General features: G+C 46.1%; 3 protein-coding genes and 1 non-coding gene across 5 annotated transcripts; 2 read left to right on the top strand and 2 right to left on the bottom strand.

The window, feature by feature from the left end:
* Positions 1-39,739: 39,739 nt before the first annotated feature.
* On the top strand, positions 39,740-52,168 carry psmc6 (proteasome 26S subunit, ATPase 6). The gene is made up of 14 exons (XM_075459874.1): positions 39,740-39,871; positions 40,252-40,331; positions 41,066-41,105; positions 43,170-43,222; positions 45,254-45,321; positions 47,651-47,765; positions 47,994-48,081; positions 48,232-48,293; positions 48,370-48,493; positions 49,095-49,156; positions 50,767-50,887; positions 50,971-51,051; positions 51,613-51,684; positions 51,771-52,168. Exons 1-14 carry the CDS (start codon positions 39,787-39,789, stop codon positions 51,887-51,889), a joined length of 1,170 nt encoding a protein of 389 aa, XP_075315989.1. The 5' UTR covers positions 39,740-39,786; the 3' UTR covers positions 51,890-52,168.
* Positions 52,169-52,316: 148 nt separating this feature from the next.
* cgrrf1 (cell growth regulator with ring finger domain 1) lies at positions 52,317-56,902 on the bottom strand. 2 transcript variants are annotated; one of them, XM_075459872.1, is made up of 6 exons: positions 56,516-56,893; positions 56,266-56,402; positions 53,874-54,051; positions 53,447-53,588; positions 53,219-53,326; positions 52,317-52,891 (listed from the first exon to the last, which is right to left on the bottom strand). In XM_075459872.1, the coding sequence occupies exons 1-6, from the start codon at positions 56,617-56,619 to the stop codon at positions 52,610-52,612; spliced, it is 951 nt and encodes a 316-aa protein (XP_075315987.1). In that variant the 5' UTR covers positions 56,620-56,893; the 3' UTR covers positions 52,317-52,609. The 2 variants fall into 2 exon arrangements, with proteins under 2 accessions (XP_075315987.1, XP_075315988.1); XM_075459873.1 differs by having other exon boundaries at positions 52,659-52,875; positions 56,516-56,902.
* A 64-nt stretch (positions 56,903-56,966) lies between these two features.
* On the top strand, positions 56,967-135,763 carry ddhd1b (DDHD domain containing 1b). The gene is made up of 13 exons (XM_075459871.1): positions 56,967-57,913; positions 84,051-84,227; positions 84,568-84,696; positions 99,563-99,710; positions 99,796-99,905; positions 100,974-101,080; positions 104,776-105,032; positions 107,226-107,301; positions 119,044-119,193; positions 119,290-119,354; positions 121,106-121,284; positions 122,515-122,772; positions 134,337-135,763. The coding sequence occupies exons 1-13, from the start codon at positions 57,229-57,231 to the stop codon at positions 134,519-134,521; spliced, it is 2,526 nt and encodes an 841-aa protein (XP_075315986.1). The 5' UTR covers positions 56,967-57,228; the 3' UTR covers positions 134,522-135,763.
* A 6,786-nt stretch (positions 135,764-142,549) lies between these two features.
* Positions 142,550-142,622, bottom strand: trnat-ggu (transfer RNA threonine (anticodon GGU)). The gene has a single exon. It is a non-coding gene; the product is annotated as a tRNA-Thr (tRNA).
* Positions 142,623-144,179: the final 1,557 nt, after the last annotated feature.

Below are 144,179 nucleotides of genomic sequence, written 5' to 3'. Positions count from 1 at the left end.
GGGACGAACACGGTTAGAGGGATGAACACGGTTAAAGGGATGAGCACGGTTAGAGGGATGAACACGGTTAGAGGGATGAACACGGTTAGAGGGACGGACACGGTTAGAGGGATGAACACGGTTAAAGGGATGAGCACGGTTAGAGGGATGAACACGGTTAGAGGGATGAACACGGTTAGAGGAACGAACACGGTTAGAGGGATGAACACGGTTAGAGGGATGAACACGGTTAGAGGGATGAACACGGTTAGAGGGATGAACACGGTTAGAGGGAAGAGCACGGTATGAACACGGTTAGAGGGATGAACACGGTTAGAGGGACGAACACGGTTAGAGGGACGAACACGGTTAGAGGGATGAACACGGTTAGAGGGACGAGCACGGTTAGAGGGATGAACACGGTTAGAGGGATGAGCACGGTTAGAGGGATGAGCACGGTTAGAGGGATGAACACGGTTAGAGGGATGAACACGGTTAGAGGGATGAACACGGTTAGAGGGACGAGCACGGTTAGAGGGATGAACACGGTTAGAGGGATGAACACGGTTAGAGGGATGAACATGGTTAGAGGGACGAACACGGTTAGAGGGACGAGCACGGTTAGAGGGATGAGCACGGTTAGAGGGATGAGCACGGTTAGAGGGATGAGCACGGTTAGAGGGATGAGCACGGTCACGGTTAGAGGGATGAACACGGTTAGAGGGATGAGCACGGTTAGAGGGATGAGCACGGTTAGAGGGATGAGCACGGTCACGGTTAGAGGGATGAACACGGTTAGAGGGATGAGCACGGTTAGAGGGATGAGCACGGTCACGGTTAGAGGGATGAACACGGTTAGAGGGATGAGCACGGTTAGAGGGATGAACACGGTTAGAGGGATGAGCACGGTTAGAGGGACGAACACTGTTAGAGGGATGAGCACGGTTAGAGGGATGAACACTGTTAGAGGGATGAACACGGTTAGAGGGATGAGCACGGTTAGAGGGATGAACACGGTTAGAGGGATGAGCACGGTTAGAGGGATGAGCACGGTTAGAGGGATGAACACGGTTAGAGGGATGAGCACGGTTAGAGGGATGAGCACGGTTAGAGGGATGAGCACGGTTAGAGGGATGAACACGGTTAGAGGGACGAACACGGTTAGAGGGACGAGCACGGTTAGAGGGATGAACACGGTTAGAGGGATGAACACGGTTAGAGGGATGAACACTGTTAGAGGGATGAACACGGTTAGAGGGATGAGCACGGTTAGAGGGATGAGCACGGTTAGAGGGATGAGCACGGTTAGAGGGATGAGCACGGTTAGAGGGATGAGCACGGTTAGAGGGATGAACACGGTTAGAGGGATGAGCACGGTTAGAGGGATGAACACGGTTAGAGGGATGAGCACGGTTAGAGGGATGAGCACGGTTAGAGGGACGAACACTGTTAGAGGGATGAGCACGGTTAGAGGGATGAACACTGTTAGAGGGATGAACACGGTTAGAGGGATGAGCACGGTTAGAGGGATGAACACGGTTAGAGGGATGAGCACGGTTAGAGGGATCAGCACGGTTAGAGGGATGAACACGGTTAGAGGGATGAACACGGTTAGAGGGACGAACACGGTTAGAGGGACGAGCACGGTTAGAGGGATGAACACGGTTAGAGGGATGAGCACGGTTAGAGGGATGAGCACGGTTAGAGGGATGAACATGGTTAGAGGGATGAACACGGTTAGAGGGATGAGCACGGTTAGAGGGATGAACACGGTTAGAGGGATGAGCACGGTTAGAGGGATGAGCACGGTTAGAGGGATGAACACGGTTAGAGGGATGAACACGGTTAGAGGGATGAACACGGTTAAAGGGATGAGCACGGTTAGAGGGATGAGCACGGTTAGAGGGATGAACACGGTTAGAGGGATGAGCACGGTTAGAGGGATGAGCACGGTTAGAGGGATGAACACGGTTAGAGGGATGAACACGGTTAGAGGGATGAACACGGTTAGAGGGATGAGCACGGTTAGAGGGATGAGCACGGTTAGAGGGATGAACACGGTTAGAGGGATGAACACGGTTAGAGGGATGAACACGGTTAAAGGGATGAGCACGGTTAGAGGGATGAGCACGGTTAGAGGGATGAACACGGTTAGAGGGATGAACACGGTTAGAGGGATGAACACGGTTAAAGGGATGAGCACGGTTAGAGGGATGAGCACGGTTAGAGGGATGAACACGGTTAGAGGGATGAGCACGGTTAGAGGGATGAGCACGGTTAGAGGGATGAACACGGTTAGAGGGATGAACACGGTTAGAGGGATGAACACGGTTAGAGGGATGAACACGGTTAGAGGGACGAACACGGTTACAGGGATGAACACGGTTAGAGGGATGAACACGGTTAGAGGGATGAGCACGGTATGAACACGGTTAGAGGGATGAACACGGTTAGAGGGATGAGCACGGTTAGAGGGATGAACACTGTTAGAGGGATGAACACGGTTAGAGGGATGAACACGGTTAGAGGGATGAGCACGGTTAGAGGGATGAACACTGTTAGAGGGATGAACACGGTTAGAGGGATGAGCACGGTTAGAGGGATGAACACGGTTAGAGGGATGAGCACGGTTAGAGGGATGAGCACGGTTAGAGGGATGAACACTGTTAGAGGGATGAACACGGTTAGAGGGATGAGCACGGTTAGAGGGATGAACACGGTTAGAGGGATGAGCACGGTTAGAGGGATGAACACTGTTAGAGGGATGAGCACGGTTAGAGGGATGAGCACGGTTAGAGGGATGAGCACGGTTAGAGGGATGAACACTGTTAGAGGGATGAGCACGGTTAGAGGGATGAGCACGGTATGAACACGGTTAAAGGGATGAACACGGTTAGAGGGATGAGCACGGTTAGAGGGATGAACACGGTTAGAGGGATGAACACGGTTAGAGGGATGAACACGGTTAGAGGGATGAGCACGGTATGAACACGGTTAAAGGGATGAACACTGTTAGAGGGATGAACACTGTTAGAGGGACGAACACGGTTACAGGGATGAACACGGTTAGAGGGATGAACACGGTTAGAGGGATGAGCACGGTATGAACACGGTTAGAGGGATGAACACGGTTAGAGGGATGAGCACGGTTAGAGGGATGAACACTGTTAGAGGGATGAACACGGTTAGAGGGATGAACACGGTTAGAGGGATGAGCACGGTTAGAGGGATGAACACTGTTAGAGGGATGAACACGGTTAGAGGGATGAGCACGGTTAGAGGGATGAACACGGTTAGAGGGATGAGCACGGTTAGAGGGATGAACACGGTTAGAGGGATGAACACGGTTAAAGGGATGAGCACGGTTAGAGGGATGAGCACGGTTAGAGGGATGAACACGGTTAGAGGGATGAGCACGGTTAGAGGGATGAACACGGTTAGAGGGATGAACACGGTTAGAGGGATGAACACGGTTAGAGGGATGAACACGGTTAGAGGGACGAACACGGTTACAGGGATGAACACGGTTAGAGGGATGAACACGGTTAGAGGGATGAGCACGGTATGAACACGGTTAGAGGGATGAACACGGTTAGAGGGATGAGCACGGTTAGAGGGATGAACACTGTTAGAGGGATGAACACGGTTAGAGGGATGAACACGGTTAGAGGGATGAGCACGGTTAGAGGGATGAACACTGTTAGAGGGATGAACACGGTTAGAGGGATGAGCACGGTTAGAGGGATGAACACGGTTAGAGGGATGAGCACGGTTAGAGGGATGAACACTGTTAGAGGGATGAACACGGTTAGAGGGATGAGCACGGTTAGAGGGATGAACACGGTTAGAGGGATGAGCACGGTTAGAGGGATGAACACTGTTAGAGGGATGAGCACGGTTAGAGGGATGAGCACGGTATGAACACGGTTAAAGGGATGAACACGGTTAGAGGGATGAGCACGGTTAGAGGGATGAACACGGTTAGAGGGATGAACACGGTTAGAGGGATGAACACGGTTAGAGGGATGAGCACGGTATGAACACGGTTAAAGGGATGAACACTGTTAGAGGGATGAACACTGTTAGAGGGATGAGCACGGTTAGAGGGATGAGCACGGTTAGAGGGATGAACACGGTTAGAGGGATGAACACGGTTAGAGGGATGAGCACGTTTAGAGGGATGAACACGGTTAGAAGGATGAGCACGGTTAGAGGGATGAACACTGTTAGAGGGATGAGCACGGTTAGAGGGATGAGCACGGTTAGAGGGATGAGCACGGTTAGAGGGATGAGCACGGTTAGAGGGATGAACACTGTTAGAGGGATGAGCACGGTTAGAGGGATGAGCACGGTTAGAGGGATGAACACTGTTAGAGGGATGAACACGGTTAGAAGGATGAGCACGGTTAGAGGGATGAACACGGTTAGAGGGATGAACACGGTTAGAGGGATGAACACGGTTAGAGGGATGAACACGGTTAGAGGGATGAACACGGTTAGAGGGATGAGCACGGTTAGAGGGATGAACACGGTTAGAGGGATGAACACGGTTAGAGGGATGAGCACGGTTAGAGGGATGAACACTGTTAGAGGGATGAACACGGTTAGAAGGATGAGCACGTTTAGAGGGATGAGCACGGTTAGAGGGATGAGCACGGTTAGAGGGATGAGCACGGTTAGAGGGATGAGCACGGTTAGAGGGATGAGCACGGTCACGGTTAGAGGGATGAACACGGTTAGAGGGATGAGCACGGTTAGAGGGATGAGCACGGTCACGGTTAGAGGGATGAACACGGTTAGAGGGATGAGCACGGTTAGAGGGATGAACACGGTTAGAGGGATGAGCACGGTTAGAGGGACGAACACTGTTAGAGGGATGAGCACGGTTAGAGGGATGAACACTGTTAGAGGGATGAACACGGTTAGAGGGATGAGCACGGTTAGAGGGATGAACACGGTTAGAGGGATGAGCACGGTTAGAGGGATGAGCACGGTTAGAGGGATGAACACGGTTAGAGGGATGAGCACGGTTAGAGGGATGAGCACGGTTAGAGGGATGAGCACGGTTAGAGGGATGAACACGGTTAGAGGGACGAACACGGTTAGAGGGACGAGCACGGTTAGAGGGATGAACACGGTTAGAGGGATGAACACGGTTAGAGGGATGAACACTGTTAGAGGGATGAACACGGTTAGAGGGATGAGCACGGTTAGAGGGATGAGCACGGTTAGAGGGATGAGCACGGTTAGAGGGATGAGCACGGTTAGAGGGATGAGCACGGTTAGAGGGATGAACACGGTTAGAGGGATGAGCACGGTTAGAGGGATGAACACGGTTAGAGGGATGAGCACGGTTAGAGGGATGAGCACGGTTAGAGGGACGAACACTGTTAGAGGGATGAGCACGGTTAGAGGGATGAACACTGTTAGAGGGATGAACACGGTTAGAGGGATGAGCACGGTTAGAGGGATGAACACGGTTAGAGGGATGAGCACGGTTAGAGGGATCAGCACGGTTAGAGGGATGAACACGGTTAGAGGGATGAACACGGTTAGAGGGACGAACACGGTTAGAGGGACGAGCACGGTTAGAGGGATGAACACGGTTAGAGGGATGAGCACGGTTAGAGGGATGAGCACGGTTAGAGGGATGAACACGGGTAGAGGGATGAACACGGTTAGAGGGATGAACACGGTTAGAGGGATGAGCACGGTTAGAGGGATGAGCACGGTTAGAGGGATGAACACGGTTAGAGGGATGAACACGGTTAGAGGGATGAACACGGTTAAAGGGATGAGCACGGTTAGAGGGATGAGCACGGTTAGAGGGATGAACACGGTTAGAGGGATGAGCACGGTTAGAGGGATGAGCACGGTTAGAGGGATGAACACGGTTAGAGGGATGAACACGGTTAGAGGGATGAACACGGTTAGAGGGACGAACACGGTTACAGGGATGAACACGGTTAGAGGGATGAACACGGTTAGAGGGATGAGCACGGTATGAACACGGTTAGAGGGATGAACACGGTTAGAGGGATGAGCACGGTTAGAGGGATGAACACTGTTAGAGGGATGAACACGGTTAGAGGGATGAACACGGTTAGAGGGATGAGCACGGTTAGAGGGATGAACACTGTTAGAGGGATGAACACGGTTAGAGGGATGAGCACGGTTAGAGGGATGAACACGGTTAGAGGGATGAGCACGGTTAGAGGGATGAACACTGTTAGAGGGATGAACACGGTTAGAGGGATGAGCACGGTTAGAGGGATGAACACGGTTAGAGGGATGAGCACGGTTAGAGGGATGAACACTGTTAGAGGGATGAGCACGGTTAGAGGGATGAGCACGGTTAGAGGGATGAGCACGGTTAGAGGGATGAACACTGTTAGAGGGATGAGCACGGTTAGAGGGATGAGCACGGTATGAACACGGTTAAAGGGATGAACACGGTTAGAGGGATGAGCACGGTTAGAGGGATGAACACGGTTAGAGGGATGAACACGGTTAGAGGGATGAACACGGTTAGAGGGATGAGCACGGTATGAACACGGTTAAAGGGATGAACACTGTTAGAGGGATGAACACTGTTAGAGGGACGAACACGGTTACAGGGATGAACACGGTTAGAGGGATGAACACGGTTAGAGGGATGAGCACGGTATGAACACGGTTAGAGGGATGAACACGGTTAGAGGGATGAGCACGGTTAGAGGGATGAACACTGTTAGAGGGATGAACACGGTTAGAGGGATGAACACGGTTAGAGGGATGAGCACGGTTAGAGGGATGAACACTGTTAGAGGGATGAACACGGTTAGAGGGATGAGCACGGTTAGAGGGATGAACACGGTTAGAGGGATGAGCACGGTTAGAGGGATGAACACTGTTAGAGGGATGAACACGGTTAGAGGGATGAGCACGGTTAGAGGGATGAACACGGTTAGAGGGATGAGCACGGTTAGAGGGATGAACACTGTTAGAGGGATGAGCACGGTTAGAGGGATGAGCACGGTTAGAGGGATGAGCACGGTTAGAGGGATGAACACTGTTAGAGGGATGAGCACGGTTAGAGGGATGAGCACGGTATGAACACGGTTAAAGGGATGAACACGGTTAGAGGGATGAGCACGGTTAGAGGGATGAACACGGTTAGAGGGATGAACACGGTTAGAGGGATGAACACGGTTAGAGGGATGAGCACGGTATGAACACGGTTAAAGGGATGAACACTGTTAGAGGGATGAACACTGTTAGAGGGATGAGCACGGTTAGAGGGATGAGCACGGTTAGAGGGATGAACATGGTTAGAGGGATGAACACGGTTAGAGGGATGAGCACGTTTAGAGGGATGAACACGGTTAGAGGGATGAGCACGGTTAGAGGGATGAACACTGTTAGAGGGATGAGCACGGTTAGAGGGATGAGCACGGTTAGAGGGATGAACACTGTTAGAGGGATGAACACGGTTAGAAGGATGAGCACGGTTAGAGGGATGAACACGGTTAGAGGGATGAACACGGTTAGAGGGATGAACACGGTTAGAGGGATGAACACGGTTAGAGGGATGAACACGGTTAGAGGGATGAGCACGGTTAGAGGGATGAACACGGTTAGAGGGATGAACACGGTTAGAGGGATGAGCACGGTTAGAGGGATGAACACTGTTAGAGGGATGAACACGGTTAGAAGGATGAGCACGGTTAGAGGGATGAGCACGGTTAGAGGGATGAGCACGGTTAGAGGGATGAGCACGGTTAGAGGGATGAGCACGGTTAGAGGGATGAGCACGGTCACGGTTAGAGGGATGAACACGGTTAGAGGGATGAGCACGGTTAGAGGGATGAGCACGGTCACGGTTAGAGGGATGAACACGGTTAGAGGGATGAGCACGGTTAGAGGGATGAACACGGTTAGAGGGATGAGCACGGTTAGAGGGACGAACACTGTTAGAGGGATGAGCACGGTTAGAGGGATGAACACTGTTAGAGGGATGAACACGGTTAGAGGGATGAGCACGGTTAGAGGGATGAACACGGTTAGAGGGATGAGCACGGTTAGAGGGATGAGCACGGTTAGAGGGATGAACACGGTTAGAGGGATGAGCACGGTTAGAGGGATGAGCACGGTTAGAGGGATGAGCACGGTTAGAGGGATGAACACGGTTAGAGGGACGAACACGGTTAGAGGGACGAGCACGGTTAGAGGGATGAACACGGTTAGAGGGATGAACACGGTTAGAGGGATGAGCACGGTTAGAGGGATGAACACGGGTAGAGGGATGAACACGGTTAGAGGGATGAGCACGGTTAGAGGGATGAGCACGGTTAGAGGGATGAGCACGGTTAGAGGGATGAACACTGTTAGAGGGATGAACACGGTTAGAAGGATGAGCACGGTTAGAGGGATGAACACGGTTAGAGGGATGAACACGGTTAGAGGGATGAGCACGGTTAGAGGGATGAGCACGGTTAGAGGGATGAACACGGTTAGAGGGATGAGCAAGGTTAGAGGGATGAACACTGTTAGAGGGATGAACACGGTTAGAGGGATGAGCACGGTTAGAGGGATGAACACGGTTAGAGGGATGAGCACGGTTAGAGGGATGAGCACGGTTAGAGGGATGAACACGGTTAGAGGGATGAACATGGTTAGAGGGACGAACACGGTTAGAGGGACGAGCACGGTTAGAGGGACGAACACGGTTAGAGGGATGAGCACGGTTAGAGGGATGAGCACGGTTAGAGGGATGAGCACGGTTAGAGGGATGAACACGGGTAGAGGGATGAACACGGTTAGAGGGATGAGCACGGTTAGAGGGATGAGCACGGTTAGAGGGATGAGCACGGTTAGAGGGATGAGCACGGTTAGAGGGATGAACACGGTTAGAGGGATGAACACGGTTAGAGGGATGAACACGGTTAGAGGGATGAACACGGTTAGAGGGATGAACACCGTTAAAGGGATGAGCACGGTTAGAGGGATGAGCACGGTTAGAGGGATGAGCACGGTTAGAGGGATGAACACGGTTAGAGGGATGAACACGGTTAGAGGGACGAACACGGTTAGAGGGACGAACACGGTTAGAGGGATGAGCACGGTTAGAGGGGTGAACACGGTTGGAGGGATGAACACGGTTAGAGGGATGAACACGGTTAAAGGGATGAGCACGGTTAGAGGGATGAACACGGTTAGAGGGATGAACACGGTTAGAGGGACGAACACGGTTAGAGGGATTAGCACGGTTAGAGGGACGAACACGGTTAGAGGGATGAACACGGTTAAAGGGATGAGCACGGTTAGAGGGATGAACACGGTTAGAGGGATGAACACGGTTAGAGGGACGGACACGGTTAGAGGGATGAACACGGTTAAAGGGATGAGCACGGTTAGAGGGATGAACACGGTTAGAGGGATGAACACGGTTAGAGGAACGAACACGGTTAGAGGGATGAACACGGTTAGAGGGATGAACACGGTTAGAGGGATGAACACGGTTAGAGGGATGAACACGGTTAGAGGGAAGAGCACGGTATGAACACGGTTAGAGGGATGAACACGGTTAGAGGGACGAACACGGTTAGAGGGACGAACACGGTTAGAGGGATGAACACGGTTAGAGGGACGAGCACGGTTAGAGGGATGAACACGGTTAGAGGGATGAGCACGGTTAGAGGGATGAGCACGGTTAGAGGGATGAACACGGTTAGAGGGATGAACACGGTTAGAGGGATGAACACGGTTAGAGGGACGAGCACGGTTAGAGGGATGAACACGGTTAGAGGGATGAACACGGTTAGAGGGATGAGCACGGTTAGAGGGATGAACACGGTTAGAGGGAAGAGCACGGTATGAACACGGTTAGAGGGATGAACACGGTTAGAGGGACGAACACGGTTAGAGGGATGAACAGGTTAGAGGGATGAACACGGTTAGAGGGACGAGCACGGTTAGAGGGATGAACACGGTTAGAGGGATGAGCACGGTTAGAGGGATGAGCACGGTTAGAGGGATGAACACGGTTAGAGGGATGAACACGGTTAGAGGGATGAACACGGTTAGAGGGATGAACACGGTTAGAGGGATGAGCACGGTTAGAGGGATGAGCACGGTTAGAGGGATGAACACTGTTAGAGGGATGAACACGGTTAGAGGGATGAGCACGGTTAGAGGGATGAACACGGTTAGAGGGATGAACACGGTTAGAGGGATGAACACGGATAGAGGGATGAGCACGGTTAGAGGGATGAACACTGTTAGAGGGATGAACACGGTTAGAGGGATGAGCACGGTTAGAGGGATGAACACGGTTAGAGGGATGAGCACGGTTAGAGGGATGAGCACGGTTAGAGGGATGAACACGGTTAGAGGGATGAACACGGTTAGAGGGACGAACACGGTTAGAGGGACGAGCACGGTTAGAGGGACGAACACGGTTAGAGGGATGAGCACGGTTAGAGGGATGAACACTGTTAGAGGGATGAACACGGTTAGAGGGATGAACACGGTTAAAGGGATGAGCACGGTTAGAGGGATGAACACGGTTAGAGGGATGAACACGGTTAGAGGGACGAACACGGTTTGAGGGATTAGCACGGTTAGAGGGACGAACACGGTTAGAGGGATGAACACGGTTAAAGGGATGAGCACGGTTAGAGGGATGAACACGGTTAGAGGGATGAACACGGTTAGAGGGACGGACACGGTTAGAGGGATGAACACGGTTAAAGGGATGAGCACGGTTAGAGGGATGAACACGGTTAGAGGGATGAACACGGTTAGAGGGACGAACACGGTTAGAGGGATGAGCACGGTTAGAGGGATGAACACGGTTAGAGGGATGAACACGGTTAGAGGGATGAACACGGTTAGAGGGATGAACACGGTTAGAGGGATGAACACGGTTAGAGGGATGAACACGGTTAGAGGGATGAACACGGTTAGAGGGAAGAGCACGGTATGAACACGGTTAGAGGGATGAACACGGTTAGAGGGACGAACACGGTTAGAGGGATGAACACGGTTAGAGGGATGAACACGGTTAGAGGGACGAGCACGGTTAGAGGGATGAACACGGTTAGAGGGATGAGCACGGTTAGAGGGATGAGCACGGTTAGAGGGATGAACACGGTTAGAGGGATGAACACGGTTAGAGGGATGAACACGGTTAGAGGGATGAACACGGTTAGAGGGACGAACACGGTTAGAGGGATGAACACGGTTAGAGGGATGAGCACGGTATGAACACGGTTAGAGGGATGAACACTGTTAGAGGGATGAACACGGTTAGAGGGATGAGCACGGTTAGAGGGATGAACACTGTTAGAGGGATGAACACGGTTAGAGGGATGAACACTGTTAGAGGGATGAACACGGTTAGAGGGATGAGCACGGTTAGAGGGATGAACACTGTTAGAGGGATGAACACGGTTAGAGGGATGAACACGGTTAGAGGGATGAACACGGTTAGAGGGATAAACACTGTTAGAGGGATGAACACGGTTAGAGGGATGAGCACGGTTAGAGGGATGAGCACGGTTAGAGGGATGAACACGGTTAGAGGGATGAACACGTTTAGAGGGATGAACACGGTTACAGGGATGAACACGGTTAGAGGGATGAACATGGTTAGAGGGATGAACACGGTTAGAGGGATGAGCACGGTATGAACACGGTTAGAGGGATGAACACGGTTAGAGGGATGAACACGGTTAGAGGGATGAACACGGTTAGAGGGATGAACACGGTTAGAGGGATAAACACGGTTAGAGGGATGAACACGGTTAGAGGGATGAGCACGGTTAGAGGGATGAACACGGTTAGAGGGATGAACACGGTTAGAGGGATGAGCACGGTTAGAGGGATGAGCACGGTTAGAGGGATGAACACGGTTAGAGGGATGAGCACGGTTAGAGGGATGAACACTGTTAGAGGGATGAACACTGTTAGAGGGATGAACACGGTTAGAGGGATGAGCACGGTTAGAGGGATGAGCACGGTTAGAGGGATGAGCACGGTTAGAGGGATGAACACGGTTAGAGGGATGAACACGGTTAGAGGGACGAACACGGTTAGAGGGACGAGCACGGTTAGAGGGACGAACACGGTTAGAGGGACGAGCACGGTTAGAGGGATGAGCACGGTTAGAGGGATGAGCACGGTTAGAGGGATGAACACGGGTAGAGGGATGAACACGGTTAGAGGGATGAACACGGTTAGAGGGATGAGCACGGTTAGAGGGATGAGCACGGTTAGAGGGATGAGCACGGTTAGAGGGATGAACACGGTTAGAGGGATGAACACGGTTAGAGGGATGAACACGGTTAGAGGGATGAACACGGTTAGAGGGATGAACACCGTTAAAGGGATGAGCACGGTTAGAGGGATGAGCACGGTTAGAGGGATGAACACGGTTAGAGGGATGAACACGGTTAGAGGGACGAACACGGTTAGAGGGACGAACACGGTTAGAGGGATGAGCACGGTTAGAGGGATGAACACGGTTAGAGGGATGAACACGGTTAGAGGGATGAACACGGTTAAAGGGATGAGCACGGTTAGAGGGATGAACACGGTTAGAGGGATGAACACGGTTAGAGGGACGAACACGGTTAGAGGGATTAGCACGGTTAGAGGGACGAACACGGTTAGAGGGATGAACACGGTTAAAGGGATGAACACGGTTAGAGGGATGAACACGGTTAGAGGGATGAACACGGTTAGAGGGATGAGCACGGTTAGAGGGATGAACACGGTTAGAGGGATGAACACGGTTAGAGGGATGAACACGGTTAGAGGGATGAACACGGTTAGAGGGAAGAGCACGGGATGAGCACGGTTAGAGGGATGAACACGGTTAGAGGGATGAACACGGTTAGAGGGATGAGCACGGTTAAAGGGATGAGCACGGTTAGAGGGATGAGCACGGTTAGAGGGATGAACACGGTTAGAGGGATGAACACGGTTAGAGGGATGAGCACGGTTAGAGGGATGAACACTGTTAGAGGGATGAACACGGTTAGAGGGATGAGCACGGTTAGAGGGATGAACACTGTTAGAGGGATGAACACGGTTAGAGGGATGAGCACGGTTAGAGGGATGAACACGGTTAGAGGGATGAGCACGGTTAGAGGGATGAGCACGGTTAGAGGGATGAACACGGTTAGAGGGATGAACACGGTTAGAGGGACGAACACGGTTAGAGGGACGAGCACGGTTAGAGGGACGAACACGGTTAGAGGGATGAGCACGGTTAGAGGGATGAACACGGTTAAAGGGATGAGCACGGTTAGAGGGATGAACACGGTTAGAGGGATGAACACGGTTAGAGGGACGAACACGGTTAGAGGGATTAGCACGGTTAGAGGGACGAACACGGTTAGAGGGATGAACACGGTTAAAGGGATGAGCACGGTTAGAGGGATGAACACGGTTAGAGGGATGAACACGGTTAGAGGGACGGACACGGTTAGAGGGATGAACACGGTTAGAGGGATGAACACGGTTAGAGGGACGAACACGGTTAGAGGGATGAGCACGGTTAGAGGGATGAACACGGTTAGAGGGATGAACACGGTTAGAGGGATGAACACGGTTAGAGGGATGAACACGGTTAGAGGGAAGAGCACGGTATGAACACGGTTAGAGGGATGAACACGGTTAGAGGGACGAACACGGTTAGAGGGATGAACACGGTTAGAGGGATGAACACGGTTAGAGGGACGAGCACGGTTAGAGGGATGAACACGGTTAGAGGGATGAGCACGGTTAGAGGGATGAGCACGGTTAGAGGGATGAACACGGTTAGAGGGATGAACACGGTTAGAGGGATGAACACGGTTAGAGGGACGAACACGGTTAGAGGGATGAGCACGGTTAGAGGGATGAACACGGTTAGAGGGATGAACACGGTTAGAGGGATGAACACGGTTAGAGGGATGAACACGGTTAGAGGGACGAACACGGTTAGAGGGATGAACACGGTTAGAGGGATGAGCACGGTATGAACACGGTTAGAGGGATGAACACTGTTAGAGGGATGAACACGGTTAGAGGGATGAGCACGGTTAGAGGGATGAACACTGTTAGAGGGATGAACACGGTTAGAGGGATGAACACTGTTAGAGGGATGAACACGGTTAGAGGGATGAGCACGGTTAGAGGGATGAACACTGTTAGAGGGATGAACACGGTTAGAGGGATGAACACGGTTAGAGGGATGAACACGGTTAGAGGGATGAACACGGTTAGAGGGATGAACACGGTTAGAGGGATGAACACTGTTAGAGGGATGAACACGGTTAGAGGGATGAGCACGGTTAGAGGGATGAGCACGGTTAGAGGGATGAACACGGTTAGAGGGATGAACACGTTTAGAGGGATGAACACGGTTACAGGGATGAACACGGTTAGAGGGATGAACATGGTTAGAGGGATGAACACGGTTAGAGGGATGAGCACGGTATGAACACGGTTAGAGGGATGAACACTGTTAGAGGGATGAACACGGTTAGAGGGATGATAACGGTTAGAGGGATGAACACTGTTAGAGGGATGAACACAGTTAGAGGGATGAACACTGTTAGAGGGATGAACACGGTTAGAGGGATGAGCACGGTTAGAGGGATGAACACTGTTAGAGGGATGAACACGGTTAGAGGGATGAACACGGTTAGAGGGATGAACACGGTTAGAGGGATGAACACGGTTAGAGGGATGAACACTGTTAGAGGGATGAACACGGTTAGAGGGATGAACACTGTTAGAGGGATGAACACGGTTAGAGGGATGAGCACGGTTAGAGGGATGAACACTGTTAGAGGGATGAACACGGTTAGAGGGATGAACACGGTTAGAGGGATGAACACGGTTAGAGGGATGAACACTGTTAGAGGGATGAACACGGTTAGAGGGATGAGCACGGTTAGAGGGATGAGCACGGTTAGAGGGATGAGCACGGTTAGAGGGATGAGCACGGTTAGAGGGACGAACACTGTTAGAGGGATGAACACGGTTAGAGGGATGAACACGGTTAGAGGGATGAACACGGTTAGAGGGATGAACACGGTTAGAGGGATGAACACGGTTAGAGGGATGAACACTGTTAGAGGGATGAACACGGTTAGAGGGATGAACACTGTTAGAGGGATGAACACGGTTAGAGGGATGAGCACGGTTAGAGGGATGAACACTGTTAGAGGGATGAACACGGTTAGAGGGATGAACACGGTTAGAGGGATGAACACGGTTAGAGGGATGAACACTGTTAGAGGGATGAACACGGTTAGAGGGATGAGCACGGTTAGAGGGATGAGCACGGTTAGAGGGATGAGCACGGTTAGAGGGATGAGCACGGTTAGAGGGATGAGCACGGTTAGAGGGATGAACACGGTTAGAGGGATGAACACGGTTAGAGGGATGAACACGGTTAGAGGGATGAACACGGTTAGAGGGATGAGCACGGTTAGAGGGATGAACACGGTTAGAGGGAAGAGCACGGTATGAACACGGTTAGAGGGATGAACACGGTTAGAGGGACGAACACGGTTAGAGGGATGAACACGGTTAGAGGGATGAACACGGTTAGAGGGACGAGCACGGTTAGAGGGATGAACACGGTTAGAGGGATGAGCACGGTTAGAGGGATGAGCACGGTTAGAGGGATGAGCACGGTTAGAGGGATGAGCACGGTTAGAGGGATGAACACGGTTAGAGGGATGAACACGGTTAGAGGGACGAACACGGTTAGAGGGACGAGCACGGTTAGAGGGACGAACACGGTTAGAGGGATGAGCACGGTTAGAGGGATGAACACGGTTAAAGGGATGAGCACGGTTAGAGGGATGAACACGGTTAGAGGGATGAACACGGTTAGAGGGACGAACACGGTTAGAGGGATTAGCACGGTTAGAGGGACGAACACGGTTAGAGGGATGAACACGGTTAAAGGGATGAGCACGGTTAGAGGGATGAACACGGTTAGAGGGATGAACACGGTTAGAGGGACGGACACGGTTAGAGGGATGAACACGGTTAAAGGGATGAGCACGGTTAGAGGGATGAACACGGTTAGAGGGATGAACACGGTTAGAGGGACGAACACGGTTAGAGGGATGAGCACGGTTAGAGGGATGAACACGGTTAGAGGGATGAACACGGTTAGAGGGATGAACACGGTTAGAGGGATGAACACGGTTAGAGGGAAGAGCACGGTATGAACACGGTTAGAGGGATGAACACGGTTAGAGGGACGAACACGGTTAGAGGGATGAACACGGTTAGAGGGATGAACACGGTTAGAGGGACGAGCACGGTTAGAGGGATGAACACGGTTAGAGGGATGAGCACGGTTAGAGGGATGAGCACGGTTAGAGGGATGAACACGGTTAGAGGGATGAACACGGTTAGAGGGATGAACACGGTTAGAGGGACGAACACGGTTAGAGGGATGAGCACGGTTAGAGGGATGAACACGGTTAGAGGGATGAACACGGTTAGAGGGATGAACACGGTTAGAGGGATGAACACGGTTAGAGGGACGAACACGGTTAGAGGGATGAACACGGTTAGAGGGATGAGCACGGTATGAACACGGTTAGAGGGATGAACACTGTTAGAGGGATGAACACGGTTAGAGGGATGAGCACGGTTAGAGGGATGAACACTGTTAGAGGGATGAACACGGTTAGAGGGATGAACACTGTTAGAGGGATGAACACGGTTAGAGGGATGAGCACGGTTAGAGGGATGAACACTGTTAGAGGGATGAACACGGTTAGAGGGATGAACACGGTTAGAGGGATGAACACGGTTAGAGGGATGAACACGGTTAGAGGGATGAACACTGTTAGAGGGATGAACACGGTTAGAGGGATGAGCACGGTTAGAGGGATGAGCACGGTTAGAGGGATGAACACGGTTAGAGGGATGAACACGTTTAGAGGGATGAACACGGTTACAGGGATGAACACGGTTAGAGGGATGAACATGGTTAGAGGGATGAACACGGTTAGAGGGATGAGCACGGTATGAACACGGTTAGAGGGATGAACACTGTTAGAGGGATGAACACGGTTAGAGGGATGAGCACGGTTAGAGGGATGAACACTGTTAGAGGGATGAACACAGTTAGAGGGATGAACACTGTTAGAGGGATGAACACGGTTAGAGGGATGAGCACGGTTAGAGGGATGAACACTGTTAGAGGGATGAACACGGTTAGAGGGATGAACACGGTTAGAGGGATGAACACGGTTAGAGGGATGAACACGGTTAGAGGGATGAACACTGTTAGAGGGATGAACACGGTTAGAGGGATGAACACTGTTAGAGGGATGAACACGGTTAGAGGGATGAGCACGGTTAGAGGGATGAACACTGTTAGAGGGATGAACACGGTTAGAGGGATGAACACGGTTAGAGGGATGAACACGGTTAGAGGGATGAACACTGTTAGAGGGATGAACACGGTTAGAGGGATGAGCACGGTTAGAGGGATGAGCACGGTTAGAGGGATGAGCACGGTTAGAGGGATGAGCACGGTTAGAGGGATGAACACTGTTAGAGGGATGAACACGGTTAGAGGGATGAACACGGTTAGAGGGATGAACACGGTTAGAGGGATGAACACGGTTAGAGGGATGAACACTGTTAGAGGGATGAACACGGTTAGAGGGATGAACACTGTTAGAGGGATGAACACGGTTAGAGGGATGAGCACGGTTAGAGGGATGAACACTGTTAGAGGGATGAACACGGTTAGAGGGATGAACACGGTTAGAGGGATGAACACGGTTAGAGGGATGAACACTGTTAGAGGGATGAACACGGTTAGAGGGATGAGCACGGTTAGAGGGATGAGCACGGTTAGAGGGATGAGCACGGTTAGAGGGATGAGCACGGTTAGAGGGATGAACACGGTTAGAGGGATGAACACGGTTAGAGGGATGAACACGGTTAGAGGGATGAACACGGTTAGAGGGATGAACACGGTTAGAGGGATGAACACGGTTAGAGGGATGAGCACGGTTAGAGGGATGAACACGGTTAGAGGGAAGAGCACGGTATGAACACGGTTAGAGGGATGAACACGGTTAGAGGGACGAACACGGTTAGAGGGATGAACACGGTTAGAGGGATGAACACGGTTAGAGGGACGAGCACGGTTAGAGGGATGAACACGGTTAGAGGGATGAGCACGGTTAGAGGGATGAGCACGGTTAGAGGGATGAACACGGTTAGAGGGATGAACACGGTTAGAGGGATGAACACGGTTAGAGGGATGAACACGGTTAGAGGGATGAGCACGGTTAGAGGGATGAGCACGGTTAGAGGGATGAGCACGGTTAGAGGGATGAACACTGTTAGAGGGATGAACACGGTTAGAGGGATGAGCACGGTTAGAGGGATGAACACGGTTAGAGGGATGAACACGGTTAGAGGGATGAACACGGTTAGAGGGATGAGCACGGTTAGAGGGATGAACACTGTTAGAGGGATGAACACGGTTAGAGGGATGAGCACGGTTAGAGGGATGAACACTGTTAGAGGGATGAACACGGTTAGAGGGATGAGCACGGTTAGAGGGATGAACACGGTTAGAGGGATGAGCACGGTTAGAGGGATGAGCACGGTTAGAGGGATGAACACGGTTAGAGGGATGAACACGGTTAGAGGGACGAACACGGTTAGAGGGACGAGCACGGTTAGAGGGACGAACACGGTTAGAGGGATGAGCACGGTTAGAGGGATGAACACGGTTAAAGGGATGAGCACGGTTAGAGGGATGAACACGGTTAGAGGGATGAACACGGTTAGAGGGACGAACACGGTTAGAGGGATTAGCACGGTTAGAGGGACGAACACGGTTAGAGGGATGAACACGGTTAAAGGGATGAGCACGGTTAGAGGGATGAACACGGTTAGAGGGATGAACACGGTTAGAGGGACGGACACGGTTAGAGGGATGAACACGGTTAAAGGGATGAGCACGGTTAGAGGGATGAACACGGTTAGAGGGATGAACACGGTTAGAGGGACGAACATGGTTAGAGGGATGAGCACGGTTAGAGGGATGAACACGGTTAGAGGGATGAACACGGTTAGAGGGATGAACACGGTTAGAGGGATGAACACGGTTAGAGGGAAGAGCACGGTATGAACACGGTTAGAGGGATGAACACGGTTAGAGGGACGAACACGGTTAGAGGGATGAACACGGTTAGAGGGATGAACACGGTTAGAGGGACGAGCACGGTTAGAGGGATGAACACGGTTAGAGGGATGAGCACGGTTAGAGGGATGAGCACGGTTAGAGGGATGAACACGGTTAGAGGGATGAACACTGTTAGAGGGATGAACACGGTTAGAGGGATGAGCACGGTTAGAGGGATGAGCACGGTTAGAGGGATGAACACGGTTAGAGGGATGAACACGTTTAGAGGGATGAACACGGTTACAGGGATGAACACGGTTAGAGGGATGAACATGGTTAGAGGGATGAACACGGTTAGAGGGATGAGCACGGTATGAACACGGTTAGAGGGATGAACACTGTTAGAGGGATGAACACGGTTAGAGGGATGAGCACGGTTAGAGGGATGAGCACGGTTAGAGGGATGAGCACGGTTAGAGGGATGAGCACGGTTAGAGGGATGAGCACGGTTAGAGGGATGAGCACGGTTAGAGGGATGAACACGGTTAGAGGGATGAACACGGTTAGAGGGATGAACACGGTTAGAGGGATGAACACGGTTAGAGGGATAAACACGGTTAGAGGGATGAACACGGTTAGAGGGATGAGCACGGTTAGAGGGATGAACACGGTTAGAGGGATGAACACGGTTAGAGGGATGAGCACGGTTAGAGGGATGAGCACGGTTAGAGGGATGAACACGGTTAGAGGGATGAGCACGGTTAGAGGGATGAACACTGTTAGAGGGATGAACACTGTTAGAGGGATGAACACGGTTAGAGGGATGAGCACGGTTAGAGGGATGAGCACGGTTAGAGGGATGAGCACGGTTAGAGGGACGAGCACGGTTAGAGGGACGAGCACGGTTAGAGGGATGAACACGGTTAGAGGGATGAACACGGTTAGAGGGATGAGCACGGTCACGGTTAGAGGGATGAACACGGTTAGAGGGATGAGCACGGTTAGAGGGATGAACACGGTTAGAGGGATGAGCACGGTTAGAGGGACGAACACGGTTAGAGGGATGAGCACGGTTAGAGGGACGAACACGGTTAGAGGGACGAGCACGGTTAGAGGGACGAGCACGGTTAGAGGGATGAACACGGTTAGAGGGATGAACACGGTTAGAGGGATGAGCACGGTCACGGTTAGAGGGATGAACACGGTTAGAGGGATGAGCACGGTTAGAGGGATGAACACGGTTAGAGGGATGAACACGGTTAGAGGGATGAGCACGGTTAGAGGGATGAACACGGTTAGAGGGATGAACACGGTTAGAGGGATGAGCACGGTTAGAGGGATGAGCACGGTTAGAGGGATGAGCACGGTCACGGTTAGAGGGATGAACACGGTTAGAGGGATGAGCACGGTTAGAGGGATGAACACGGTTAGAGGGATGAACACGGTTAGAGGGATGAACACGGTTAGAGGGATGAGCACGGTTAGAGGGATGAGCACGGTTAGACACAACTGGAGTACGGCCCGCATCCTTTCTTCTAGTCATCACCTGTCAAAGCCACTGCCAGCACCATGCAGGTGTGTGTGTGTGTGTGTGTGTGTGTGTGCTTGTGTGCGTGTGTGTGTGTGTGTGTGTTTATGTGCGTGTGTGTGCGTGTGTGTGTGTGTGTTTGTGTGTTTATGTGCGTGTGTGTGTGCGTGTGTGTGTTTATGTGCGTGTGTGTGTGCGTGTGTGCGTGCGTGTGCGTGTGTGTGTGCGTGTGTGTGTGCGTGTGTGTGTGTGTTTATGTGCGTGTGCGTGTGTGCGTGTACATGTGCGTGTGTGTGTGTGTGTGTGTGTTTATGTGCGTGTGCGTGTGTGCGTGTACATGTGCGTGCGTGTGTGCGTGTGTGTGTGCGTGTGTGTGTGTGTTTATGTGCGTCTGTGTGTGTGTGTGTGTGTGTTTGTGTGTTTATGTGCGTGTGTGTGTGTGTGCGTGTGTGCGTGTGTGTGTGTGTGCGTGTGTGTGTGCGTGTGTGAGTGTGTGTGTGTGTTTATGTGCGTGTGCGTGTGTGCGTGTACATGTGCGTGTGTGTGTTCGTGTGTGCGTGTGTGTGTGCGTGTGTGTGTGTGTGTTTATGTGCGTCTGTGTGTGTGTGTGTGTGTGTGTGTGTGTGTGTGTGTGTGTGTGCGTGTGTGTGTGCGTGTGTACGTGTGGTGTGCGTGTGTGTGTGTGTGTGTGTGTTGTGTGTTTATGTGCGTGTGCATACTCCATCATGAGGCTGAGGTTGATGCTTCTGGGTCCTCCTGAGGGGCCACAGACTGGCTCTGTTCAGCTTTTCTGGAAGAAGACGTAGTCCTGCCCTTTTCTGGCTAAAATGAAGAAGCATAATATAAGAATATATATAAAGACACACACACACAGGGATAAGTATTTCACCCTGCCCTTTTATTGAGAACAGAATATTTACATTTGTGAATGCTAATAGCCTTATGATGATAAACCTCCTCTTTGGAGGTGAACCGGGAAGCTGAAGATGGAGGATATAACACCACGTCTGAGTTGGACAATCCGTCCTGTCCTGCTTAAAATGCTCACAGCAAACCACGGAGGACTAGCTTGCAGTGAATCCTTCCCTCCTCAAAGCAACTTCCCACTTCTTCCTCATCTTTGTCTTTGGGAAACCTTCAAAATAAAAATGGGAGATTCGAGAAAGTCAACTCAAACATTTTAAAAAGGAGGTCAAGCTTATTTTCTTCAGATTTTCTTCCTTTAAATTTCTGGGTTAGGGTCAACAAAACTCCCATTTTGACTCATATCTGTTGATAATAAACCAAAGCTGCTGAAATGTAAGTAAGCTTGTTTGCAAACTGTTCTACAGTCTGATGTTAAGAGCCAGCCTGCAACCACCAAGACTGTCAGGAGATGGTCTGAGGAGGCCAATGAGACCCTGCAGGGCTGCTTTGAAGCCACAAACTGGCAGACGCTCTGTGAGCCGCATGGGGAGGACATTGATGGGCTCACAGAGTGTGTCTCTGATTACATAAACTTCTGCGTTGACACCATCGTCCCACCAAAGACAGTCCTTTGTTATCCAAATAACAAGCCGTGGGTGACAAAGGACATAAAGAACATTCTCAACAATAAGGCTACGGCTACACGGAAACGAAACAAGTTTTTTTTTTTAAAACGGGTACGAAAATTCTTGCAACCACACGGCAACGCTGCGGTAAAGACTCAGGTCCAGACGAAAACGGATGAAAACGATGAAACGATGCAGTACACACGCCACTGTGTCACGCCACGCTGTGAGACAATAGAGAAGTCTCACAGCGTCAACGTTTGACTGACGCAAAAACGTTTTCGCTGTAATAATGGAAACGAAACGACCTCGTTTTCAAACTTTCCCACTCTGGAACCCGTTCTCAAAAGCTTTCGTTTTGGGGTAGTGGGAATGCCGGCTCCGTGTGGCCGCGACAGCCAAACGATAAGAAAAAGTATCGTTTACAGTGAAAAACGTTTTCGTGTAGCCGCAGCCTAAGAAGAGGGCTTTCAGAGCTGGCAACAGAGAGGAGGTGCGAACGATCCAGAGGGAGCTGAGAGTGAAGATAAGAGAGGCCAAGGATAAGTACAGGAGGAAGCTGGAGTGGAAACTCCAGCAGAACAACATGAGAGAGGTCTGGAGTGGAATCAGGACCATCACTGGCTTCAGACCATCCAGCAACAGAGGAGTGGAAGGCAGTGTGGATATGGCCAACCAGATGAATCTGTTTTTCAACAGATTTGACTCTGTGAACCTTGCTCACCTGCAGCCAGCACCCACCCCCCACTCTCTCCCTCCCCCGTCCCACAGCCTCTCATCTTCCAGTGATGGCCCCCCTCACACCTCCTCCCCCGGCTCCCAGGCTGACTGCACTCTCCGGCATAACACCTCCACCCCTCCCCCTCCTGTCACCTCTCCACTGACTTTCACCCCTGATCAGGTCAGGAGACAGCTGAGCAGACTCCACTCAGGCAAGTCTGCAGGCCCGGATGGTGTGAGCCCCCGGGTGCTCAAAGTCTGTGCCCCCCAGCTATGTGGAGTCCTCCACAGCATCTTCAGCCTGAGCCTGAGTCTTCACAGGGTCCCCGTGATGTGGAAAACGTCGTGCATCGTTCCTGTGCCGAAGGTGCCGCGCCCCAGCGGCCATAAGGACTACAGACCCGTGGCACTGACGTCACACATTATGAAGACCCTGGAGAGACTCATCCTGGAACAGCTCCGGCCCATGGTCAGACCACTTCTGGACTCCCTCCAGTTCGCATACCAGCCCCGACTAGGAGTTGAGGACGCCATCATCTACCTGCTCAACCGTGTCTACGCTCACCTGGACAAGCCGGCGAGCACTGTGAGAGTCACGTTCGTTGATTTCTCCGGTGCATTCAACACCATCAGGCCGGCTCTGCTGGGTGAGAAACTGACGGCGATGCAGGTGGATGCCCCCATTGTGTCCTGGATTGTGGATTACCTGACTGGCAGACCACAGTACGTGCGCCTGCAGCACTGCGGGTCGGACAAGGTGATCTGCAGCACCGGGGCCCCGCAGGGGACCGTCCTCTCTCCCTTCCTCTTCACCCTGTACACCACAGACTTCAGCTACTGCACAGAGACCTGCCACCTTCAGAAGTTTTCTGACGACTCTGCAGTAGTTGGATGCATCAGCAATGGTGATGAGACGGAGTACTGTTGTGGAGAAATTAGAGTCGAATCCCGCGTTGGTCAGCCGTCCATTGGGGAGTTTATTGAACAAACCGTCACAGCAAATGTGCATACAGAATGTACAAAATGTCCGACGAGCTCATCTAGTGACACCCTTTTATACCGTTTTATCATAACAAGTGTACGTGGCCCTCTCCGGAGGCGCCTAGCTTTCGCAGTTTATCATAAACACGCTCCTTCTAACTATCAACAATATTCTGAACCAGTCAACAAGGCCCAGGATGTAACTAGGCCAGAAGTCATGAACATGTCATGACATCCTTCTCCCACATAGTCCCCCCTGAAATCACTTATCAGTGATTTAATAAAGAAATAATCTAAAATAAAAGAAAATCATCCCACATAGTTAATTAAGAATTAATTACCATAATAAACACTAAATTATTCTAATAATTCTACAATATCAATCAACGGGACCATTTTGAATACATGAAAAGGAATATATATATGTGTCTACTCGAATCATATTCAATGATTACCTTAAATTACACGATATTGATTTCAACAACACTACAAGTTTTACATTGCCATCACACTTGTCCACTGTTCGCAGTGCATAGGTGCGAAAAACCCACCGGCTGCTACTTTCGTAACTCATGTTCTTATCTTGGGAAAATTCACCTACGGCCCCCCCCACTGGCGACCGACCACTTTACCAAGGTCGCACTCCGAACAGTTGACTGACACAATTGGCAATGGACATATCAGTGATCAGTTTTGATTGATAATACACATAGACTGAATACACCACCTTCAAATCAGTTAATCACCGTTTTGTATCAAGTACAATACATAAAATTATGGATTATCACACAACAATAGTAATAAAATGCAATGTAATGCAGCCCCTCCAGTCCCGTCCCATCTCCTGTGCTCTGGTGTCGTCTGCTTCTGGCCGAACATCCGTCCGGCTGGGTCTGGAACTGCTAAGCTAACTCTGGGAGGAGAGGTCGCCAGTACGTCACTCCCAATCAAAGAGATCTTCAGCATCTCTTCTCCCTGTCAGACTAAACTTGGTTCCACCCTCGAGGAAAGAAACTTGTGAACCGTCCGTTGATAACCTTCATTCGTTGACCCGCTCTCCCATGCGTTGGTCCTCAGGCCTGGTCTCGCATGGTCATCTGCCTCCTGATTCCTTCCACTGTTTGTTTGAACATCACTTGCAGCAAACACCTTCTCAGAATGGGTATAATGCAACACACCAATAGGGGAACCATTCTCACTATCAACAATATTGCTATTCCCGCCTTAACTGTCATCGCTCCCCCTTCTCCCAAACTCCCAAACAGACCAGTCCACCACCGTTCACCTCCACCAGCATCACACGTCAGCTCCTCTCTCCGTTCTCTGAACTTCTTCACGGCTGTTGTAACCGTTCCAAACCGTTCTAAAACTTGTCTGTTCTACCAAGCCATCATACTCGTCTCATGTAGTTGTTCTCCAAAGCCTGCAAACCCTTCACTCGTGTAGCTAAGAATTCCCTGTTGGTTGTATTATATGTAATTAGTCCACTCCCCATTTTGTTAAATATGATTCCCTGCAAACCAGCCTCAAATCCAGCTGCAATCTCCCTGCGTGCTTTGAGCTCAAAGGAATCCCTCTCGGCTGCCCTATTGCATCCAAGTAAACGTGCTTATCCCTGATGTAGCCATCACTCGATCTTTTAACTCTCCCTTCTTCCACATCCAATCCTAGCATCTCGTTTACCTTGTCATACACTACCACAACTGATGTGTTCCTCCTCACCAGTGCCCAAAAACCTATCTCCCTGTTGGGTAGCACATTTAACAAAACATGATCTCCACACATCCAGTAACTCTCAGCCACTGGGTGTGTCTGATCCCCAAAAAGATATAGAGTTAAAATGATCATTTCTATATTTTCACATTTTGATCCAAATAAATAAATCCCAATAAATCTTGTTTTCATTTAACATTAGTACTACCTACGCGAGTTCCAAAAGCATCCAAACTCACCATCGTAATCTACTCTATAATCAGTGGGAGGCCCCTCCTGTGATGTACTCAGATTAAATTCCGCACAAGAAGACTCAAATTTGTGGCCCTCCCTTATTTTGAAAATAACTATGTAATTTATTTGGCCCGAACATCAATCTGCACTTAATACCACACATAGGAAACAATAACCGTTTATCCTCCTCCGATGTGAACCTACCTTCTCTGCATTCCCGTTGCTGGACCACCGCACAGTCCCTGAAGGTGTGTGGCTCTGGAACAACAACAGGCAATGCTCCTGGAGCGTCTGCACATATGAGGCACTCCGTCGCTGTCAGTTCCCTCGTAGTGTACCATGCCCATCTATACCACATATTCTGTGCTGCCTTCCCCCATCTTCCACAGTTACACTGTTTTCCCGACTCCACCTGTGCATGTACACTCCGTCTGTTCTTGGATTAACATGATTATTCTGTCCTGTTGTGCTAATGGTATCAAGTCCCCCTAGCCTTTCCCGAAAAATCTTTCTATTCTCACAACCATTGTGAACAACTCCTTCTGACCCGATCTGACATGATCTTACCAGATTGCCCCTTTTTCGTGGCGTCCAGAGGCGTTGATTTGGTCGTCTCCTCCAACGGACCCATGATCCACACTTCCTCAAATCGTTTCTTCCATGAACTTAAATTCAAGCTTAGCAGATACCTCTTCACGACTAGCTCTAGTGTGTATTGCTGGCAAAGTTTGTGGCGTGGCATGGTCTGAGTGGGTGTGTATTGTTGCATCATACTCATCTGACCCAGGCTGGCTACTTCCCTGCGGGGTGGCTTCATCACGGGACCCTTCCAGCCTCTCCTGTCCGCGGGATCCCGTCCAACATCTCCAGGCTTCGTTCTCCTGAGCCCATGCTGTCGGCCAACACCCACACCTGGATGCTCACAGTGTCAGAAATCTTAACCTCTTCCTTTTGTTAATCCTTTCCCTCGGACTCAACTCCGTCTGTTTCTTTAGTCCGAACCTTAGTGCAGTGATTCAAATGGTACCATGTGTTGCTACCTTCCACTTGAACTGCTGTTGATGTTGCTCGCACCATTGTGTACGGTCCTTTCCGTCTTGGCACAAGCCACTTCCTCCGGAACACTTCGATGTGCACCTGGTCGCCCGGCACCACTGGCCTCTCAACCAGCTGTTTGAGACTCAAGTCTCTGAACTCCTCCTGTAGATAGATTGTTCTGTGGACTGCAGTTAGTTGCTTCATGTAAGCTGTCCACTCTGTTTGCACCTGCTCAAGTGGGAACTGAGGTGGCGGCCTGGGTCGACCCGTTAGCATTTTATGCGGTGTTAGTGCGTGACTCTATGAGTCTGCATACGAAAGCTCATTAGTGCAAGCGGCAAAGCATCTAGTTAGTTTAGTTGAAGCACAGATTCAATTCAATTTCACTTTCCAGGTTCCATTGATCCTCTCATGCATCCCTTGACTTTGTGGATGATAAACGGCCCCACAGCGCTGCTTGATTCGCAGCTGCTGCAGAATGCCTCTTGCACCTTTATAAACAAACACTTAACCATTATTTGAGCTAACCTCTGATGGAAAGACAAACAGATGAATCAATTCTCTTACCAAAAAAAATTTACGACTATTTATCCAATATGTATGACCAATATCCTTGTGATGGCGTGACATCTGGCTCCAGTAACACCATTGGTGCCAAAACAGCAAGCTGGCACTTTGATGCTACTTTCGCTGCTTCATCAGCCGCGATATTACCTTTACCAACCATTTTGTTACCTCTATGATTATTTGACATTGTATCACTGCCAATTTACAATTTTCATGACCGCAATCCGCTCCTTCATTTGGACCTCCTGTCGCGCTGGACTTCCGTCTGACCTCCTGAACCCTCTCTGCTTCACAACTGCTCCAAATGAAGAGAAAATATCATGAGCATATGCAGAAACTGTGTACACATTCGTAACCTTACCTTTCACCAGTCAACATGCTTCCGTTAGTGCCTTCAGTTCAGCCAACTGTGCCGAACATGGCCGTTCACACTTCTCAGCTTTCACCGTCACAAAGTTTCCACCTTCCTGTTTCACAACTGCAAAACCTGCATGATCACCCAAATGATCTCACAACATGAACCATGCACAACATAAGTGACGTCAGCCTGCACAAGTGGAGTTGCTCCTATGTCAGGTCTCAGTTTAATGTATCTCACAGCTCTGCCGCCCGCTCATGTGGTTCTCCTTCCTACTCACGTGGAATGACATCTGCAGGATCCGATGTAGTACACTTCTGTATTCTCACATCTGGACGTGTCAAAAGATGCACAACCTGCAAACATCCTGTCCGAGTCACAACATACCTACTCTGATCTATTAGTTCTGAAATCTTATGTTTTTATTGGAGACATATAAGAAAAATGGCTACTCGTAGACTCGTGTTGGCCGTTTTGGATGACTCCTGCTAATTCTGTTTCAAATTTCCAAAGGCTAACTTAGTCTCGTTTGTCCTCTCCCGTTGTGCTTTCAACCTTTGATCTTTGGATTTTTCATGATTCCTTTCAGAGGAAGCTAATTTTATTGCACAACCTTCCCAAAAGAAGATCATACTTGTTTTATTTTAATTTCACTTATTTATTCATTAGTTATTTATTCATTTATTTTGGACATGGCGCTTTTCTTACTCCCTCCAAGTGGGATGGAGAGATATCAGTAATTCCCTATGGGCTAAATAGATACTCTAATTCAGGCTATCAATGCTATTTAAATTTAAATTAGAAACTTTGTTCCGTTCAAATTTTAGAACTTCGTAATAGTGGCACATTTAAATTTTAAATTCAGAAACTTTGTTTTGTCCTAGTAACAGTGACCTATTTACATTTAAGTTTTAGAAACTTAGTAGTCGTGATACATTTAACTTAAAAACTTTGTTTTGTTTTGTAATACTGACACACCTGAGGGCGGTTTTTAAACCCTTTTGAGTACGTCTGATGTAAGTGTACTTCTTACCTCTATATGTCAATGTAAACCAATACTGGGATTCCTCTGCCAGAGGAACGCCTTGGACCTGCCGGGCCACTTGCTCCGCCCCCCAGGGACTGGCCACGGTCCTGCCGAACACTCGGGTTTCTCGGTGCTCTCGGACAGCTGTAAACAAAGTGTCCCCTCTCGCCACAGGCCCAACATGCCCCCGAGGACCTTCGTCCTCCAGGTGCACCTCTTCTTGACCTTTGACAGGGTCGACGATGGACTTGCCCCTGTGATGGCTGTTCAGCGGCCCCCGCTGTCATGGCCTCATTTCGTACCTCTTGCTTCGCTTGCAGTTCTTCTAACTGCAACCGTGCAAGTTCCCTTTGCATATCCTTCTCCTGATCCTTCCGTTTCAGTTCTTTTCTGTATTTGTTTACTGCATGCACCACGTGGTCTCGGAATTGTCCATGTGACATTGAATTCAGCCCCACCACATCCTCCAGCCTCCCCTGAACTGGGGCAGGCCGAGCCTCTTTGATGGAAACTCTGAACAATGTCACCCAAGCTGGGCTCTTCTCGATTTCTCCCTCAGACTCTTGTCTCCATTTCTTCAATTGTTGTGCAATGTACACAGCCGGACTCTCTGTTCCTGACAGTGGTTCCCCCTTTAATGCTTCGAGGTCCACTCCCACAGGAAACTCAGCTCGTAGCGCTCTCCAGAGTGCAGCTCGATATGCATTAAAATCAGTTCCATCAGCTCGGTGGCTCAACATCCAGTCATTCTCACTGTGTCTCAAAATGCCCTCCATGGTAGAAGTTCCAAAACACAGTGCCCACACTGCCTTAATGTGTCCCACAGACAACAGTTTATGCACAGTCTCTTGTTCAAACGCTCTTATCCATCTACTTGCACCTCTGTGAATGTCCGGCAATCGAGCAACCAGCCCCCCTAGGTCGAGCATCTGCCACGGCACATACTGTCCCGGCGTCATTTCTATCAAACTCGGTGCTGACGCTGTTGGACTCTTATGTTCTTCAGAAGATGCCTTTTGAACTGGAGATGCCAGTTCGGGTGATTTTTGGTATTGTGGGAGCTGTCCCCCTGCCTGATCTGAATTACAGATGGCGTCTGGCTCAGGAGCTCCATGACTGCTTGATGTAGCTATTTTTAGTTCTGGACGTTCATGAGATATTTTGTGATCTTTTATTTCAGAATCTCCTTGTATGTTTGCTGCTCCTGGCAGTGTTGGAAATAGCTCTGCATTTTCAAAGAAATGTAAAACTTTTAATTCAAGCTCTCTCTTTTCCTGTCTCTTTTTGCTTTTGTCCTTTGGTTTGTAAGCTTTAATCCTTTGTTCCATAATCTTACAGGTAGTTACATTGAAAGTGCCACCTTTTGGCCAGGGTGAGACGTTATTTTTTGTTCGTTTTTCCCATTTTAGAGATATCTTTTTAATATCTTTGGAATGTTCAGGATGTTTGGCGCTGATGATTATTGTTACATCCATTGTTTCACCTAGTTAGTTCCCTTCTATTGTCTTTTGACTTTTTCTTTTTATTTACTTATCTATTTTCTAAATTTCCCTTATTTATTATTCGTATTCCCCCTTTTTTTTTTTTTTTTTTTTTTGAAAGTCAATTTAAATGCACTAATTATTTAACTCTAATCAATGCTAATTTAATGCTCGGCTAAATTTAGCTTAGATGCAGCTAATTACTGGATTGGATGTTGTCAATGCTAATGTTAAGGTTAGCCTACGTTAGCTTTAAAAGCTTATGCTCTAGGTTGTTTTTTTTTTTTTTTTTTTTTTTTTTTAATTAAACCAATGTTAATTCAATGTTAGGCTAATTTAGCTTTTTGACTTCTGGTTTGGAGTTCGGTTACTATTATTGCTAATGTTAATGTTTGCCAACCAATGCCAATTGATGTTAGCTTCCTAGCTGTTGCTAATAAATGCTAACCTATTGCTAATTAAGATTTAAACCAATATTTGCCTTATTGCTATTGCTAATCAATGCTAATTGTCTTTCTGATCAATGCTAATTATGGCTAATGAAATGCTAGCAAATGCTACTAATGCTAACCAATGCTAACTATTGCTAATCAATGCTAATTGTATTTCTGATCAATGCTAATTATGGCTAATGAAATGCTAACAAATGCTACTAATGCTAACCAATGCTAACTATTGCTAATCAATGCTAGCTGTATTTCTGATCAATGCTAATTATGGCTAATGAAATGCTAACAAATGCTACTAATGCTAACCAATGCTAACTATTGCTAATCAATGCTAGCTTCCTTGTTGACCAATGCTAATTGAATGCTAATTATGCTATTCAACGCTAGTGATTGCTAATCAATACTAATTATTGCTAATCAATACTTGCTGTATTGCTAATACTACCCAATGTTAATTTATTACTAATCAAAAGCTCAGTTAATGCTTACTCTGTATGAAGTGACTCAGGCTAAAGGCGTTGCCCCAACTTTTGCTCACATCCGGATGCTTCCGATCCAATCCACACACAATGTCCTCCACCAATCCAGATGATCCAATGTACGTCGCAGCTACGTCAATTCTGACCAATGAAATAAAAATATTTTTTGACCAATGAAATCTGAACACACCTCTAAATCTAACTCCAGTGAAACACGTCTGAGACACGTAACTTCTAACCAATAAAATATGAACACACCTCTAAGCCTGCCTCCAATGCACCACGTGAATTTCTAACAAATCAAATATGAACACACGATTACCTCTACTTCCTAGACTGTTATTAGCTCCTCCCAAGCATAACAATTGAACCAGACATAACAATTGAACCACACCCCAACTCAAAATGGCGTTTGTCACACTTTGTAACAAGTTAAGAAAAAGGAGGAAATACAAACTTTCAGCTGGACAGAGAAGAAATACAATTTAACACAGAAATAACAGTTGCACTATTCTTCACCTCGAAATGGCATTTGTTAAGAAAGAGAAAGAAATATAATTTAACACGCTGTGGACAGGGAAACTACAAATCAAAAGATACAGAAACAATGCATAAGCGAAAAACTTACTTTATCAGGAATGTCACATTCAACCTGACTAGAGACAGCAACCTCTCCCTTAGGAATTGCGAAACCCTCATTACTCGACTGATAACAACTCCGCAACTAGCACATTACCTAAAGAAAACTAATAATTATTACAGTTCAACCATAAAGTGCCCCTGGAAGACACAAGGAAAGAAAATGTGATCACACACGAACATTTGCAGCAGCAGAGAACTGTCAAGGCCAGAGCACGCACCCACACACTAGCCGCGGGAGCGCGCAGCACCCTCTGTCCCCCTGAGAGCCAGAACACATTCACTCGCCTGTTAAGAATAGAACTTTAGAAACTTAACACCAATCACAGCAGTATTCAATAATAACAAGATGCACTCAACGAAAATATAGAGTCTTAAAGAAAGAAACCCACAGCGTTTAAAAATAACAGCACATTTCGGCACAACACCTTATTTCCCCAAGTTATTAATGCGGCAACTATCACAATTAAGCAGATTATACCAATGAAGCAAATTATGACCATAAAGCCAGTTATAATAATGAAGCAAATCTGAGTGTGAATTAAAATACTACGAATACTCAAAAGTCAAGGGATGATATGAGTCAGAACCTTTTCTCTTTTCTTCTCTTTCTTGATTCACACAAACATCAGATTTCACACACACATTGACAGACAACAGAGACCGGTCCCACACACTCAAGTCAGTCGGTCAAAAGTTTTGTGTCAGTCACCGTTCAAATCTTCACATTTTTAAATTATCAATTTCTTTCATTTAGACTTTTAATTTTTCAGGAGATGTTGGTGTCGGCAATATATGGAATACAAAATGTGTTTTCCCTACAAGCCTTGTGATATGGTTTCTGACCAAAGCAACAGATGCTGACGTGTACTTTACCAGCTTCGCTGTGACCTCTCAATAATAATCTCCTGTGGCCAATTTCATAAACGAATTTGAATTTTCTTCTCAAAATGTCTTTATACTGAGGTCTCGGATAACTCCAAAGAGTTCTAGGCAGATATATAAAATGATATAAACATATATACTTAAAATGTGCTCCTCATAGAACTGGATTTTTTCATTTCAGAGTTTTTTTTTTGAAAGCCTGATTGATTCAACCGTTGAACTTTAATGTTCGCCCGTCAATCAATTATCAGTATTCGTTTTACTCCTTGACTAGTGAAAATAATTTTCACGTATATTTAATGAGTCTAGTGTACCCCGTACTCCCGTCAGTGTTCCTCCCCCCCATGCATAGAAGGATGGCTGATAGAATGCAAGAGCTACTATTGGCGATTGCTCAACAACCTGCCCGCCACTTTACAGCTATTAATTAATCCAGTTTGAATTCATCCGATTCACAATTGGCCGGAGCGCAGCGACTATAGTCCTTAATTACCACAAAAATACAACGACACCATAGCCCGACCAACTGCTCACAGCTGTCTGCTTTACAACTCACATAAGCTGCTGTTCACCCAATTTTATCCAAATTCACACATACGGCACCTCTTGGCCCACAGTTTCCCAAACAATTTCAGCAGCCCCTCTGCGCAGAAGTAAACAATGGAAGGGCTTACCGTGTGCAGGATCCGTCTCTCTCCTGTGTCCTTTTAAATTTGGGGAAGCCGGAAGAAGCCGTCAGCTGTGCTCCACTAACCGAGATCAACTGCGTAATGGTAGGAACAAAATCCCACCTGCCGGCTTGTAACAGCCGATGTCGGCTGTCGGGGCACAGCGAACACGCTCCGCCGGGATCCAGATGCAAACTCTCACGCATTCGGGGTCACCATTATGTTGTGGAGAAATTAGAGTCGAATCCCGCGTTGGTCAGCCGTCCATTGGGGAGTTTATTGAACAAACCGTCACAGCAAATGTGCATACAGAATGTACAAAATGTCCGACGAGCTCATCTAGTGACACCCTTTTATACCGTTTTATCATAACAAGTGTACGTGGCCCTCTCCGGAGGCGCCTAGCTTTCGCAGTTTATCATAAACACGCTCCTTCTAACTATCAACAATATTCTGAACCAGTCAACAAGGCCCAGGATGTAACTAGGCCAGAAGTCATGAACATGTCATGACATCCTTCTCCCACAGTACAGGGGTGTGGTGGACAACTTTGTCACTTGGTGTGAGCAGAACCATCTGCAGCTCAACGTGGCAAAGACCAAGGAACTGGTGGTGGACTTGAGAAGGAGTAAAGCCTGGTTTATAGTCGGTAACGCAAGACGCAAAGCAAGACGCAAGAAGAAACGCAAGCCCTTGCGCGGTTGCAAGCCCCCCATTGCGAGCTTGCGTGTGTCACCTCAATTTTCTAAACTTCACGCAAGAAAAGACGCAAGCCTACTACTTGAAAACGACATACTCATCGATCAAACAGTAAGCAGAGCGTTTACACACAGTGCACTTCACTCCTGCCCGAGCCGAAATCAGCCGGCCTGAAAAGCTGATTTCCCTTAAGCTATAGGCTAAACTCTGTAAATATATAACTTTAGCAACATTTGAAACATTTTCAGGCGAGAAAGTAGTCGTTTAGACCCCCAAGGTGTTGAAAATCTGACAAAATACCGGCTATTTACAAGAAGAAGAAGCATGAATCACTCGAAGAGGTCCTGGCGGTGAATTTCCTTTCATCATAGTAGGCTTGTCATTGAAAAAACCCGCTACTCCACCTACTGTCCTGGCGGTGAATCGCCATGCAGCACACGCAAGCGCCGGCAAAGCTAAATGAAGTATAAACGTCTCGAGCCATTAACATACGCGCAAGAAGAAAGCGCAAGGGCAGTTAAAAGAAGTATAACTCAGCCTTAAGGCCCCAGTGACCCCTGTCTCCATCTGTGGGGTCGACGTGGACATGGTGGAGGACTACAAATACTTAGGGGTGCACTTGGACCATAAACTGGACTGGACTAAAAACACAAACCCCCTCTACAGGAAGGGCCAGAGCGTCTCTATTTTCTGAGGCGGCTTAGGTCCTTCAACATCTGTTGGACAATGCTGCGGATGTTCTATGAGTCTGTGGTGGCCAGTGCCATCCTCTACGCTGTTGCATGCTGGGGCAGCAGACTGAAGGTGAAGGACGCCAACAGACTGAACAAACTCATCCGCAAAGCCAGCCACGTTGTCGGAGAGGAGCTGGACTCTCTGACAGCAGTGTCAGACGGAAGGATGCTGTCCAGGATAAAATCCATGCTGGACAATCCTGCACATCCTCTTCATAATGTGTTGGTCAGCCACAGAAGCACCTTCAGCCAGAGACTGATTGCACCACGCTGCACCACAGAGCGCCACAGGAAGTCATTCCTGCCTGTGGCCATCAAACTGTACAATTCCAGTCTCTGACATCGCTTCACCATGTGTAATAACCCCGTCATAACAATAATAATTAGCTACTGAGTAGCATTGTAAATACTGTTTATTGTTTATTCTATTTTTGTACATATCGATATTTTTATTCTTACTTTATTTTTATTTTTATTTAATTTTATTTCCCTATCTTATTCTTATTAATCTTTATTTTCCTGTAAATAAGAGCACTGCAACAAAAGAATTTCCCGCAAGGGATTAATAAAGTTATTCTGATTCTGATTCTGATTCTGATGTTCTTATATATATATTCTTACGTTCTTCTGTTGTCTGTATCTTTAAGTAAGTGGGGTGAATGTGAGACATGAGAGGTATCTCACTGTTGTTAGGATGGAAGAATTACATGTGAACAGTAGCGGCTCGTGGTCTGGAAAATAGGCGGTGCGCACTCGCATAAAAGTCTGCCATACAACAAACACAAAAGCCCCATGAAAATGAGCGAAGAGAAAGTTTGTGAAAAGAATTAATACTGCCTACGTTTCAATTAGAGGGAAACTTGTCGCAAAGCATTACCTAGCATGGCTAATTTCATGGCACAATTCAGATGCGCCTTGCTGGACTCGTGTTTTTTTGCCTTTTCCGAAAAAAGCTTCATGTCACACACACCGACAGTGCTCCAACCTAAGCTAGCAGACAAGTAACCTACTGTACATGTAAGCTGTCAACACATTGTTTACTGTCTCAACATTGCTTTGCTCATCAAGCTAAGATATTTCATTAAATCACTCCCAGTTTCCCATTTAGCAAAGACTTCGTTCACAATCACTTAAGGCTGAGTTATACCTCTTTTAACTGCCCTTGCGCTTGCGTCTTGCGCTTGTGTTAATGGCTCGAGACGTTTATACTTCATTTTGCTTTGTCGGCGGTTGTGTGTGCTGCGTGGCGATTCACCGCCAGGACAGTAGGTGGAGTAGCGGGTTTTTTCAATGACAAGCCTACTATGATGAAAGGAAATTCACCACCAGGACCTCTTCAGCAAGTCTCTCTTCCATAGATCTCTTCGACTGGATTCATGCTTCTTCTTCTTCTTGTAAATAGCCGACCTTGGGGGTCTAAACGACTACTTTCTCGCCTGAAAATGTTTCAAATGTTGCAAAAGTTATATATTTACAGAGTTTAGCCTATAGCTTAAGGGAAATCAGCTTTTCAGGCCGGCTGATTTCGGCTCGGGCAGGAGTGAAGTGCACTGTGTGTAAACGCTCTGCATACTGTCAGATCGATCAAGTAGTAGGCGGTTTCGACCACAGCCAGTGGCTTGCGCTTGCGTCTTGCGTGAAGTTTAGAAAATTGAGGTGACACACGCAAGCACGCAAGGCGGGGCTTGCAACCGCGCAAGGGCTTGCGTTGCGTCTTGCGTTACTGACTATAAACCAGGCTTTAAACTTTGTAAGATAGCAACTATAAAGTAAAATCTTTACCTACCACAAACGTGAATCCGGATTAAACAGCCAATATCCATCATCAAATCCGACATAGTTATCCGTTTTATCCAACGAGTTTGTAGGGGAATTTGGCGGCACTGAAGTTCCCACTGGCTAGATGGGCGGAGTAATGTTTCTTAAACCCTTTGAGTCCTTTCCATGTCCAGGGCAGATCATACACCTGCCCCAATAGCATCTATACAGGCGCGCTAAATGTAACATGATATTATGCTACGTAGGGGCCTACAGTCATTCTGATTGGTAGAATGTGCTCGAGAGTTCGGCGGGGCCGGGCTTAGCTGAGAGCAGACCAGGCATCTGCCCTGGCCAGTGGCCAGAGATCTAACGTTAAGCAGCCACACTGGAGGTAGGCTATATTTCAGCGAAAATAAAAACAGATTCCACTCGCAAAGTCCGTCACAAGCCACAATATGGTGTAATACGATTCCCACTGTGATTGAAGTTGAAATAAATATTTTATCTATAATTTATAATTATCTATATTTTATCTATAAAAGAAAGGTTGGGGTGTGGAAGGTGGGGCTCTGCCCATCCTGCCCAAATACAGCGGCCGCGGCTGCATGTGAATAATACAGTCTGTGTAAAAGTTGCTGGTCATTGTTATAACAGCAATGTTTGCATTATTTCTGTAATAGCCTTCTTGTGTCAGTTGTATCTAAGCCTGTGTTATGGAATATATGATTTATAAAGTCTCAGTTGGCCTCACAGTGAACAGCGGCTGTAAACATCGTAGTGATGGCTCCGGTAACGCCAATGCGTCGGCGCATGCGTCGAGCTCAGAGCAAAACCGTGTCGGTGCGCGTATTGCTTTAAGAAAGTCATGTGACCGATACAGGAACTGTTTCCAACTTTTTTAATTTATTATTTTTTTTATCATTAAATCATGTACAAAATACATGGCATACGTCATCTTATATACATTTTAAAGGAGCAGGTGCATATGAAGAATGCAGAACAGAAAACATGAAAATAAAATCTTCATAAAATAAATAAAGACAAAATAATGTTTGCTTGGGCTTTTGTCGCAAATTGTATTTTTCTAACAAACTAAAAAGTTTCATAGCATTTTTACTTTTTATAATATTAAGGGCTTTGGTAAAGGAAAGAAAATCTTTTTGAAATACAAAAAAATCTGGGTTTTACATTCATATATTTACATTTATGTATGAAATATTTTCTGAATAATATATGTTATTGACCAGAAAGTCCCATTCACTGTTAACCATAATAACACCATAAACAATGTCTTTTAGGGAAAAGGGTTGGAGTCGGATCCCCGTGTGCAGCCGGTCATGAACATCAATCCAGAATGTGGAAAACATACAATTAAAAAACAAGTGATCAGAAGTTTCATCCTCTCCACAAACACACATCCATCCCATTCAAAACCAAACCTCCGTCTCAGGAGCACTCCGGATGGATAAACACCATTTAGGATTTTAAAGTGAACTCTTTTACTTTGGGATTAATGGGGAATTTTAAATATTTAGAATGCAATGAATATATGTCTTCTTTGGAGAAAATTTGTTTAATGGAGTTACGAAATGACAATAAAGGGTGCGTGATGTCATCAAACATCTTTCTAATTGTTTTATTAGGAATCTTAATAGCCTTAAAATGACAGTTTCCAACTAGAAGAAGTGGAAAATTAGGAGTGATGTGAGTGGAGTTGGAAACAATCCCTTGAATTAAATGTAAAGTAGGTTTAGGGATGGCTTTTATTATGGATACAAAGAAATTTCAATTGATGATCAGATTATATTTGAGGCAAAAATTGTCATATGTCATCACACACCTTTCATCATCAACTAAAGGAATTAGAGACCAAATACCTTTATCCATCCAGTCCTTGATATACAGCGACTTGTTTGTCCTTGTGATGTATCTATTGTTCCATGTGAGCGTGTTGTGTGGGGTGAAGTTATGATTGTACAGGAGTTTCAAATATAAAAGGACTTGCTGGTGAAAAGGGGATAATTTAACAGGGAGTTTCAGAATATTAAAATCACATTTTAACAAAAGCTCAATACCACCAAGTTTTTTGAAGATTTCTCTGGGGATATGATACCAGAAGCTCTTATTGTGAAGGAAAGATTTCAACCAGTTCATTTTCAGTGTACCATTGAGTCAAAATCAACAGCCTGTTGGCCGCCATCTTTGTATTCCTTGGTCATCTCTGTCCTCTTAATATAATGTATCTTTTTCTTCCAGATATAATCAAAATTGATTTGATTGATCTTCTTAATGGCTCTGTTGGGGATGGCCAAGGAATACGCTGGATAGATACACCTCGATATGCTCTCCATCTTAGTAAGAAAAACTCGGCCCAATAAACTGATGTCTCTCAATAACCAGGAGTTAAGTTTAGTTTGACCTTCAGTTAGTACACTCCACACATTCATATTTTCTCTTTCAGTTGGGTTTTTAGATATATGTACTCCTAAATATTTGACAACTGACTTTATAGGAATGTTGTATGCTTCTGTTAAATCACTATGAATTGGCATTAACTCACATTTGTTCACATTAAGTTTAAGCCACTTGTGAAAAGTAATCCCCCGACCCCTGTTCACAATCGTCCACCGATTTGCACAGGATTACCCCGCACAGTGCTCTGGCATCTTGAATACTCTGGATGACCGTACAGAGGCTACAGTCCTCGCTGCAGCCGGCCCCGGTTCGCGTCCCGCATCGGGCGGCCCTTTGCTGCATGTCTTTCCCCCTCTCTCTGCCCCCTGCTTCCTGTCTGTCTTGAACTGTCCTGTCCATTAAAGGCGTAAAAGCCCCCCAAAAATAATTAAAATATTTAAAAAAAATACTCTGGATGACCGGTCCAAGATGGCGGCCCTATTTCTCGCGCTCCAGCCATAGACATATAATGAGACATTATAATTCTTTATATGTCTATGGCTCCAGCAGCCATAGTCTATGCTGTCGAGTTCACACTCAGGAGCAGAAGGTGGCGATAATGCATCAGTAAGCTACATGCTACAAGAGGCGGCGATGCGGAGTTAGAAGAAGAAGAAGAGGAAGAAGAAGAAGAAGAAGAAGAAAGAGGCGGCGACTGAGGCGGAGGCGTGACGCTGCAGTTTCCCATCATCCACTGGGGCGTCATGGCGGACACAAGAGAAAAAGCGCTGCAGGACTACAGGAAAAAACTACTGGAACACAAAGAAGTGGATGGACGTTTAAAAGAATGTAAAATAAGTTCATTCCTGAGTTCAAATGTATACCCTGACTGTGTTTGTTTGATCTGGTCGTGTTCGTTGATGGACAGCCACCACCAGCTAGCTCGGCAGCTAGCTACTGCTTTGTCATGCAGTTAGCATGTAGATGAGAGCGACACGAAGTGAGCCAGCAGGGAGCCAACAGGGAGCCAACAGGGAGCCAACTGACTCCTTGGTGACAGTTTAACTTGGTTTCTGGGCTCATTGCTGAAGGTTTGGGAGTTTTACTGAACGGCGTGTTAACTGTGAGCATCTAGCAGGGACACGGTGGTCCAGGCAGTAAGGTACAGCTGTGTAACCAGGCTGAGAGGAAACTTAATGATCCCGGTCTCCTTGTTGTTTCTCTGACAGTGAGAGAGCAGCTGAGGGAGCAAACCAAACAGTACGAGAAATCAGAGAATGACCTGAAGGCTCTTCAAAGTGTCGGACAGGTAAGGGAGCACCTGTTTACTCAGCGGCTGGTTTCTTAACACATGACACTGTAAACACCGACAAACATTCATCAAACTCATTGTGAGCTGTCAGCCATTCCTCTGCCTCCATTATCCAGGACATGTGGTGGTAACACTTCTGTGTTCACTCAGCAGCCACGTGACATGATGAACGTTATTTTTTCAGTCTGAAGGAAAGTGCAGCCTGTTTTCATCTCCTCACCTGACCTGTGATCAGGGAAGGAATGGACTTTTCATTTGAAAAATGAGCCAATAGTTCAGAGTTGGGCGCTCGACAGTCCTCACATCCTCCATCCTTCTGTCTGAGGAAAGAGGGGGACAGCATTTCATTATTCTCTACTTGCTTTTCTAGCTGAACCATGTCTGCTCTGCTCTTTCATTGTTAGTGGGATGTTACACAAAACAAACCTGCTTCATTCCATCACATAATCTAACTTCAAGAGTCTAGATTTAGATGCCTTGTCTAGTGGAATTCCAAACCTTTCACCCCGATGAACTGGTATACCATTATAGTGATACACTCTTAGATGAATTTGCTCCTCTTAAAATTTCAAAAAACTTTTTGCTGGGGTTGTTTGGGTACTTACGGGGGTCAGTGTCGTACCTGTAGAAAGGCTCCTGTAAATGAACTGCATTAATGATGTAATAAGTCATGTGGATGAATGGATGGTTAGTCTGATTTGGGCTTTACTAACAATATGTTTTCCCGGCAGATTGTTGGAGAGGTGCTCAAGCAGCTCACTGAAGAGAAATGTAAGTTCACTGGTACTTTTTTTTTATACTCGAGGAGTTCAGATGTGTGGGATTTACTTTGTGCTCTCCATCTGTCTGTCTTCTACTTGGATTTTTTTTGTTCTTAATTCAGAAGCTTTATCAGTCTGAATGTCACATGAACAATATCCCCAAATGGTATGTAAGGAAGTTCAGAGAATCACAAGGGATTAAATACAATAAAGCAGTAGATGTAAAACAATATAGAAATTGATCATCTAATGTTTTAAATGTATAGAAAAAATCCCATTCATGAGCCTCTTTCACATGCGGGTTGAGCTTTCCAGGCAAAAAGAGATGAGTGAGTTCCTCCTCGGACAGTCAGCCTCACGCACCTGAAGTCAGCATCTCAGCACCAGCTGAGTGCTCCATTACACACAACCAGTTCCATCTCTGTTCCTACCTCCCTTGCTGGTTCAGAGCTGTATGAGCAGGGCATCAACTTCTGTAGATATTTACTCTTATAATATTGGCCATAGCTCTGTAGAACACTGGCTCAGCGCAAAGGGCTCGTAAGAATGTCGGTGGACTGGCTTCCCCGGACCACATGTTCAAGTCTCCATGGGCAAAACGCTGAACCCACGTTGCCTCCCGATACGTCTATTGGTGTGTGTTGGAGGAAAGCACATAACATTGTAAAGACTGTACAGGTGTGTGAGTGAATGTGGTGTAAAAAGGACTGAGCGCTCAGCTGCTACACAAGTACAGTCCACTGACTCTTCTGCTGTCAAACAGTGTGGAGCACTCCCATCTGTTTGCTGTCCTGTCTGTTAATCCAACTGAAGGACTCATCAAGCTGTTTCCTGCTACATGTTAACCAGCGCTCACAGCTTCAGCAGACCAACGTCGCATAAATCCTCTGTTTGAATTTGGATGGTCTGGTTTTGGTTGTACAGTGACAGGGATGCCAATTCCTCCGGTCAGAGTCGGTCAAGCTCAAACTCTTTAGTGTCTGGTCACCAGTTGAGCCGTCAATGCACCCGTTCTCCTCTTTGTTTTGGCGGCCACCCCTAGCCTGATTAACATAGACTTTCAAATCTCTTCGAGATTCTGGTCTGACCAAGACCATAACGAATACGATTCGAAATGGCCTGGTCAACCCGCCTCCCTCGGGTTGCTACTGGTTGTGGCCAGAAAAGGCTGTGCCTAAGCTTAAGCCAATCACACCACTCTTTCCTCTGACGTATGATTTAGCTACCAGCGGGGCTAACTGGTAGATTAAACTGTTACCAAAGCCAGTAGGGAGCAAGGCGAAAAGGTCTTTCCTGTCAAGAAATGATTCAAGGGCTGTTCTTTGCTCGATTTTTAACCAGAATCTCCCGTCGAACACTTTCATTACAGCATCTACAGCAGTGTCAAAAGCTTGACGCTGCTCCATGTTGATATTGAATGAAGCGCTTCCGTGTACAATCCATGGGTTGAGTGGAAGTTCAACCACGTCACTACCTTGAACACGCCTCTACCCTGGGCCGTTGGCGCTGCTCAAAGTTGATTGCTTCCCGACAAAGTGGGTGGAGTTCCCATTTTTTCGGGAACTCGAATCCACCTGAATGAGCAGTTTGCCTGAGTAAGTGTAGCAGAGCCGAAGGTGTTGCGTCACTGCGAGGGCGGAGCCTGGGTAGGCCACCCCCACATAGTGCTCCTGGTTCTAAACTTGTTAAGACTTTTCCACATTAAAGTGCAGCTACATTAAGAAGTGTAGGTGTCTGTACTAAAGTCCTTTGGTGGAGGTCAATGCGACAGAAGTGTGACATAGAACCAGCTGCACATGTTGCTGGTCTTGGATGAGACCCATTGTTGAACTTTGAAGTGATAGTTGCTGAAAACCAGAACTTAGTAAGCTCAGCTGCCCGTAGAGGGACAGTCGGCTGACATCTTGGGTTGTTTCCCGCCACAGCAGATGGCCGTGAGTCTGCAAAGCAGCATCCCTTCATGTGTCCTTTGGTTTGTCAGGCTCAGACTGGACACACTGATTTCTCTTAGGCTTTGTAACATTTAACATGTAACATGTTCCTTTTTTTAAATAAAATGTTCTCCCTTTTCTAGTCATTGTCAAGGCGACCAATGGGCCCCGCTACGTGGTTGGATGTCGCAGACAGGTAGGTGCTGATGGGGAAACTCCAGTATCCTGTCATGTTTCACCTCCTTCAGGCTTTGTCAGCCATATTTAACCTTTTTCACCATCTATTGGTACATAGCTTCACATCATGAGAATAAAAATGTATAAATGCAAACTGTCATAGTTTGAAGTGATGCATATTTGAAGGGGAGATGGGAAGATGCTGTATAATGAGATCAGACACCATATAGTGATAAAGGCCTTAGTTAATGCTGAGTCACTCAGCAGCATTTCCCCCCACATGCTCTGTTTTTGTCTTTCTCAGAATGTCTTGTTGCAGTTGGAAGCAAGCTGAGGATCCTAACTCTCATCTGTATCATCATTAGTCTTTGCTCTGTCACTCCAGCCAAACATCCCAAAGCACAGTCTTTCCCCACATGTCCATTTCTAATTCTGCCTCCTCCATGGCAGGCTTCCTCCATGGCAGGCTTCCTCCATGGCAGGCTTCCTCCATGGCAGGCTTCCTCCATGGCAGGCTTCCTCCATGGCAGGCTTCCTCCATGGCAGGCTTCCTCCATGGCAGGCTTCCTCCATGGCAGGCCTCCTCCATGGCATGCTTCCTCCATGGCAGGCCTCCTCCATGGCAGGCTTCCTCCATGGCAGGCCTCCTCCATGGCAGGCTTCCTCCATGGCAGGCCTCCTCCATGGCAGGCTTCCTCCATGGCAGGCCTCCTCCATGGCAGGCTTCCTCCATGGCAGGCCTCCTCCATGGCAGGCTTCCTCCATGGCAGGCCTCCTCCATGGCAGGCTTCCTCCATGGCAGGCCTCCTCCATGGCAGGCTTCCTCCATGGCAGGCCTCCTCCATGGCAGGCTTCCTCCATGGCAGGCCTCCTCCATGGCAGGCCTCCTCCATGGCAGGCTTCCTCCATGGCAGGCCTCCTCCATGGCAGGCTTCCTCCATGGCAGGCTTCCTCCATGGCAGGCCTCCTCCATGGCAGGCCTCCTCCATGGCAGGCTTCCTCCATGGCAGGCTTCTTCCATGACAGGCCTCCTCCATGGCAGGCCTCCTCCATGGCAGGCTTCTTCCATGGCAGTCTTCTTCCATGGCAGGCTTCCTCCATGGCAGGCCTCCTCCATGGCAGGCCTCCTCCATGGCAGGCTTCCTCCATGGCAGGCTTCCTCCATGGCAGGCTTCCTCCATGGCAGGCCTCCTCCATGGCAGGCTTCCTCCATGGCAGGCTTCTTCCATGGCAGGCCTCCTCCATGGCAGGCCTCCTCCATGGCAGGCTTCTTCCATGGCAGGCCTCCTCCATGGCAGTCTTCTTCCATGGCAGGCTTCCTCCATGGCAGGCCTCCTCCATGGCAGGCTTCCTCCATGGCAGGCTTCTTCCATGACAGGCCTCCTCCATGGCAGGCTTCCTCCATGGCAGGCTTCCTCCATGGCAGGCTTCCTCCATGGCAGGCTTCCTCCATGGCAGGCCTCCTCCATGGCAGGCTTCTTCCATGGCAGGCCTCCTCCATGGCAGGCTTCTTCCATGGCAGGCCTCCTCCATGGCAGGCTTCTTCCATGGCAGGCCTCCTCCATGGCAGGCTTCTTCCATGGCAGGCCTCCTCCATGGCAGGCCTCCTCCATGCCAGGCCTCCTCCATGGCAGGCTTCCTCCATGGCAGGCCTCCTCCATGGCAGGCCTCCTCCATGGCAGGCCTCCTCCATGGCAGGCCTCCTCCATAGTATCCTCCTTTAGCCATAGTAGGTGCATGAATATGAATTAAATTGTCAGTCTCAGTTTTTGTTGTTGGGTAAATGTCAGCCTCCTTGTGCATCTGTCATGTCCACATCTTCAACCACCCATCGAGAAGGTGCTCTCTTCTCAAGCCACAGTCCAGATAAATGAAAAGATATCGTGCAGATTTCATACAAAGACTCATGAGAAAAGGAATGTTTTTAACCTGGATTTTAGATGATGTATGAATTGATTTCTCACAAAGTGGAATGAATGAACAGCAGTGAGCAAATGTAGACCTGCATGTACAAAATGTTTCTGATCATTTGTCATGTTTTTCATTGTAGCTGGACAAGTCCCAGCTGAAGCCAGGCACCAGAGTGGCATTGGATATGACTACTCTCACCATAATGAGGTAGGCTTCTTGTTGCAAATTAAATGTCAGTACTGGGAAAATGAAGTTCTTTTCATTTCTTAGTTTCCTGTTGCTTGACAGTTTTCAGTTGGTCCCATCCCCTTGCTGAAGGCACTCTGTAATGAATAAGGGAGCGTGTGGTGGTGAAGTGACTTGTTGCTCCTAACCTGTCCCTTTTGTTGGGCTGCATTAATACATGAATGCCTCACTAAACCCCATTTCATCCCACATGCTCACTTTTGCTCTGTGTGCTGGTGACCAGCTCGATGAATCCACCTCCTGTTAGTCCATCAGAACACCTCAGCATCAGACCACAGGAGAGTCCATCTTAAAAACGCTCAGGCCCAGAGGAGATGTGATGTTGCTCTTTGCATGGTAGAGTTCTCTTTTAGTTTGTTGTCTTCAGAAGTCTTCCTGTTACAGTACAGTGACTTCATCACATGACCCTCCCTCCATCCATCTGTCCTTCTGGCATCACAGAGCCAACAGGTCCCTCTGCCCAGCTCCTCCTGGGGGATCCTCCGGGGCCTCCTCTCAGTTTGACGTACCCTAAAAACCTCCAAAGGGAGGCGACCAGGAGGCATGCTAACCAGCTGAACCCTTTCTATGTGGACGAGCAGCGGCTCTACTCCTCCCTCCCTCTGGGTGGTGGAGGAATGGTGGAGCTCCTCCCCCCCATCTCTGGGGCTGAGCCCCGCCCCCCTCTAAGGAAACCCATTTCAGCCGCTTGTATTCTTTTCTTTTGTGTTCAGCAAAGGAGTCCAAAAACACTTTATTCAGGTTCAGATCGGAGGGGGGGGGGGGGCATTTCTCCCAGTCACTTCCCTCCAGGTCACCCCGTCATTGCCCACATGGATGCTGAAGTCCCCCAGGACAGCAGTAGCCCCCCTTTCCGAACACCACCCAGAGACCACAGACAGAACCTGACCTCCTGCCACTTACAGTCAGTCTGTGATGCTGGGAATTTGCACGCCCACGCTCCCACCAATGCCTGCCACTGTATTTTCTCCCCATGAGGAGTCCACACAAAGGAAGGTGGCTTCCTGCTGCCAAAAGGCCCCCGTCAGTGAGAAATCAAACCTAACCTGGTTACCTGGTAAATCTCTGTGCTCCAGTCCTGATTTAATTTGTATTCTGTTCAAGAATAAAGATGGCTACCTTATAACTAGGGCTGGGCAACGATTAAAATGTTTAATCTAATTAATCGCATGATTTCCCGGATTAATCAAAATCCAAAAATGAATCCAAAAGTAGCGTATAGCTTTTAGCATTTAGTTTTATTTTAAATGTGCTGCCATATGAATGAAAGTGCCATAACATTTGTTGTGCAAACACACTTTTAACATCAGCATCTTTCTGTAGTTTTTATGTAGAAGCCTCGCTCCACTGTCTGTTTCCTTGAATGACTTGCTGCTATCAGTTGTGTGTTTTGCCTTTAAGTGATATTTTAGACTGGAACTACTACGCTGAGAAGACAATTCAACTTGGCTGTAAATGCAGAGTTTTTCTTTTTTAAATTTATTTTGAAACGCGTGCTTTTATGTTGAAACAAGTAAAACAGGAAGTAGCGTGGGTTAGCTCCGTGAGCTTCACACCTGTAGCGGTGATGTTAGCTGCTAGTTTATCTTTATTTTATTCCTCCATGCTTCGTGGTGTTTGCTGTAACTGTGTGAATGTGATGCAGAGGAGAAGTGGAAGTTAAAGAATCCTAGTTCTGACCGTGCAGGTTGCCTCTGGGGAATGACTCTGCCGCTGGTTGAGCAGCAGGCTAAAGTGGCCAGTATGACTTTGATTATTTATTGGTACCAGCCACAATGCTAAGAATACTATTTCTTTAATGATTACAACAACTAATGTTGTCGTTTACTTTGTCTACGGTGTTGATGTGGCGTTAATAAACATCTCTGAAAAGAACCGGAGTCTGGCATCCAATCAATGGGCGGCATATTGGCAGTGTTTACAGATGACTTTGGTTCTGTCGACTCCGCCGTCTGGAAGAACTTTTACAAAATAAAAGCCTGTGAGCAACAGACTTTTACAATAATAAAATAAATAATAAAACCTGCGTTAATGCACGATAAAATATTTATCGGCGTTAAATAATGAACACGTTAAGGCGATAGTAAGGAGGTAAAGGCTCGTGTATACTTCGCAGCAGTGTGTCGCAGTGAGCTTGTCGCAGACACGACGCAGTTATTTTTGATTTATGCCTTGAAAGGCTGTCTGCGCTAAACTGCTGCCCTTGAACGACTTTTACCTCGGTGCTTTTGTCGGGACATTACTGTGTTGGATGAGTTAACAGCATCTATGATGTCGTCTTCATTCAAAGGTACCTGCCCAGAGAGGTGGATCCTCTGGTGTACAACATGTCCCATGAGGACCCAGGCAGTGTCTCCTACTCTGAGATCGGAGGACTTTCTGAACAGATCCGTGAGCTGAGAGAGGTACGGGTCTTCAGCTGCTTACAGACCTTTATTTGTTTGTTTGTTTCTTTTTCTACGGTCCAGTTGAATGTTTCCTGATGTGTGTGTGTGTGTGTGTGTGTGTGTGTGTGTGTGTGTGAGAGAGAGAGAGAGAGAACATGGGGGGATTATGTGTCGTGATGTTCAGAGTTGAGCTGGACTCTGACTCCAGGGATTTAAATGAAACCTTTCCTTTTTTGTTGATGGCAGGTGATTGAACTGCCTCTGACGAACCCTGAGCTCTTTCAGAGGGTGGGGATCATCCCCCCTAAAGGCTGCCTGCTCTATGGGCCCCCAGGTTAGTCGCTGAGTGAAGGCACATCTGTCTGTCTTCAGACTCATGACGATGTTTTACAGTAAAGACGTAGTTGTTTCTGAAATGCCAGCTCCTTTTTTTGTTTGCTGCTGATGAGTGATGCAGTGGAGTTGTTGTTTACGTCTCAAACAGGAACTGGGAAGACTCTTCTTGCTCGAGCAGTGGCCAGTCAGCTGGACTGTAACTTTCTGAAGGTGGGTGTCATTGCTGTTATGTGCTTCCACTCAGCAGAACAGTGAGTCACTGACGGCCTCTGTGTGACCGCTGCAGGTTGTGTCCAGCTCCATCGTGGACAAATACATCGGGGAAAGTGCCCGGCTGATCAGAGAGATGTTCAACTATGCCAGGGACCACCAGCCATGCATCATCTTCATGGATGAGATCGATGCTATCGGTGAGAGATAAAGGAGAGACGGAGAGAGAGAGAGAGAGATAAAGGAGAGACAGACAGAGAGAGAGAGAGAGAGAGATAAAGGAGAGACGGAGAGATGCTGTGGTACGGAGTGGCTGAGGTAGTGACAGAGGGATGCTCTTTTTGTTCTACCTGAGCCGAGGTTTAGTGACACAGAAGCTCTGCAGACTGCTGATTGGTCAGTCATCACCTGTGGGTGTAAACAGCATCTCTGCACCACACACTCTGACACACTCCTAGTTGGTTGAAATGGTTTGAAAGTGTGTTATGCACAGACTGACCAATGAAAACCTGCTGACCACAGATGGAGTAGCGTCTCTGCTGAGCGCAGCTGAGCTCACTTCTGTTTCCCAAAAGAAGTTCAGTAAAACCCTGTCACATGTGAGTCTGGATGGAAACACACAGGCAAACTGTGATGATAACCAGCTGACTCATCCAGTTTTCTGTGGGGGAAAGGGAAGCAGTGATGGAGAAAAAAGCAAAAGTTTTATCCCAGCACAAGGAGTGGACCTGTGTGCTACTGTATATGCTAAATTTATGCATGTGTAAAATGGCTAAAAGTTGTCTGTGTTGTTTCCTTCAGGTGGCCGTCGTTTCTCTGAGGGAACCTCAGCTGACAGAGAGATCCAGAGGACTCTGATGGAGGCATGTGGAGCACTGCACTGACCCCTGTGTTCATTTGTATTTACATGAACTGCTGCTCTTCTGCTCATAACCTTCACAAATGATTACATCATTCCTGTGAGCTGTCATTAACCCTGAAGTGCTATAAAACCTGTGGTGTGTCAGCCCCTCCAGTGTGGGTCAGTCAGCCCCTCCAGTGTGGGTCAGTCAGCCCCTCCAGTGTGGGTCAGTCAGCCCCTCCAGTGTGGGTCTGTGAGCCCATCCAGTGTGGGTCAGTCAGCCCCTCCAGTGTGGGTCTGTGAGCCCATCCAGTGTGGGTCAGTCAGCCCCTCCAGTGTGGGTCAGTCAGCCCCTCCAGTGTGGGTGTGTGAGCCCATCCAGTGTGGGTGGGTCTGTGAGCCCATCCAGTGTGGGTCTGTGAGCCCATCCAGTGTGGGTCTGTGAGCCCATCCAGTGTGGGTCTGTGAGCCCATCCAGTGTGGGTCAGTCAGCCCATCCAGTGTGGGTGTGTCAGCCCATCCAGTGTGGGTCTGTGAGCCCATCCAGTGTGGGTCTGTGAGCCCATCCAGTGTGGGTCAGTCAGCCCATCCAGTATGGGTGTGTCAGCCCATCCAGTGTGGGTGTGTGAGCCCATCCAGTGTGGGTGGGTGTGTCAGCCCATCCAGTGTGGGTCTGTGAGCCCATCCAGTGTGGGTGGGTGTGTCAGCCCATCCAGTGTGGGTCAGTCAGCCCATCCAGTGTGGGTGTGTCAGCCCATCCAGTGTGGGTGGGTCTGTGAGCCCATCCAGTGTGGGTGGGTCTGTGAGCCCATCCAGTGTGTGTGGGTTAGTCAGCCCATCCAGTGTGGGTGGGTGTGTGAGCCCATCCAGTGTGGGTGGGTGTGTGAGCCCATCCAGTGTGGGTGGGTGTGTCAGCCTCTCCAGTGTGGGTGGGTGTGTCAGCCCAGGCTTCAGAAACACAAAACATGGAAGTAGGCTGACGTACTGGAAATGATTTGCAAATACTACCCAAGGCAGATTTTTTTTTTTTTTAGGATAAGAAAGGAATATTCCATTTTTGGTTTTAAGGGATTTAAATCCAGGGCTGGTGGTGGTGTGCTGGCTTGCACCATCGCCTCACAGCAGAGGGTGCAGTGTGCATGTCAAACTGTCCCGCAGGTTTTACATGTTTCCCTGCTCCAACACACCTGATTCAGATGAAATGGATCCCTTCAGAAAGATTGTTCAGTTCTGCACAAAGCAGCTAATGAGGCATGGATCAGAATCAGGTGTGTTGGAGCAGGGAAACCTCTAAAGCCAGAAGGACAGCGGCCCTCCAGTACCGCAGTTTGACATCCCTGTTCTGGAGTCGCCAATAGATCGATTGGTGACTCTAAGTTGACCCTAGGAGTGGCTGTGAACGGGTCTAGTTTCTCTCTGTGTGACCCTGTGATGGACCTATGACCTGTCCCGGGTGTACGCCCCCTCCAACCCAATGACGGCTGGGATAGGCTCCAGCCTTCCCACCACCCTGAGCTGGATTAAGCGGGTATAGAAGGTGGATGGATGGGATGTAAAGTCTATCATGAGAGGTTATAGACCTCCATGAGTGCTCTGTCTTGCTGAGTGAAGTCCTTTCCTGTTTTATGTCAGCTGTTGAACCAGATGGACGGCTTTGACACACTACACAGAGTCAAGATGATCATGGCCACCAACCGGCCCGACACCCTGGACCCCGCCTTGCTGCGGCCCGGCAGACTGGACCGGAAAATTCGTGAGTTTCCTTCTTTTCCTCTTGAACTGTTTGTCAGCTCTGTGCAGCAACACACAACAAAGCTTCCCGTCCTTTCCCTTCAGACATCGAGCTGCCCAATGAACAGGCACGCCTGGACATCCTCAAGATCCACTCCAGCCCCATCACCAAGCATGGAGAAATAGGTCAGTGAGCAGCACACTCAGCTGTCCTGGTGCATCTCATGTTCCCTCTGATGTAGCACTGAGGGAGTCAGTGATGAGCTTTCCTTTTGAAATGACATCATTCCATTCAGATTCAGATGAAAAGGAGCTCTTCAACAGATGAAGCTCTACAGCAGCCTGCTGATGATGCACTGATCTGCATCAGGTCCTGAAGCAGGGCAACGTGTAAAACCTCCAGGACATCCCTGCTCTCACCAATATTCAGTTTCAGACAAACTCTTTTAGTTACTGGTGTCAGATGAACATTAAATCTGTTTGTGCAAAGTTAGAAACTTGCTTTTAGTTTAGAGTGCCTCGTCCTTTGGGAAAGGGTCCCTGTTGTATCCTCACTCCTCTGGGGCATCGCAGGACTTGTTTTAGGGCAGGGATGTCCAAAGTCTGTCCTGGAGGGCCGCTGTCCCGCAGGTTTTAGATGTTGCCCTGCTTCAGCACAGCGGATTCAGATGAAAAGGAGCTCTTTAATGAAGCTCTGCAGCAGCCTGCTGATGATGCGCTGATCTGCTGATTTTCTTTCTTTTTTAGATTATGAAGCCATTGTGAAGCTGTCAGATGGTTTTAATGGAGCCGACCTGAGAAACGTCTGCACCGAAGCAGGTTAGCCTTCATGACTTGTCTGTCCCTGGGGGTCCTCCCGTCTGTCTGTCCCTGGGCGTCCCCCTGACTGTCTGCTTTTGTTTCAGGCCTGTTTGCTATCCGCGCTGACCGTGAGTACGTCACTCAGGAAGACTTCATGAAAGCTGTGCGGAAGGTGGCCGACTCCAAGAAACTGGAGTCCAAGTTGGACTACAAGCCTGTATGAAGCCTGTGTGGGAGTGTTTTCCTCGACCTGCTATTTTCATTGCTTTGTCATGTATTTGCTGTTTTATGCTTCAAAGCCAGAGAAGTTAGTTTGTGGGACATAAAAGAAAAAGTGTATCATCCTGCTGGATGCCAACAGTGACGTTCACTTCCTACCAGAACGGCCTCCAGGCATTAGTCTGGCCCACCTCGTGTTTTATACTACATCAACCAGGCTGGTTATTCACCACTTGTATAAAATAAGTTCCTGTTGTGAAATATAATGTCACATGTAAAGCTGGCTGTTCTTGAGTCTGTTTCACTTGAAGTGTGGTGGGTGTGGGGGGCTCGTGCCCTGATGGCAGATAAATGTTAAAATATGAAACAGGCTTGTTAAACAAAGAGGCTCATACACCACAAGAACTGTTAATAATTTCATCCAACTCCATTCTTAAAAGTACCTCCTGTCCTTTTAATGGGAACTATGGATACATACACAAACAAACTGGGAAATGAATTTAACTCCAGTGAGCAGAATTGGAATTAGCTTAAAGTGATGTAAGCAGTTTGAGTGGAAGGTTGGTACAGAGGAGCAGTTCTGTGAATGAAACATTGGAACAGCGCCTCCTGATAAACTTCTCTCCGGTTGCTGGAGGTGATGTGGGGGAGTCTGCAGCTGCTGCTGTGGAACAGACGTGTTCCGGTCCAGCTGGAGCTGGCCGTGAAGGAGCTGGGCGCCCCGTCACGGCTCCGCCTCTCCCAGCAGGAAGGACTCCAGCACGAAGGCTCTGCAGATGGGGCAGTGCTGGCAGTGGGCCACGCAGCGCTCACACACACACGCATGTCTGCAGGGCAGCAGCACTCTGTTCACCGCTGCATTCTGACAGATCACGCAGTCTCTGGACATCCCCTCGGACCTCTCGCTGTCCTCGCTGGACCCGGTCCAGGGCTCAGTGGGTCGGCCGCTCTGCTCAGAGGGGGGAGGGCCTGACGCCCCCCCACTGTCGGCTGACATAAAGAGAGGCTGCAGGTGACATCAGGCATTAATATCTCAAACATTTTACACATCAGCAACTTCCATCTGTTCACAGACTGAACTGCAGCCGTTTGACAGAGCCTCCACTGAGGGATTATGGGAAATGTTGGCTTCAGCTTGGTTTAAACCTGTGAACAGCTGATCACATATCAGAGTGGGTTTCTTTCCAATCTGTTGCTCACTTAACTTCCACTGAGGCTGAAAGTTAACCTGGTGCTGTGCTTTCCACGCGCACCTGAATGTGTTCTGGCATGAAAATCCTGCATAAAGCATATCCAGCTGTATGTACATATACTGAATCCAGCTGTGACGTACCTTCAGCTCATGCACGCCCCCTTGTGAGGTGAGGAGGTACTGGAATAGGACGCGTGCAGAAAGCTTGTATTTGTCATCAGGAACATGAATGACTGTCACACTGGCCACCTGACAGAGGACAGAAGACAGAGGACATGAGCTGCCGTGGGCTCGGACCACCCTTCACATCATCACAGGAAGGGGATGCAGCGCAGTGTCATGGATACGGTTCAGACCAAATAAACCTACTATGTTGTAGAGGTCTGTGGCCTCGGCCACCGTCAGCACCGACACCAGTGGGTAGCGTTCTCTGGGCAGGGGCCCGAAATCTGTGATCCCCAGGTCAGCAGGGAGGAGTGTGTGGCGCTCTGCCGAGTCCTCGCTGCCGATACTGAGGGGGGGGTCAAAGAGGCCATAGGCTGCAGTGATGAGAGCTGTGAGAACACCAGCACCATGATGGCTGCTGCTGACTGCAGGGTCTGCAGCCCTGCTCACAGAAAAGACCACCCGACTACAGACCGGTTACACTGACAGCAACAACCAGCTGACCCCCTGACACCAAAATGTGCAGCCAGGACTGAGGTCATTGAAACAGACATTTGGTTTTCACTGAGTGAGTATTCTGTGCTGAGCGGCGGTCTGATGAATGAGACCAGTCGGTCTTCTGGAAGGATACTGGAACCTCTGGCAGTACTGGTAATGGGGGTGCAGGGCCTCCTTGAAGTTTTGGGGGCAGCTGAGCCTCCGGTTGTGTTGGTGGGCCTGCAGCACCCACTGCAGGGCGCTGACCTCACAGCCCCAGAAACAGCTCAGGATGCAGGGCTCCAGGCAGCAGGGCCTCACCGACACACCAGCTACAACAGAAGGTTTGATCATGGTGTTAGAGAGAGCAGGTGTTAGTGTCACAGAGAGCAGTGTTACAGTGTCACAGAGAGCAGGTGTTACAGAGAGCAGGTGTCACAGAGTGTTACAGAGAGCAGGTGTTACAGTGTCACAGAGAGCAGGTGTTACAGAGAGCAGGTGTCACAGAGTGTTACAGAGAGCAGGTGTTACAGTGTCACAGAGAGCAGGTGTTACAGAGTGTTACAGAGAGCAGGTGTTACAGTGTCACAGAGAGCAGGTGTTACAGAGAGAAGGTGTTACAGTGTCACAGAGAGCAGGTGTTACAGAGAGCAGGTGTTACAGAGAGCAGGTGTCACAGAGTGTTACAGAGAGCAGGTGTTACAGAGAGCAGGTGTCACAGAGTGTTACAGAGAGCAGGTGTTACAGAGAGAAGGTGTTACAGAGTGTTACAGAGAGCAGGTGTTACAGAGAGAAGGTGTTACAGAGAGCAGGTGTCACAGTGTGTTACAGAGAGCAGGTGTCACAGTGTGTTACAGAGAGCAGGTGTCACAGTGTGTTACAGAGAGCAGGTGTCACAGTGTGTTACAGAGAGCAGGTGTCACAGAGTTACAGAGAGCAGGTGTTACAGAGAGAAGGTGTTACAGAGAGCAGGTGTCACAGTGTGTTACAGAGAGCAGGTGTTACAGAGAGCAGGTGTTACAGAGTGTTACAGAGAGCAGGTGTTACAGAGAGCAGGTGTCACAGAGTGTTACAGAGAGCAGGTGTTACAGAGAGCAGGTGTCACAGAGTGTTACAGAGAGCAGGTGTTACAGAGAGCAGGTGTCACAGAGTGTTACAGAGAGCAGGTGTTACAGAGAGCAGGTGTCACAGAGTGTTACAGAGAGCAGGTGTTACAGAGTGTTACAGAGAGCAGGTGTTACAGAGAGCAGGTGTCACAGAGTGTTACAGAGAGCAGGTGTTACAGAGTGTTACAGAGAGCAGATGTCACAGAGTGTTACAGAGAGCAGGTGTCACAGAGTGTTACAGAGAGCAGGTGTCACAGAGTGTTACAGAGAGCAGGTGTCACAGAGTGTTACAGAGAGCAGGTGTCACAGAGTGTTACAGAGAGCAGGTGTCACAGAGTGTTACAGAGAGCAGGTGTTACAGAGAGCAGGTGTCACAGAGTGTTACAGAGAGCAGGTGTTACAGAGAGCAGGTGTCACAGAGTGTTACAGAGAGCAGGTGTTACAGAGTGTTACAGAGAGCAGGTGTTACAGAGAGCAGATGTCACAGAGTGTTACAGAGAGCAGGTGTCACAGAGTGTTACAGAGAGCAGGTGTTAGAGAGAGCAGGTGTCACAGAGTGTTACAGAGAGCAGGTGTTACAGAGTGTTACAGAAAGCAGGTGTCAGAGTGTTACAGAGAGCAGGTGTTACAGAGAGCAGGTGTCACAGAGTGTTACAGAGAGCAGGTGTTACAGAGAGCAGGTGTCAGAGTGTTACAGAGAGCAGGTGTCACAGAGTGTTACAGAGAGCGGGTGTCACAGAGTGTTACAGAGAGCAGGTGTCACAGAGTGTTACAGAGAGCAGGTGTCACAGAGTGTTACAGAGAGCAGGTGTCAGAGTGTTACAGAGAGCAGGTGTCACAGAGTGTTACAGAGAGCAGGTGTCAGAGTGTTACAGAGAGCGGGTGTCACAGAGTGTTACAGAGAGCAGGTGTCACAGAGTGTTACAGAGAGCAGGTGTCACAGAGTGTTGCAGAGAGCAGGTGTCACAGAGTGTTACAGAGAGCAGGTGTTACAGAGAGCAGGTGTCACAGAGTGTTACAGAGAGCAGGTGTTACAGAGTGTTACAGAGAGCAGGTGTTACAGAGAGCAGGTGTCAGAGTGTTACAGAGAGCAGGTGTCAGAGTGTTACAGAGAGCAGGTGTCACAGAGTGTTACAGAGAGCAGGTGTTACAGAGAGCAGATGTCACAGAGTGTTACAGAGAGCAGGTGTTAGAGAGCAGGTGTTACAGAGAGCAGGTCCTGTATATGTTTCTGTCTGCAGGTCTATAGCTGCCCTCAACCTGCAGTAAGCATCATGCATCCACCTAAATTAAATGCCTCGCTCCACCCATTGAACAGAGCCCGGACACAAAGGTGTCAGACTAAGCTGACTGAGGAGCAGCACAGCACGGTGCTCCTCAGGGCCAGCCAGGCCTCCACCCTCACATGTTCCCGCTCAGCGTCAGACAGGTGGAGCTCACCAGAGACACTTGCTGGCCCAGGTCCCAGGTCCAGGGCGAACGGATTGGTCACCCGGACCATGGGTTTCTCAGGGGTCGGTGTGCCGGACTCCGGTTCCTCGTGGCTGCGGAGGATCACCGGGACGTCAAAGCCGAACCTGCAGCACAGCACAGGGAACCGGTTACAGGGTCTGACGTCATCAGCTCAAACAGCTGAGGTGACAGAACAACAGCGCTCAGGTGGAAATGGAACCGGGCAGGTGAGTCTTACCAGCCGAGCAACATGGCGGCGGTCACAAAGAAGCACAGACACACCACCGCGATGGAGAAGAGCGGGGAGTACTCATAGAGGGTGACCAGGAACACCGCCGCCATGTCCTGCTGTCAGCGGGCCGCGCTGCATCCAACATGTCCAGCTTAGCGCTTCATGAGGACATGACAGGAGCCCCGCAGCTACGGTGGCCTGTGAGGGACAACAGAAGCCCCGCAACTACGGTGGCCTGTGAGGGACAGAAGGAGCTCGGAACAGGACCGCGGAGTGACTGCACACTTCGGCTAGAGTTTTATCCTCGTGCGTCTGCCACAATTCTAAAAGATTGACGTAAGAAAGTCACGAGACCGCTTCCCTTCAAATGAAATGTTCATTTTTTTTCTGTGTGGTTCTGAGCCGCCTTCACGCGAGAGTTCTGTTTCACATCATGTTCGCGTTCAGCTCCGCGCGTCCCTGCGCGTTCACGTTCAGCTCCGCGCGGCTCCTGCGCGTTCACGCAGTTTATTCTGAATGTTGAACGGAAGTTAAATGAGGATTTCTAACTGGATTCTGCTGAGTGATTTCCAGCCAGCTGTGACAGTCAGCCAGCAGAGCCGCGGGCACGGACTGAGTGCACGTGCAGCTGGGATGCTGCGAACATCTGGAACATCTGGACACGCAGAGGATCTCCATCCATCCTCCAGGTATTCAGCCTCATCATCTGCGGCAGCGACATGGAGGACAGGCCGAGTGTGCGCCAGCAGAGCTCGGAGAACAACTCTCTGAGCAGCAGTGAGTGGGACATGGCCAGCGACGTGTTCGTGTCTGTGTGCGACGACCACCCGCCGGGAGACGGCTTCAGTGCGGGGGACCGGGACGGGCTGCTCAGAGGGGGGGGCTCCCAGCAGCTGTCCCCGGAGTGCTTGATGCTGGGCCTCACTGCCCAGGCCTACCTGGACATCGACCAGGACTACACCGAAAGCGACGGGAGCATCACACCTAAGATGCGGATCCGCTCCAACAGCTCCCGGCACCGCGGGGAGATCGTCACCGAGCTCGGACCAGAAGAGGTCCGGTGGTTTTACAAAGAGGACAAGCGGACCTGGAAGCCGTTTGTCGGACACGACTCTTTAAAAATCGAGAGGGTTTACCGAAGACTCTGTGAACAAAACCCCGAGAAAATCCAGCCTGTGCAGCTGGCCGAGGCGGCGCTACCGGAGGAGACCCGGGCGGAGAGTTGGGCCGTGGAAGGTGCCGATGACCCGGGGAAGCCTGCGGAACCAGCGGAGCAGCGGGCCGACGGGCAGCAGGGGCCGGGTTCAGAGGAGCTGAGAGACCCGGGGGGCAGAGTGTGTGTCAGAGGGGGGCTCTACGAGGTGGATGTCCGGGAGAAGGAGTGCTACCCCGTTTACTGGAACCGTGAGCGTTCATCAGCTTTTCTATCCATCCTCACACATCTGTAGCCACATCTGAACATAATATGACAGCTATGAGGGTTCTGAGTGACTGACACGTGCTGCTGTGCTTACTTAAATCGGGTATGGAGGCTCTTTAAATGTGGACACATCAGTTTGTTCAGCAGCAGTCAGTCAGCCGGCAGACTTAACTAGAACCTGTGACCAGGTGCTTCAGGTAGAAAAGCAGGAAGCAGGGCTGTAGTGGAGGGTAAACGCCGTTTAAGCACCTCTGGAATTTAGGAAATAGCGTTTACCCACCTCTAAATAGCGTTTACGCAGCTCTTAATGGCAATTACGCACGTCAAAGTTCCCTGCGCCTTGTGATCTGCCGTTGGAATACAGTGAACCCTCGCTATAACGCGGTTCACCTTTCACGGTCTCGCTGCTTCACGGATTTGCATCGTGCATTGTGTTCTGCATTCTGATTGGCTAAACAGTCTCTCCGCTTCTTCTCTACCTGTGTGTCAATAACGTTGTGGTTTAATATGTACACGTACACGTTCATTACAGTTCTCAAACATAATCGATGGTGGCATGTCGGTATATATAAATATTTTTGCCCAGAAGAAAAAAGAGCGACAACAACTACCGATCTATGTTCTTCTCTCGAAAAAAACACACCTGCACCGCGGGCTTTAGAAGAAAAAAACGCTACAGAGCGGGGTCAGGATGCAGCGGCTCAGTCAGAAGAGCAGTGAAATACACGTGAGTCACTATTTGTCCCACTGTACTTTGTATTTTTTTTCAAAATCATTTTTCATTTTCTCCCGTTCTAATCCAATGACTCGGGTCGCGGTGGGGCGGCGCTGATCTCCACAATTTGAAGCCTTCAGTTCGTATTGATGATGAAAATGATTATTTTACAGTAGGCTACAGTAGTTATTTGTAAAAAAAAAAAAAAAAAAAACGTTTATACAGTACTTTTATTTGTTAAACAAATGCTTGGGCCTGTAAAACGGCTTTGTTCTTTGGTTTCAATGCATTATGCAGTATTTCATTGTATAATAATTGTAAAAAAAAAAAAAAAAGGTTTCTACTTCACGGATTTCGCCTATCACGGGTTCTTTTTGGAACGTAACCCCCGCGAAAAACGAGGGTTCACTGTAATCCAAAATAAATTTGGTGTCCTGGAAATGAAGTCCTGGCTGGTGAAGCACAGGGGAGCCATGGACCCCAGAACACGCCCCTGCAAGGCAGAACCTGACGTAGCGGACAAGGAGGCCCTCTGGGCACTACTTTAAAAAGCATGCATACTAACACACACACACACACACACACACACACACACACACACACACACACACACACACACACACACACACACACACACCATATCTACTGTAGATAGTTCTTACTCTACACATACTTTTCTTTACTGTTGAAATTTGAAATTTAATAAACTACAAACTACAAACACGTTTGTTGACTGTCATTGATTTAATATGACTTTAACTGATAACGTCATGGAATATGGCCAGGACAGCCATACAGATTCGCGACACCTTGCGTTGCTTTGTGCTGTGTCGCGTCTCGTCGCGTCGCGTTGCGTCGCGTCGCGTCGCGTCACGGTCTGTCTGATCAAAAAATTCATAGTTTACCCACCTCTAATTTGACCACTACAGCCCTGGCAGGAAGGTTGTGGATCATTTGGATCAGTTAATACAGCCAGCTCAGAGACATGAAGAATAAACTAAGAAATAAAGTGGCAGTAAAGAAAAGGGCGATCATGCAGACCCAGGTAGATTTCCAGCTTATCCCGAGCTGAAGAAACATTAGAGGAGTAATGCACTTGGAGACCTAAGTTGATCATTGACATATAAATTTTGAATACATGCCAAGTTCTAACACTTCTTATACATCTTCTTCTTTTATTACTTCTTCCTTTTCTCCTCTTTTTTAAAATAAAAAATCTTTCTTTGACATCTTAAGGAGGATGTGTGGCAACTGTAACACCATTCAAAGGATACCTGCTGGAACAGGAAAACACGAGTTAATGACCACAATAATGTCACATATACATAAAGAGAGTAAAGTGAGGAAAGGTGTGACAGATGAGGCCCCCCAGCAGTCTGGGCCTATAGCAGCTTAACTATGGGATGTTTCAGGATCACCTGAGCCATCCCTAACTATAAGCTTTATCAAAAAGGAAAGTTTTAAGCCTGGTCTTAAAGGTAGAGAGGGTGTCTGCTTCCTGAAGCCAAACTGGCAGCTGGTTCCACAGAGAGGGGCCTGATAACTGAAGGCTCTGCCTCCCAAACTGGCAGCTTATTCCACAGAGAGGGGCCTGATAACTGAAGGCTCTGCCTCCCAAACTGGCAACTGGTTCCACAGAGAGGGGCCTGATAACTGAAGGCTCTGCCTCCCATTCTACTTTTAGAAACTCTGGGAACCTCAAGTATACCTGCAGTTTGGGAACGAAGTGCTCTGTTAGGAAAATATCTTACAATGAGATCTTGAAGTAACAAATGCATGGACTAGTTTTTCTGCATCACTCTGAGACAGGATGTTCCTGATTTTAACAATATTACGAAGATGAAAGAAGGCAGTCCTAGAAACCTGTTTTATATGCGAGTCAAATGATAAATTCTGGTCAAAAATAACTCCAAGGGGGCGGTCGGTGGCATAGTGGGTTAAGCAGCCGCCCCATGTACAGAGGCTACAGTCCTCGCTGCAGCTGGCCCCGGTTTGAGTCCCGCACCGAGCGGCCCTGTGCTGCATGTCTTCCCCCTCTCTCTATCTCTCTCCAGCTGTCCTATCATTGAAGGCATAAAAAGCCCAAAGAAATAAAAATAAAAAAATAAAAAAATAAATAACTCCAAGGTTCCTCACTGTAGAACTAGAAGCCAAGGAAATACCATCTAGAGTAACTATATAGCTAGACAATTTCTCCCTGAAACGCTCAGGTCCAAAGATAACGACTTCAGTTTGTCTGAATTTAGAAGCAGACAGTTCTGAGTCATCCAGACATCCATTTCACAAAGCAGGTTCAGAGAAAACTCTGAGTTTATTAACCCTGAAATGAGGGAAACTCTGAGTTTTCCGTTTCACAAAGGGAGGTACCTCAACCCAGAGAAAGAGGGGTAACTCTAGCCTGTTTCACAGAGAGAGGTAAATTAAGCTCTCGGTCAGTTACCGTAGTAACAGACTCTCTGAACCTAACCTGGTCGGCACCAGGTTTTACTCAGTGAACCTGGAGTTTCTCTCAGTCTCCGCCCTCTTTCAGCCATTTGATTTCCTCATTTATTCAGTCAGCAGAGCGAGTTCTTCTACTTCTAGAAGTCCATCAGGCACAGCAGGAGGCGACTGTTTCCACCAACATGTCCTTCTGACAACGATCCCGGGGATGAAGGTGCAGCATTACTGCGCAGAGAATTATGTTTTCGGTGGGAGATGGTTATCAGACCGCACATGTTTTAGCATTTTCAGACAATTATCTTTTGAGCGGTACTATTTCACGTCACAGTCCATTTACATACACAACCTAATCCGTCCTTACATTTGCAACATTACCAACCCTAGTCATCCTCTTCATCCCAGATGAGTGGTATGTTTCAGTATACTTAAACTACCATTTGGTAAAATCTTTGGAGTATTGCCTACTTACAGTTACAAGGTCTGCTGTGGCGTGAGGGGGCTCCACCAGGCAGATAGCACCATCAGAATCTGTTGGGACAAAAGACATAAAAGACAAATATTTGTATGAATAGGCTTAAAAAAAGATATCTATAGGCCTATTATATTTTATAAAGGCACTTGTGTCTTGAGGGTGGACTCAGCCACTCAGTTACTGGCCCTCCAATATTCTGGCTTAGGGCCAGCTCCTCTGCCTCCATTAGAGGTGGCGGTGCTGGGCACCACCCGTTTTACGGGCATCTGCCTTCTTTCTGTTGGCTCAGTAGAAGTCTGTGTTAGTTTAATAGGCTTAATTATTTAACAGAACATGATATAGATGAGAAGACATAGTTTATGTGTGTGAAAACAGCATTATGTTGGGGATAAAACAACTGCACAGTGAAATAGCCACTTAATATTTACTTTACAGTGTAAAACATGATCAGAATGAGCCTCCATGCCGAGGTCTCACCTGTTTGAACAATGTTTTTATATTTCATCTTAAGCTGCTGCCAAGTGCGCTTCTCCCCTGCAGGATTGCACCTAAATGAAATAAAAGAATGGGCTACCATTCAAGCAGTTTCCCCTGTAATATTAATGTGATTGCAAAGGACTACATTTAAACTTACGCTTTTGCTGCTGCAGCGGTGTTGCACTTCTTTCTAAAAACGTGTTGAAACTCGCCGTATGAGCGCATTAAGATTTCCAATTGGAGGTTGGTGAAAAACGTAGCCCCTCCTCTTCCCCGTTGCCTTGGTGACTCGTCGAATCGGGGCTCCATTGATACTGGCTTTTTAAAGTTGTGGCTCTAAACTCAATGTGAACTCAGAGTTGACTAAACTCACTCAAATCAGCGTTTTCTATCTCAGAGTAGATGAAGTCAGAGTTCAGGAACAGACTCAGAGTTTGTTGAACCTGCTTTGTGAAACGGACCCCTGGTCTTTATGTCTTTAAGACATGCTTGTAGTCTGACCAACCTATTGGGTTCATCTGGTTTTATAGATAAGTACAGCTGAGAATCATCAGCATAGCAATGGAAATTTATGCCATGCTGTCTAATAATGTTACCTAATGGAAGCATGTATAAAGTGAAAAGAAGCGGTCCAAGCACAGAACCCTGAGGAACTCCATGACTTACTCTGGTGTGTGAGGAAGATTCTTCATTTACAAGAACAAACTGAAATCTATCAGATAAATATGACTTAAACCAGCCTAATGCAGTTCCTTTAATCCCAATAACATGTTCAAGTCTCTGTAATAAGATACTGTGATCGACCGTATCAAATGCAGCACTGAGATCCAACAGGACAAGCACAGACACAAGTCCACTATCAGAGGCTAAGAGGAGATCATTGGTAACTTTCAGCAGTGCAGTTTCTGTGCTATGATGCACTCTGAATCCTGACTGAAACTCTTCAAACAGATTATTTCTGTGGAAATAATCACAAAGCTGAGCTGCAACTATTTTTTCAAGAACTTTAGACATAAAAGGGAGATTGGATATAGGTCAATAATTAGCCAACACTTCTGAATCAAGAGTAGGTTTTTTAAAGGGGATAGAGAATCAAAATCGTCTTTTTCATGTTTTTGGTGTTAGTTCTGAGTCTCCCCGCTGTGGGGAGTACACACGAAGTGCCAGCAAGTGTCAGAACCTCTGTTTCAAGTTCTCCCCTTTTTTGAATTGCCCCCAGAATATCCCCCAATCCGTTTTTGTGAAAAAGTGACGTCACTTTTTCAGCAATCGCCCCCCCCACACCCAAGTCCACAGCCACCCCGTTTCAGACACGCCCCTTCGGCGAGAAACAGGAACAGGTGTGCCCTCCAAGGCTGTGAAAGCGGACTACGACCCTGGAAAGCAATGTTCGCGATCAATGGCTTTTATTTATTTTTAACAGCATCCCCAGTACATACAACCGCCGACTTTTCTTTTGCGCTGCGCATTTCACGGAGTACAGTTTCACAAAGCTTGCACGATTCCGAGCAGCTCAGTAGATGGTCAGTTCCGACAGGGACAGACACAGACTGCAGCGAGCTGTGCGCTCCGCTGAGAAGGTGATCGGCTGCAGCCTCCCATCTATCCATGACCTGCACGTCTCCAGGACTACGGGGCGAGCAGGTCGGATCACAGCTGACCCTTCTCTATTTGCACCACTCCCCTCGGGCAGGAGGCTTCGGTCCATTCGGACCAGTCTAAATACAAATCAGGTTCTAAAGATACTTCTAAAGCTGCTGTACTTGATGATACATCACTGATAATAGTGGGAAGGACTCCATCAATCTTCTCTCTGATAGAAACAATTTTATTAATAAAGAAGCTCATGAAATCATCACTGCTCAGAGTTAAAGGAATAACTGGCTCAGCAGAGCTCGGACTCTTAGTCAGCCTGGCTACAGTGCTGAAGAGAAACCTGGGATTATTCTTATTCTCTTCTATCAATGATGAATAATAAGCAGTTCTAGCTTTACGAAGGGCTTTCTTATACATTGTTAAACTATCTTTCCAGACTAACTGAGACTCTTCTAAATTAGAGGAACGCCACTGAGATTCTTACACTTTTGAAATGATGGGCCAGCTCATCTCAAGTGCATCATATTTATTTAGATGAATATCCTGTGTTGTGGAGAAATTAGAGTCGAATCCCGCGTTGGTCAGCCGTCCATTGGGGAGTTTATTGAACAAACTGTCACAGCAAATATGCATACAGAATGTACAAAATGTCCGACGAGCTCATCTTGTGACACCCTTTTATACCGTTTTATCATAACAAGTGTACGTGGCCCTCTCTGGAGGCGCCTAGCTTTCGCCGTTTATCATAAACACGCTCATTCTAACTATCAACAATATTCATATGAACCAGTCAACAAGGCCCAGGATGTAACTAGGCCAGAAGTCATGAGCATGTCATGACATCCTTCTCCCACATAGTCCCCCCTGAAATCACTTATCAGTGATTTAATAAAGAAATAATCTAAAATGAAAGAAAATCATCCCACATAGTTAATTAAGAATTAATTAACATAATCAACACTAAATTATTCTAATAATTCTACAATATCAATCAACGGAACCATTTTGAATAAATGAAAAGGAATATATATATGTGTCTACTCGAATCACATTAAATGATTAAATTAAATTAAACGATATTGAATTCAACAACACTACAAGTTTTACATTGCCATCACACCTGTCCACTGTTCGCAGTGCATAGGTGCGAAAAACCCACCGGCTGCTACTTTCGTAACTCATGTTCTTATCTTGGGAAAACTCACCTACGGCCCCACCCCACTGGCGACCGACCACTTTACCAAGGTCGCACTCCGAACAGTTGACTAACACAACTGGCAATGCACATATTAGTGATCAGTTCTGATTGATAATACACATAGACTGAATACACCACCATCAAATCAGTTAATCACCGTTTTGTATCCAGTACAATACATAAAATTATGGATTATCACACAACAATAGTAATAAAATGCAATGTAATGCAGCTCCTCCAGTCCCGTCCCATCTCCTGTACTCTGGTGTTGTCTGCTCCTGGCCGAACATCCGTCTGGCTGGGTCTGGAACTGCTAAGCTAACTCTGGGAGGAGAGGTCGCCAGTACGTCACTCCCAATCAAAGAGATCTTCAGCATCTCTTCTCCCTATTAGACTAACCTTGGTTCCACCCTCAAGGAAAGAAACTTGTGAACCGTCCGTTGATAACCTTCATTCGTTGACCCGCTCTCCCATGCGTTGGTCCTCAGACCTGGTCTCGCATGGTCATCTGCCTCCTGATTCCTTCCACTGTTCGTTTGAACATCACTTGCAGCAAACACCTTCTCAGAATGGGTATAATGCAACACACCAATAGGGAAACCATCCTCACTATCAACAATATTGCTATTCCCGCCTTAACTGCCATCGCTCCCCCTTCTCCCAAAATCCCAAACCGACCAGTCCACTACCATTCACCTCCACCAGCATCACACGTCAGCTCCTCTCTCCGTTCTCTGATCTTCTTCACGGCCGTTGTAAACGTTCTATCAGCTGCAGTGTTCCCGGGTATAAATGTACAACATTTTCCCCAACCATCTGGCACACACCATTTTCCCTTCTAATATCCATTCTAAACCATGTCTGTTCTACCAAGCCATCATACTCGTCTCATGTAGTTGTTCTCCAAAGCCTGCAAACCCTTCACTCATGCAGCTAAGAATTCCCTGTTGGTTGTATTATATGTAATTAGTCCATTCCCCATTTTGTTAAATATGATCCACGGCAAAATAGACTCAAATCCAGCTGCAATCTCCCTGCGTGCTTTGAGCTCAAAAGGAATCCCTCTCGGCTGCCCTATTGCATCCAAGTAAATGTGCTTATCCATGATGTAGTTACCACTAGATCTTTTAACTCTCCCTTTTCCCACATCCAAACCTCGCATCCCGTTTACCTTGTCATACACTACCACAACTGATGTGTTCCTCCTCACCAGTGCCCAAAGACCTATCTCCCTGTTGGGTAGCACATTTAACAAAACATGATCTCCACACATCCAGTAACTCTCAGCTATCGGGTGTGTCTGATCCCCAAAAAGATATAGAGTTAAAATGATCATTTCTATATTTTCACAATTTGATCCAAATAAATAAATCCTAATAAATATTGGTTTCATTTAACAGTAGTATTACCTACGTGAGTTCCAAAAGCATTCAAACTCACCATCGTAATCTACTCTATAATCAGTGGGAGGCCCATCCTGTGATGTACTCAGATTAAATTCAGCACAAGAAGACTCCAATTTGTGGCCCTCCCTTATTTTGAAAATAACTATGTACTTTATTTGGCCCAAACATCAATCTGCACTTAATACCACACATAGGAAACAATAACCATTTATCCTCTTCCGATGTGAACCTACCTTCTCTGCATTCCCGTTGCTGGACCACCGCACCGTCCCTGAAGGTGTGTGGCTCTGGAACAACAACAGGCAATGCTCCTGGAGCGTCTGCACATACGAGACACTCCGTCGCTGTCAGTTCTCTCGTAGTGTACCATGCCCATCTATACCACATATTCTGTGCTGCCTTAACCCATTTCCACAGTTACACTGTTTTCCTGACTTTACCTGTGCATGTACACTCCGTCTGTTCTTGGGTTAACATGATTATTCTGTCCCGTAGTGCTAATGGTATCAAATCCCCCTAGCCTTCCACGAGAAGTCTTTCTGTTCTTACAACCATTGTGAACAACTCCTTCTGACCCAATCTGACATGATCTTACCAGATTGCCCCTTTGTCGTGGCGTCCAGAGGCGGTGATTTGGTCGTCTCCTCCTCCGGGCCCATGATCCACCCCTCCTCACACTTACCCCTACTTACTCATATTTACTCATCCTTCCTCACACTTCCTCACCCTTTATTCCCACGTACTTAAGTTCAAGCTTAGCAGATACCTCTTCACGACTAGCTCTAGTGTGTACTGCTGGCAAAGTTCGTGGCGTGGCATGGTCTGAGTGGGTGTGTATTGTTGCATCATACTCATCTGACCCAGGCTGGCTACTTCCCTGCGGGGTGGCTCCATCACGGGACCCTTCCAGCCTCTCCTGTATGCGGGATCCTGTCCAACATCTCCAGGCTTCGTTCTCCTGAGCCATGCTGTCGGCCAACACCCACACCTGGATGCTCACAGTGTCAGAAATCTTAACCTCTTCCTTTTGTTAATCCTTTCCCTCGGACTTAACTCCGTCTGTGTCTTTAGTCCGAACCTTAGTGCAGTGATTCAAATGGTACCATGTGTTGCTACCTTCCACTTGAACTGCCGTCGGCGTTGCTCGCACCACTGCGTACGGACCTTCTCGTCTTGGCTCGTGCCACTTCCTTCGGAATACTTTGATGTGCACCTGGTCGCCTGGCACCACTGGTCTCTCAACCGGCTGTTCGAGACTCACGTCTCTGGACTTTTCCTGTAGATAGATTGTTCTGTGGATTGCAGTCAGTTGCCTCATGTAAGCTTTCAACTCTGTTTGCAGCTGCTCGAGTGGGAACTGAGGTGCCGGCATGGGTCGACCCGTTAGCATTTATGCGGTGTTAGTGCATGACTCTATGAGTCTGCATACGAAAGCTCATTAGTGCAAGCAGCAAAGCATCTAGTTAGTTTAGTTGAAGCACAGATTCAATTCAATTTCACTTTCCAGGTACCTTTGATCCTCTCAACCATCCCTTGACTCTGTGGATGATAAACGGCCCCACAGCGCTGCTTGATTCGCAGCTGCTGCAGAATGCCTCTTGCACTTTTCTAAACAAACACTTAACCATTATTTGAGCTAATCTCTGATGGAATGACAAACAGATGAATCAATTCTCTTACCAAAAAAAATTTACGACTATTTATCCAATATGTATGACCAATATCCTTGTGATGGCGTGACATCTGGCTCCCGTAACACCATTGGTGCCAAAACAGCAAGCTGGCACTTTGATGCTACTTTCGCTGCTTCATCAGCCGCGATATTACCTTTACCAACCATTTTGTTACCTTTACGATTATTTGACACTGTATCACTGCCAATTTTCAATTTTCATGACTGCAATCCGCTCCTTCATTTGGACCTCATGTCGCACTGGACTCCCGTCTGACCTCCTGAACCCTCTCCGCTTCAAACTGCTTCAAACAAATAGCAAATATCATGAGCATATGGAGAATCTGTGTACACATTCGTAACCTTACCTTTCACCAGTCGACATGCTTCCGTTAATGCCTTCAGTTCAGCCAACTGTGCCGAACATGGCCGTTCACACTTCTCAGCTTTCACCGTCACAAAGTTTTCCACCTTCCTGTTTCACAACTGCAAAACCTCATGATCACCCAAATGATCTCACAACATGATCCATGCACAACATAAGTGACATCAGCCTGAACAAGTGGAGTTGCTTCTAATTCAGGTCTCAGTTTAGTGTATCTCACAGCTTCTGACACACGCTCATGTGGTTCTCCTTCAAACTCACGTGGAATGACATCCGCAGATCCCGATGTAGTACCCTCCTGTATTCACATCTGGACGTGTCAAAAGATGCACAACCTGCAAACATCCTGTCCGAGTCACAACATACCTACTCTGATTTATTAGTTCTGAAATCTTATGGTGTCTATTGGAGACATATAAGAAAAATGGCTTCTCATAGACTAATGTTGCCCGTTTCGGATGACTCTTGCTAATTCTGTTTCAAATTTCCAAAGGCTAACTTAGCCTCGGTTGTCCTCTCCAGTTGTGCTTTCAACCTTTGATCTTTGGATTTTTCATGATTCCTTCCAGAGGAAGCGCATTTTATTGCATAATCCTCCCAAAAGAAGATCATACTTGTTTTATTTTAATTTTACTTATTTATTCATTAGTTATTTATTTATTTATTTATTTTGGACATGGCGCTTTTCTTACTCCCTCCAAGTGGGATGGAGAGATATCAGTAATTCCCTATGGGCTAAATAGATACTCTAATTTAGGCTATCAATGCTAAAATTTAAATTAGAAACTTTGTTCCGTTCAAATTTTAGAACTTCGTAATAGTGGCACATTTAAATTTTAAATTCAGAAACTTTGTTTTGTTCTGTCCTAGTAACAGTGACATATTTAAATTCAAGTTTTAGAAACTTAGTAGTCGTGACACATTTAACTTAAAAACTTTGTTTTGTTTTGTAGTGATGACACACCTGAGGGCGGTTTTTAAACCCTTTTGAGTACGTCCGATGTAAGTGTACTTCTTACCTCTATATGTCAATGTAAACCAATACTGGGATTCCTCTGCCAGAGGAACGCCTTGGACCTGCCGGGCCACTTGCTCCGCCCCGCAGGGACTGGCCACGGTCCTGCCGAACACTCGGGTTTCTCGGTGCTCTCGGACAGCTGTAAACAAAGTGTCCCCTCTCGCCACAGGCCCAACATGCCCCCGAGGACCTTCGTCCTCCAGGTGCACCTCTTCTTGACCTTTGACAGGGTCGACGATGGACTTGCCCCTGTGATGGCTGTTCAGCGGCCCCCGCTGTCATGGCCTCATTTCGTACTTCTTGCTTCGCTTGCAGTTCTTCTAACTGCAACCGTGCAAGTTCCCTTTGCATATCCTCCTCCTGCTCCTTCCGTTTCAGTTCTTTTCTGTATTTGTTTACTGCATGCACCACGTGGTCTCGGAATTGTCCATGTGACATTGAATTCAACCCCACCACATCCTCCAGCCTCCCCTGAACTGGGGCAGGCAGAGCCTCTTTGATGGAAACTCTGAACAATGTCACCCAAGCTGGGCTCTTCTCGATTTCTCCCTCAGACTCTTGTCTCCATTTCTTCAATTATTGTGCAATGTACACAACCGGACTCTCTGTTCCTGACAGTGGCTCCCCCTTTAATGCTTCGAGGTCCACTCCTACAGGAAACTCAGCTCGTAACGCTCTCCAGAGTGCAGCTCGATATGCATTAAAGTCAGTTCCATCAGCTCGGTGGCTTAACATCCAGTTTTGTTTTATCATAACAAGTGTACGTGGCCCTCTCTGGAAGCGCCTAGCTTTCGCCGTTTATCATAAACACGCTCATTCTAACTATCAACAATATTCATATGAACCAGTCAACAAGGCCTAGGATGTAACTAGGCCAGAAGTCATGAGCATGTCATGACATCCTTCTCCCACATCTCAAGTGCATCATATTTATTTAGATGAATATCCTGCAAAACAGGAAAAGACAGCAGGTTACAGGAGCTGCTCTGTGCGTTCGCTCTATAAACAGCTTCATCAAGCGCTGACCAACTTCTTCTGCTGGCCAGAGCGTTAGCAACTGATACGCATCGCACTGAGCGCCCTCTGCTGGCGAAACTCAGATTACACTTTTAAATAATAAAATCGATTTTAACAGTAGTCTATCAACAGAAAGTGAGTTTAGACCTTAAAATAAAATGGGGGGCTACTATTTTAATGTACTTATCTTCTTCATAGTGCCACACTCTCCCCCACAAAATTAAATGTCTCCTGACATTTCTGGTTCTGTAATACAATCAACCCTAGATCTAACATAGTATCACAGCCCATGGTCTCCAGAAGGCATTACTCCCAATAACCTGAGTCTTAGTTACCTCATAGTCCCTCTGAACCAATGACGGCTGGCCTAATGTATCATAACTAAGTACAAACGGTTTCTGACTTTTTCTTTGGGGCCGCTGCCTCACAGAGTCAGTCTCACCTTCGTTTGCAACTGAAATGTCAATCGTTGCCTCACCACTCCCTGACCTTTTTCGGTCCACGTCAGGGCACTGAGTCTGTTCGTGTTCATCCTCTTCGCTCTGTAGTGGCACATCCTCTTCTTGAACATGAAGGTTTGTGTCAGGCTGGAATGGCTCTACCAAAGGGTTAAGTGCAGTCTGTTGTCGTCTTGGAGCAGGCCTGAGACACCACTGGTATATGCTGCTGTCGTCATCATCCGAAGTGTCACCATTTCCTGGTTGCTGCTGCTGTATACGTCGATGACTTAACCGTTTCCTTGTGACAGTTGGCTTATCTTTTTGGGGCTGGACAGTCTGTGCTGGTGGTTTACCAAGGGGAAGGAAGTCACAAGGCAGCAGGAGATTCCTGTGCACCACCTTCTCTCTCCCTTGACCAGTCTCCGGGCAGATCCGATACACTGGGCTGTCATCTGCTTTCCTCTCCATCACTTTATAGACTTGATTCTCCCAATACGGCTGGATCTTAGCAGGTCCGCCTCTAGGAGTGAGGTTGCAGAGGAGAACTCTATCACCAGGCCGAAGATCTCTCCCTTTAACTCTTCTGTCATAGTATGCCTTCCCCCGAGCAGCTTCCTTGGTGGCCGTTTCACGAGCTACTGTGTAGGCCTCCTGCATTCTCTTTTTCCAGCGATTCACATAGTCATCATAGTCCATATGAACTTCATCCTTTCTCAGATTGAACAGTAAATCGATGGGCAGATGCGGGGAACGTCCAAAGATGAGATAATAGGGGGCGTAGCCTGTTGCCTCGCTCTTCGTACAGTTGTACGCGTGAACAACTTTAGCCAGTGACTCTTTCCAATCATCTTTCTCCTTGTCCTCCAGGGTCCGTAACATGGACAGCAGGGTGCGGTTGAATCTCTCCACCTGTCCATTACCCTGTGGGTGGTAGGGTGTTGTGTGAGAACCCTGGATACCTGAAAGTTCTTTCAATCTCGCTATGAGCTTGTTGTCGAACTCTTTACCCATGTCATGGTGTAGTCTGGTTGGGAAGCCAAATTTAAGTGCGAAGTCATTGAAGAGCTTGTCAGCAACTGTTTTGGCTGTTTTGTTCTTTGTTGGATACGCTTGTGCAAACCTCGTGAAGTGGTCCATGACCACTAATATATACTCATAGCCATGCTTACACTTTTCCAGGTGAAGGAAGTCCATGGAGACCAGTTGGAACGGGTAAGTGGACTAGATCGGGGTCAGAGGTGCATGGGACGGCTTACTTGGCTTTTTCCTCTTGAGACACTCACATTCTTCAGTCACAAAGTGTTCAACTTCTTTTGCCATCTGTGGCCAGTAGAACCTGTCTCTGATCAGGTCGAGTGTCCTTTCCACCCCTAAGTGGCCCATGTCTTGATGGAGCTCTTTGAAAATCAGAGAGCGATAGGCTTCAGGGACCAATAGCTGCTCTCGGCGGGCTGTTTTACGGTACAGGACACCATGCTGATCGACGTGAAGCTTCAACCACTGCCTGAGAAATGCTGCCACTGCCGGAGGCTCCGACTTTACCTCAGCCCGACTTGGTCTCCCACTCTGTGACTTGTACCAGAGGACTCTTGACAGGACTTCATCCGCTTCCTGGGCTGTGCGGACTTGGTCTGGCGTCAAAGGTTGGGTGGTATCAGAATCTTTGATCAATGTCAGAGCACTCACTTGGATAACACCAATACCTTGGCAAGGATATTTCTGCTCCACCACCACAGACTCCATAGACGCGCTTATGGCTTCCTGCCCGACTTCAGCAGTGCAGCTCTTCATATAGCTCTCCATGTCCAGCGGGATACGCGACAGCCCATCAGCATCTGCATTGGTCTTACCTGGACGGTAGCGGATGGTGAAGTTGTAGTTGGCCAGCTCTGCGACCCATCTGTGACCTGTGGCGTTAAGCTTTGCAGTAGTGAGAACATATGTTAGCGGGTTGTTATCGGTGTACACTACAAATGATGGAGTATGGTACAGATAGTCCCGGAAGCGTTCACAAATGGCCCACTTCATTGCCAAAAACTCTAATTTGCCAGAGTGTAGGTGGTACTTTTTCTCTGCTGGACTCAAAGTGTGGGAACCATAGGCTATTACCCTCATTTTGCCTTGCTGTCGCTGATACAAAACAGCACCTAGCCCAACCTGAGATGCATCACAATGTAGCACAAAGGGCTCTGTAAAGTTGGGGTACCCAAGAATAGGAGGTCTGGTAAGTGCATCCATAAGCTGGTTTAATGCCTCTTGGTGGAAGCTAGTCCACTGAATGGGTGAGCGTGACGGTAAGTGGCCTTTACTTTTCTTCACCCCCTTTTTAGACTTGTCAGCTGGGACTGGGGCAGAGTCCCCAGAGGGTGGGGGGCTTAGCAGACTATAGAGTGGATGGGCCACACGGGAAAAGTTGGGGATGAAAGGCCTATAGTAAGAGAGGAAACCAAGCATTTGACGTACCTCTCCAACGGTTGCAGGTGTTTTCTCCTTTAGAGCCATCACCGGGGCCAACTCTGCTGGGTTCATTGTGTACCCGTCCCCTGTAACCAGCTTTCCCAGGAACTTGACACTTCGCCTGAACAGGTCACATTTCTTTGGAGTCAGCTTAACACCATGCTCTTTGTACCGCCGGAGGACCAGGCGGATGTGCTCTAAGTGCTCCTCAAAATTGCTGCTGTGCACTAGGTTGTCATCGAGGTATGGGAGGCAAATAGTGTCCCTGAGACCTGCCATACAATGTTCCATGCTCCTCTGGAACTCAGCTGGTGCGGAGCTCAAGCCAAAGGGGATGCGTACCCATTGGTAAAGTCCCCAGGGTGTGATGAAGGCGGTTAAGGGTCGGCTCTCTTCATCCACAAACCCCTGATGGTACGCCTTACCTTGGTCTAACACTGAAAACCAAGAACTCCCACCCAGTGCATCGAGCATGTCTTGAATTCTTGGTATTGGATGGCGGTCTGGAACTGACTTGCGATTGAGCTCCCTAAAGTCACAACAAAGGCGAAGGGTGCCATCTTTCTTCCGGACACACACCACAGGTGATGAGTAGGGAGACCGTGATTGTGTGATCCAACCTTTATTAAGAAGATCCTGCAGATACTCTTTCACTTCCTTGTGCAGAGGTTTTGGGACAGACATGTAGGTTTTCTTCACCAGACTCGGGTCATGGAGAGTTATATGCATTTTCAGGGAAGGGATGCAGCCCACATTATCACTGTCATGTGCAAATGCCTCGCATTCCTCCCGTAACATCCTCCTCGCAGCTGTTTGTTGACTTTCTGTCATGTGCTGAAGATCCACTGGTGGGTCCCATGACTTTGGTCTTTGCTGAATCGTGTGTGCCTGTCTGTCATTCAGGTTGTGTGGTTTTGACATCATACTCTTTCCGTCCTCTTGGGTCAGCCCATTTACTTTTGTCTGGATGTTCGCTTCATATACAGTCTTTATGGGTTCAATCACGCCCAATCACTTCACGACTCTTTAGATAAATGGTGTGGTCTGTGGTGTTCGTCACTGAGATTGGTACGTAAGGCCTTCTTCTGTCTGGTATCCGCACCAGTCCATCATTGAACACCACACCCTCTGGTGGCGGGTCAGCCACCCCTGACAGGAAGAGCATTTCCTGGCCTCGGGCATGTGGAGTAACATGTGCCTGTACATAGACTGTTGTGACCCTATTAGCTGGCAACGGCACCTTTTTTACTCCAGTTCTTACCATGCCTGCCTCCGAGTCTTCACTGTTGTTCCGCACAAGCTTGACAACGTTATGTGCAGTTTGTACAGTAATTTCAAATGCTTGACTTACATTGTGTGCAAGTAGTTTCCTTCCGCCCTTGGTCTTTCCTTCTTTCCTGTTGACAATAACCTCAATCACATTGTAGCCGATGATGGGGTCACTAGCCACGGCTGGGTCACTGGAAACCAATATTGGCACTTGCAGGTCACTAGTTGGGTACAAATCACTGTCTAATCTGAAGCTGACTTCTATCCAGCCAATATAAGGGATGGGTGTGTCGTTTGCAGCAAACACTGTGAGTGTCTCACCATCTAGCAGTTCTGATACAGGCCTGACGACTGTGTGGGGAAGGTTGTTTTGTCTCCAGTTTTCATTTACAATGCTGGACTGTGCCCCTGAATCCCACAATACTTTGACCGGATGATTGTCCATAAAACAGTTCACCGTACATCGGTTCCCCACCAGGCTTACTAATCTGACTTGCGTTGAGGGGTTAGATAGCGAACTTCCGTTAAAGCTGATGGAGCAGTAGCTGGCATCTCATTGGAGGATGGTAGTGAGCTCAGCTGTTCCTTATGGGACCGGGGGTTTTGGACTACTGGTGGTCCCACCTCGGTAGTCCCTCCCCGTTTCCCGTCGACAGCCTCTGTGCTCGGCATCCACGAGAGTAGTAGCCCTCTCGCCCACATTTGAAACAGTGTAAACAGTGTTCTCCTTTCCCCTCTTCTCTGCACTTTCTACAGCCTCTTTGCCTTTCTCTTGGTGTCCTGGTGTGGGAACTGGCTTCTACAGCAGCCAGAAACATTTCTTTCATTTCTTTGCGAAGTTCTTCTATCATTTGCTGCGTTCCTGATTGAGTCTCTTTATTTCCAACTGTTTTCATAGTTGCTGCAGTGGAAGGTTCTTTGGATTTTGTGTGGCTCTGAACAGGCGTCAGGGTTGTCTGGCAGTCTGTTTGGAGCTCCTGCACTTTGGGAATTTTGACTGCGGAGGACCTTTTCCGTTTCTCACATCTTTCATTTTCTAGCTTCGAAGCTTCAGTGACTTTCTCGATCAGCTCTTCATCTGTTATGGTCCGGTCAGCGAGAAGAGGCAGTAACTGGTACTTAATGGAGTCACTGAGCAGCCCAGTTTTAATGGAGCGGAGGAACTTGCGCTGAATTGTGGCTCTGCTGTACAGTTCATCTGTCTCCTCATTTGCTGCTTTCCATAACAGTTTCTCCTTGAGTTCGATGGCACGAAATACAAAATTTAGGGCCGTTTCTTTGTGTTCCTGGGTGACATTGAGGAGCTGATGGTAAAGCTCAGTGGGGCTGTCTACTCTGTAGTGTCCCTGTAATATGGTGAGCAGTTTGTCAAGTGTTAACCCACGTTTTATCTCCAACATGTCTCGTAGACACGTTCCTGGACTGATGGCCCTAATTACTGCTTCAATGATTTCAGTCTCTGAGTGTCCTTTTTCAATTCCGTTTTCCATTTGGCGCACCAGACTTAGGTAAGACAGCTTAAGCCTGATTCTTACTCGGCGCAACCGCGCAACTGTTCTGGCTCGAGAACCATTAATGACGTCATCGAAAGCGCCAGCCCCTTCACAGTTCCTTCAGCTCATAAGTGCAGTTTGCGCCGAGTATGCGTCACATTTGCAGTTCTCTCCAGACCAGCGGGCGTCACTGTTGAGGAAACAAGCTGAAGAACCGGACGAAGAAAAGCATACGAAGAAAGCATACACAATGCCACCTGTGGTGTCACGTCAGCAGAGGCTGGCACATCTGATGCGGAATGAATTTACTCTGGGTGTAGAACTGTATATGTATCTCAGAGCTAAGCGGCTGCGGCAAAAACAGAATGCACGGATGCATTTCCATGTTTTCTTCACCTCCACCACGACTGCCCCAGATGCATGCCGATTTCCCCCCAGGAATTCGACACTGCCGTGTTGTCCCAGTGTAACTTCATAGACGTGTCGTACAGATGTTTGTAGAGGCGCACCCTCTCGGTCACCGCGGTCTCTGCAGTGTTCATGTTTCCTTTTTCTTGGTCAGCTGTTTCCGGTTGAGCTCGCGCGAAGTCAGAAAAAAAAGTTGTGTGCGCGACCTTGCGACGCGCGAGGATTTTTTTAGCTTGCGACGGGGGGCGTGGCGGAATTTTGGGTCACGTGACCGTTTGCGCCATTTGCGACCAGCTAGTAAGAATGGGTCAAAGCGAGGTTGCGCCGAGTAAGAATCAGGCTTTATCCTTCTGCCCACTCTCTCCAATCTGTCCAGAAATCTTAAACTCCCTCCTCAATGTTACTTCTTGCAGCGGTCGTGTTGGCTCTGGTCGGGTCCTGAATGGACAGCCTGCGGCCTGGGCTGAAGTGGCACGTGGGATTGGGACTTTGAGATCTTTCTGTAGTACAGATTCTTTAAGTGGGGGTTCCTCTCCTGACCGATAAGTAGCTTCACTCAGTCTCTGAATGCATGTGGCTGTTTCTTTACAAAACTGTTCCACTCTATCCTCTTCTTCACTTTGCTCTATTTCATCAAACATTCCTTCTGCCAACCTGATGAGTGTCCTTTTGGTCTTGCTTTGAGGCTCTCCACTGTCCAGGCCAGGGCATTTCAGCTGCCTGCAGACGTCCATGAGAAGCTCTCTATCCAACTGCCACAAGGCTGCACTCACTTGATCACGCAGAAGCTGTGTTGCTTCCATATCTTTTTTTTTTAAAGGTTCGTCTCTTGGGAAGGAGGGTGGTTGGTGATGGTGTTGACTCACTAGCGCCACCTCCTGGCTGGCTCGCCAAAATATGTTACACTTTTGAAATGATGGGCCAGCTCATCTCAAGTGCATCATATTTATTTAGATGAATATCCTGCAAAACAGGAAAATACAGCAGGTTACAGGAGCTGCTCTGTGCGTTCGCTCTATAAACAGCTTCATCAAGCGCTGACCAACTTCTTCTGCTGGCCAGAGCGTTAGCAACTGATACGCATCGCACTGAGCGCCCTCTGCTGGCGAAACTCAGATTACACTTTTAAATAATAAAATCGATTTTAACAGTAGTCTATCAACAGAAAGTGAGTTTAGACCTTAAAATAAAATGGGGGGCTACTATTTTAATGTACTTATCTTCTTCATAGTGCCACATGATTAAGGCAGTGAGTCGGTCCGTGAACACTCTGAGAAAATCCAATAGAGTCCAATATAGAATTAAAGTTCATATTCAGGCTGTCATTTTCAACATCTACATGAATATTAAAGTCACCCACTACAATGACTTTATCTGTACTCAGCACTAACTGGGATAAAAACTCTGAGAATTCAGACAGAAACTCATATATAATAAGGGCCAGGTGGCCGATACACAACAACAAACACAAGAGGTTTCTGTGATTTCCAATTTGCGTGGGAAAAACTGAGAATCAGAGATTCAAAAGAGCTCAAACTAATCTTGGGTCTGGGACTGATGAGTAACCCTGATCTGAAAATAGCTGCCACTCCTCCTCCTCTGCCTGTGGTTCCAGGAACGTGAACATTTAAACAGTCAGAGGGAGTTGCTTCATTAATGCTAACATGAAGCTAACATGATGCTAACATGATCCTCCTGCTGCAGCCAGGTTTCTGTAAGACAAAATATATCAATATGATGATCACAAATCAACTCATTCACTAACAGAGACTTCGAAAGGAGAGATCTGATATTCAGCAAACCACATTTAATAGTTTGATGTTTTGGTTCAGTTAAAGTTTTTGTTTTAATTTTTTTTTGCACAAGAGGATTTGCTCCTTTTGTGTTAATTGATTGGGTGGGTAGCAGCAGGTGGGAAGCTGCAGAGAAGTGTGTAAGACTACAACTCTGCATCCTGGTCTGAGCCCTGGGTTGTCATGTTTTAGGGTGGCAAATAAATTCGTCCATATTTCTAGAAATGAGAGCAGCTCCTTCCAAAGTGGGATGGATGCCGTCTCTCCTCATCAGACCAGGTTTTCTCCAGAAAGATTGCCAATTATCTCTGTAGCCCACGTTGTTTGCTGGACACCATCTAGACAACCAGCGATTGTAGGACGACATGCGGCTAAACATGTCATCACTGGTCAGATTTGGCAGGGGTCCAGAGAAAACTACGGAGTCCGACATTGTTTTGGCAAAATTACACACCGATGCAACATTAATTTTAGTGACCTGCGATTGGCGTAACCGGGTGTCATTAACGCCGACGTGAATAACTATTTTACCGTATTTACGCTTATCCTTAGCCAGCAGTTTTAAATAGGATTCTATGTCGCCCGCTCTGGCCCCTGGAATGCATTTGACTATGGCCGCTGGTGTCTCTAATGCCACGTTTCTGACTATGGAGCTGCCAATTACCAGGGTTTTGTCCTCAGCGGGTGTGTCGCTGAGTGGGGAAAATCTGTTTGAAGCGTGGACAGGTCGACGGTGAACAACGGGCTTGACTTTAGGGCTATGCCTCTTCCTGACAGTCACCTGGCCCCACTAAATATCTGTAGGAGTGTGTTAGAACAGAACGGTAAGCTATAGAGTTAACTATGCAAAAGGGTCTGCATTCTTGGCACTTGGATGAACTCGTTCACGGTACGTGTTGGTTTGGGAACTGGTTTGGCGTCTGGTTTGGGAGCCTAAGGCTTTTATTTCTGTTTTTTATGGATGATGCGGTTCTTTTGGATTCTTCAAGCCATGACCTTCAGCTGCACTGGAGCGGTTTGCAGCTGAGAGTGAAGTGGCCAGGATGAAGTTCAGCTCTTCCAAACCCAAGGCCATGATTCTTAACCGGAAAAAGATGGAATGCTCTTTCTGGGGATGAGTCTCTGCCTCAGGTGGAGGAGTTTACGTATCTTGGGATTTTGTTTACGAGGGATGGCAGATTGGAGTGAGAGATGGACGGACTGATTTGTCAGCAATAATGAGGGCACTGCTCCGGTCCATTGTAGTGAAGAGGGAGCTGAGCTGGAAGGCGAAGCTTTCAGTTTACTGGTCCATCTTTGTTCCAACCCTCACCTATGGTCACAGATCTTGGTAGTGACTGAAAGAAAGAGGTCGTGGATACAAGTGGCTGAAATTAGTTTCCTTCAGAAGGTGGCTAGGCTCAGCCTTAGAGATGGGGGGACAGAGATAACTCAACCATCTGGAGGAAGCTTGGAGTAGAGCCGCTGCTCCTCCGCATCGAAAGGAGTCAGCTAAGGTGGTTCATCTGATTAGGATACCTCCTGGTTGCCTCCCTTTGGATGTTTTCCGGGCCAACTAGGAGGAGGCCCCGGGGCAGACCCTGAACTAGCTGGAGGAATATATCCCTTCTGGCCTGGGAATCCTAGGAGGAGCTAGAGCCTGTCCCTGGGGAGAGGGATGTCTGGATTTCCCTCCTGAACCTGTTGCTTCCGTGATCCGACCCTGGAAGATGATGGCTGGATGTATGAATTACATGTGTTACATACATATTTATATAAATATATGCCTTTCTGCTCCTTTCATTCTCTTTCAAGGCACTGATTAATAGTTACTTTGCATTTAGAATTGATTTCTATCCAATACGTAAGTTGTTCCTAGTACTGTGCTCTTCTGGACAGACATCTCTGATGCTGTTCCTGGGATCTGCTGGAGCCAATCTCACAGTTTTGGGGTCACGACCCTGAGTGCTCCTGTCAGATAATAGGCAAAGCAGAACTTATATTGAACTGCTGCTAGTTAACACAGCCCTATTAGCATTCGGCATTCAGTACCTATAGCCGTGTTTGAGCTTCTCCCAACCCACACTCACCTTGTAAGTCAAAGCTTTACTTTAGGTCAAGATTCTTCACTCCATTTACATCCTTGATAGCTCCAGTTACCACTGGCACCACTGCTGCCTTCACTTCCCACATCTTTCCAACTTCCTCCTTCAAGCCCTTGGTATATTTCGAGCTTCTCGTGTCCCTTCATTTTGATGTTGCTGTTACTTATAATTGCTACATCTATCACTACTTCCTTCTTCTGCAGTTTGTCAACTACCACAGTGGCCAACTGGTTAACCATTACTTGTTTATCAGTACATATCTGGAATTCCCACAGAATCTTAGCTTTGTCATTCTCCACTACCTTTGGAGGCATCTCCCACTTTGACTTTGGGACTTCCAAACCACACTCAGCTCAGATGTTCCTGTGCAATATTCCTGCCTCTTGGTTATGGCGTTCCATGTATGCCGTACCTGCCTCCATCTTACACCCTGCTACTATGTGCTGGACTTTCTCAGAGGCCTCTTTGCACAGCCTGTACCTGGGGTCCCGTCTGGTGTGGTAGACCCGGGCCCCTAATGCTCTGGTGCTCAGGGCCTGTTCTTGAGCTGCCATGATTAGTGTGTCCATGCTGTCTTTCTTAACAGCCTTTAGTAGCTAACCCTAACCCCCACTGATAACATTTCTCGATATCAGCCTCCTCTTGGGCGTCTTGGACGCTCTGATGTTTTGCGGTAAGACGTATTGTATCACTTCCTGTTACTTTGTTTATGTTCTGTGGAACTTCTTGCTCCTCTTGGATTATTAAAAATCACTCAAATTCTCTTTATAAGTTACACATTTTTTGCTTTATTGTGTACTTGTTCTATTCTAACACTCACTGCTACAGATCTTTGGTGTGTTTATTTTAACTTTCATATTAATGAATAGTATATGTATAAATATATTTCTGATATAAATATGTTTATATCATAAACATCTGCTGTGGTGTTGTTTGGTCGTTCAACCCTTTCAGCTGTGATCTTGTGTGCGGCATTGACTCATAGGTGTTTCTTCTCGTCAATCCAGGGAGTGCACAGATTTGCATGTTAGATCTAACAGTCTTGGCTGATGGTTCTTTTGAGCAATAGCTCGAATTTTGCTTCTCTAGTGCTACTTTAAATTCCACTTTGTACCCCACTCTTGTTGATCAATGTGCATACTTATCATACCCACTACGATTCATGACTGGAACTTCTATATTGTACAGAGGGAGGTTATTGGCTGGTAGTTGGATGGGACTACCTCTGGAGATTCTTCATAATTAGCGCTGTCTGACATCAGGTTAACCTCTCTGGGTAGTGACAGTCACGCTTCCAGTGCTTCCAACCAATGCAGGATTTTTTTTTTACAGCTAAGGCAATATTTTGTTTTAGTCCACTTAAAAAACAGTTGCAGAGATGAATTTCCCACACATTTGGAGCATTGCTTAACTCACCAGGTAATTGAAGGCCACTGTTGGTGTTGAATACCTCTGTCAGGCAGGTGAGATAGCCCATGGCAGCACCTTTGGCGTCTTTGCCTCTTGTCAGCTGTCTTTCCAATCTGTCACATGGTGTTTCCCTTGTTATCAGCTGCCCTATTCACAACAGTCACTAGCTAGGCTAGATTTGGATTTACGGTAAACACAAGAAACTTGTGCTAAAGAAAAAATGGATCAGACTCAGTGAATAATTCCCTATTATCCCTATATCTATATCTATATATATAGATATAGATATATATATATACAGCTAATGTTTATTCACTATTTTTATTTTATTTTATTCTATTCTATTTTATTTGTTTGTTTTTACTTTAATTGTTTACATAGCTTTATAATGTATGCTGCTGCAACAAAATAATTTCCCAATTTGGGATGAATAAAGTATCTATCTATCTATCTATCTATCTATCTATCTATCTATCTATCTATCTATCTATCTATCTATCTATCTATCTATCAGTGAGCAGTGCTGACCAACATGTCATTGGGGTCATCAGGTGGGAACCTCCTTTCATCAGTGTTTCATCTAGTTGGGCCCACGACACCTCCAGGAGGCTAGTCAGCAATCACTGGCGTCCCAGAGTCACTCCCCTAATGCCAGCCATCACTGCTCCTCACACCACAACAACCATCTTTTTTCCCCACAACCACATGCTACCCCAGCCTCTCACCAACTGCACACCAGTCACAGCGGGGTGGGGATTCAAACCCTGGTTCGGGTAGGGTAGTCAGATGACTGACTTGGCCATTCAAGAATATTCCACTTCTTTGCATTAATAAACTCCTGGGTTTCTTTGGCTGTATGTTTTGGCTCACTGTCCATCCGTAAAAACGCCGCCAATTTGACTGCATTTAGCTGGATTTGAGCAGACTGTATGTCTCTGAACATCTCAAAATTCATTCAGTGGCAGTGGCACTAGGACACTAGTTACCGGCTACGTTACTTGACATGGGAAGGGCCTAAACTCAACTGAACGACTACTGATTGAGCCGCGAGGCACTGTGGGACAGGCGCCGTGCAGGGACAAACAGGGCAACAGCGCGTAATCTTCTATGAAGTTCAACAAACACTTATATTAACAATTACAAATTACAAATTAATTATAAACAATTACATTTTTTAATGTCCATTCGTCCATGGCTTGTAAATTTCGTCTTGTCTTAGTCTCGTTAATGAAAATCATTTTTTATTCTCGTCATATTTTTATTTTCTGGAAGCAATTTTGTCAACATCGTCTCGTCATCGTCACGGGAAAAAGGGGCGTTAACGAAATATTTTCGTCATCGTCCTGGTTGACGAAATTAACACTGTTCTATACACTTTTTCCTTGCCATCATTCTGGTGTTCACTTGGTTGTCTGTTGTGAAGGGGTTTGTCTTCACCATGGAAATGATTCTGCGATCATCCGCCACTGTTGTCTTCTGTGGACGTCCAGGTATTTTTGCGTTGCTAAGTGCACCAGTGTTTTCTCTCTTTCTTTGTCAGGATGTACCAAACTTTGGCGACTCCTAATATTGTATCAATTTCTCGGATGGGTTTTTTCTGTTTTCACAGCTTAAGGATGGCTTGTTTTACCTGCATGAAGAGCATGTTTGACCACATGTTGTCTGTTCACAGTAAAATCTTCCAAATGCAAGCACCACACCTCAAATCAACTCAAGGCCTTTTATCTGCTTAAGTGATAATGACATGTTGAAGGAATTGCCCACACCTGCCCATGAAATAGCCATGAAAAAGCGTCAATCTAATTACTTTTGGTCCCTTTAAAAAAGAGGGTGGCACATGTTCAGGAGCTGAACCTCCTAAACCCTTCACCCAATTTAAATGTGGATACCCTCAAATGAAAGCCGAGATGCTACATATTATGTCCATGTCCAGTATATAATTATAATTGGAATATGTTTCAGTAAACATGTAAAAAACAAAACTTGTGTCAGTGTCCAAATATATATGGACCTAACTGTGTGTGTGTGAGTGTGTGTGTGTGTGTGTGTGTGTGTGTAATAGGCCCCTAAATCGGGGACCTATCAGAATTTGCCAGGACACACAAACGAAGCACCATCATTATTATTTGTGCCATATTAAAAGTGAAGCTCTTAATACAGCTGATAGTGATGATGGATAAGGTGGTGGTTCAGCTCCAGTAGGGTTTTATCCTCTACATATTGTCCTCTTTGATGTTGTGTGTTTCACATTCTTCTGCATAGCAAAATTAGTTTCTCTTCACTTTTTCATGTAATGGTAGTATGGAGCCATGTACTGTCTTACAAAGGAAAATGAAGATAGCCAATAGACAGTGTGTGATGTCCCTCAGAGCAAGACCGTATTCCTGTGATGAGGGGTCAGTGGTTCATCGATGGAACATGGCTTCCCTTGGAAGAGGATGAGAGTGATCTTATAGAGATGGAGCACCTGTCTCGTTTCCGAGGGCAACAGATGAGGGACACATATGATTTGGAGACAGTGACCACTACAGTGGACAGTAAGGACGGTAAGTAATGAATGACGGAGTGAAATAAACCTGGAAAGTCTTGTTTATGTGTGTCAGACAATAAATTGTGCGTAAAAGTGAGTGTGATATGATGATGGAAAGTGATAGGGTAAGAGTGTACACACCTCTGTTATTCAGAGCAAGGCCACAGAACAGTCAGGTGATGTCACATTAGCTGACTGCAGCTGAACCAACAGGAAGCTGTTCTGACAGAGAGGGCACTGAGAGGACACTTTAACATGCACACACATTTTACACAGTCTCATGGGGAATAATTACAGTAATTAATTATGCTCAATGAAATGTGTCAGTTGTTAATCACAGTGTCTTTATGTCCCAGCCATCTACAGTCTGAAGCTGAGCAGGAGTCATGTGGACTGGCACAGTGTGGATGAGGTGTACCTGTACAGCGACGCCACCACTTCCAAGATCGCCCGCACTGTCACTCAGAAACTCGGATTCTCGAAAGGTAATAGATCAATTATTTGGACTTTTTTCCAACCGATAAATTTGTGGTATATTTTTGATTCAGGCCTGTCCAGGGTGTACCCCACCTCTCACCCATTGACTGCTGGGATAGGCTCCAGCCCCCCCGCGACCCGACCGACGGATTCAGCGGTATAGAAAATGGATGGATGGATTTTTGATTCATTAGAATGATAAATGGATTACAGTGACTTGGATTGCATTGGGGCTGCACGGTGGTGTGGTGGTTAGTACCGTCAACACACTGGTACGAAATTCCGGCAGGTTCGTTCTGTGTGGAGTCTGCATGTTCTCCCTGTGTATGCGTGGGTTCTCTCCGGGTACTCCGGCTTCCTCCTACCATCCAAAAACATGCATGTTAGGTTGATTGGTGTCTCTAAATTGTCCCTAGGAGTGAGTGTGAGCGTGGATGGTAGACTGTGAGGATGCAGGGAGAGTCGAGTGGGTTGTGGGGCCAAAAGGAAAGAGAAGGATGGTAAATCAGCAATGCTAATTTAATTATATCCCATGATATAATTACAAAGCCACTTTGTGCAAAGAAGAACGTTGCACAAGTTGGACAGGTGTTGCCAACATGGCGCCAGTGTTTGAGGCTTGCCGTCTGACGCTCCTTCTGTTTTGTCTGCTGTATGCTTTCAACTCTATTACAAGTGTAAACGCTCTGATTGTGTATGATCGCCAAAGATTGCTGGACATTGGAGCCTCGACTGAAAATGTGTTATCCGTGAATTATATTAGAGACAAAACCCCGCCCCTGCTGTTGGGCATTCCAGCTTACCTGTGTCGTTTCTGGTCTCTACCTTTCCGACAGAAGCGAGCCCCCCACCGTGGCAAGCGCAGCGGTCGGCTAGTACAATTGAAGGCTGCTTTGGGGCAATGTTTTCCGACCTCTTTCAAGATGCGTGGGTTGGTGCCCCGCCTTTCTTTAACATTACGCGTATTGGATCCTGTGGGTGCCTGTCTGATACCTATTGGTGGTGCCGGCCAAGATGGAGTCTTCCAGCCCCGTTGTCCCTGTACTCCTCCTGGACCCTGTAGACGCAGGGTGAATCTTCGCAACCTGCGGCCTCTTTGCCGGGAATCTCGGACGGCAGCTGATGGTGTAGATCCGCCGATCTCTGCCAGGATCGGTCTGATAAATGCTAGGTCGCTGGCAAACAAAACCTTCATCATTAAGGATTTCTTTTCCTCTCATGGCCTAGATTTCTTATTTATAACGGAATCATGGACAAGTGGTTTGGGTGAGTCCAGCATTTTTAATGAACTTTTACCGCAGAACTGCTGCTACTTTAATTCTCCAAGGATGTCGGGTCGAGGGGTTACATGCTGCCATTCCGACATACCGACATTCCGACATTGACGTTCAATTGTCGGAATGGTGACATTTTTTTAAGAAATGAAACGTCCCGTCATTCCGAATTTCATTTTTTCTTTTGTCGGAATGGCGGTATGATTTTTTCTTTTCAACATACCACCATTCCGACACGCGATTTCAGCACCACACACGTGGACAGCTCGCCATGCAATAATAGGGCTGCACCAGCTACAAATGCCCGAGAGAGAGACATTCCAACACGCAAGTCAAGCAAGACTGATCGCACCCACTCAGAAATTTACTGATGATGAGGGCTGACGAGGGGCTCGTTGTGTAGCCAATATTTCATTTGGCAGTGTAAAACGGATGCTATTTGTTTTTGTGACAATTGCCTCAATTTATTTTACCTTAAACCACTGAGAATGCTGTCAAAGTGAAGCCTCACAACAGCTGGTAGGCTAGATCTTTATCAGGACAATGGACACTTGGGTTCACCGGCAGATAAAATGTCTTAAATTTCGTCCAAATTTGCGTCCAGCCACCTAGCGATAGCTGCACCTGTTACGGTGTTTGCTGCTCGGAAGCAGGGGACCGCTCGGTCTGCACTTCGGTCTGCACAGTTTATATTGGACGCATTGATATCAAGGGAGGCAAAAATAGCGCCAAGCGATGTGAGGTCTGACTTTTTCCTGGACAACGATTTTGTGATGCAAATGTATTACTCTTTTGAACGCATATTGTTTTGAGAAGCAAAACGCTTTATTTTTGTGGCCCCAGCCAACTAGCCGGACTACCTTCATCAACACCAAAACGAGGCTGGAACTCGGCTCACAGGACGCAGCAGGGGGTAAGTCAATGTTCATAAATGATATTGCTAATATGGGATGTCATACAGCTTCATGTCAAAAGAGGCGAACTATCCCTTTAAAGTCAGTCCTTCTCCATTATAACTGGTAACAATAGAGATGCAGAAGAAATTACCTCATTTAAGGGTGTCCAAAAATGCGGCCGCAGACTCAGGGGTGTCAAAAAGACGAATTTGCCCTTCGTGGAGACACCGGAGGCGGGCTGGGTAGGCAAATCCACAGTATTTATTATGACGAGCCAGCGCTCTCCCCACGGTGTCAAACTCTCGCCGCCTTCGCAGGACCTCCGCCGACAGGTCGGGGTAGAACCGCAGCTTGGAGTCACCATGGCGGATGTCGCGTTTCTTTATCGCCGCTTTCAGCACAGCCTCTCTTTGTGAGTATCGTAGAAACCGGACCAGGACGCTTCTCGGGGGCTTGCCTGGAGCCGGAGCGGGAGCCAGGGATTGATGGGCGCGTTCAATCTCCAGCGGGGGATAATCGGCGGGCAGGCCGATTAAAGCAATACAATGTAACTTCTCAAAAAGCCCATTATGGAGCTCCCCCTACAGGCTTGGAGGTAATGTACGGTTACACTGTCGTAAATACAAGACCCTTTCGCTTTCACGTTTCACGTTTGTTGATGAACCGGCGAGGAGTCAGAAGGGGCAAGCTATGTCAACCGAGAAGGTAAGAGTAATCAAATGTACCTGGGAGCGTGAGAGGGGTCTATTTGTTTTTGCGGTAGGTGTGCCAGAAAGCCGAAGTACTTCTGCTCAGCTCCTGGGCCGGTCCAGCAAAGTTACATAGCGCAGTTTAAGGTAGAAATGTTACATAGTATTACTTTAAAGTCGGTAGTGTTGTCTGGAGAAAGTCCGCAAGAGAGATGTTGCCCTCTGTTTTCTCTGGAAGGTTGATAATTTTCAGATTTTTACGACGGTCGCGGTTTTCTAAGTCGTCAATTTTCAGCTGCAGCTGGTTCACCGTTTTATCCATGGCGGCTATGCAAGTATCATGGGCACTTTGGGTGTCCTCCGTGGCGGAGACCCTCTCCTCGACCTCTTCCGTGCGCTTCTTCAGGTCCGTCACTCGGTTAGACAGAGCCGACAAAGAGCTCTCCACCGAAGTGACAGAAACTTTAATTTCATTCAGCGCACCGTCAATGATGTCCAGCTGAGCGCCGACTGAATCATCCATGTCGTTCACCCGGGAGGCCACAGACTTTATTTCAGTTAAAATCTGCTCCATGGTTGCTTGATTGGTTAGCGTCGGCTCTGAGAAGTTAGCATCGCCTTGGTTAGCCACACATGGGTCCGCTTGTTGAGCAGTTTTCTTCTTAACGGCGTGACCCGATGATGAAAAAAATCGGAAAATCCTTGTCGCGTTGCGATCTAGGCATCTCTGAAGTACTTGGAGAAAGTTACAAATTTATTTGAAGCCTGGAGCGGAGAAAAGTCTCAAGTGTCCATCTTGATCCGGATCACGTGACCAACCCCCAATTGTTGGGGATTTTAATATTCATGTCTGTTGTCCTACTTCACCTATGGCTCAGTCGTTTCTTAATGTTATTGATTCTTTTAATCTTGTGCAGTCTGTGACTGGTGCTACGCATGAGCATGGACACACTCTTGATCTGGTTTTATCTTATGGTCTACTGTTTTTTAACTTAGTGATTGCTGACCCATTATTTTCAGACCACATGCCTGTTTTATTTGAGATAAAGTTGTCCTGTACTAAAGTTAAACCATGCGCTGCAGCTCAGTTCTGTCGTGTTCTTAACCCTTCTACTGCTGGTCAGTTTTCTTTAGTTTTTAATCAGAACTGTACCATCCCAGAGACTGTGGGAAATAAAACCGAGGATCTCAGCAACTGGTTTTATTCTACCATTAAAGCAGCTCTGGATTCGGTGGCACCATTAAAAATTATACTTTCAAAATCCAAACATGAACCCTGGTTAAATGATGACACTCGGGCTGCCAGGAGGAACTGTCGCAAAGCTGAACGCAAATGGAAAAAGGACAAATTGCAGGTGTCGCTCTTAATATTGAAGGAATGCTGGCGCTGTTATCAAAGGATTGTAAAAGACGCCAAAAGAAGGCACCTGTCGGATCTAATTGTATCAAACAGTCACAATCCTTCTGTTTTATTTAAAACTATTGACTCTGTTCTAAATAGTAAGTAAGTAAGTAAGTAAGTAATTTTTATTTATAGAGCACGTTTAAAACAGTTTCCACTGACCAAAGTGCTGTACATATGATATGGCTAAAAAAAAATAGAAAAATAAAAGCAAATCAGAACAAGCAAAATATAAAAGCAAACACAAAGAGAGTAAGAAAGACAAATACAGAAATGCAATTGACAAATAGACAGCACTAACAAATAAATAGCAACAGAACAGAAGACACTTGAATATAAAGAGAGGAGAGAGATGGAAAGCTAGGAAGCAGGGAAGGCCAGGGAGTATAGGTGGGTCTTGAGCCTTGATTTAAAGGTGGTCACAGAGGGAGACAGTCTAACATCTGGGGGAAGACAATTCCACAGACGTGGGGCTGCTACTGCAAAAGCTCTATCGCCTTTTTGCTTGAGGCGGGTGCGGGCCACAGAGAGAAGACCCTTGTCGGCAGATCTCAGGGACCTAGATGCTGAGAGGGGATGGAGGAGGTCTGAGATATATGAGGGAGCCAACCCATGCAGTGCCTTATATACAATCAGCAGGACTTTAAAGTGGATCCTAAAGCTAATGGGGAGCCAGTGTAAGGAGGCCAATACAGGGGTGATGTGTTGATATTTTTTGGTGCCAGTTAGCAGCCTTGCAGCTGTATTCTGTACCAATTGCAGACGAGAAAGTTGGGACTGGGGGAGACCAAGATAGAGGGAGTTGCAATAATCTAACCGGGATGTAACAAATGCATGAATTACTGTTTCTAAGTCCTTGGGAGACAGGGAGGGTTTGAGATGGGAAATAATTCTCAGCTGATGGAAGCTACTCTTGATAACAGAGCTAATCTGCCTTTTAAAACAGAGCTCTGAGTCAATGGTGACACCTAGATTTTTGGCATGTGGCTTGACAAAAGGGGAGAGGTGGGCTAATTGTCCTTCGATCAGGGGCCTAGCTTTAGGAGGGCCAAAAATGATGACCTCTGTCTTACCATCATTTAGCTGAAGGAAGTTACTACTCATCCAGCGCTTAATATCCTGGAGACAATCCAGAAGAGGCTGAATGGAGTTATCAGATTTTAGGGGCAGGTATAGCTGGGTGTCATCGGCATAAAAGTGAAAAGAGATGTCATAACGCCGGATGATGTCGCCAAGGGGGAGCATGTATAAACAAAACAGCAAAGGGCCCAAAATGGAGCCTTGCGGGACCCCATAAGAAACAGGAGCTGAGGAGGAAGAGGAGCAACCAAGGGATACAGAGAAGGTTCTGTGTCTGAGGTAGGAGCTGAACCAGAGTAATGCTGTCCCCTTTATGCCAACCCAGTCCTCAAGACGGGATAGGAGGGTGTTGTGGTCCACAGTATCAAACGCTGCACTGAGGTCCAAAAGAACCAGGATCGCATTTTGACCTGAATCTAAAGTGAGAAGCAGATCATTGGTGACTTTTAGCAGAGCCGATTCAGTACTGTGGAGTGTTCTAAAACCTGACTGGAAGGGCTCAAGGATGTTATGCTCAGTCAGGAAGGGAAGCAACTGGGCCAGCACTACTTTCTCCAGTACCTTGGAAAGGAAAGGAAGTTTAGAGATGGGACGGTAATTATTTAAAGAATTTGCATCCAGGTTGGGCTTTTTAAGCAGGGGTTGGACCACTGCATGCTTAAAGCAGGCAGGGACAGCGCCAGATGTCAGACAGGAGTTGACAACTAACTGTATGGAAGGGCCCAGCACATCAAAAGCATCTTTAAAAATAAAAGAGGGGACAACATCACCAGGGGAAGATGTGGGTTTCATACAGAGGACTATGTCCTTGAGATCTGCCAGCGATACATCAGCAAAGTGACTAAAAGTAAATAAAGGGCCTGAAGACACCTTAACTGCGGGGGAAGGCAGAGGAGGGGGAGAGAACAGTGCTCTGATGTTTTCAATTTTATCAATGAAAAATGTCTTAAATTTCTCACAAGCATCAGCATTTGTGAAGGGAGCCGGTGAGAGTGGAGGGTTGGTGATTTGATTAATAGTGTGAAACAGGATTTTGGGTCTGTTAGCATGTTGATTGATAATATCAGAGAAGTATTTAGCTCTGGCTGCTTTGGCAGCTGCCTGGAAGGATGCTAAAGTAAATTTAAAAATGTCATGGGAGATTGTAAGACGGTCTTTTAGCCATTTCCTTTCAGCTCTCCGGCAGGCCTGCCTGAGTGAGCGGGAGGCATCATCTAACCAGACTTGAGATCTAAATTTTGGGCGCTTGTGACAAAGAGGAGCTACCATATCCAGAATGGCTAGGCAGGAGGAGTGGAAGAGAGCAACAATATCATCTGGGCTGGATGAGACAGAAGAGGCTGAGGACATGGTAGTAGCAATGGACTCTTTGACAAAAAAGTCAGAGAACTGAGCTATTGACTGAGAATTTATACAGCGAGAGTAGCGGCCAGTAGCTTTAGCAGCCTGCACAGGGTTAGAGATGACAAAGTTAAATAAAACAGGTAGATGGTCAGAGAAGGACGTTTCCTCAACCATAATATTGTCTACAGAAAAACCATAAGATAAAACAAGATCAAGGGTATGACCTAATATGTGGGTGGCTTGATCAATATGTTGACTGAGACCAAATGCATTCATAGCATCACAGAACTCTTTTACCATTGGCTTATCTGGGCAGCATACATGAATATTAAAATCACCCAGTACTAGTAACTGGTCATGCAATGACACAAAATGAGAGAGGAAACCTGAAAATTCAGCAATAAAATCTTTATCTGGTTTAGGAGGTCTATAAATCAACACACACACCAGCGAGTTCGTTTTAGATTCCACTGTCATGCATTGAAGTTCGAAGGTACTGTAAATCTCTGTTGGAAGCGACCGGATTTTCACGGCATTTTTGTATACAAGAGCTACGCCACCACCTCTTCCAACACGTCTCGGGGTACTAACAAATGAATAGTTTATGGGACACAGTTCACCGAAGGCAGCAGACTCACCAACTCCGGCAACAATCCAGGTCTCCGTTAGAAACAATAAGTCCAGGTCATGACGGCAGAGAAAGTCGTTCAATATGAAAGTCTTATTTAGCACCGACCTGCAGTTGACAAGAGCTGCATTAGCCACAAAGTGAGCTGCGGCTTGATGACATGGCGAGTAGTCCAATGAACGAATGTTTCGGGGGTTTACTCCACCACTGCGGATGCGTAGCCTCGGTCGGGCAGGGATGACGGGCACTGAGGACTTCGGTGGAGCAGCAGAGACATGACAGGAGTAGATCAGATCCCACGAACGCCGAGTTAGGAAGATGTCATCTCGGCCTAAGGAGAAGGCATGGCACAGGTGGGGTCCTAGTCCTGACTGCGAGTGGGCAAGTCTCGCCCAGCTCCTGATTTTCACCCGAAGGCCTCCACGATTGCCTCGACGCTTACGACGCTTCTTGCGGTGGGCAGAACAGCAAGAGAGCGGGCGTATGCACTCCAGGGACGGCTGGATGAACGTTGGATGAAACCGGTGATGAACGGCGGGATTAGCACTGGTAGAGTGGTCCAGTGAGTCCTTTATGTGGAGCAATAACTGGCGATCATAGATCAGAAGAGCAGCGGAGTATTTCCAGTGCAGCAGGAGGAGAAGCAGGAGCAGACAAAACTTCAGACGGACAGGTAAGAGCTCACGGAGCAGACGGCAGGCCGACGAGCACACTGGCGCCATCATGCAACAGTGAGTTGAAGGATGGATCCTTTTACATGGAAAAATACATGAATGCCCCACGTGGTGGTTTTGTGGAGACTTCACCCGCTGTATGTGAAAGCTTTTTACACTTTTTTGTTGTGAAAGTCACTTCTATTAGGGCCCAGATCATACCTTCTGTTCATGACCCTTCAGTTTTTGTGCCTTGCTCTGCTGTTTTCCACAGCTTTGAATGTGTGACCTTGCAATCTTTGCAGGAGGTAGTTAGTTACTTAAGGCCAACTGGTTCTCCGGATGATGCTATTCCACCTCGATTATTCAATGATGTTTTTCTTACTATAGGTCCTTCAGTCCTTGCTCTTGTAAATAGTAGCTTGTCCTCTGGTGTTGTTCTTGAAAATTTGAAACATACAGTTGTCCAGCCTCTAATTAAGAAACCAATCTTGGATCCTGCTGTCTTGGCGAACTATAGACCTATCTAGTGCTGGGCGGTATGACCAAAAATACATATCACGGTATTTTTTCACAGTATCACGGTTTCACGGTATATCACGGTATTTTTTTTTCATGCATAATTAGGTGTTCACAGCATTTTCTACAGATTGAGAACAGAATTACTGCAGTAGATTAATTTAGGATGGTCTATTTTACCGTCATAGAATAACGCCCCACAAAATGATGCTGTTTACAAAGAAGTGCTACTCATGATTCTAATGAAGTGAGGAATCGGAATGCAAACACAATTGCAGTCAAAATACAGAACTTTTACTGTGCGTCTTGAAGTGACATTTGGCTCGACTTTTCTTTTGCTTTCCCCGTGTTACCTGCTGATGTGGCGGGTGCTGACCTTAACTTCATGCATTCTTTATATTCTAAGGTGCTGTTTACACATACCCGGGTATTTTGATAAACGCATATTTTCTAACCTTCGTTTGCAAAAAAAACTAGGTGCACACAGCCCCGTTTTAAAAAAAAAACACGTCTACATTGATCTGCTTAAATACGCTATCAAGAGCTGTTAAATTACGCCAAGCCTGACGGTGGCAGTGTTAGAACAATGAGAATTCCACACAAGCCAATCAGAAGCCTAATAGAGAACCGCTGACAGGAAGAACTTCCGGATCCTTTTCAAGAAGAAAATATGGCGCCAGGCTCATGTGTGTGGACTGATAGCGAGACTGAGCTACTTTTACACGTTGCGCTGGACTATAAAACTGCTAAAGCCCTGAAAAATGTCTTTGTTGTTCAATACATTGTATGACTGTAATTTTCAAAATCACACAAGCGAGTATAGCTCTCAACAACAGAAATGCTGCTAGTGCCTCCATGCTTTCCAGATAAACAATGGACGGAGAGAATGGCGTTTTCACGCTAGCATCCTGCCAACATGGCGGATAGGGGCGGGGCTCTGTACTATGACGACAACTCCTCATTCCATTCCCAAAACTCCGTTTTTGTCTCTTTCAACCAGTTTACACACAAACGCTAAACAGAGTTTTTAAAAAATCTCCACTTTTGCCGGAGTTTTTTTTTTAGCTTCGTTTTCGGAGGAAAAAACTCCGTTTGTGTATAAACGAAAGGCACAAACGAAGGGAAAGGTCTTCGTTTATCAAAATACCCGGTTATGTGTAAACAGCACCTAAGACATGCTTACGGCTAAGGTGATGGAGCAAATTGCTCGTGTTGCTCCTCCAGCGACAACTGTAGCCCGACAACACTTGCATAAAATGGTTGTTTGGTCGACGTCGGATTTTTTGAAACCAAAAAACTTCCAAACTACAGACACGGTGTTCTGTCAATTTGTGCTACTTCGTCGAGAAATGCTACCGCCGCAAAAACCGATAGGCTTGTCTATCGATTTGTGCTACCCTATCAAATAATGCTACTTTATGGTTTTCTACCTCTGTATATCAAATAAAGTCATAAAGTAAGTTTTTTTTGTCTCTCATGTGTGTAATTATAAAAAGTGTAATGAAATTGATTTATTTAAGAGGGTAGCATATTTTGAGTCCAATAACACGCTGTTAAATAATGCTCCCCCTTCTCAATGCATTCATGTAAAACGACTTATCACCTCACTGCCACTGTAGGATGAATGGCAGCATGTTCATAACATTTTCTAATCAATATTTAAGAGGGTCGCACATTTTGATAGTCCAATAACACCCTGTCAAATAATGCTCCCCCTTCTCAATGCATTCATGACAATGATGGAGCAGTCACCTAAATAAAGACAGAAGTGTCCCTCAGAAAGGTACTTGTGAACTGTAGTCCAGTTTTCTTCCATTCCTAAAAACAGCATCGCTGTTATTAATTAATATTTTTATATAGAAGAGAAAAATTGTGTATTTATTGTGAGAGAAAAGCCGCTGCCTCTTGGATAACGTAACTTTCATAGGAGCCTTCCACTTATACTCAAATATGCGTCATATTTCAGACACCCCATTTGTGCATGTTAAGCTAACTGCTTGTTAATACAATAAGTGTTTTATTTAGGGCTGGGACTTTAGCACTTTAATTTCGATTAATTAACTACACACATATTAGCGTTAAAAACATCATACAGACATCATGTACTATACGAGTCCTCTGTACAGAGATGAGGTGAGCCTGAGCCTGTTTGGCCGTACAGCTTTCCAGTTCCCTTAAAGAAACGCATCCAACCTGAGGTTCAACCCATCATCCACTCACAGCTGCTGCAGCACTTAGTCACTCCACTTGTAGTCTCAGAGCATTGGTACCATGAGTCTGTATGTCTGTAAGAGAAAGCTAGTTGTTGAGCAGGTTCGTGTAGACGTTAAAAAAAATAACGCATTTTAATCACACACTATAATTTATTTATTTATTTATTTTTTTTAATACAGACGGATGGAAGCGTCGACAAGAGCGTGGTTGTGTGCAGATTATGCAACAAGGAATTCGTGTATCACCGCAGCGTATCAAGCCTCAAATATCACCTCAACGCTAAACATGTAGCAGCTAGCGTGGAAGCTAACGGGGGCCCAACGCAGCTTAACATCCAAGATTCTATATACTGTGTTTTCATGCATGCTACATTCAGATTTCAAATAGGGATACGTTCTGTGTTTGTTGAAATATTGTTGAAAATGTTAATTTTCTAAAGGATAAAGTATATGCGATTAAAATGCGATTAATTTCGATTAATTAATTTCAAAGCCTGTAGTTAACTCGATTAAAAATTTTAATCGAGTCACAGCCCTAGTTTTATTACTTTGCATGTCTTCCAAAAGAGAAAACAATCAGGATTTTTAGGATGTTACAGTTACACACCAAGACGCAGGGTAGCAAAACATTATGGGCGTGAAAACGAAACTTAGAAAATCGGCTCGGCGCATGCGCAAAACCACAAAGTAGCAATTCTCGACAAGTAGGAGAAATCGACAGAACACCGGCTCCTTTTTTTGGCACAAGTTCTTCTGTGTCAGCATGTTCTACTAGTTCTGCAGCTTCGATTTCGGAACTTTCCATGTCTATCCTATCCACCTTCACCTTCGCGTAACGGAAGTGCTTATTACCACTTCGCACCCAGACAGTAAACATGCGTGTTTAGAAGCGCAACACTGAAAAGGGTCCCGTCTCAAACAATGTTGCGCGACGCAGCGTTTCCCCCGTTGTGTAATCAAATACACCGGTATGGCGGTATATTAAAAATTCATATCATAACGAAATTATAAACCGGTATTCGGTGTGAACCGGTATACCGCCCAGCACTAGACGTATCTCTAAACTGCCTTTCGTTTAAAAAATTCTTGAGAAGGTAGTCTGTAATCAGCTAATGGCCTATCTCATTGAACATAATATTTTAGAGGTTTTTCAGTCCGGCTTTAAATCATTTCATAGCACAGAGTCAGCTCTTTTAAAAGTTTTTAATGATATATTTTTAGCAACTGATTCTGGTGACTGTATTGTCTTGGTGTTGTTGGATCTCTCAGCTGCTTTTGACAAAGTTGATCACAGAATTTTACTTTCCCATTTGGAACAGTGGGTGGGCATTGGTCATATAGCCCTAGATTGGTTTAAATCTTATTTGGCCAAGCGTACTTTTTGTGTCTGTCTTGATGGCCATAGGTCCTCCTCTGCTCCACTGTCGTGTGGTGTCCCATAGGGCTCTGTTCTAGGCCCTCTTCTCTTCTTGTTGTACCTCCTTCCTCTTGGTTCTGTTTTTAGGAAATATGGGATTGCTTTTCATTGTTATGCGGATGATACACAGATTTACGTACCATTAAAGAAAGCAGACTCCACCTCTCTTCGGTCTCTGTTCTTATGTCTGGAAGATTTGAAGGCCTGGATGGCTTTAAATTTCTTGAAACTTAATGAAGATAAGACAGAGGTAGTGATTTTTGGCAGTTCCAGTGAACACTCTCTGTCCGATGCTTGCTCCTTGGCTCAGTATGTCAAGCCGGTTGTTACAAATTTAGGAGTCAAGATGGATGCTGGTCTTAAGCTGGAAGCTCACATTAGAGCTGTTGTAAAATCCAGCTTTTTTCACTTAAGGCAGCTAGCCAAAGTAAAACCCATTCTTCCTAGACAGCACTTTGAAACAACAATCCATGCATTTGTGACCTCACGGCTGGATTACTGTAATGCACTATATATAGGCGTCAGTGATTCATGCATTTCCCAGCTTCAGATGGTTCAAAATGCTGCTGCACGCCTTTTAACAGGTACACGAAAATTTGACCATATTTCCCCTGTTTTAGCTTCTTTACACTGGTTGCCAGTATATTTTAGGATTCATGTTAAAATCCTTTTATTTGCTTTTAAAGCTCTTAATGGCCTTGCCCCTCCCTACCTGTCTGAGCTGCTACATTCCTACACACCCTCCCGTTCCCTCAGGTCAGCTGACCAGTTGTTTCTGAGGGTCCCGAAGACAAAGCGCCAGCTCAAAGGGGACCGTGCTTTTTCTGTGGCAGCTCCTAAGCTATGGAATGACCTTCCTTTGGACATAAGACAGGCCTCTTCACTTGCTGTTAAAAATCCCTTCTTAAGACCCATCTTTTTTCTTTGGCTTTTGGCACAATCTGAGATGTTTGACTTCATTTTATTGTGTTTACATTTTAATTACTTTAGTACTGCTTTTATACTTGACCCTTCTATTTTATGATTGTATTGTATTTTATGATTGTGTATAGCACTTTGGTCCTGTGGGTGTATAAAGTGCTTTATAAATATTGGTATGTCTCATTTTCTGTGATGGACTGGCGACCTGGCCATAGTGTACCCTGGCTCTCGCCCAGTGACAGCTGGGATAGGCTCCAGCCCCCCCACGACCCTGAGTTTGATTAAGCAGCGGGTATAGAAAATGGATGGATTGCATTGGACTATATTTTTAAAGTGTAAATATTGGTGTGCACAACATTAAGGAAGAGAAACAGAGCTATACAATTAGTTTGATAAACTGCTGTCTGATAAATCCCTTTATCCAAAGAACTTCTACATCGACACCCTCTTAATACATAGATTTGGGATTTTGTGGCCATGGCATAGACAATGACTGTTTGCTGGATTGATTTAGAAAGCACATAGTTTTGAGACTCAACGATAACATGATGATATTGACCCTAGTGGAAAATGTTTTTGGTTTGTCTATCCCCAACTCAAGAAATCATTACTTGTATAGTCAGCTCTGAAGATATTTTGTTCCACACATCCAATATGTACAATTATAACACATCTTAAGTTACATAGATATGAAATGAATCTGTGTGATCTGTGTGAACATTTTTAGAATATTATTTCTGCTTACTGCATGCCCACTGACTGCTGCAACGTAATGGTGTTTTCACTTTGGGAAATAGAATGAACATAATAAATGATGTCTTAGTAGGCTGTTGCCTCAGAAAGAAGGTAACACTGTAATCTGGACATTTCCTGTGGTATCCTCATAAGCGCTACAAGCTCATCCATTTTATTTTTTAGCTATCTCTTATTCCCCATGATGATAAAGGGAAGAAATGATCTAAACCTCCTCCACCTCATTATGGGTCTTGTTTATGCTGGTCATCTACAGTGTTTCCTTTTAGATTCAGTTCAGAACACTATGTCATGACCAAAGTGAAAAACATTACAAGGCAGTCATTACCACGTTCCTTGATAGACATGTGCATGATATCAGATTTTTAATTGTCATAAGTACAACTTGCAGTGCAATGTAGACTGAAAAAATAAAGTTAAAGTTGAAAATATTCGACTATAAGCAATTTTTTTTTATTTTAGAAAAGCAACGTGGCAAGTTAAGAATGCAATCCAGTGTGTCTACACCCTGCAACCTCACAGTTAACAACAGCTGTGGAACTAACCTAATACAACTGGCCTCTTGGGACAGATATGGGAAATAATTATATTATGTATGTTATTTTATTATTCTGTGTATTTTTACTTTTGTTCTTCAGATGCTAAATTACATCCAGTAGAACAAACATCTTTTCTAGTCATTGCATTTATTTACATTTTCACAATGTCCTAACTATTTTGGAGTGGTATTGTAACTTGTTTCTTGTTTCTAGCTAGAAGATGCTGCAGCCCTCTCACGACCCTGTACAGGATAGAGTGGGTATAGAAAATAGCTCAATGGCTATTTTTGATAAAGCCCAACTACATGGAGTGAACTAAGATATTCATTATGCTATCAGAAAACTTAATTTCCATGATTAACTGTCAATCTATGTGAGGCGACCCACAGAAATGGCCCCGCTTTTTATCAAAAAAATTGAAAATATAATGTGGCTTGCTTGGTGTAAAACTGGTTATACACTGATTATAGTTAAATAGTCATCTGTTAGCAACTGAACAACATTGCACTGTTGTAGAATACACAACATGCTCTCCTATGTCCCCAGCCTCCAGCAGTGGAACACGACTCCATCGGGGGTACGTAGAGGAGGCAGCACCTGAGGACATGTCACCTGAGACCACACACATTGTTTTTGTGGTGCATGGCATTGGCCAGAAGATGGACCAGGGTCGCATCATCAGGAACACCAGCATGTATGTTGATCTTGAGGTGTCTGAATAATCTTGAAGTAATCTGAATCATTCTTTAAGTAACAGTTTTTTCTTCACGAGTTGCCAGGATGAGAGATGCTGCCAGAAAGATGGAAGAGAGGCATTTCTCAGATCGCACCACAGAACATGTTGAGTTCCTTCCTGTAGAATGGAGAGCAAAACTATGCCTGGATGGAGGTATGCTACACCCCAGCTAACAGTCAGCTGTCTGTTCACAGGAATATAGCAGAGACATTAAGTAAGTCTGTCTTATAATGTGAAATAGTGACAGGTAAGAAGCCTTACTCACACTTTTAATGAATCCATCTTTTGAATGAAATGAAAAAATATGATAAATTCAATAACAAGTAAAGTAAGGCAAATAGAAATACTAACCATAGTTTCAAATATGTCTCAGATTAATTTTACAATTATGGTGAATTCTAACTGATAACAGTGATGAATGTTTTTTGGTTTGGCACAGAAGAGAGGACATGCTTTAACTGACAAACTCATTTATATGTGATGATATTAAACCCAACATGGAGCCCAAACAGACCTCAATGCAAAAGTGTTGAGGGGAATACACCAGATAGTGATGCTGACACTATTTTCACTCACATCAAGAATATGATTAAATCTGCCTTTAGATAAGTGGTGGGCTGCACAGTGGTGTGCTGGTTAACATTACTGTCTCGCAGTAAGAAGGTTTCTGGTTCAAAGGTCAGCTGAGTTTGTATGTTTTCACCTTACATATTAGGCTTCTCTCCACCTTCCTCCCACATCCAAAAACATGCATGTTAGGTTGACTGCTGAAAGTCAAAGTGGGAGACACCTCCAAAGGTAGTTAGGAGCTAAGATCCTGTGATACTTCCAGATCCAGACTAAGCAGGTGATGGCTAACAAACTGGGCATTGTGGTGATCAACAAACTGCAGAAGAAGGCAGAAGTGATAGATTTAGCAATTCCAAGTGACAACAACATCAAGAAGAAGGAACACAAGATGCTCAAAAAATACCAAGGGCTGAAGGAGGAAGTTGGAAAGATGTAGGAAGTGAAGGCAGTCGTAGTGCTGGTGGTAATCTGAGTGTTGTGACTCACAAACTGGGTGAGTGGCTCCAACAGATTCTGGGAACAACGTCAGAGATCTCTGTTTAGAAGAGAAAAGTTCTAGGAACAGCTAAGATACTGCTTAGAACCCTCAAACTTGTTTTTCTTCTCCTTTTTGAAAAATCTATCATATTTATTTCCATGTTCCTCCTGTAGACACAGTGGACTCCATCACTCCTGACAAAGTACGAGGTCTCAGAGACATGCTGAACAGCAGTGCCATGGACATCATGTACTATACGAGTCCTCTGTACAGAGATGAGGTGAGCCTGAGCCTGTTTGGCCGTATAGCTTTCCAGTTCCCTTAAAGAAACGCATCCAACCTGAGGTTCAACCCATCATCCACTCACAGCTGCTGCAGCACTTAGTCACTCCACTTGTAGTCTCAGAGCATTGGTACCATGAGTCTGTATGTCTGTAAGAGAAAGCTAGTTGTTGAGCAGGTTCGTGTAGACAGGAGGAAATGTTAAGGCAAGGCAATTTTATTTATAGAGCACAATTCGTACACAAGGTAATTCAAAGTGCTTTACAGCTACATAAAATCACAAGAAGGCAATAAAATCATTAAAAAAAAAACCCATAAAAAATAATCATAAATGAATTAGATTAAAAGTGAAGAGTGCAGATAAAATACTTTCAGGTGTCATATGCACAGCTAAATAGAACTGTTTTCAGCCTGGATTTAAACATTGTCAGAGTTGAGGCCTGTCTCACATCTTCTGGAAGACTGTTCCAGATGTTAGGAGCATCAAACTGAAACGCAGCCTCACCTTGTTTAGTCCTGACTCTGGGCACCAGCAGGAGACCCCTCCCTGAGGTTCTCAGAGCCCGAGTTGGTTCATATGGCTCTAACATGTCAGAGATGTACTTTGGCGCTGGACCATGAAGAGACTTGTACACAAGCAGAGCTGTTTTAAAGTCTATTCTCTGAGCGACAGGAAGCCTGTGCAGAGACCTGAGAACTGGACTAATATGGTCGTATTTCCTGGTTCTAGTCAGGACTCGAGCAGCAGCGTTCTGGATGTACTGCAGCTGTCTTACAGCCCGTTTAGAGCCCAGTGAGCAGGCCGTTACAGCAGTCTAACCTGCTGGAGACAAACGCATGGATCAGTCTCTCTAAGTCTGGTTTAGACACTATTCCTTTGATTCTGCCAATGTTTTTTAGATGGTAAAAAGCTGCTGATGTGACTGATTTAATGTGGCTGTTAAAGTTCAGGTCTGAGTCCAATATTACCCCGAGATTTCTAACCTGATTATTAGGTTTTAGAGAGAGAGTCTCAAGGTGACTGATAACACTTTCTCTTTGTTTCTGTGGGCCACAGACAATGATTTCAGTTTTGTCTGAGTTTAGCTGGAGAAAATAGTTTTGCATCCACACACTGATCTGTTCAATGCAGCGACACAATGTATCTACAGGCCCGTGTTCTCCTGCCGTCAGTGACACGTAGATAAGGGGCACAAAGGCAGTGGCTCAGGCTAAGCAGGGACGGTGGCTGAACTGGGAAGGTGTAGAGAAGAAAAAGCTTAGTTGGAAAGAGCTGTGGAGTATGGAGGAAAGGAGTATTAGATTTTTGATAGGGGCAACATATATGTATTGCCAACTCCCCAGAACCTAAAACTCTGGGTAAATGGAGACCCGTTATGTTCGTTATGTTCAGGTACTGAAACTCTAAGCCATATTTTGTCAGGTTGTAAGGTTAGTCTGTCACAAGGCCGGTATACATGGTGACATGACCAAGTATTAAGAAGCTTAGCTGCAGGTATAGAAGATAAACGAAGGCAGGTAAACTTAGGAGGGTCTAAGGTGAAGAGAGTGGCAATTCAGTTTGTTCAAGAGGGGGAGAAAGTTAATAAGATGATAAGGAGGCACGGCAGCTTGGAGGATGCTTGTGATTGGGAGATGCAGGTAGATTTAGGAAATAAGCTTGTTGTTCCCCAGGAGATAGCCTCTACAAATCTAAGACCTGATATAGTCTTGTGGTCTAAGAGTAGAATGAGAGTCTATTTCATAGAGCTGACTGTTCCTTGGGAGGAATTAGTAGTAGAAGCATATGAAAGAAAAAAGCTTAGATATGTGGAGTTGGGGGCAGAAGCAGAGCAGCGAGGATGGAAGGTTAGAATCTGTCCAGTGGAAGTAGGATGTAGAGGATTTGTTGCAAAGTCTCATTGTTGAGGGAGCTGGGGTAAGTGGACAGTGTGAGGAAAATAGTGAAGGAAGTGTCAGATGAGGCAGTAAAGTCCAGTCAGTGGATTTGGATTAGAAGAAGCAATAGCAGCTGGGGGCCCAGCAGGGGGAGCACTTAGGGTAAACAGACTTTTGGAAGAAGCAAAGAAGAAATCCAGGATATTTAAGTGGAGGGTGCAGCCCATGTGACCCTTTTGAAACCAAGCGGCCATTTTAGGTGAGTTGGCCTGTATGGCCTTGTTTTTGCTGGCATTTTTAGTGACTGTAGGACTGTTTAGGTGAGTTTGTCTGCTGAATCTGCTAGTGTGTCTTGTACTGCCTCCACCTCTGGTACCCTCTATACTTTCATTTACCCCTACCTGAACCATTTTAGCTGATAATAATGATGCTTGTGGAAAAAACAAAAGGTGGATGTTGTGGTGTGAGGAGCAGTGTTGGCTGGCATTAGGGGGGTGACTCTGGGACGTCAGTGATCACTGTCTAACCTCCTGGAGGTGTCGTGGGCCCAACTAGACGAAACACTGATGAAAGGAGGTTCCCACCTGATGACCGCAATGACATGTTGGTCAGCACTGCTAACTGGTTATTAACTGAGTCTGGTCCATTGTTTTTAGCATTGTTTTTTGTGTTTACTTTGAATATTAGATTATTTAAGTCATCTGCAGTGTTGTGCATGAGCACCTTGAAGTCAGCACGCTCATGGGTGACATATTTTGAACTGAACAAACATGAGGTGAGCTCAGATCTTTCTTGTGACATTGAACAACGTTTCTATTGACAGTAAATGTGTCATGATGAATTGTGGTTGCGTGCACCCTGTGGGTACACAGAAGTAACAGACCCTGCAATGATTTCTGTACAAATTACAGGCGTAAATACTGTATATACAACTAATCCCGCTAATACAACCCGCTATATACAACTAATTACAGACGTATAGAACTATGCAGCAACAGTTCTGCAGCAGGTGGAGAAAAAGTGGAGAACCAGAAGAAAAGGAGGAAGAGAAGTGTAAAAGACTGAAGAAAGACTGAGGCCTGCCAGCTGTTTTTGGAAGACTCAGAGATGACTTTGTACAGCAGAAAGTCCGAGGAGAGCACTTGTACTGTTAGTTGAACTGAAGTTCACTGACTCCATCCTCACCTGTGCCATGCACCGTCACCACGTATCCTTTTATCTGCGCCCAATGATTTTTAATAAGCTGCTGAAGTTACGTCATCTTAATGTGATGTTAATTGTGAGACTAAAACGTGTCACTAATAAGCTTTCATCTGTGTGGGAGATGTTGGAGTGCAGCAGGCTGCACATGTCAGCTTCATGTGAAGATGGACAGATAGAAATGAGCTCCACAGTTTAAGATCCTTTAGAGCCATTGATGTTTTATTTGATGAGACAGAAGCAGAATATCAGTGATAAGAAGGGTATAATGAATTTGACTTCCAAAACAAAAATTACTGTTGAGTCTCAAATGAACTTTGTTAAAATCGATCAAATGAAGTGTGCATGTATCTGCTCAGATTGCTGTGGTGCCCATATTCCTGTACTCTGTAGCAGTATGTACCATATTAAGAGAAGAATTCAGAGGGGCTCATGAAACTGTAACCCCCGCCCCCCCCCCATGGTAGAAGTTTTGAAAACTCAGCTCCTGTTTTACTCTTTAGTCTTTACTCTGTCTGTATAAATTGAACACTAATCACATTATTAATGTAAGCAACTGAAGGAAATATCTCACAAGTATGTAGACACACGTGTTGTTTGGTTGTGTGTCTGCAGATTACGAGGGGTTTGACTCTGGAACTGAATCGCCTATATTCACTCTTCTGCTCGCGGAATCCAGACTTTGAGAAAAATGGGAAGGTCTCCATAGTGTCCCACTCACTGGGCTGTGTCATCACCTTTGACATCATGACAGGCTGGGACCCAGTACGCTTTCATCATCAAGAAATGCTTGATCCAGAGGAGATAAAGGTCCGCTGGCCTAGTGATGAGGAGCGCCACCTTCAGGAGCAGCTGAGACTCATGCGCCTCAGGTATTACACAGCTTTGAGATCTAGAGTAGGAGGAAGTTTGATTCCACATCTGTTAAATGTACCATGAAGTACATAAGAACTTATGTTCAAGTCAAAATTTAAAATCTTTTAAACTCTGCTGGTGAACGATTGATTTAAGTGACAGATTAATCTAAACATAAGATTTATTGGAGTTTATTTATCAAGTTACAGTTGTGCTTCTTACGCTTCTATAGTAAATGGGTTTTTGTGCAACATTATCAGAGGTGCATGCACAGCTAGCAGGCAGAAAACAGCACTCGGCCCGATTTGTTTGGCAGAGACGAGCTCCTGAACAGAGATAACCTTTCAATAAACTTTGCCAGTCATCTAAATGGATTGATGGAAATTGTTCAAAATCTAAAGGCATCAGATTAATTTTCCAGGAACAGAAGAAGATTGTAGATCCAGTCCAGTAAAAAGTGGACCAAAGACCTGTGAGCTAGCAAAGTCTCTGCAGAGTTCTCTGCCTGCATGCAGTTTTTTTACGTGTTATGTTATGTGTTTCAGGCCATAAAATGACTCACTCAGAAATATGACTGCAACTCTACAACTCTGGGACAGTTGCAGGAACTGAGTGTGTCAGACCTGGGCTTGAAAGAGGACTCAGATGCAGAGAATCCAATTAGGCAGATTTTATTACATAATTCCAAACACCAATGCGATGTGATGAAATAATCAGCTATGAAAATGTAATTCTATACATGATATAAAAACTTAATAAATAAAAGAGGAAAAAACAACCAAAACTCACTCTGCTAAGAGGAGGGCAATTAACCAAGATCTATAAACCAAAAATCACTCCCTAAGGAGGAAAAACAACTTTGTACTAGAAACAAAAACAACTAAATGCACTCCTAAAAACCGGAGGCTCTACAAAATCTTAGAAATGTTATCTATAACAAAAATCACTCCTAACGGAGGCTTAAAAAAAAGGCTATGAAAACTCGCAAGGAGGCAAGGAATCGTGGCTTTGTATACGAACGAGCAGGGCAAGGTTTACTGTGACTGTGGCAGGCTCGGGTGATCGACAAAACGAAACACTCAGGCACAAGACAAAGGGAGACGCAGACTGTCAGACACATGAGGGCAACGGGAAACAGGTGGACACTATCAGGAATCAGGGAAGACGCTCCAACAGGTGAGACATGTGGAAGGGCAAGAGACCTGAAACAAGAGGAGAGTTACTCTTCAAAATAAAACAGGAAATGACAAAACATGGAGACAAGACAAAAACCCAAGTTGACCTCACCGTGTGACAGTTTGTATTGTGGGCTTGGACCATCCAGTTTGTATAGAAAAGTCCACCACCATGGACAGCTTTAAAATTTCAATATACTTTGTATCACGACGATAAGGGAATCTTGGATCAAATATGCTGAGGTCCTAACATCCTGTTAAATGTGGCAGCTGGTAAAGTTGAACTTGTCATGAACATTGTTACATATCGAGCCCAGTGACACATATGTAACCACCATGCTGCTGATTTTGTCCAATAAGGAGAGCAGAAACACAACCAACATTAAAAAACTGGAAAAATCATTCAGAAATACTGTCAGCCTAAATTTTCCACAAGTATGTATTAATACTTTGAGCTATTGAATATGGGTTTATGATGGATGTATCTAATTATTGAGTCAAAAAGAATGAACAAATGTAAATGTTCATTTATTAAAGAGGCTTATTAAATCTTACGACTGCAGTTATGTCCCCTGGATGGACAAGCAGGACAAGGACAGATGTTTTTTTCTTGTCCAGGTTAGTTGAAAATGGGACAACACTAATCTATGCAAATGATCTCACATTTCAACATGTGACAAGAAAGTTTGAAAGGTTAATTCAGCTTCATCAAAAAGCTAAACTAGTTCACTGAAACTGTCATGTATATGTTCTTCAGTGTTTTCAGCCAGCTGAAACTTTTCATTCACTCTCAGAGACCTCAGTCTTTCTCATCATTCCTCTGCTGAGAGTGAATATGTGGAGCTTATCTTTGGGGCATTACTTGTTCTAACACTCATTCCAACACTACTACTCAAACTTTGAACCTGTCCTCTATGTGGCACCCAGGTTCATCAGAAGAGTTGTTTCCTCATATCATATTCCTTCAGAGTGAGACAGAAAAATCATGTGACTGCTTTACACTGGAGTAATTGATGATATCCTCATCCTGTTCAGGTTGAGGGACTTAGAGGATCAGTTCCAGGGTCTGCAGACCTCATCTTGTGTGACAGTGCCAGCATTAAAATTCAAGGTAAGGTTCAACTGTCACAGGCTTCTGCCCTTCAGTACAGCATATGTTCTTCATATGAATTGATTTGAATATGATAACTGCCACAAATCCGCTGACTAAAACTATGTCACTAGATCAAATTTTACAGTAATGATATTGTCCCCAGAACCATCATAAGTATGTAAGGTTGTGACAGGATGGTGAGGAGGACCTGTCACAGTTTCGTATAACTATATCTGTCTTCCTCACAAACATTACGTTCCGGTCTCATGATTGTAATAAGTGTAGCTAGAGTCAGATAAAATCAAGGAGTAGGATTTGATCTGATTTTTCAACGACTCTTTCAGAGCGACTGCATATCCAACCATCTCAGACACCGATGTCTTGGAAGAAAATCCTTCACACTCCTATAGCTCAGCATAACAATTCATTTATCATTCCAGCACCACTCTGGGCCTTCAACTGTGTTATGAAAATAATTCTTACAACTATGATCTCGCATAGATTGTTTCATCTACTTACATTTTCCTGTGGAAGTGTCTTTGAATTTGACTTTGACTTGTGTACCATCTTAAATCCCAAATGATCCACATGGAACAAACATTTCAAAGGCCAACAAGGCCAGTCCAAAAGTCATGAAGTCTCAATGGCCTAGCAAAGACCCCTCCGGGGTCGAAGGCAAGTGGCAGGAGGGATTGGCGAGACAGGGACCCTTTCAGGGGCCGGGCAGGTAAGCAGGCTGGAGAGGCAAGGAGGGCAGGCAGGAATGACAGAAGGACAGGCCAGACCGGGGAGGTGGAGGCTTCACTCATGGATGACAGAATATCCTGAGATGAAGGGGTAAGGAACCTCTCTGATGGACGACCAGATGACCATTGGAAAAGAAGCAGGGATCACTCTAGTGGACGACCAGATGTCAGGTGACAGAGGAGCAGGGATCTCTCTGGCGGGCGGCCGGACGTCAGGCAAAACAGAACCCCCAGGAGCTGATGGCGCTCAGCCCACCAGAGCCCCCTCGGACGCAGGAACAGAAGTGGGCGAAGACGAAGGTCTAAGGTCTCGTACGAACACGCCACGTCAGATTCAACAAACGCCCTGAACTCCGGAAAAAGTGTGTAAACGACCTGCGTAAATGATGAATCACACTCGTGCGTATCTAAGTGCACGTGCACGAGGATAGTAACTTTGCATACTCCACGCCCAAAATGACACCATATAAGGCTGTGCTTCCTCTGTCCTGTGCCAGGAAGTGTTGAGTGTTGAGTCATGAGAATGGCATCAAGGTGCAAAAAGAACAACTTTAGGGGCTCTGAGACTGAAGTTCTGCTTTCAGAGATCCAGAAAGGAAAATCTGTCATTTTTAGCAGTGTCAGCAGTGGAATTACGGGACCTGCTAAAGCCAAGAAATGGGAAGTTATTACGAGTGCTGTTAATTCTGTGTCACCTGTAGTTCGTAATGTCACCGAAATAAAGAAGAAATGGTTTGATATGAAAATGGCTTAAAAACGTGATTTTTTTTGGCCAGGCACGCAATGACTGCAACTAAAGCCGTGCAATCAGTTTTTGGCTCATCATGATGGCTCTTTGATGGGGTGGTCCATGAGGGGGGTCTTCTGGGCTGGTTCAGGTAGTGGGAGACCCTCGTTCATGGCAATATTGTGCAAAACGTAGCATTCCAGAATAATCTGGCATGCCTTCTCTGGGCCATAGAGCAGTTTGCCCCCCGCTGTATGGAGACACCCCCACCTGGCCTTCAGCTCAGTGCGCTCCACAACAGCACGGGTGCTTTGATGCGTATATGTGTGCAGTCTATTGCTCCGATTATGATTGGCAGTCCAGCCACGGCATGAAAGTCCCTCTTAATTTGTTCTTGTTGGACAGCGGTGTATGGGAATCTGATGCACCATGGGTAATAAACTGATGAGAGCTTTGATGACCAAGAGGAGCGCACGACTCACAGAGGACTGGGACACCCCCGATCTGTCTCCAATCTCCCTCTGAAAGGTTCCAGTGGCCAAAAATCCAAGGGTGGTGAGGACCTGGACGTGTGGGGGAACTGGGTTTGATCAGCGTGTTTCTCTCTGGAGTTGTGGCTCCAGGAAGTTGCATATTTGCAGCAGCACAGTCCTTGGCAATCTAAATCGTGATGTCAGCCATTTGTCTCCCCAAGGATATCTACACGTCATGGTCTCGAAACACACGCTCTCTTCCATGAGCCTGACGCGCTAAGGCATCCAAAAGTAGCAAATAAGCCGCTGGTTACACTTCCCATTGACCTTGTTATATACAGAGTCAAATTAACCTTCAATTAGTGCATAATTAAAGTCAAACAGAATAATGTCAGCATAATTCTGGGGTGTAATGTATATATTTATTTATGATATCTTCAAAGTAATTGGGGCCTGCCATAGCATTGCAAAGGAGAGCACTGCATAGCATTGCGAAAGGCACCTATTACTATTCCGTTGGCAAAAGTCTATGGGATTTAACATTGAAAACGTGTCTCTTTATTTATAGGCTATATTTATTCTTCCGTCCACATTAATGCGGGCCCTATGGGCCCGCACATCCCAACAATATATATATCAAAACGACCGGCTCGATGAGTTTTCGCGGGCTATTACTTTTATTGAAGATTGGAGTTACCATGGCGACGTAATAAGCAAAAAACAGCCCCCCAAAGCCCCCCTAGGAATAAACAGGGGGATGACCTGGAAAAATCATAACAAACCCAAAGTTTTGAGCAGTTACTGTGTCATCATGCATTAACCTAGAAACGCCATTCAAATGTCAGTGTGTAGATACGTCTGTGCTGTGTTCAGAAGTGAAGACGCCATGTCGATACCTGCTACGGATTTCCCACAGCATGCCTCCAAGCGACCCAAAGTTTTGGCCAAAATCTGAAAAATTTGAATTTTTAGAGCACAACTGCCATTTCATTAGAGTGTGGGAAGAGCAAGAGTTCTGACCTCAGATTCATTTTCGAATCGCCCTCACGCCTACAAATATCGCTCCAATGCCATTATGTACTGTCATAATATAGGCACGCATGTTGGGATTCATAAAATGTTTTCATATTTCATCTAGGGCTGACCGTTTGCTCTCAGAGCCCCTCAGAGCAAAGTGATGTCGGGGCTCAAAGACCTCAAATCCCCATTTTAATTCATCCAATTCTCAGAATCTCAGCAGCTCCTGCAGCAGCCCTTCTTTCTCTCATCCGTGCTTTCACTGTGAATGTGCTACAGATCTGAAACGCGGGAATATTGAAGTCCAAAGGCGCACCTCGCTCATTCTGCGAGAATTTTTTCTGTAGCTCTTACGGTTTCCGAATGGGAAGCATCTATTCGTAGAGGTTTTTTGGCTCTGAAAAGCCTGAGTCTCATATAATTAGTGTAGCAGCAGTTGGGGCAGCTTAACTGTCAGAAACTACAGGTTTAACCGCTTTAAAGGGACAGTTCACCGCTTTAAAGGGACAGTTCGCCGCTTTAACGGGACAGTTTGCCGCTTTAAATTTTTAAATTTAAACGGCTTTGATGCCGTTTAGGCTTGAATGCTTCTTCTTTAGGCCTTCCGAACCATTCCTGAGCAGTCGTGATTGGTTGACCGATACGCACACTTTGGCAGGCCCCTTCTAAATTTCTTCAGAAATTTTCTAGTTAAATATACAATCCATTCGTCAAGCAAACTTGATTGGACTAACAGCGGACTATTTTACGTGACTCCTACGACTGGATCACTCGTAAATTCTGTTCGTACCTGAAATAAAACTCAAAATACAAAAAAATTGGTGAATGCGCAAGTTCTCTTAAATCACTCATACACACAATTTAAGAACAACTCTGTTCGTACAAGTGGTTCTTGCATGAGGCCCAATGTTATTTTCCTGTGTTAACCATGGAATACAAAAAGAAACAGCAGAAAACATCGGTTAACAGTTGCATTACTTCATATAAATGTCTAGTTACTAAATTCATTTAGATTTAACTATTCAAGATAAATCTTAAGATTTATTAAGATGGCCGACGGTCGGCAGCGTTGGGCTGATTCAGGTGCGTTTGTGCGCACTAAACCTGTGATTTATCATACTTCCGATGGTCTAACAATCGTGGAAGATGAACTGTTAAACTTTCTCCTGATTAAGTCGAGAACTCTTGACCAAGATAACATCATTAAGCTGGCTAAATCAAGTTTCAGTCAACAACGCATTGAAGACTCAAAGGCTGTAATGGCAGAGCTGTTTCCTGATAGTAAACGCTGGTCCTCCCACAGGGGAGAGAAGAAAGATGAACTGTACATCAAAATGTGCCTGGCTGTCATCAAAGAGAACGTGGAGCTGCCTAGATTTGTCTCGCACTACATTGAAGAACTGCCTCCCGTTTCGTTCAAGCATTTGGATGTTTCTGCGCTAATGGGGCGGATTATGCAGGTTAACGGCGACATTGAACTTTTGCGGATGTCTATCACCTCGCAGGTGACTGCTTGTGAAAAACTGATGGAGATATCAGACTCTCTCAATCAACGGCTGACGGCGGTGGAAAACCCCAAAATCAGTGTGGTGAGCAGTGGGAGTTCCGGCTTCTCCACTGCAGGTCAGCCGACAGTGTCTACTCATCCACGAAGTACTGAAGCTCCGCGACCAAGTAGACCTGTGGCTCAGATGGAGACTGGCATGCCAGAGGATACTTCGACTATGGACAAAACCCCACAGCGGGAGAGGCCAACTAGAGGAGCATCACCGGCCTTATTGGCCTCTGCATGCGAAAGGGAAACTGCCCAGGAAACGGCTAAGAAAAATAGTTGGAGTACTGTGGTGAGAAGTGGTCGCAAACGTTCTGTAAAAACCCATGAAGGGAAACCTCGGAATACTCGAAAAATGCCTGGTATCACTGGGACCGCGGTGATTAACAACGATGATCTGTCAACTGTGGGCACGAAGATGGTCAGTGTTTTTGCCACTAAATTTAACGTGAGCCTCGAAGCGGATACCCTCCGTCTTTTTCTACAAGACCAGATGAAGCGTGACGTTAAAGCTGCAGTCGGCAGGTTTTCAAAATTCCGAGTCTAAAGTCGGAAAATTCGAACTGATACAACTCTCAGGTCCCTCCCCCAACCTCTAACAAGCTCCGAATCGCCCCCCAAACCCCTCCCCCTCTGTGGACGAGGTTGTGCACGTGAGTTCACACCAGTGTGAGCGCACACAAGCTGGGGCAGACTCACGCTCAGCAGCGTGTGCACAAGCTGTGATTGACAGGTAGGATTCCTCCACCCTAACATGATTGGTTAAAAACAGCCGGGAGCGCTCGGTTTTTGTAAGCATGATTACAGGCTTCAGAGGGAGCTACAGATTTCGGGATTTTTCCTAAACAGCCTATTTAATATTCTACTTCCAGAATCATATGACAGTTCAAGCTAATATGACTTAAAAAAAGTTGCCGACCGCAGCTTTAAGTGTAGGAAAATAGACATTCCTCACAGCAGATTCAGCTCTTTCTTTGTTACAGCAGAATGGAACTATTGGAAGGAAATGTACAATCCTGTGTTCTGGCCTGCTGGGTCAGTCATCCGACGTTACTTTGAGCCTAGCCGTGATAAAGGAGCAGGCGGTGCGAAGTCAACAAGAGAGCAGGTGCTCTGCCCTGCTGCGAGCCAGGGTCAGTCGGTTCCGTCACTGATTGCGGAGACGAAGGGCCCTACCGAGAGCGACAAACGCGCATAATGCGTGTGGTGTCCTACAACTCTCGTGGCCTCCAAGTTGGCCACACGGCTGCTGACAAGGCCAGGCGTGTTGTTGTTGATGCGTTGCTGGATGACTGTGATGTGCTGTGTATTCAGGAGAGCTGGTTGGCAAAACAAGACTTGGACAAATTAAATGACCTGCACCCGAACTTTCACGGTGCGGGAGAATCAATCACTGACTTCAGCACGAAGATAGTCAGAGGCAGGATTGCTGGAGGAGTGGCGATCTTATGGAATATAAAATATGACTCTTTGGTGAAAGTTGTGCGTCTTAAGGTGGACTGGGCTATTGGCCTAGAATTTAATTGCAATGGAAAGATTTTTATTATTCTCAATATATACACACCATACGAATCATCTGATCATGTTGACAAGTATGTAAGTAGGCTAGCTTGCATTCAATCTTTCATAGATGATAACAGTTCAACCTGCATTTACGTTTTGGGTGATTTTAATGCGGACTTGACAGATAGCAAGTCTCTGTTTTATAAACACATGCTGAGGTTTTCCAATGATTGTAACCTTGTTATCTCAAGCAAAGCCCTTTTGCCCAACAATAGTTATACTTAGCCTATGTTAGTGAAGCGTGGAATACCACTTCATGGCTTGATCATATTTTATCTACTGCTGATGCCCATGCCTCCTTACAAAGCATTGAGATCTGCTATGGGCTGGCTACTTCTGACCACATTCCTATTGCTATGGTGTTAGATGTGGAAAATGTACCTAAGATAGTTAAAAATGAACATGTCTGTGAGCCCAAAATAAACTGGGGGAAACTATCTGAAAGTGATGTCATTAAGTATTGTTTTAATTCTGATACTCTCCTGAGCAAAGTGGAGCTCCTTATGAATGCCATTTGGTGCACCAATGTTAATTGTGCAGACACTACTCATGGGAATGGTTTATGTGATCTGTATAATAATATAGTAAAAGCCTTAATTGAGGCTAGTGGGTCCTTATTCAAGCAGGCCAGGAAGACCAGGAATATAAAGCCTGGGTGGAACAAGTATGTTGCTGGACATCATACTGAAGCCAACATGGCTCATAAAGCCTGGGTCTTAGCTGGGCGGCCCAGACAGGGACCTGTGCTTGATCATAAAAAGAAGATGAATGCCAAATATAAGTATGCGTTACGGTATATAGCTAAGCAAGAACAGGTTTTGAGTGCTTCCTCTTTGGCTGACCATTTGCTTAAAAATAATGTCACTAACTTTTGGAATGAGGTGAAAACCATTAATAGAGCCAAAACTTCTCTTCCTTGTAACATAGAGGGGGTAACTGCACCAGAGGACATTGCTGGCCTCGGGAGGCAGCATTATGCATCTCTGTTCAACTGTATAAAGAGTGAGCCTTATGATGTTGGTGTCATAGAGGATAAAAATGTATTTTTTCACACACATGAAGTTGTTAAGGCCATAGGGCAACTTTCAGACAGAAAAGCCTGTGGCACTGATAATGTTACAGCTGAGCACTTAAAACTAGCTGGCCCCAGGTCGGCAGTGCTGCTGTCTATTTGTTTCTCTGGTTTGGTGTGTCATGGCATACTGCCTAATTCCATGATGTCAGTTATTCTTGTCCCAGTTATCAAAGATAAGGCTGGCAAGGTTGGTAGTATTGATAATTATAGACCTATAGCCCTTGCTAGCATCATCTCAAAAGTTCTTGAAAGTCTAATACTGGACCGTAAAAGTGACTGCATAACTACCACTGACAATCAGTTTGGTTTTAAAACTATGCATAGCACTGACCAGTGTATCTATGCACTGAAAGAGATTGTAGAGGCATATAGGAGTCAGGGCTCTACTATAATTTTAGGATTTATTGATGCCTCTAGAGCTTTTGATCGTGTCAATCATTTTAAACTGTTCAATAAACTTCAGCAAAGGGGAGTCCCCAGTAGTCTGGTACGAATCTTAGCCTATTGGTACTCCAACCAAAGTGTGCGGGTGAAATGGGGTAACATCCTTTCTACACCTTTTAATGTCAGCAACGGGGTAAGGCAGGGGGGGATTTTATCTCCTGCCTTATTCAACGTTTATATGGATGACCTGTCAAGACATTTGGGGACATGTCAAACAGGTTGTATGGTTGGTGATATGACGATTAATCATTTCTTATATGCCGATGACCTTACCATTCTATCTCCTAGTAGTAGTGGGTTCCAACAGAGTGTGGTAATGATCTGTAGAACCAAGGATGATCTGAAAATTAAGTTCCCTCCTTTCTATTTATCTGGAGAAGAGCTGGGAGTAGCTAATGTCACAAAATACCTGGGGCACATCCTAACTGATACGCTGGAAGATGACGCTGACATGAGCAGACAGAGGAGAGTGCTATATGTCCAAGCTAACATGCTGGTTAGAAAATTCCATCACTGCACTACAGATGTTAAAGTTAACCTGTTTCGAACTTACTGCTCCCCTCTTTATACAGCTCCACTCTGGGTTAGATACAAGAAGGAGAGTCTGCTGAAACTGAAGGTAGCTTATAATGACTGTCTCAGGATTCTCCTAAAGAAACCAAGGAGTACTAGAGCAAGTGGTTTATTCTGCAATCTAGGTCTTACTACTTTCATGGCACTGCTGAGAAATCTTACTTTTAAGTTTATGAGCAGGCTTGACCGTGCAACAAATGAGCTTATTTCCCAATTAGTTGATCCGAGTCGTAGCTCTGTAAGGTACATGTCTATGATCTGGGAACACTGGAATGAGTGCCTTCATTAGCTCCCCTTTTTTAGTATATGTATATATGAATGTGTAATGTATTGTATTAATGATGTTTGTACTGTAATGTTTCCATTGTGGGCTTTGAGCCTGTAATAAAGTTTATATTATTCAATACTACAGACCACTAGAGGGCGATGTGGTTCCATAGAAAAGTTATTAATTTTCCTAAATAATGATTTCTTTGTTATTTTTCCAAGTACGATCGTGAAAAAGGTCTTGAAATGCAACTCGTGATTTCACTCAGAACCTTAAAGAAAATGTACAAAGATATAAGGCACATTTAATACAGTTTTAAAATTCAAAGGAAAAGTGGATCTGAGGAAAGTACTTTGAGAGTTCCGTGAGATGTCTGTCTCTCATCTGGCTGAATCAAAGCAGATGTCACCTTTAATCCAGAGAAGGAAGGGAGCACAGTTGGTCTGGTGATTCTCCAATCGTCTTCTAAAACGTTTTTTTTTGTTTGTTCAACATAATTAGCATTAAGGGGTTAAGGTCTACACATAAGTTATGGGCAGGTCTGGTGAGAGAGAAACTCCCAAGTCATCTCCACAGGACAAAGGTTGGGGTAAATTAGATGATCTCTGTCTCTTCCTGGTGTGGAAATCCCCCATCTGCATCTTTGCACAAACATTACCACACAGGAATGTTGCTGGGCCTCCCAAAGGTTAAGTTTCATATTAAATCCACACTTGAGTTCACTACATAGTGTTGCGTATTTGATTGGAATTTCCAAACAGTGTGGATCAAACATCAACCAGATTATAACCAGGCAATTTTTGGTTATTCTGACAGGACAAGCACCCCTCCTGCTCATCAAAAACCTGTTCTCCAAGCAGACATGGTTGCAGCTAAAAATAAGTTTTTTTTCCCAGAAGCTGTAAAGCAGTTTTTGGCTTCTCCTGATGACACCTAAGAGTGTCTAATAAACTCACAAGCTCTGCTGCTATGTTGAACTCTTATTCTGTGTACTCACAGCTTTGTGATGTATGCTAAATTATACTGTTATAGTATTCCACAAGCATAGTTGATTTTCGTTGATCTTTTTTATCCCTATTTTTCTGTATACATTCTTTATATTTTTAGTTGGTTAGAGTGACCTGGTTTGCCTTAGAATGAAAGGAGGATAATGTTGTTCGATGGCTATCCTGCTACTGATGTAAAGCAGTACTCACATAGTCCAAGGATTTTTTTGTGTGCTAGTCCTGTCTGCTCCATGAACAAGAGGTACATTAAATATATTTCACCCAGTAATTATTTAAGTAACAAACACTAACCCTAAATGCAGAAGCACTATGAAAGCTAAAGGGGTGAATCTTGGTTACCTTCTTAAAGCCTCATTAACTGCACTTATCTCTAACTTCCACAATTAAATAAGAGAAACACTCATGATAAGAAACAGAATTAGGAGTGAGCGCTTTGAAATGGTCTGTTAACTTCATCTCAGGGAGTAAACTGCTCTAAATGTGTGTACTCATGGTCTGAAGACTATATGGGGTGCACACGGTCTTTCCTTGTAAGTACCAGTTTGTTTTTTTTGTGAGTATGACTCGTTTTATGAAGTGAGACCATGTGCTATGGTTTCAGAGCAAAGTTTTCCACCTACACCTCCATGCTCAACAGTCCAAGGCCTAACGTCCTGATTGTTTCAGATGGTGATCAAATTTGGCCTCAGTTCAGCAGCCAGGCTGCTGCGATATGAGCAGAAAAGCTTGCTGTTGGTTTGGTGCTCCGAGACAAAGATTTTTTCTGGATGGCAGCACATCTTGTGTATGCCTTTCTACAATAATACTGCAATATGACAACAGCGTGCTGATAACATATGGTCCCTCTCCTTTCAGTTTAGAGGACATGTTGATGATGATTATCAAACTAAGTTTAACTCACCAGACCGATGGTGTCATGTCTGTTAGTTCTGTTGTGTTCCTGGTCTTTAGTTTTTGCCGTCTTTTCCTCAGTTTCTTCTGCCCTGCCATCAGCTGCACCCACTCACCCGTGTGTCTCCCATCAGCTGCACCCTCTCATCCGTGTGTCTCCCATCAGCTGCACCCTCTCACCCGTGTGTCTCCCCTCAGCTGCACCCACTCACCCGTGTGTCTCCCCTCGGCTGCACCCTCTCACCCGTGTGTCTCCCCTCGGCTGCACCCTCTCACCCGTGTGTCTCCCATCAGCTGCACCCTCTCACCCGTGTGTCTCCCATCAGCTGCACCCTCTCACCCGTGTGTCTCCCCTCGGCTGCACCCTCTCACCCGTGTGTCTCCCATCAGCTGCACCCTCTCACCCGTGTGTCTCCCCTCAGCTGCACCCTCTCACCCGTGTGTCTCCCCTCAGCTGCACCCTCTCACCCGTGTGTCTCCCCTCAGCTGCACCCTCTCACCCGTGTGTCTCCCCTCAGCTGCACCCTCTCACCCGTGTGTCTCCCCTCAGCTGCACCCTCTCACCCGTGTGTCTCCCCTCAGCTGCACCCACTCACCCGTGTGTCTCCCTCTCATGCTGTTTCAGGTTCGTCTTTGTCAGGTTTGGTTTTGACATGTTTTTTCAGGTTTTATTTTGTTTTCATATATCATAGTTTTTTTTTAATTCCGACTCAGCCGCGCTTTTATTTGTATTGTTTAAATAAATCAAGTTTTATTTTTTAAATATCTGCATCCGGGTCCTCCTTCACCATGCGGCGACACAGCCTACGTGACGGATGGACAGTTTTCCACCTCACCTCAGTCCATCTTCTGTGACGTACGGTTCACCAGCACCAAGTTCTAAATTCGCATGTCTTTTCCAGAAAACACTTCAAACATTTGATTTCTTGTTTTTTTGGACTTGTAGATTTACTCAGCGGCTGTAAACTTGGGATTGACACACACAGTTGAGCACCATGGGAACCTTTTTCACACAAGCAGACGTATAACTGGGATAGTTTGACGTGTAACCTGTGAGCACTCGTGAACAAATATTCACTTTATCGACTTTCTTCATGTGTCATTGAATTATCATGTACAGCGACCAATCTCATTACAGATTCAAAAATGACATTTATTCATTCAGATTATTTATACACATTCAAATCTTTGACTGAATTTAGCCTAACTGTATAACACGTTCACACACTTTAATGTATTCAGATGAAATGTGTTTACCCGTGAAGACATTTTGACACACTACAAAACTTGTGTGACGGTATTGTGTCACTATTTCCACCATAAAGAACCACTGGACTTCAGTGCAGTACCAGTTGTGGCCTGATAGCGTTTCAGAGGGGAGTTTCTGATCTCATGCTGAATGTACCTGGAAAACTGTGTTACAGGTTGAAAATTTCTTCTGCATGGGCTCCCCTCTTGCTGTTTTCTTGGCGTTGCGAGGGATCCGTCCTGGAAACAACGTTGAGCAGGACCACATCCTTCCAACATCCATCTGCAAACGGCTCTTCAATTTATTCCATCCTACAGATCCTGTGGTGAATAACACGCTGGCAGTAACAACATAACATGTAAAAACAATAAAAGTGTAAGAAAGTCTTGTCAACTAAAGCCTTTGTATTTGTCTGTTCCAGGCATACAGATTGGAGCCTCTCATCTTAAAGCATTACAGTAACATTGCTCCTATTCAAATCGACTGGTAAGACGTATGTCTCTATATGTGTATGTTTATATATATATATACATATATATATGTGTGTACACACACACACTACCAGTTAGAAGTTTGGAAAATTCTTCTCATTTAATGTTTTTTCTTTATCTTCATGACTATTTAAAATGAATTTCAGTGAAAACTGACAATAAAGTATTATCGTATCGTATCGTACAGATTCTCCCCGAAGGCATCAAAACTATGAATGAACACATGTGGAATTATGTAGTAAACAAAAAGGTGTGAAATAACTCAAGACATGTTTTATATTTTAGATTCCTCAAAGTAGCCACCCTTTGCTTTGTTGACAGCGCTGCAAACCCTCGGCCCTCTCTCACTGAGCTTCATGATGTCACCTGAAATGCTTTCCACTTCACAGGTGTGCCTTGTCAGGGTTCATTTGTGGAATTTCTTACCTTCTTAATGGGGCTGGGACCATCAGTTGTGTTGTGTAGAAGTCAGGTCGGTACACAGCTGACAGCACTATTTGACAATTGTTAGAATTCATATTATGTTAAAAACCAATCGGCTAAGTAAAGAGAAAGGACAGTCCATCATTACTTTAAAAAGGTCAGTCAGTCCGGAAAATTGCAAAAACTTTGAATGTGTCCTCAAGTGCAGTCACAAAAAGCATCAAGTGCTATGATGTAAGTGGCTCACATGAGGACCGCCCCAGGAAAGGAAACCCAAGAGTCCAAGTCCATCCGAGTATCCAGCCTCAGTTAACAGCAGCTCAGATTAGAGCCCAGACGAATGGCACACAGAGTTCCAGCAGCAGACACATCTCTACATCAGTTATTTCACATCTTTTTGTTTACTACATAATTCCACATGTGTTCATACATAGTTGTGATGCCTTCAGGGAGAATCTACAATGTAAATAGTCAAAACCATTAAATGAGAAGGTGCGTCCAAACGTTTGACTGGTAGTGTGTGTGTGTGAATTTGTATGAGACAAAGGTTTGGACTCAACTACTTCCTATATTTTGATTATCACATAATCAAATAAAAAAGGAACATAGTGCATTTATACTCAAATCGCCTTAAACCACGTTCTCTCCCTCACACACATGGCACTTCCTATTCTTTAAGTGTTAGGAGCCACGCAGGGCTTTGGTCTATCATACACACACCGATGAACACACCTGAAGAAATATGGGGCTTTAGTGTTATGCCCAAAGAAACTTAGACATGTGGTCTGGGGAGGCCAGTGATTGAACCACTCCAACCCCTTCAACAGGCAGATGATTAATCTTACCCCTGAACTACAGCTGTTCCAAAAAAAAGATGAAATTATTTGATTAGAAGGTATCTCATATTTTCTGTTGCTCAAAGTAACCAGCTTTTGCTTTAACAGCTGCTCACATTGTTGGCATTCTCCCAACCAGCTTTATAAGGAATGTATGCCTTATCAAAAGTGAATAGGTTTTTGTATTTGAGACCATCAGTGGTGTTATGATGTGGCGTTGGTGTAAAGTAAGAGCTATACAACAAATGCAGGGATCCTTTATTTGGGATGATCTGGACCACCAAATGAAAACAAATTAGCCGGTAAGTGCCCATCATATGTGGGAACTCCTTCAGTGTTGTTGGAAAAACATTCCCGGTTATTATCTCATGAAGTTGGTCAGAAGAAAGTCCAAACTTATATATATATATACATATATATATATATATATATATATATATATATACATATATTTATTTATATATATATTTATTGATGTGATGTGCAGGTACAACACCACGAGTCCAACACCGTACGATCAGGTCCGGCCCATGCTGCTGAACCCCCTGAAGGAGACCACCCTTGTCTCAGACTCAGAGAGCATCCCCAGCCCCTGCGCTTCCCCACCCCAAACCAGACGGCACTATGGAGAGTCCATCACCAGCCTGGGCAAGGCCAGCATCATGGGTAAGCACACAGAAAAAGCTTACAGCTGCACTTATGGGAAACACAAGGTTGGTTCTGCTTAATCACACTTGTATGTGTCAGCGTAAGAAAGAAAAATCAAAAAAGGGAAAAATAATTGGAATAGATGTGGGAGCCCACTGAAAGTCAGCCTATGCAGTCAGAAACTGTTTTCTGCAGCTGATGTGATTAAAGATGATTTCCTAAACTGCTGACAGTGTAACAAGATCAGCACAAATCAATAGAAGCAATTCCTTCCTGTCAGCATCTTTTTGGCCACTTGAAACTGATGTCTGAGATTTACAGTTTCTGGCAAAAATATCTTGCATTTTTCCTATTTCCTTATCATACTACCTGGACTTAAAATGAATGTTTCTGGATGTTCTGTAATAGATCCAAAAAGGTTTGTTAAGTGAAATCAAACTAAACTATTTTCTTAGCAATTCTAAAAAAAATAATAATAAACAAACCTGAGTAGTATGATTCTTACATTTAGTTCAGCTTTTATCTCACAACAGCCAGTATGAATTCAGCATATTTACTGCTTTGTCTCCTGAGCTTAGTTTAGGGCTAATAATGAGATGGAAAAACAGCTAATGCTAACAGGTGATAGTGATCATGATTTGGTCAGGCATCAAGGTGAAGGCTGGGCAGAGGATCTCCAGTTAGTCAACAAATATGTGAGAAAATCATTTTTCTTATTACTGATGGTCTGATCATCTGATGTGGAGGTCTCTTTTGACCCACATATTCTTGTGAGAGTAACAGGTTGGAGCAGATCTGAGAATCCAGAGAGGGAAAAACCAGACTGCAGTTTATTGTAAGATAAACATTTCAAGCGTTTGTGTGGATGGAAACCAACTCAAGGATGATGGAAACCATTTCTGACTGGCACATTTAAAGCTAGAACTTCACCGTGAGACTCTGAATAAACTGAAAATGTAAATTCAGCTTGTTTTGTAACGTGTGTTTCTAGTGTGCATTGTTTTTTCTGAAGATATAGTGAGCAGAACTAAGGTTGTCCACTGGTTGTAATTTGCCCCTGTACGCATTTGGTCCATTTTCAAATATCATCTGGATATTTATCCAAATATACAGTTCTTTTATACTTTTTCTTCATCTGAAGAGGAGTTTGACACAAAACTAAATCAAAGTTGTTTACCTTTTGAAAACTATCCTTATGCACTGAAAAATGGATGATATATGTAATGCATGAATCTTACTGCCTCTCAGGTGCTGCAAGTATTGGAAAAGGAATAGGAGGAATCCTGTTTTCCCGCTTTTCCCGATCCAGTGGGCAGGTTGGCGGAGTGGACGAAGACCCGTCAGATTCTGAGGGAGTACCCTCCGATGTGGAAAACTTGCTATTGGGAGAAGATGGAGTGACAGTGGCAGAAAGCAAGGAAAAGGATGAACAAATAGAAAAGGACAGAGAGGAAGTGGACCCTGCTATGTCTCAGCCCACCTCAGCTGTCATGGAGAGCACCTCCTGTAAGTGAGATTTTTTTGGGGGGAAAGTCAGAAAAACTAACCTACTGCTTGAAATCAGAAGAGGAAATCCAATCACAGCAGCTGCCTGCTCTCCGTACGCAGCTTATCTAGTCTTTTCTTTGTTTGCTTTTCAAACTTTATAGGAATATGATTAGTATAGCTTAATTCAGTTATTTGAGATGACTACATGCTGCGATGGTCACTTATCTTTCTGTTTATGTATTCAGCAGACGCTTTTATTCAAAGTGACTTACATATGAGGATATAACATTACAGCTAACATCAAAGCTAACAATATGCTACGTAGAAGGAACCACAAGTCAGACTCTGTCAGAGGTGACGGTGCAGAGATAGAGAGCAGGCACAGAGGGAAGTACAGGCTCAGTGCAGGATAGGAGATGCTCTCTGAAGAGCTGCGTCTGCCAGAGTTTCTGGAAGATATTCAGGGATGCAGGGACGCTCCTGTTCTGGAAGCGCTCGCTAGGTCATTCCTCCATCGTGGAACGACTTGTCTTGAGCGTGCTGTAGGCACTGCTAGATGACCGGAGTGACCGAGTCGTGACGTAAGCCTTTGCAAGAGCATTCAAGTAGATGGGAGCCGTTCCATTAAGGACTGTAGGCTAACATCAGGGACTTGAATTAGATGCGGGTGATTAACGGTAGCCAGTGGAGCTCAATGAACAGAGGGGGGACGTGTGCTCTTTCAGGCTGATGGAAGACCAGAAGCGCCGCCACGTTCTGGACCATCTGCAGCGGTTTCTCTATATGCAGAGATTTCTATCTTATCATGGTATAGAAATAGATTGCTGCTTGAAACCACAATAGTCAGCTCTGTGATGCTAAGGATGTTGAAAGGGAGAAAACAGATTTTCACACCTGCATAAAAAAAAGGGTTTCCTGAAGCCTCTTTCTGTTATGGTTTGTGAAACCAAATGAATGTGGACACTGAAGAGGACACCAGTGAAAACAGGAGTTGGTCAAATTTTGTTTTAAAAAAGGAAATGTTTTAGGTTGACAGAGGTCTTAGAGTGCAGGAGCCGTAGGAAGGTGGCAGGCACGTAGGTTGTTCAGGTGAGGAATCCACAAGTAAGTCTCCAGGAGAACAGGACAGCAAGACGGAGACTGACACAGGGCACGGAGAAAGGAACCTGTCCAGGAACAAGAGGAGCAAACTGAAGAGCGCAGGAGGAGGATTAGCACAGCAAGACACAAACCTCGAGAGGAGTCAAAGATCGGCCTGACTACCACTCACACCTCATCCTGACTGAAAGCGAGCGAAACTGACGCGATACGATGACGAAATTTGGCGAGGGTGTCCTGATATGCAGCGTGACGATTTTGTCGGGAGTGATTCTATTGGTTCAGAAGGTACTCACTCGAAACACCAAGTTCTGTGGCTCCCTTCGGTTCAGATCTTTGTGGTACGGGTGTGTAAGGTCATAACCCATTGGGTGCTGTTCCACGGTAAAGATCAGCTTCTCCTCGTCCATTATTCCCTGAGTGATGCTAACCTGTTGCTAACTAGCTTGTCAACAGGAAGCAGCGTGTTCATTTCAACCAATAAGAAGCGTTTAGGGGCGGGACGCTGCTGCGAAATGTCGTCCAAATAGAGACAGCGCGAGCGATTTTTTTTTTTATTTGTTAAGGGGTTGGCGTCATCGCTGGACGGAGCGACATCGCTCGCGGCATGTCAGGACAGGCTGATTGAAAAGTACGCATTCTGATCACTTTTTATCAATCGCTGGCTCGCTCGCGTTCAGTCAGGATGGGGTGTTAGAAGGCAGACAATCTGGCCGAGACTTATGAGCAGTTCAGGCAATGAGGCTGACAATCAGGCGAGCAAGAGCCCAGCCTCCACCCAGGTAAAGAAGCACACCATCCTGCCAACCTAAGCTACGGCTCAGGAAAAGCATCCAAAACACAGACAACCACTGCAACCATGACACTTTCCATTTCCGCTTCATCCTACGTAGGATCACAGGGGAGCCCGTCCCAGCTGCCATCAGTTAGCACACATCAAGAAACAGGAGCTTGGCTCTTGGATTATATGAAGTCTCAAAGCTTACTCTGATGGAATGTGGGGATGGATGTGTCACACATGCAGTTCAAAGCTTAATGGTAGATTACATTATAAATCTATTGTTTTCGTACTAGCAAGTTGAATTGAATCCTTAGAATGACTTGATTCTAAGGGTCCTACACAGGAACCAATACAACAGCATTATTTGCATTTCTGAGTACATATATACATCTGTTACAGTCTTCTCACATATTCCTTCATTTTTAGAGTAAGTTCTAGCACAGCGGTGACCTGGGACAACCTTAAAGTGAAATATAAAATCTTAAAGTACTGCCAATCAATTACTTGATAAATGATCTCAAAAACCAGAGTCAACATACCAATCGAAACCAGTAACAAAGCCGTGGTTGAGTAGATTTCTTGAGAGGATGTCACCAATGTCCTTCCTCTGATGTAGTTTGTAATGTTAAACCTGATCTTAAGAGTGACTGACCTGATGGATGTGACACTGTGACAACAATCTAACAACAACTTAGAGCTCAGGAACTCACAGCTCATTGTCAACAGTTTAACACTGATAAAACATGTATGCATACACAGAGAACATGCCCCACTTTCCAGATTTCATTCTGTTATCACATTCAACATTTTTCCAGAATCTGTCACTCTAACACTTTGTGAAATCATGTCTGTGGTCAGTATAATCTGATGTGGATTTCTTCCGACCATGTTTAGCTGAATCAGCCATTCCATTATACTAAATCAGCATGATATGGACTTTACATTGATGGAGTTGTGGAATAAATTTGTAAAATATACTAGTTTGTAGCCAAAATTATAGTAAGCAACTGTAAATTGGGTATTTTCCAGTCACAGGGGAACAATAAAGGTTGATACACAAACATTCTTAACATTAAAGAAGATGCTACATTATAGAGTATAGTTATGCTAATGTCACAGTTATGTGCTGATTGATGTCCAAGTCAGTTCCTTTCCCATGACAGCTGCCACACATCTGGGATTCTCTATTCTCTCACAGAAGTGGAGGGCAGAATTGACAGCACCTTCTCATTTATTGCTTGAGTTTGGCTGGCTGTGTTCCTTGTGTTTCTTTATATTGGTATCATTATATTATAAACCCAAATCCAAAAAAGTTGGGACGCAATGTAAAATGTCAAAAAAGACAAAAAAACAGAAAGAAATTATTTGTAAATCTCATAAACCAATATTGTATTCACTGTAGAACATGGAAAACATATCAAATGATGAAAATGAGACATTTTACTATTTCATGACATTTATTAGCTCACCTTGCATTCGACATCCTTCCTGTCACACCTCCATAATGGGATGCTGTGGAAGACATCCTGCGTTGTTCCAGCACATAGAAAAATCTCATCCATCTGCCCTCAGTGATTAGAGACCAGTTGCCCTAACACACCCCACATCATTAAAGTCCTGGAGTGAACAGTATCAGTAAATATAGGCGATAAACAAGAGGCTGAGTACATGGAACTGGTCCACCATTTTGTAGCATAGTGTGGGAACAATCACCTCATCTTTAATACAAACAAAACAAAAGAGATGACTGTGGATTTCAGCAGGAACAGGAATAAACCAAAGACTTTGTTGAGGTTGAGGAATACCTTGGACAGCAGACTGGACTGCAAATGCACTCATTCAGTGTCTGCAGCAAATGAACTGTAAACAGTAACTTAACTGTGCGTTTATAGTTTGTATATAGTACCACTCAATGCACATTTACACTAGAAGTTAGGCCCTCCAGAAAAACGCGATTTTGCGATCGCTGATTTTATTGCAAAATCAGCAAAATACCGCTGATTATGCGGGGGTCAATATTTTTCAAAAAAGCCGCATATTCACCGCAACAATCACATTTTCCGCGCAAAATATGCGAAATATGCAGGACTCGCTTGATTTCACAATCTCTGCACTTTTCTGCATAAAGTTGGGAAGAGAAAAAAATGTCTAAATGAACCAAATTAACTGGTGATGTAATTAATATCCGACTCGCGGCTTGCGACGTCATTGCCACCGACACACACAAGGAAAACAGCACCGTAGCGTGAAGAGAAAATTAACGAGAGACAAAATGAAAAAAGCTAATCGATCTCACCTACCGACGCACATTACTGCCAAAGACCGGGCAAACCAGTACCCCGATGTCTTGCACGAAAGCGGGGGGAAACTATTCTGCACCCCGTGCAACTGTGTGTTGGAGCATAAAAGAAAATTGTCGGTGACGTGCCACTTTACCAGCGCAAAACATTTGAAAATGCTTTCTGCAGCTGCGGAAAGCATTTATTCTATCTTTTACAATTCTGTGAAATTTTACGACTGATTGTGAAACTGCTCAAGTTGTTAAAATAAAAAAACCTTCTGTGAAGTAACTTGGTTCCAGTATGCTTGTTTATCATAGGAGGTCTTTAAAATGACTCTTTTTCATTCAGTAGCAGCATATTTTGCAACTTTGCATAATTCGCAAGTTTACTTCACGGCATAAAATCATTAAAAAACCCTGCATATTCAATCGCAAAATCCAGGATTTTAGCCCGCAAGATCAAGGATTTATGCCCGCGTTTTTCTGGAGGGTCTAACAAGTCACTTCTGCCTACTCATACACACACACACACACACACACACACTCTGCTCTTCCTTCTGAGATACAGCTGCCCCAATACAGTAAGAATGCTACAGCACTATGTTTCATATCTTCTACAAGTCTGTGGCGCAGAGTTCAATCTGCTTTGCAGCATCTGTTGGGGCAGCAGCATCAGAGTCAGAGACTCAAAGAAAATGAACAAACTGATAAAGCAGGCTGGCTCTGTGCTCTGGAGCTGATTATGAAAATAATAAGGCAAGGCAATTTTATTTATAGAGCACAATTCGTACACAAGGCGATTCAAAGTGCTTTACAGCTACATAAAATCAAAAGAAGGCAATAAAATCATTCCAAAAAAACCATAAAAAAATAATAATTAATTAATTAATTTAAAAGTGAAGAGTGCAGATAAAATACTTTCAGGTGTCATATGCACAGCTAAATAGAACTGTTTTCAGCCTGGATTTAAACATTGTCAGAGCTGAGGTCTGTCTCACATCTTCTGGAAGGCTGTTCCAGATGTTAGGAGCATCAAACTGAAACGCAGCCTCACCTTGTTTAGTCCTGACTCTGGGCCCCAGCAGGAGACCCCTCCCTGGGGCAGCAGACCCCTCCCTGAGGCAGCAGACCCCTCCCTGAGGCAGCAGACCCCTCCCTGAGGTTCTCAGAGCCCGAGTTGGTTCATATGGCTCTAACATGTCAGAGATGTACTTTGGCGCTGGACCATGAAGAGACTTGTACACAAGCAGAGCTGTTTTAAAGTCTATTCTCTGAGCGACAGGAAGCCAGTGCAGAGACCTGAGCACTGGACTAATATGGTCGTATTTCCTGGTTCTAGTCAGGACTCGAGCAGCAGCGTTCTGGATGTACTGCAGCTGTCTTACAGCCTGTTTAGAGCCCAGTGAGCAGGCCGTTACAGCAGTCTAACCTGCTGGAGACAAACGCATGGATCAGTCTCTCTAAGTCTGGTTTAGACACTATTCCTTTGATTCTGCCAATGTTTTTTAGATGGTAAAAAGCTGCTGATGTTACAGATTTAATGTGGCTGTTAAAGTTCAGGTCTGTCCAATATTACCCCGAGATTTCCAACTTGATAATTAGGTTTAAGAGAGAGAGTCTCAAGGTGACTGATAACACTTTCTCTTTGTTTCTGTGGGCCACAGACAATGATTTCAGTTTTGTCTGAGTTTAGCTGGAGAAAATAGTTTTGCATCCACACACTGATCTGTTCAATGCAGCGACACAATGTATCTACAGGCCCGTGTTCTCCTGCCGTCAGTGACACGTAGATCTGAGTGTCATCTGCATAGTTGTGGTAGGACACATTATAGCTGCGTATTAGCTGGCCTAGTGGAAGCATGTACAGATTGAACAATACGGGTCCCAGGATTGACCCCTGGGGAACCCCACAGGTAATAGCCATTTGGTCTGAGACACAGTTACCAATTTCAACAAAATATTTCCTGTCCTCCAGATAGGATTTGAACCAGTTTAAAGCACGACCAGAGATTCCCACCCAGTCTTCTAACATCTGTAATAAGATCGCATGGTCAACTGTGTCAAAGGCAGCACTCAGGTCCAGCAGAACTAAGACTGTGACTCTACTTGCATCTGTGTTCAGGCGGATGTCATTTGTCACCTTGATCAGAGCTGTCTCAGTGCTGTGGTGGGGCCTAAAGCCTGATTCGAAAGTATCAAAAGCATTGTTAGACAGGAGAAAGTCACTAAGCTGTTGGTATACAACTTTTTCTAAGACTTTGCCTAAGAATGGCAGGTTTGATATGGGCCGGTAGTTGTTCAGTACTGTGGCATCAAGATTGCTCTTCTTTAGAAGAGGCTTAATGACAGCGGTTTTTAAGGCCTTTGGAAATGTTCCAGTCTGGAGTGCGATGTTGACTAGATGAGCGAGTTGTGGTAACAAACTGCTCAGCACAGACTTTAGGAATCTAGTGGGCAACTCATCAAGGCAGCACGTTGATGAACTCAGACTGCAGATGGTCTCTTCGACTGTTTTGTCAGTAACAGGTGTTATGCCCCTGGAAAATGCGTTGTTCGTTTGCTAGAAACATAGTTCAGTGTAATTTGTTTATTTTGGTTACCATAGCAACGTGGGGGTGGTACTTAGGACATGTTGGGACATGTAGAAAACTCTCAGTGCAGTGGTCAGCTACGGTCGTGCAAACACACGCAGTCTTCAGCTCTTCTGTTAATCCGCCAGTTGTTCTCCCTCTTCGCTAAATCAACGTCTGTGAGTATTGTTTATCAGCTGACATTAACATTAATCTGCCAATTGTGAGTTTGTATTTATTAAGACTGCTAAGATTTAAATTGTGTAGCTAAGCTAAATTAGCTCTATGTGTTAAGACTGTTTCGTGTTTAGATCAGATCGTATCTTTATAATATTAATGCAGATGGTTTTGCTGTATTTTCAGTTTCACAAGATTCTCAGTAAACTTCATGGAATCAATCACATGCGTCCTGGATATTATTGAGAAGTGTTTAAGCTGATTGGGAACGTAGCCCATGACAACAGGTGTGAAATGTGTCAACTCTAGGTGTCTAGCTGGCTGCAGAGTAGTTATTTGTGTTGTGGAAATTATTGCATTCTTAATGCCTTGAACTTTGTCATTAAAGAATATTGCAAACTCATTACACTTGGATGTAGAAATGAGTTCTAAAGGCAGTGAAACTGGAGGGTTTGTTAATCTGTTTACTGTAGCAAACAGGACACGAGAGTTGTTTGTTACTGCAGTTTTTGATGATTTCGGGAAAATAACTCGTTCCCTCGTTCTACGCAAAGTCTGGTTGAACACACATAGCTTTTCTTCGTAAGTCTCATAATGAACCTGGAGCTTTGACTCGGCTCTCCGGCACTCCCTTTTCTGTGCCCTGACCGACTCGTCTTTCCTCCATGGCGCCCTGCCTACTTTTAACCATTCTAACCTTGACAGGAGCAATGGTATCCAAAACATTTAAGAGACTTAATGTGTAAGAGTTCAACAGATCATCAACATCAGAACACAGGGTGTTCTCAAACCTAATCATTTCCATAAACTGTGTCCCTGTTCTGTCATTTATGAGTCTTCCCCGAACAACTGCAGACCCAGCTGCTGATTTGGGTAAAGTAGATAGGTCGAAGAAAACACAGAAATGATCAGATAAAGCAACATCGACGACATTCACGTTTGAAATAACAACACCCCTTGAAATGAGCACATCTAAAGTGTGCCCTCTATTGTGGGTGGGCTCGGTCACATGCTGAGTTAGACCAAACATTTCAACGACAGCAGTGAGCTATTTAGCTTGCTTGTTAGGGGATACATCCACATGCACATTCAAGTCCCCTGTTATGACTAAACAGTCAAAAGCAGTGCACACAATTGAAAGTAGTTCAGTAAAATCATCAATAAAACAAGTCTGTGGTGGTTTATAAATGGTGACATAAAGTATGGAAGATTGTTTTATCTCCATTTTGAATGACACATACTCAAATGATGAAAAAACCCCAAATGACAGCTTGTGGGTGGGTATCTGAACATGGCACAAACACCCCCACCCCTCTGGTTTTCTCGTGTTTCAGACACAAAATTGAAGTGAGGTGGACTGGACTCCATCAGGACTGCATTTGTTGTGTTTTTGTGGAGCCATGTCTCAGTTAAAAACATAAAATCAAGATTGTGAGAGGAAATAAAACTATTAATTAAGAATGATATGTTACTTAAAGATCTGACATTGAGTACTGCGTGTTTGAGATTAGTTATAGTTGAACTGGATGCTGTGTTCTTGCAAGGGATATGGATAAGATTTCTCTGATTGGACAGTCTGATTGTCCCTCTCTTCACTCCATCCTTGGACCTCTGGTTGAGATGGTATTTACCAACACAGAGGCCCTTAGCGTCCTAGACAACAGCATTGACGCTGTTGGAAATGACAGCTGTGGGCACCGGTGGTGGGGGCCAAGCTTGGGGGGCTTTGGTTGATGGAGTAGGCTGGGGAGGGAGAGGGGCTCGATGCTTCTTTGGGGATAGAATTCTTGATCTTGCCATGTTTGGCGTGAGAGGAACCATTTTAATCCCTGATTTCACCAAGCTTTCAAGGTGATCAGGAGGTCTCCTGGGTGACAGTGGAGAAGAGAACGATGGTGAAACATCTCTGGAGGGTGTAGATGCAGCAGGTGGGTCCCCCGCCTGTGGTGGGGGGCCGTGGTGGAGGCGATGGTGGAGCTGTTGAATCCTGTGTTCGGGATGCTGGAGGTGCTGTTGTGGCTGCTGTGGCTGAATCCTTTGCTGGGTCCTTGGGTGGCGAGGCAGGAGCTCTTCTCTTGCTCCTCTTCTCTCTCGGCGGCAGCTCAGGAGCCGGTCCTGGCCCTGGTCCTGGCCCCTTCTGATGCCTCAGAGCGTGGAGGAGATTATCCATAAGAATGCTGCACAAGTTGATGAACATAAAGAACAATACTGTCCATCATAATATTGTGGTGAAACAACAGTGTGATCAAAATGAGGCTTCTTCAGCTACACTGTAACACAGAGATACAAGAGGAATCCCCCCCAATACCATCAGAGATGTAGTCTTTTAACTGAAAGCTGATAACAACCTGCAGGGTCCCTCATCTTTTTAATCTGGAGGACACAGCATCCATGATTTCCAAAAGAATTTCAAATTATGATCCATCTGACCTAACAGTTTTCCACTTTGTCTCTGTCCATTTTAAATAAGCTTTGGTCCAGAGAAGACATCAGTGCTTCTGGATCATGTTCATATTTGGCTTCTTCTCTGCATGGTAGAGTTTTACCCTGCATTTACGGCAGTGTTCCTGAGCCCTGCAGTTAGTTCCTGGACAGAATTGTGTCTGTTTTTAATGAAGATCACAGACATCCAGGACTGATTTTCAAAGAGATGTCTCCAGATTATCTGACTCGTTTGGTGATATTATGATATTATAATGGACTATTCAAAGTCTTCACAGTTTATCTGAAACACGATTTATCTGAAATTGCTTCACAATTTGTAGGCAGTTTTTTTTCTTTGCAGATTGCTTAACCTCTGCCCATCTTTACTGCTGAGAGACTCTGCCTCATTAGGGTGCTCTTTTAATAGCCAGTTATGTTACTCAACTGTTTCTAATTAAACTATTTAGCTGCTACATGTTCCACCAGCTGTTTCTTTTTAGTACCACTTACTTTTCCAGTAATTGAGCTATGTTGCTGCCATTAAATTCAAGATGAGTAAATATTTTTCATTAATAATAATAACGTAGTAAAATTTCTCTTGTAAAATTTGACGTTTTCTATGTTCTATTGTGAATAAAATATTGGTTTCAGAGATTTGTAAAACATTGTATTCTGTTCTTATCATTTCACACAGTGTCCCAAACATTTTTGGAATTAAGGTTGTAGATTTTTTACAAAGCAAATAATTTTTGCCAGGCAGAATTTGCACAAAATGTGTGTCTCATCTAGTGCTCTCTGATAAGTTCATTCACTAACCGCAGATGTCAGATCGTGTGTGTCCAGTTCATTCATACTAAGATGTGAAATATCAGTATCAGATGGAAATATGCTGGTACTCCCTCCTCAGTATAGCTTTCTTAAGTCAGCGTTCCCTGACTACAGAAAGAGGCCTTTTACCCTGATATTACCATCTATCACAGGCCTCCAACAGATTACTACCAACTTGACCCTTAAGCTAAGATCCAGTCAACTTTTTCACAAATTAAAAAAATCCTTTACATATCTAGTTTTTTTTTTTAAATGTAGTTGGTGTTTTCTGGTAAGCTATTCGATCGGAAGTGTGTCCAGATGTCAGCTTTCAAAATATTTTAACACTGCTGTATAACTCTTTTATCTTCAACCACATAAATCAACATGTCGCAGTAATGTTCCAATGACATCAGAGCTACATAATGGAACTTCTTCTTCTGCTTTTTTCTTCTTCCTTGGTATTGTAAGGCAGCTGAGTGGTTACAAAGGTTTTCTTACACACATGAACAGAATATGATGCATGTGATATCTGCACAGTTAAAGGACAAGACCGTTTTTTTGACATTGGGCCCTTGATTTCACATTATAACATGATGTTCTACTCACCCCTGCTTGTTGTTGGTAATTTGGAGCTGTTCCGAAGATATTCGAGAGGCGTCTGGCTGCTCTCTTGAGATATTCGGCCATGAAACGGTTTCCTATGGGCAATGTTATACAGGCATAAACTATGCTGTTTATAATTTATTAATTACTGTACACTAGCACTGATAACGTGGAGGTGCGTCGCTTACTTAAAAAAATCCGGGTTACTGTAATTTTGATTTTTTTGTCGTAAAGTGGGTGTTACTGACGTCATCATCGTGCTACTACCACAGACAGCCCACAGACCTGCTGCCTATTTATTCATTCGGCTAAAATTCAAAATTACAGTAACCCGGATTTTTTTAAGTAAGCGACGCACCTCTACGTTATCAGTGCTAGTGTACAGTAATTAATAAATTATAAACAGCGTAGTTTGTGCCTGTATAACGTTGCCCATAGGAAACCGTTTCATGGCCAAATATCTCAAGAGAGCAGCCAGACGCCTCTCGAATATCTTCGGAACAGCTCCAAATTACCAACAACAAGCAGGGGTGAGTGGAACATCATCTTATAATGTGAAATCAAGGGCCCAATGTCAAAAAAACGGTCTTGTCCTTTAATGTGGCTTGTTGAAGTTGTAGTGTCTTGACAAATGGAATTAGCCGCATACTGTGAATAATGTCAGTGTCATTGACATTAACACAAGGTCAGAGACTATTACTCAAATACTGACTTAACCACTTGGGCTCATGTGTCTGTACTCACTTTGGAATTAAAGTGCCTCTATGGGAATTATGTTTTTGTGACACTTCTTGCACCTAATTCTTAACTGTATTTTATTTTATTTTTTCTGTTCCAGTGGAATTGGAGAGACGAATCGACTTTGAACTGCGGGAGGGCTTGGTGGAGAACCGTTATTGGTCAGCAGTGACTTCTCACACAGCCTATTGGTGCTCTTATGACGTGGCTCTGTTTCTTCTCACCTTTATGTACAGACCACAAGAGCCACCCGAACCTTCAGAGGACAACCAAGACACCTCATAGCATTAGCATAATGGCAAGTGAGCCATTATTCCTGGGGTCAATTCACTTTCCATTCACACATTTTGAAATGTTATCAATAACAGATGCACTCATTGTACCTTATGAAACCACAAGTGGTAAATAAAAATGTCCTATTGTTTGAATACAACTTCATTGCAAAAAAGTCTGTTTGTTATGTAGCTCACAAGAAAATGCAATGATTTGAAAATCATTAAATCTTATATTTTCTTAAAACAACACAAAGAAAACATCAAATGTCTAATCAGAGAAATTTCAAGGCTTTTTTATTTTTAAAAACTGTTATGCCATCAACATTTGTCAGAGAAAAGCTGATAACAAGAAGTAAAAAGAAAATGAACTGACCCCACCAGAAACAAGCACACAGAAAACATTTACCCGTTTCCTGTTTCATACCATTAAAATTCCTTCATGTTTACACGCCTTTGTTCCAGACTGAACATACACACAGAGCTCAAACCTCAGTGAGGTGTTTACACTCAAACCTCTCAACAGCAACCACAGCTTCTCATGCAAAGCAGCCTACTGTGTCCAGCTGTGTCACCCCCATCCTGCTTATGTCACTGGTTTGACTCAGTGGGCTGCTCAAATTGTGGCACAAGAAAAAACCTTGCTGCTTGTTCTGGGACTAAACTTATGCTTGTGAAAAACACAGCACCTAATTTCTCCTAATCTTTTCTTGTTGTGATGGTATAGCTTCAGCAGAAGGCTTAAGGGAACTATTTTCCAATATTGTGCACTAGGCAGACTTTAGATATCAAAACTTGAAATACTTAATAATTACAATCAGTGAAATACACGAGTGACAGTCACAGTAATACCCTTTTGGCTATTAAACAAACTCACCGAAGCAGTATTTTGTTGATGGGGAAATTTTGCCTCACCTGACCTCAGCGGGTCAGCTTCTGTATCTGTTGGATGAAGTCTGACTTACTTGATGCTGTCTTATATATACGCTTGGTGATTAGTAGCTCATTTTGAGTAGCATTCTTCAAATTTTGATGCTATCACGGCTAATGCCAAGCTGACTCACTAAAAACTCACTCTTGGGTAAGAGCGGACACTGACACTGGACGTTTTGGGTAAAAAGACAAGAGTTATTTAAAGCCAGGCAATGTGGTGAACCAAAGAGTCGATCCAGGAGAACGGGAAACTCTGAGGAAGGAGGGAGATAGTTAGAAATGGTCTGAGAGAGAGATTTATACAGGTAATGGTGTGGGTTTATCCTTACTGTCTAGGTTGGGTTCCGGAGTGGAGGGGAGGATCTGGCTGTGGTGCAGTGGTACTGACTCAGTGGTGGGGCGAGCAGGTAGGTTATTGAGCAGGTAGGTTAGTGAGCAGGTAGGTTAATGAGCAGGTAGGTGTCTCGCAATCCACAGGAGAATGCAAGATCCTTGGCTTGGAAGTCCAAAGCGAGGTGAGCAATGAAGGAATCGGCACTGAGAACTCAGGAGAACTAGGTAAATGCACGAAGAAAGATTCTAAGCATGAAGCACAGCAGTCCTTCCAAAGGCGTCTTGACGAGCCCAGATATGAAACCGGTGATAGTGCAGGAGTTGAACCAGACTCCGCCCCAGAATATAATGCTCAACCCAGCCTAATACCCATGAACCAAACATGATCATGACAGTACCCTCCACCTTGATGGCTGCCCCAAGGCAAGCCGGAAGACTCACCCCCCCGGACCTGTTGAAGTCGGTGATGAGGGATGGAACCAGGATGGACTGACAAGGGACCCAGGAACGCTCCTCTGGACTATACCCCTCCTAGTCCACCAGGTATTGGAGACCTGGCGAAGGTGATCGTCAAATGGCAGAGGAAGTGAGAATGTTGTGTGCATATTCGATCCACACCAGCTGCCGCCTCCAGCAGGAAGGGTTGTTGGTAGTAATACAGTGGAGAGCAACCTTGAGCTCCTGATCGAGCTGCTCAGTCTGCCCATTGGACTGGGGACGATAGCCGGAGGTCAATGAGACCTTGGCTCCGAGAGTGGCACAGAAAGATCGCCAAACCTGTGAGATGAATTGGGGGCCCCGGTTAGACACCACTTCTGAAGGAATGCCATGAAGGCAGAAAATATGATTCATAAGCAGGTCTGCAGTCTCGGAGGATGACAGAAGCTTGTCCAATGGGATGAAATGAGCAGCCTTCGAAAAATGGTCGATAATGGTGAGTATAGTGGGTTTACCTTTGCAAGGGAGGTAATCTATTGACAAAGTCTAAGATATGAGACCAGGGTCGACCAGGGACCTCCAGAGGCTGCATGGAGCTGTCAGAGCTGTGAATTCCTGGATGACACATGCAAAATTGGACATATGGGCCCACTGGCGGACATTGGAACGGGCTGCTGAAGGGACGAATTGACGACCGGGGGGGTCCACACTCAGGATTCGGGTCCGAGACCAACCCCTGGTGAATCTGGTTCTTGATTTACCACGTGATTCCACCCACTAGGCAGTTACCTTTCATGCAGGGGGGTCAGGATTCAAACCCTCATGTCACCCACATGAAAGGCAGAAATCTTACCGCGATAGTATCCAGAGTGGTAGATGATATTTCTTTTTGACAATGATTTAGTTTAGCCCCCGATAATCTGTGTAGGGCTGCAGGCTCTTATTCTTCTTCTGAATGAAGAAAAACCCAGCTCCTACAGGTGGAGAGGATGGTCTAATGATCTCTGCTGCTACAGACCCACAAATGTAGTGTTCCATTTCCTGAAGCTCGGGGTGAGACAGATTATATAGTTGACTGGATGGCAGGGGTGCTCCAGGCAAGAGGTCTATGGCGTGGTCGTAGGAGCGGTGAGGAGGTAATGACAAAGCCTTATCTTTGCTGAAAACTGTGCCACGGTCATGATAAACAGTGGGAACCAAAGACAAATCTACTGTAGGGATAGAGGAATCTGATGGGGGTGAATGGAAGACTGGTGCCGATCTGAGGCAGTTGGAATGACAGAAAAGACACCAGCCTTCAATTCGGTGGTCCGACCAAAGAATTTGTGGGTTAAGTAGTGCTAACCAGGGGTAACCAAGTATTAAGGGGACACTAAAGATTGGGAACAAGAGGTATTCAAATATGGTTTGGGTTTATGTGGTACAGTGGTCAATATACCTCCATCCAACACTGTGACCATGATGGGTGAAGGCAAGGGCTCCAAGGGGCAGACGAAGCTGAGAGGCCAAACCAGTGTCCAGAAGGTTTTTTTTTCTGCTCCGCAGTCTACTGGACCAAGACGTTCTCTGGTGGTGTTACCAAGTTGGATTGTCACAGTTAGTGTAAAGCGAGGAGTTTTGTTCTGTGTTCCGCCCACCAGTAATCCTGCCTCTACTGGTGGGCTCTGTCTTTTGGCCACACTGGACAAGCGGAAATGTGATGACCCTTAGAGCTGCAATAGATGCACTCATTAGCCTTCACATGACGAACTCTCCTCTCAGGTGTAAGTCTCGCTCAACCTAACTGCATTGGCTCGGGAATTTCTTCAGAGACACTGGCAGGGCAGATCCAGTGTAAGGTGGGGAAGAGAGCATGTTGTGGAAAAACTGCCGGGGTGATGGTTGATGGAGATGGGGACAGGAGACCCTCTCCCTTCTCCGTTCAACAAGCCGGTTGTTGATGCATATAGCCATGGTAACTAGATCTTTGAAGGAGGATGGCTCTTCTCTGGAAGCTAGCTGGTCCTTCATTCGGTCGTTTAGTGCATTTAAAGCACTCCCTGAAGGGCGTTGGGCAGCCACCCCGTTTCTGCAGCTAAGATGCGAAAATCAAAAATTGAACTCCACGACTGACTAATTTCCTTATTTCAACCTGGAGAGACTCACACGGAGAGATAGGGAGACAATTGCAAGGTTTATTGTCAATATTTCTTTGGCGCTCGGGCCCCGGCGGAGGACATGCAAGCTGAACCGCTGTGAGCTTGCAAGTCCGGCATAGGGAGATAGATGCTGAATATCTTCCCCCCTTGGGACCCGAACCTGGTGGTGGAGTCATACAAAGGAAGGAGATGTCGAGACTTGAGACATCGGGTGGAGATGGGGAGGTGGTGGGATGCAGCTTGCCGATGAACCGGTAAAGCCCCATGCAGGAGCGCCTTATATGTGGATCTGGATGGTTGATGAGCAATTACCAACACCTGGAGGTTGATGAGCGATTGCCAACACCTGGTGAGTCTGCCATGTTGAATTTGCGGCTAGCCTTCATTTCAACTGGAGAGACTCACACGGAGAGATAGGGAGACAATTGCAAGTTTTATTGTCAATATTTCTTTGGCGCTCGGGCCCCGGCGGAGGACATGCAAGCTGAACCGCTGTGAGCTTGCAAGTCCGGCATAGGGAGATAGATGCTGAAAATCTTCCCCCCAAAAACTGAGCCGGGGCCGAGCTGGTGAGGGACTGGCTGCAAGGTGAGGAAGGAGCCTGTGAGAGGGTTGCCCACCCTCCAAAAAAGAAGAGAGCCCGCCTGGGCTGCCTGAGGAGAGAGAGAACGGGAGAGTGATCCCGCCTGGGCTGCAGTAGACTGAGCCTGCCTGGGCTGCCTGAGGAGAGAAAGAACGAGAGAGTGAGCCCGCCTGGCTGCGGTAGATTGAGCCCGCCTGGGCTGCGGCAGATTGAGCCCGCCTGGGCTGCCTGAGAAGAGAAAGAACGAGAGAGTGAGCCCACCTGAGCTGCGGTATTCTGAGCCCGCCTGGGCTGCGGCAGATTGAGCCCGCCTGGGCTGCGGCAGACTGAGCCCGCCTGGGCTGCCTGAGGAGAGAGAGAAAGGGAGATTGAGCCTGCCTTGGCTGCGGCAGATTGAGCCCCCCTGGGCTGCCTGAGAAGAGAAAGAATGAGAGATTGAGCCCGCCTGGGTTGCCTGCGGATAGAGAGAAAGGGAGAGTGAGCCCGCCTGGGCTCCAGCAGATTGAGCCCGCCTGGGCTGCCTGCGGAGAGAGAGAAAGGGAGAGTGAGTCCGCCTGGCTGCAGTGGATTAAGCCCGCCTGGGCTGCCTGCAGAGAGAGAGAGAGAAAGGGAGAGTGAGCCCGCCTGGGCTGCCTGCGGACAGAGAGAAAGAGAGAGTGAGCCCTCCTGGGCTGCAGGGGAGTGAGCCCGCCTGGGGTGGCAGGAACAGTGAGCCCGCCTGGGCTGCGGCAGGAACAGTGAGCCCGCCTGGGCTGCAGGGGAAGTGAGAGAACGGGGAGAGTGAGCTCACTTGATTTGCCATAGAGATCGAAAGCCCCCTTTTTCTGCCAAAGAGATAGTGCTGCCAGAGAGAGAGAGAAGCGACAATTAGAGCTGATGGACTCCACCACCAGTAGTTGCAAGAGCTTACCTATAAGCTGAGCGAGCGCTGAGCAGCGAGCACGGATTGAAGGTCTGGACAGATGTAGGAGGAGTGGGCTTCCGAAGACCAGCGACCGAGCTGTTGGAGAGATGCCTCAGGAACACCCTGGACGGCTGCGGAGGTAGCTGCCCCAATCCGAAACTAATGTCTGGAGTATTGGAGAGGGGAAAGGCCAGCTAGAGCCAGGGATTTCCTAAGGAATCTGATGAACCATGCTGCAGTCATGGGGGAGCCGTCGGGAGTGAGAAACGAGGGGCCAATGAAGGGGCGGAGCTTATGGCGTTTGTCAGCAAATTAAATCATGGCTAGGAAGTGACAAAACGGGCCGCCGAGACAGGCTATGGAGATGTCGGCAGGGCCTTTGCCCTTGGAATGTTTGAGATGGAGGTCAAAGTGATCGGGAACAAAACCAAGTCGTCGGGCATCAGATCTACTGACGGGTTGAAGAAGCCCTGAGATGTGAACTCGCCTACCCTAAGGAGTCCGTAGAAGGCCAAGAGAAAACGCTTGACAGGAGTGCTTTAAGGTACGAAGAAAAGGGGGACGACCTCTGGGTTAAAAGAAGGCTCTTAAGAAAAGTGATGGATTTTCTGCCATCGAGCTGGGGAGGAGAGTGCTTAGCCATGCCCTTCAGGAGGGGCTTAATGGCATGGTTAGAGAACAGACTTGGGCATGAGCCCAAATTATAGAGTTTTGCATGGAAGTTAAAGCCAGCTAGGAGGGATCGAATATAAGGGAGCTTGAAACGTCGCTGGTCAAAGCTATGCAGGAGAGCCTAAATAAACTATTCAATGTAAAACGTGTTTTCGTCCTTTACAAAAGGGGAAAATTCAAAGCAAAGGTTAGCAACCATTGACATGGATGCAAAACACGAGCCGCTGAAAGACAAAGTAGAGCCAGCAGATCAGCTGCTACACGAAAGTACCCATTTACTTATTCAAGTATTAACAGCTCCGAGTGGCTAAAATCTTTTAAAAACAATATTTCATTGATCCGGGATGAAAGTAGCTGTGTGAGGTGCGCCCAGACACAATGAGAGATGACTGCTGTCACACTGCCTTGGGAGCGGCTGATTGAGAATACGGTGGCGTCGGTTTGAAAAACAACTAATAACAAAATCTATCATGCGGCACGATACTCTGCAAATGTCCCGCAGATCAGTGTGGCCTTGTGCAAGAGGCAGAAGCGTCACAACATTCGAGCAGCTGCCAGCAGTAAAGATTAAAGCCCTGTCTAACGGGGCAGCAGCAGGGCGTGAGGCAGTGCCAAGGAGCATAGCAGAGCAGGGCAGGGCACTGCAGAGCAGAGCAGGGCACAGCAGAGCAGGGCAGGGCACTGCAGATCAGGGCACACAGCGCAGAACCGGGCACAGCAGAGCAGGGCACGGGAGAACAGAGCAGAGCCGGCTACAGCAGGGCACTGCAGAGCACAGCAGAGCAGGGCACCGCAGGGTACAGCAGGGCACTGCAGAGCAGGGCACTGCAGAGCTGGGCACACAGCGCAGAACCGGGCAGAGCAGAACCGGGCAGAGCAGGGTACAGCAGAGCACAGCAGGGCAGGGCACAGCAGAGCAGGGCTCAGCAGAGCAGAGCACAGCAGAGCAGGGCACAGCAGGGCTCAGCAGAGCAGAGCAGAGAACAGCAGGGTACAGCAGAGCACAGCAGAGCAGAGCAGGGCAGAGCATAGCATAGCAGGGTACGGCAAAGCACGGGAGAGCACAGCAGGGTACAGCAGAGCACAGCAGAGCAGGGCACAGCAGAGCAGAGCACTGGAGACCAAAGCAGAGCAGAGCACAGCAGAGCAGGGTACAGCAGAGAAGGGCAGGTATGTGAGCGCAGTCACTCGCTGTGATGGCTACTGCTGTGGTTATGTTCAGCTGTAACAGTTTATGCTGCTCCAGAACACGGCAGCTTTAATGCTGCATTGCAGCAGCCGTCGCTTTGCATCGAGCTGTTGCATGTCATGAACACTAAAACAAATGTGCTGCAGCCATAATCCTAACAACGCCAACAGCAGCCCCAGTGACAGCCATTTCATCTCAAGGCTGCACTCACAATCGCAGCTAGCTGTTCGAGGAGCTCCTCTATACATTTGAATGCAGTGGTGGAGCTGTGTACATGTCGCCACGCTGAAGGACTCTTTATGTGGTCTGCAACATATCCGCATACCAAACGTATTGTGTCACAGCACAGCCCTGACTTCCCTTGTGGGAAATGCAATGTGAAGACCGTTTAAGGTAATGAGAACATTTCCTCCAATTGTAAAGTTCTGCCTTCCAGACAGCAAGAGAAAAATACGCCTGCATTTCTCACTTAATACACACACGACTGTTTTCACATCAGAGTCAACATCATAGTCAGTTCCATAATTATCGATATTCCGGTCATCTTTTCTCTTCCTGGTCTGATTTAGTCAATATCATTAAAAGTTAATACTCTATCATAGTTGAGCTGCAACACTTATGAAACATGGTGTCACCAACATCTTTACATGCTGATCATGTGTTAACAACGCCTTACCCAACAGTTTGGTCAGTTCTTGGCTGCAACATCATTTCGACTAAGAAATAAATGGTCCTTGTTAGCAAGACATCATGGTGGTGCCTCTTTGATCATTCAAAGAGGCACCACTGAGGATGCTGGTAACAGAGCTGAACTTTGACTTAAGTGCAAACATCTGTTGATTATACTGCTACGCCCAACGTAGGGCTCGAACTCACGACCCTGAGATTACCAGTCTCATGCTCTACCGACTGAGCTAGCCGGGCTGTTACCTGTACGGTGATCAGCTGGGGGAGCGGAGGGGGCTGGCTTAACGGAATGGAGGGACAGAGGGCGCTACTGTGGCCGACGGCCTAGCATGGGGAAGCAAACAGGGAGACCGGAGTCCCGCCCGCATCTTACCCTGTGATGAGCCGGGGCGAGCTTCGGTGAGGGAAAACGCACCCTGGAGAAGTTGAGAAGCCTGTTGATTCGGCTGCTCCGAAGAAGTCGGAGGGGGGCTGTGCAGCTAGCTGGGGCTGCGCGGCTAGCTGCTGCGGCGGGCAGGAGGTGTGTGGAGAGCTGCGATGGATTGTTGCAATATATCCATGGAGGAGATGAGAGCTGCCGTGAGCTGCTGGGCGTCCAGGGGAGGCAGAGCTGAAGACAGATCGGGAAGCGAGGAGGGTGGGGGGGCAGAAGTCGAAGCCAGCGGAGAACCAACCGGGGCGGAATAATCCGAGCGGCTCGCGGCTGAGGTGGGCCCCGAAGCTGGAGCGGAGGAACCGCAGGGCGGGGACGGCCTCGGCTTCGCTTAGCCGGAGATCGCTTCTTGGACCTTACCAGGTGTGGGTGGGGAAGGAGTGGATGAATTGCCGGTTTGGAGAAGCTCTGCCAAAGAAGCGAGCTGATCGGAGCCGAGGCCATCGGCTGGGCGGATGCTCTTGGACCGGAGAACAGATGCTGCGACGAAAGGGAGCGGGTAAAGCAGGTTTGGAAATGCCAGACTGACGGCTCGGAGGCCTCTGAGCGGCGTCAGAATCCGAGTCAGACATGATAATACTGTGGGGTTGACCAACAAGCGAGAGCTAATGCATGCAGCTTGCCGATGAACCGGTAAAGCCCCATGCAGGAGCGCCTTATATGTGGATCTGGATGGTTGATGAGCGATTACCAACACCTGGAGGTTGATGAGCGATTGCCAACACCTGGTGAGTCTACCATGTTGAATTTGCGGCTAGCCTTCATTTTGAATTCAATAGTCTCTTGGCTGCATTAACCTCATGAAGAGGGTGGTCAAACTTTCTCCTTAACTCCTCCACAAAAGAGGTGAAAGGAAAAGAGTCAATTGAGTGAAATCGGAAAAAAAGCTAGTGCCCAGTCCAGCGCTTTGTCCTTAAGCAATCTAATGATGTATGAAATCTTGTAGGAGTCGGTGGAAAAGGAGCGCGGGGAACGAGAGAAAGCTAATGAGCACTGAAGTAAAAAACCTCAACCCTTGCTGATGTCACCTGAGAAGTGATCCAGGGTGGGAATGCAAGCATCACGGAAGACTGGCTCAGTTGGAACGCCATGGCAGGCTGAAGGCGGAGCTGGAGGTTTGGCTGGTGGTATAGTTTCTGGAGGAGAAGCAGACAGATGTTCACCAACATTCTGAAGTAATTCAAAAAGCTGGTTTAGTCATTAGCGGTGCAACGGATCATCATTGATCCGTGATCCGTTCGGATCAATTATTTCGGTTCGGCACACACATGATCCGCGGATTGATTTATGAAAAAAAAAATTGTGCGCATGTTCAGTCCTCACACAGCCGTTATACTAGTGCTACGTCTGTTTCCATATAC

The sequence above is a fragment of the Odontesthes bonariensis genome, chromosome 24 (genome assembly GCF_027942865.1).
Source record: "Odontesthes bonariensis isolate fOdoBon6 chromosome 24, fOdoBon6.hap1, whole genome shotgun sequence".
Taxonomy (NCBI): domain Eukaryota; kingdom Metazoa; phylum Chordata; class Actinopteri; order Atheriniformes; family Atherinopsidae; genus Odontesthes; species Odontesthes bonariensis.
Note: the sequence above shows the minus strand (reverse complement) of the source record. Positions and strands in the feature narration are given on the sequence as shown.

What these genes read in the sequence shown, in the direction of transcription:
- psmc6 (XM_075459874.1), top strand. Translation starts at nt 39,787, where the DNA reads ATGGCGGACACAAGAGAAAAAGCGCTGCAGGACTACAGGAAAAAACTA. An exon ending in ACTACTCTCACCATAATGAG is followed by an intron (nt 45,322 to 47,650) that starts GTAGGCTTCTTG and finishes CTTCATTCAAAG; the next exon opens with GTACCTGCCCAGAGAGGTGG. An exon ending in TCCAGAGGACTCTGATGGAG is followed by an intron (nt 49,157 to 50,766) that starts GCATGTGGAGCA and finishes GTTTTATGTCAG; the next exon opens with CTGTTGAACCAGATGGACGG.
- cgrrf1 (XM_075459872.1), bottom strand. Translation starts at nt 56,619, where the DNA reads ATGGCGGCGGTGTTCCTGGTCACCCTCTATGAGTACTCCCCGCTCTTC. An exon ending in CAGTACTGCCAGAGGTTCCA is followed by an intron (nt 53,589 to 53,873) that starts GTATCCTTCCAG and finishes CCCCCCCCTCAG; the next exon opens with TATCGGCAGCGAGGACTCGG. An exon ending in GGGGCGTGCATGAGCTGAAG is followed by an intron (nt 52,892 to 53,218) that starts GTACGTCACAGC and finishes TGTCACCTGCAG; the next exon opens with CCTCTCTTTATGTCAGCCGA.
- ddhd1b (XM_075459871.1), top strand. Translation starts at nt 57,229, where the DNA reads ATGGAGGACAGGCCGAGTGTGCGCCAGCAGAGCTCGGAGAACAACTCT. An exon ending in CTGAGACTCATGCGCCTCAG is followed by an intron (nt 105,033 to 107,225) that starts GTATTACACAGC and finishes CATCCTGTTCAG; the next exon opens with GTTGAGGGACTTAGAGGATC. An exon ending in TCCATCCTACAGATCCTGTG is followed by an intron (nt 119,194 to 119,289) that starts GTGAATAACACG and finishes TGTCTGTTCCAG; the next exon opens with GCATACAGATTGGAGCCTCT.